A 144,179-nucleotide genomic window follows, 5' to 3' on the forward strand; every position below is an offset into this window, starting at 1 on the left:
CTAAACTCAGCATGAGTGGTTCCGGAACCGGGACCTGTGCAATGACTACCATCACAAAAGATGTTGTGTTGAAGAAACTTGCTGATGGGACTTACATTCTGATAAATAAAGTGGGAGTAAGGAGTGCAGTTCCAGTTCGGAAAAATTTAAGGTAAGCCCTTCAATTATTACTAAATAATTACAGAATAGAGTTTCCGAATTCGAGTATTAGTATTTGATTAATCGAATCGCTTCGTTTGTGTAGCATTTTTTAACGAATTGATACGTTTGTTGTGTCCGTAAACGAAAAGAAAAATTGTCTTCGTGATGCATACATGAAGGTGTTTATTACGACTGTTTCAGGTGGTTGTTGAAAGAGATACACGTCTTCCAGTTGGTCACGTTCAATGCCAAAATGGAAATTGTGGAGCATTGCTTGCTTACAAAGGAAGCACAGCTGGAATGTACAGATATAAATGTAAGGATAATCGACACTTGTCGAGAGTTGCAGCTGCCATTGCTGATAAAATAGCTATTAGGGACAAATGTGTTTTAGTGCGTGCAATAGACCTCCGAGCATATAATATGGTAAGTGGTGAAGTATTCATAAGCTTAGCTCAAGAACGGATAAATACAGGAACAAAATATGGACAAATCGCCGTCCAAGACGTGCTACCTTCCCCAAGGACTGTAGCAGACACGTTAAGGAATTGCCTGATCAAGTCAAGAGAGAAATTATCCCAGTCGTGAAAGACGCAGTTGGTAAAACCCAGTGTTCAATGACGTGCGATATGTGGACAGACAGTTATCGTAAGATCCATTAGCTGACTTCACGTCCAGCTATATTGATGAGTCGATGGACAAATGGAAACTAAAAAACAGTGTACTTTGAACTACGAGGTTTCCTGATATTGCAAAGACTGGTGAACATATCATTATTGAAATATATGAACAAATAGCAGAGATGCAGATAACGTCCTCGGAACTAAGACAGATTACTTTCGTTACAGATCAGGGAGTTAACATCAAGAAAGCACTAGGAGCACACAAACAACTCCCATGTGTGATGCACTGTATTAATACAGTACTGAGGCACACATTCAATGAAGGTTTCTTAATGGATGAGATTCCTGCAGTGTATGACTCCATCCTGACTGTACGTAAACTAGTAGGCTTTATGAACTGATTTGGCTTAGTCACGAGATTAGATAAAATCGTACACCACGAGGTAGAAATCAGTAGGATCAGAGTGTATCAGATGTTAGACTCATTCCATTCACAGAAAGACCAAATAGAGACCGTTTTGCGTGATTCAAACAAACATGAGATGCGACTATTGAAAGCGTTATTCAATTTCTGAAGGTTTTCAAAGAGGCCACGGACGATTTGAAAGGAGACAATGGGCCAACACTATCATTTTTAGTGCTGTAGATTTTGAAACTGATAGGTCTCTGTGAAACTGGAGCCGAAGATGTGACAACGTGTAAGCTAAAGGAAAGGGCAGAACTGTTTATAAACCAGAATGTTCTAAATAAACTATATGACATTCATTACGTACTAGCATCTCTGTTTCAAGGAACTATTAGTTTTTCCCGAAGAAACAAGAGAAAAATTCATCAAGATGTGCGAAAAATGTTAAATAACGTTGTTGATACGAACGTAACCAAAGATGTCATGCCTCCTCCCACAAAAATATTTCAAAATTGCTGAACATCTACCGCAAAATCGAAAGATGAGGTTGAGAAATATATGAACATGGAGAGTCCAAACGAAGAGTTCCCAGACCTTCTTTAATGGTGGAAAACAAATTCGTGTGCCCTGTCGAAACTCAGCAAAGAGGTTTTCTGTATACCTGCTAGTAGTGCCTCCAGTGAAAGAAATTTTAGTAAGGCAGGGTTGGTACTGACTCAGAAAAGAAGTTGTCTAGATTCCAACAGCGTTAATGATATTCTCATCATCCACAACAATAAGAGAACCAAATAAGCTAAACTTGAAGCACAGAAGCAAAGGCAACTGACAACTGGTTTTCTGAGATGTGTACATAATCAAATACAATACTGAAAAGTGATAAGTAATGACTGCACAGTTATGCAGTGGATATTACATACTTCATTCTAAGTAATGTAAATTGTTGTGCAACTATGGTACTAACAGGACCACAGACAACTGCAGTGCAATATCTTCAGAAATGTGACTGCTGAATTAAGGTTTCAGATTAATTTGCGAAACTATATTGTACGTTATGCGTTTTGACTATGTACACTTCCCTTTAATTAAATGAATTTATTATTGCGTACTACGTACTACATAGCTTGAATAGAAGAAAATTGGTTGTGTATAAGACGCGACTTATTCACTAAATAACATATTAATTTTAATGTACTGTTTAGCAGGTGGATCAAAACCTCAGCTGCTGTTTTAAATCGTTTTTCTTTTGGGTGCTATTGTACGACTGTCGGTACAAAAGTCTTTGGTTGCTCAGTTAGTTAGTTAAATGTTCGATAGATCATTTGAATGATTCTTTTATAGAAATTATGTGGAAAGAGCGTCTTTTTTCTCTGGCTATCACCTTTTCAATAGACATTCATCAATGGAGCAGAAGGACTTGTCCAGGAGAGGTGATTTTTAAATTCGATTTAAAAGTCACTTTGCTACCCGCCAGACATTTTAAAGTTCGATTTAAAACTTACTTTGCTATCTGCCAGACATTTTATGTTAATGGGCAAGTGATCAAAAATGTTTGTTGCTGCATATTGAACTCCTTTCTGAGCCACTGACAGCTTTAATAATGGGTAAGATCTTTTTTCCCTGTAGTGTTCTTCCTATGTACATCACTGTTCTTCTCAAACTGTGATGGGCTGTTCATGACGAATGTCATTAGCAAATATATGTATTTTGTCGGTGCAGTTAAAATGCCAACCTCCTTGAAGATTATTGTGTCTACATGATTTCCGTGAGTGAACATCGCATGTTATTTTTACTCCTCTCTTTTGTGCAATCAATACTTTCTTTCTAAGTGATGAGTTACCTCAGAATATCATTCCATAACGCATTTCTCATTGTTGAGCTCAAGCATCGTAATCTTAAGGTCCTTTCAGCATGAGCAACAGGTGGATCCGACTTTTTCTAGTTTTTCTTCTGCCTGCTGCTGTGATTTGTATATTTTCAGTCAGAAAGCACAGCATATAAAAATAAAATTGCAAGGCGGTGATGGTTAACAGAAGGGTATCAAACGATAACAAAAGGTAAGTACGTACAGCGATTAATACATCAAGCACCTATGACCTGAAAAGTGGAACACCTCGAAAGGTGGTCGTTTCCTTTAAGCGTTCCAAGTATGTAGCTACAGAGCCCGTGAAAGACTGTTCGTAAGTCTAAAGCACCTGCCTTCTCGAACATTCTATCTGTACAGCGTTGTTGCAAAAGTGAAATATCTTTTATAGAACTAGGGCATACAACAAAATAAAAATAAAACACAAAAGTTACGCAATTAGCTTTGATAGCAAACTTTACAAAATTAACTCTGAAACAGATACTATTTTAACAACCTTGCCCTCGTTGACGGCAAACTTTAATGCTAACGGAGGCCGTATTAAATACAATGAACCGTATTAAGTCCTCGAAGAGTGAAGAAACAGTGGGATAATAAATCTGTAGGTGAATAAAGTGGTAGAAATAAACACAAGCATAAAGGCTATAAACTTCAAAACTAATTTCGCGAAAGGAAATCATGGGTATACGCAGTTACACACGAAATAGGAAACATTTGTAAAATGAGGCGTCACTTTAAAAACAACCGTAAGTACAAAACGCACACACACAAAATTCAACATTAATATCTATGGTAGACAGGAAAGTGGGTGGCTAGTTTTCCTTGCTGCTACAAGAAATGACTTCGTGTTAATGCTAAGCTTAGACTCCACGATAAACGTATCTTCATGTAGAAAATAATTTACGGTCATCTCTTGCTTTATCATAAGTTTTCACGATTCCCCTTGTCGCCGTTACATGACAGTTTCTTAGTAACCAGAATGCCAAGACTGATAGCACTTTTAGAGGAAACTTTGGCAGCTTTACATTTATAGTTACGTGGATTGGATTTGTTCGAATATCTCAGTTTTGATTCGTTTGACCGAAATGTGCCTTAAATGTCCCAAAATGCATTCATACGTACCAGCACAACTGTGACATGTCACAAGCGCACGTTCCTTACCAGTATACTTGTAACTCGGATAGCCGCACACAGTACGATCCGCGCTCGGAACGGCCCCATGCGACCGGCGGCGCTGCAGATGGCCAGCCGAGAGTGTCGGATCGCCTCATTATCGAGACCGCGTTCTCGGAACACGATAATCTCAAAGGCAGCATTCTCGCTGCTCAGTCCCGCTTACGAGAACGAGCGGGAATACGGCGACAGCTGACGGCCTCTATTCCTGGTAATAGAAGTCTATTGGGATCAAATACAGGCCTTAATTAGACGAAGAAATTTTTGAGAATATACGTTTGGAGCAGAGAACTGTCTGGTAGTGAGATGTGGTGCTACAGACGAATGTGGAAAAATTACGTGAACCGATAAGATAGGGAATGACGAGGTTGTCTCTCTAGGGAAAGAATTCATGCGGGGGGGGATCAAACTAATCAGACGAATGATGATTCAAAACAAAAAAAGGGGGCAGGGATACAGTGTTTAGCCCCTGCTGGTCTACCTATATCTCGAAGAAGCAATGACGAAAACGAAAGAAATGTTCAACAGTGGGATTAAAATTCTAAGTGGAAGCATAGCAATGACAAGATTTGCTGTGATATTGCTGTCTTCAGTGAAGGCGGGGGAAGGTTACAGGACATATTAAATGGAGTACAAAATTAGGGTAAACAGAAGAAAGACAAAAGTAATAAGGAGTAGCAGAAATGAAATTAGCTAGGAACTTAAAATGAATGTTAGGACCGGCAAAGTAAACGATCTTAAAGAACAATTCTCCCTTGGTAACGATATAAAGTCTGATGGGGAAAGCAAAGACGACACAGTGTAGGCAACGGGGACCTTCGTGGAGGATTTAGAACTATAACTGAGTAGTTCCTAGTACACCAAAGACGGTTATTCCGTTATAGGATGTGATTGTGTATGGAAGGTACGACATAAGTACAGATCATATCCTACTTCAAGCAAAACACACACAAACTCCACAGAGCCACCAAGAGGAACTCATAGAATGTCCTTGCTAGAATATGAGTCTGTCAATAATCTATAGTAAAGACGTCTAAACCAAATAATGAGTAGACTTCTAGAGGCAAAATGTATTGAAATTGGATGGCAACAAGTTAGGGACATAACAGGTATTCCAGTCAGTGACGCATAAGTTGAAACAACCGTGGGAAAAAAGAGAAAACGACACTTCTTTTGGACAAAACAAATGGAGGATGTGACGTATAAAAACTTTTCGGTGCCTACAGTGTCACGTCTTTCAGTGTCACACAAATTTTTATTTTTAAAGGGGATCACTTAAGACTATTTCCATGGGTTCGCCTCTCAAATTCCTCTCTCATATCACAAAATTTTCGTCTGATGTAGTAAAAACTGAAAAAATAAATTCCTTTTAAAGCACAGTTTCATATACAATTTATATTCAAAACCTTACACCTGTGTCACAGAACGAATTCTACATCGAGAATACTTTATACAAGTTTAAGGGAAGATATGCTTCGGTTAATTATTACAGTATGTAAAGAACATCAAAATGTGAACAGCCTGAAATGTTCAAACAGTACATGAGACTATGTTAATCAGTTTAAGTGTAAACATCTAAGGAGCATATTATTAACAAAATGAGAAATATGCAAAAGTGAAATGCCAAAATGAGCACTTCTCAATTGAGGGTAAATCAAAACAATCAGAATGGCTGCAAGAGAGCACAATAACATGAGCCATAAACGAATAAGAGCCAAGCAACTAAGCAAATAAGAGAATGGGCAAAAATGAGATGCCAACAAAATGAGAGCTGGCCGAACTCCGTCGGCACTTATGTACGGTTGCGCTCGTGGCGGCACCTCGCGGCCCGTACGCAACACGCGCGCCTGCAACCACAATGCACTGTTAGCGCTCGCGGCGGCGTCTAGCGGCCCGTACGTAAGTTGTGCGACTGCTGTCGCAGGTCGACCCTTAATCTATGATGTTACAAGGAGACAGTGTAAGTAAAGAGAAAGCTTGTAACCTCGCCACAAAAATTTAATTCTGAATAAAAAGAGGAAAAATTCTTACCTCAATGAAGTCGCAGGATATATCTGCTCTTACAATAAATTTTTCCGGCACAGCTCTGTCAATGCTGGCCGATATATCTCTCATTTATGAAAGGAAGCAACTGATTTTTTCTTTCTTTTGCAACAATCGGGATGATCATGGATGGGAGAAATTAGTAAATTCTTTAAATTGAAATGAGTGGTTGTTAAAAGTAACTTTTTTTGAGCAATATTATTATTACAAGATTTTTAAAACATTTACATGGGACTTGAGATAACATTACTACAAATGAGCGAGGCTGCTTTTTACCTTATACAATAATACTCAGGCTCCGGCATCGCTGCACCGCTGCACCGCGACCGGGCCAGCCAACACGATACACCAGACCAGACCAGAGCAGACTCCAGACTAGCAACAACTTACTGCTACAGCTACACAGTTCCCACTGCAGTCAACACTGCTCTCTGGTCAGAGACCTTGCATATCGCAGGCAGCGCATGAGCAATACATCGAAATTACATCTGCTCGGACCTCTTACATAACCCTCCACTGGGGGGGGGGGCAAAAAATTTGGCAGCGATGGTGAGTCAATTGGACTTGCCATGAGCAACAAATTTTTCTAAAATCTACTTAAGTAACTAAGTTTACAGACACAGAGTATATACATATATATAAGTGCAGAACATGAAATGAAATAGAGTGCACATGCACTGAGTACAGAACATGTCAAGAAATGACAAAATGTATATGCAATGAGTACAAAACATATGAACGAATGACATAAAGTGCACACGCACTGTATATATTTTTTACCATTTTACAAGAACTAGGATACGCAACGAGTACAAAATATATTAACAAATGACATAAAGTGCACACGCACTGTATATATTTTTTACCATTTTACGAGAACTAGGAAAGGAAAGGGAAGGATAGCATCATGGTTATAGCACAGTAGGTTGCACGTAGCTGCACTGAAAGTCCATATCTTTCTACAGAAGCACAACACCAAGTGAGACAATCTGAAGTTCTCTTCCCTGAAGTATTAATCAGTGTAGCCAAGACACTGAAATGTCGTATTAATATTCAATGTTATCATTTTGGTAGTACATTAGGTACACCAAACAGTGGGACCATAATAACATCTCCATTGTTCAAGGTGGTGGACAGCATGATGTGTCAACACCACATTCCTGTAAGGTACACCAACGTAGAATTAGTGCAAAAACCAAATATAGTGCTCCATGATCATGAGGATAGACAGGACAAACGGATATTGCAGTAATTTCCAGTAATTAGGTCAGAAGGTGAAGGACATTAAGTCTTATGCTAGACATCATTGAGAATTACACTAGTCTATCAACCGATTTGAGTAATTGTTGGCACTCATTGCCTAGTTACTAAACATTTCTGTACTATGTATGGAGTATTACAGAACATCATTCATAAGTCATCTGATTACACTAAATATTGGCCCTCATTGGCCAGTTACAAACCATTTTTATGCATTACTCAGAAGTGATCATTCAAAGCAAGACTTAATTAATGGCATACCATTTATATAATTCATCTAATTATAGTTATGTATTATTCAGAAGTGATCATTCAAAGCAAGAGTTAATTAATGGCATAGCATTAACATAATTCATCTAATTATAGTAATCATTGGCACTCATTGGCCAGTTACAAACCATTTTTATGCATTATTCAGAAAAGATCATTCAAAACAAGAGTTAATTAATGGCATAGCATTAACATAATTCATCTAATTATAGTAATCATTGGCATTCATTGGCCAGTTACAAACCATTTTTATGCATTGTTCAGAAGTCATCATTCAAAACAGGAGTTAATGAGTGTATCATTAAGCTACTGGTATCCATATATGATATCATGTAAGTGACATAAGACAGATTTAAAATATAAGAAACAGTGGCATTCATTGTCCAGTTACAAAGTATTCATATAGTTTTATCATGTAAGTGACATAAGACAAATTTAAAATATAAGAAACAGTGGCATTCATTGGCCAGTTACAAAGTATTCATATAGTTTTATAAAACATTATTCAGTATTATCCAGAAGTCATCATTCAAAATGAGAGTTAATTATTGGCTTAGCATTTATAGAGTATAACAAAAATATTATTTACAGAAATTATTGGCATGACATTTATGCATTATTACAAAACATCATTCAGTATTACTCACAACTCATCATTCAAGTGACATAGGACATATTTAAAATGTAACACACTGTAACTATTACTCGAGGTCTGTGTTCCAATAATACATAGATATAATGGATTCAATACATCTGACAAATCTGCATTATATTTAGTACTATAAATGTCTCTCAAACTAGTAGCATTATTTGGGACTGGTAATACATTTTTTTTTGTGCTAGCAATGCATTGCGTTGGGATCGATAATTAACTGCTGGGGAGTGAAAATATTTGCTTTTGACTTATTGCTGCAAATAAGGATTAGTAACGTCATTCGTCATGAGTCAACTGTAGCAAGGTTGTGAAACAAGTAGAGTATATGTGATCACATTCATGAATGACACACACAAATGGGGAAAAAAATGCAAGTACTAGAACAGGTTTAATAACTAACTGCTTATAGCACATTAATTTCATGAATAGCTTCTCCTGGAAAAAATACAAAATGGATTATTAAGCTGAAAGAAGAAACGCATATTATGCTGAAAAGTAGTGAACTTGGAATCAACAGGTAATGAAACGTGTACTCAATATGTATGTACTCTAGCTGTCCTTTCCAAAACATTCAGTCATTATACCATGCAACATAAGACATACTGTCAAAACGAACTGCAACAAATACTTAAATAACTACATAGCATTTCTTAACTAACAGTAAATATATAAACTTCATCATTATTCTCATCTGCAAAGAAAAACTTCATTATTCATATTACCATAACTTCATTACTATCATCACCTGCAAAGAAAAACTTCATTATTCATATTAGCATATTCTTCATATAACTATTCATCATCATTCATTATCATCTGCAAAAAAGACACTTCATTATTCATTATTCATATTACCATTTACTTCATACAACTACTCATAGCATAGAGTTTCTTATTTCTAGCAAATTTCATCACTAAAACTAAGATGTGTAGTTCTGTCTGACAGCCTGCATCAATTGCCTCGTATTCTGAAAGAAAAAATTTAGTTAAGACTGCTATCATACGATGTGTATAGTATATTCTTGTTAATGCTTGTTAATTCTGATCCATTTACTCTTCATCACAAGGTATTCCACTTTCTTTCGTTCATTCCGAAGGTGAAATTCCCATTTCATAGTAATCCACTGTGGTTCGTTTAAGTTATTTCTTTTACACTTTATTGCTTTCTGAAAATGATGAATAAGGATTAATATCTTGCACTTAAATCACATACCCATTACATAAAAACTTGTTTCTAGTGATTTAATTAAGCATACAGCATAGCATGACAGAAAACGTATTATGTCAAAAACATAGAGAGTGTTCAGGTGCAAAAATGTACACAGAGTCTCATAATGCAGTAGCCAAAAGTGTAGAATAGTCAAGATATTGAGATATCATAAGGAAAAATGTTAAAGTCAACTGGTGTTTGTTATATCTTAAAGATTTCGTAATGCATACAAACAAAACAGGAAAACAATCATACATACACGACAAATGGAAAATGTGCACGGTCTGATACATAACGACAAGAAAAGCGACCTGCTAACCTTACCTTGCCGGGCACTTGCCAACAAAAAATTTGATAATCATCAGTAATTGTTCATACAAATATCTGCAAATGGCATTACAGTGTGATAAATCATATAGTATGTTCATTCAATAAAGGGTTTAATATTGGAGACGTGGTGATTGCCATTACATTTTCTGGTTCTCAGAGTTTCGACGTGTACTACATTGGGGTGAGGAATGCTGCGAATTCTGTATGGACCTGCGTATAGAAGCTCAAATTTACTGCATCTACCCTTTGCTCTGTTGGATAAATAGTGTGCGCGTACTAATATCTTCTGTCCAATGTGAAAGTCACGGCGTGTACAAACCTGTTTTTGCTGTCTTCTCCGGAGCTCTGCGGCACGTTTGATGTTGTTCAGCGCAATGTCAATTATTTCATGGTGGTGTAGTCGACGAGATGTAGGAAAGGGTACTAATTCTTTAATTTTGTTAGGTGATTCAACATTTTTCAGTATAACAGTCGGAGATAACATAGTAGATTCATTTGGTATGGAGTTAATTATATCCTGGAATGACAGTATGTGTGTATCCCAATCAATATGTTTTTATGGCAGTAAATTCTACACAGTTTACCAATTTCTTTCATTAATCGTTCACAAGGGTTCGAAGAAGCGTGGTACCTGGATATATAGATCGGAGAACTGTTTCTTGCTCGTAACATACGTATCCATATAGCAGATCGAAACTGTGGTCCATTGTCAGAAATTACTTTCAATACATGCGCTACATGAAATAGAAAATGTTTTACAAATGCTTTCGAAACAGATTTAGCAGTAGCTTTGCGTAACGGAGTGAAGGTAACAAATTTTGAAGTGAGTTCAACAGCGACAAAAATGTAGCAAAAACCTCTATTAGATCTGGCAATCGTACCAAAAATGTCTACAGCGGCCATGTGTCTTAATTTATCAGGTACAATGGGATCTAACGGAGGAATATGTGAAGTAGTGTCTGACTTATCTTTCTGGCAGATTTTACATGACGCTAAAACTCGTCGAATACGTTTCTCCATGTTGGCAAAATAACAATTCGGTCTCAGTATAAGAAAACATTTTCTGGCTCCATAATGTGCGTAACTTAAATGAGTATACCAAATTAATTTGTTAACAAGCTCGTCAGGAATGCATAGTAACCAATTGTTGCCGTCATGGTGAGAGCGGCGAAACAGAATATTATTGCGCACAGTGTAATGGTTTCTAATGGTAACATTATTCGTATCTTGCCAAAGGTGTTTAATTTCTTTTCATACGTTGTCTTTACTCTGCTCTTGTGCTATGTCTCGTAATGACGACGAAATGAAATTTTCAAATGCAACTTGTTGAATATACATGATGCTGAAATTTGCTTTGCAGAAGTTGGTTGCGATGTCTTGCTGATTGTTGCTGAGAGAACGGGATAATGCGTCTGCTACAATATTTTGTGTACCGGAAATGTGAACAATTGTAAAATTAAATTCCTGTAAATAAAGTTTCTATCTGCTTAACCTGTCGTGTGTAAATTTTGCGGGAAGTAAAAACTGTATAGCTCTATGATCTGCGTAAACGGTCGTATGTCTTCGATAAAGAAGATGCCTGAATCTCGTAAATGCCCATACAACACATAATGTTTCAAGTTCTGTAACAGAATAATTGCGTTCAGCATGTGACAGAATGCGACTCGCAAAGGCGATGTTTTTAATTACTGGAGTACCGTCTTCTTCAATTTCCTGAAAAATGTGCACGCCTAAATCGGTGTTAGAACTGTCGGTGGCAATGGAAAAATTTCTAGTAAGATCTGGATGTGATAAAAGTGGTGCATTCAACAAAGCTTGTTTGAGATTGACAAATTCAGACTGCGCTTGGCTATCCCAGGACCAAATAGTGTTTTTACCCGTCAATTGGCATAATCTAGGGGTGTCCAAAGCAGAGTAATGAATAAATTTACGAAAAAAGTTAATTAATCCCAGAAAGCTGCGTAGTTGTTTCTTCGTCGTAGGAACAGTAATGTCACGTAAAGCTTGAAGTTTTTCCGTGTCAGGCGCAATGCTTTCTGCTGAAATTACATGTCCAAGAAATTTTATAGAAGTTTTTCCAAAGTGCGATTTACTGAGATTAAATGTGAGTCCTTGTGCACGAAAGGTTTGTAACAGTTGTTCAAGAATCAAATTGTGTTCAGACCAGTTAGCGTCTGCAATAAGAATGTCGTCTACATACGTTGTGATTCTGTCTTTTAATACTGTCGGAAGTATAGTATTTAAACCGCGAATAAATGCTGCTGAAGAAATAGTTAAACGAACAGTAATTTACAAAATTGATAACAGTCACCAAAACAGAGAAAAGCTGTGTACCTTCTGCAATTCAGATGGAGCTGAATTTTTTTTTTTTTTTTTTTTTTTTTGCAAAAGAGTGTCTCGGATGTCGTCAAAAGTAATAAAATTTTCGTGAACAAGATTCTGTCTATCTGAAGTATTGCTTACGTTGCTGGAGGATGCAAACTGTACTGTATCTAGTCAAATTCTATCTGACGTCCTATTATTTGCGGGAGGATGCTGTGGCATTTCCACTATTTGTACTGTTCTGTTATTTCGTCCTGACGCATTACGTTCGGGATGATACCGACTGTCTGGTTCATTCATGATAATCTGTTGTTGCGGATGATTTTGCTGCTGGTAAGACCGACTGTTATTAAACGTACGCTGAAAATTGTGCTCATTACTTTTACGTCTGTCATGATAGTCATTTCTATACGGTGCATTGCGATATGAGTTGAAATGGTGTGTTTTCTGTACGTACTGGTTTCCTTGTTGCTGTGCGTTACTATTCGGCGGAGCCGACGCTATACGTGTAGGCGGCGAAACATTAAAGCTTGGTTGACCTTGCACATTACATTGTTGGTTAGGTATGCTAACCGGTTGGTTTTGTTGCTGTTGTTGGGAAAAACCTCTGTTGTTAGCAAATTGTGGTTCCTGTTGCTGATAATTTGGACGATACTGATAATTAAAATTTTGTTTGTTATTAAAATTGTGCTGGTAGTTCTTTTTATTTCGCGAGTGTCTAATGAAAATTGTCACTTTCGGTAAAACTTGTCATATCAGGTTTTCTTTACTCATTCTTAATTCTAGATAGATCGATAGTTAAAGAGCTGTTTTGATAGATATAAAGAATAGTAGAAGAGAAGGCAGCAGTGCAGAAAACTAAAGAGGAAACAGCACTACTACGGCTCGGGGCCCTGTGCACGCTACGGCACATATTCATCGAAGCGTAATGAATCCCCTGAGGTCAATTACGCGCTGCAAATAAATTTTAGTTTCTGAATTACAGGCAATGCCGGTGAAAATTCAAAAGCAAGTTGTTGTATCCAGTGTAATTCTAGTTTCTGCATTACAGGCCAAGCTGGTGAAAATACGAAAGCAAATCGTCATATCCAGTCCAAAGCGTGAATCTGTGTTCTGTCATTTTTATATACCTTAGATTTTTTTACGGATAAAAATTGCTTATAATCAACGTTATCGTCTCTGAATGTGTGAACTGGTTCAGGATTGCACGATCATCTATTTGTCTGTGTCTGTTCGGATTCTAAGTCACGTAGTCTCTGTAAATTACGTAAGTTACACTGGCTGTGTAAGTGTAACAAATTATCGGAATGTGGCGTATGCTGTGACGTGTTAGTGACTGAAACATTTTTCATTTCTGTCACTTTAAAACGTTCGTCAATTTGGCTGATCTGTTGTTCAAATTTCTTATCGACTTTCACATCCAGAGTGTGCGGAAGTTCTGCTGACATTAATTTAAACTCGTCGCGTAACTGTGTTGCTTTTTCAGAACATTGTTCAGTGACGGCACTACTTTCATCTCTAAGTGATTCTGTTGTGGCTGCATGTGTATTACTTAATTCTTGTGCAACAGATCTAATTTCTTCACTACTGTTACTAGCACAAGCCTTAATTTCCTCACATAATTGTTCTTTAGTATCATGGCGTTGCACGGCAACGGCTGTGATCTGTTCACTAAGTTGTTTGTTCTGTTCATTAAGATTGTCGTGTCTTTTATTCGTCTGTTTGAAACTTTCATTAAGTTGTTTGAAATTGTTGTCGTGTTTTTCATTAACTTGTTTGAAAATGTTGTTTAGTTTTTCATTCCACTGTTTGAGATTTTCATTACATTGTTTGAAATAGTTGCCTAGTATTTCACTCTGCTGTTTGAGATTGTCATTAAGTAGTTGTTTAACATTTTCATTAAATTGTAGCAATAATGCCATAACTTGATCCACGTCAAAATTAGCTGCTGTATTCTCTGTGCTGTGTGATGGTGTATGTGCATTTGTCACGTTTTGTGTAACCATTAGGTCGTTCTGTGATTCTTGAAAAGGTTTGCCAATCGGATGTGCACTATTGGTCACTAAATCGGAATCAAACAAATCTGACGTATTCTGACTACATTGTTCATCTTCGTGAGAACACGAACTTCTTGTGTATATTTACATCTTAAACAGGTATAATACAAATCATAATCATCGTAAATCGTCATGAAGAAAGCCAATATCTCCTTGAATTGAAATAGAAAATCAAAAACAATGTCTTTTAATATTCGTGATGAAAAAGTAGACAGAACTCAAATTAGGCTGAGGATCTACAATAACAGTAAAAGGAAAAGGTATCAATGGCACTTCTTTCGATTACTTTGTATTTATGTATACGTTATGTACGCGTCAACGATCTCTAACACAGACTTGCACTCTACGTATAACTGGTTGGGGCATGCATGGCAATTTTATCTTACGTAATTATTTACGTATTGCAGTGGTGCTGAATAAGGTGTTAGGGGCTTATACTGTAATTTCTTCCTTTGGATACCAGTTTCTTAATCTCTTATTGTAGTAGGGAGTAACGCTTCATTCTTTTACTTCTACTGTAGATTCTGAATAAGATTACTGGATAGCAGAAAACGCGATTCTGTTAAAGAAACTTTGAGATCAAGTCAGTTAAATAAAAAATTATAGCACCATGTAATAGCTCTCCGAATTGTCAAAAATGGTTCAAATGGCTCTAAGCACTATGGGACTTAAAATCTGAGGTCATCAGCCCCCTAGACTTAGAACTACTTAAACCTAACTAAACTAAGGACATCCCACACATCCACGCCGGATGCAGAATTTGAACCTGCGACCACACCAGCAACGCGGGCCCGAGCTGAAACACCTAGAACCGCTCGGCCACTCCGAATTGTCACTTTACGTCAAATTGAGGTCTACTTTCAGCCTGTGTGTTTGTGTAAATGTTTCCAATGTACTCAAGCTGACCGCGAGAAACGATTTGTTAATGAACTGGAGATATGCAGTTGAGTAACGAACGGATATTTCAAAATCAACATCTCCTGATACCATGAGAATATCTTATTACCTTTCACTTTTTATTTCTGTTCTCAGTGTTTTCCACATTCCTGATTGTTTGTTTCACACTCCTGGTAACACGAACTTGTGTTCTAAGATTTTCTAATTGCATTTCGCCCAATTGATACCAGGATATTAAGAGCTACTCCCGAGTCTGTCTGCTTCTTCTACGATTTCCTAATAATTTCGAAAATTCATGTTTTCGAAAGCTTCACCAATGTCCAGAACTACTAAGTATGTATTGGAATTTTGCTTTATTTTTCCTTTCCTTAATACACAGAATAAAATAATTTGTGTTTCGACGCTGATCTAATATATGGAGAATTATCACCTTAGTCAAGTCAGTAAACGGTATTTCTCTCCAGCGCAGCTGCGAGAAAACATTAGTGACTTAATATCGAAGTAGCCATTCATGGTACGAATGTGCCGTTGAATACTGTGCCTAATCAAGATCTGAAGATGGTCTGTAAGGGCAGAAACCAATCACGATAATTTGCGTCTTCAAGTAGCTGTGACGCTCATAACTTGTTAACAGTTGCTTTGTCCGTTGAAGACAATATGTCAGCACCTATCAGACCTACTACTGTACGCTGTCATCAGTCAGTAAAATCGGTACTAATTACGGACGGTATACGAGCTCGGACGGGGGAAGGAATTCAGGTGTTTCCTTTTTAACAGATGGCTCTCTTGCATATAGTGTTCTTACCAGAATGAAAAATATTCCTCCGATAGCATAAAAAGATTAGCATTTCGTGGGCAGAGTTACGGATGTAAAAGAAGGGAACTAGCTTTTCGACTTATGTGCCAGCATGAAAGGCATTTCAATCAAAAGAACTTGGCATATTCGAGCTTGGTTTACTTGTTAGTATTAGTACCCGTGTCAGGTATGGAAAGATTATACATGATACCATGTTGTGCAACATCATACCTGGCATCATGTCATCCAGCATGGCATTTCTCATGCCGTGCAGTATGACACAAGGTGTCATTAAAGTTTAGGAAGCACGCATCCAGAATCAGGGATACTTCATATTGTACATGCGCCTCCACTCTTGGATATTATCATTATAGACGCATCTAACTCTCTTGAAGCACATAAATGTATGTCTTTAGCTCTTACATCCCTCGTCGTACATGTAACAGGGGGTGATTTGGAAGACAAATGGTCCTCTCGGATAAATATCAATTCCCTCCCACCTCCAACAACATAGAAATAAAAATAATGTTTTAGCGCCCCCCCAGGAAAATATCTCTCCAGAAATTTTATCTCTGAAGAGAAACGTTTTTAACTGTCACATGTACTCTCTTCAACCTTATAATATTATACACACATCAAAGAAAGTTTTGCGTCATCCCGGTTCCCAGAAGGAAGGCTCCGTAATGGCTGTACGATACATGAATGTCATCCTCTGACTGATAGTGCAACCATATCGGCAGCGTATTGGCGAGGCATTCGTCTTCATGAACGAGAATTCGCGGCCCCATCGCGCACATCTTGTGAATGACTTCCATGAGGATAACGAGATCGGTCGACTAGAGTGGCAGCATGTCCTCCAGATATGAACCTTGCCGAACATGCCTGGGATAGACTGAAAGGGGCTATTTATGGACGATGTGTCCCACCAAACTCTCTGAGGGATCTACGCCGAATCACCGTTGAGGAGTGGGACAAATGGCTCTGAGCACTATGCGGTTTGACTTCTGAGGTCATCAGTCCCACAGAAATTAGAACTAATTACACCTAACTAACCTAAGGACATCACACACATCCATGCCCGAGGCAGGATTCGAACCTGCGACCGAAGCGGTCGCGCGGTTCCTGACTGAAGCGCCTAGAACTGCTCGGTCACCTCGGCCGGCGAGAAGTGGGACAGTCTGTACCAACAGCGCCTAGATGAACTTGTGGATAGTATGCCACGACGAATACAAGCATGCATCAACGCAAGAAGACGGTCTACTGGGTATTAGAGGTACCCGTGTGTACAGCAATATGGACCACCACCTCTGAAGGTCTCGCTGTGTGGTGGTACAACATGCAAAGTGCGGTTTCCTTGAGCAGTAAAAAGGGCGGAAACTAAGTTATTGTTCATCTCTATTCCAATGTTGTGTACAGGTTCCGGAACTCTCAGAACTGTGGTGACGCAAAACGTTTTTTGGTGTGTGTATGTGGCTTACTTCTGCACGCGAATCTTCTGGATTTCGGGCACTGGATCAGGGACTTACGCCTATAATTTGCAAGTTGCAGGTGTCCCAACACCTCGCATCTTGCAGAGCTCACTCCGCTGAGAAAGCAGGCTTAAATTCGTAAAAAAGCGCAAATATGTGAAGATGTTTAGATTTAAATATATTTGAAGGTGTCAAGTAAGCCGAAAAGCTAGTTTCCTTCTTTTACGTCCCTAACTGAATCCAGGATATATCAGCCTTTTATGTGCTACGATAGGAGTATTTTTCATTTTGGTGCCCAACTTTTACCCTACTGTAATTCTGACAGACAGCTATAGCTTGGTAACCGATGTAGAAAATTATTAACACGGTATAGGTTTTTTAATTATATTTCGAATCATGTTGATTGTTTACCGGCAAGGGATAAAGATTTCATAAAACAACAGGAGGACCATTAATTGTATATGTATGTGTCTATCTTCCTGCAAAATTAGAACTGATTCACACTATTCTGAAACACATAAATGGCGAGCGTAAAAAATCCCACCAAAAGTGTTTTTAGCACGTAAAATCAGAATGGACCTATATTTTTGAAAGACAGTTTTCTATTTTATCACGAGAACGCAAGTTTTACTTATTTGGTTCAGTGTACACCGTATCTGCGGTGTCCTACATTTAGCTCGACTTTAAACAGTCGTAACTCAACAACCGATAAACATTATTCGATAAAAACAATGCGTTTTTAATTTTTCCATATATCTACCTTCGCGCAAAGTTTGAACCGATTCGTAGGATTTTAATGTATAGAAGTGGCGCTCTTCATAAACCTCCCAGAAATACATACGTTTAGTATGTAAAATCCAAATAAGGTAAGATTTTTTTCAAACGGTAAAACCTTATCTTAGCGCAACGTCCGATACGCTGATAGACCAAATTCGAACCATCATTCTAATTCCAATCCGTCGTTATTTAAAGGCGACTGTTTTCGTACGTAAATCATGACGTGGCTGACTGTTTTTGCATGTAAACCCCAAACTGTGAACCTAGAATTGTGTCATTAGGCGAACGTTCATTTCACCCCTACCAAAATCTTTTGCAAAAGAAATCAATTCGCACAATTTACCTGGGAGCCAGCTCCAGTTCGTCGTTCAAGTCTTTCTTAATACAGTGTAAAATAGCTGCAGTGCGACAGACGTTCGAGTGGGTATACAAATGGCCGCCGGTCCGGTTTAAAACAAAAACTTTTCATCCCATATTCCTAGCTCAAGTAGATACCGAGCACAATGAATCATCACCCCCCCCCCCCCCCTCCTACCGTCCCAAATAGCGATTCTGCTCGTGGCCTTGTCATACAGTTTGGTTTCATGCCCTTCGTGCTGTAATGATTATAGCGCATCCGTGTTGTAACGATTACACACGCTGACATCCAGAGATATTAACTAGGCTGTGTGGGAATTTTCATCTCTCTAAGGCATCTGAGTTCCTCTATCACATGGAATTAAGAAAAAGATACATTTGCTTAAGCAAAATGAATTCGAAGTCTTGTGGCATTAAAGCCCTCATTTAGCTCTATTAAAACTAAAAACGCAAATTTATCTGGATTATAACTGTCGATGCTCTCTTGATTTAACTAACGTAAAAAGAAAACACAAAATTTTGCAAGTTTTTCAGCTCCTGTTTGCGGAGATTAGAGGTATTACTTCCCGACCGGAGACGAGTTCACGAACAAACAACTGTCTGAGTAAGTAAGGTTTTAATTAGGACTTCCAGATCAACATACGGCTCTGGAGATGATAAAGAGAAGTGCCTAGGAGGGAGGAGGAAATTAAACTTCACAGACCGAGAGGATATGTGTTATTTCTGCAGTGATTACAAAGTCGAGTCATTTACAAGCAATCTAACAGAGTGACCCCACTTTTCAGTATCAGGTTTCACCATCTCTGGTCTGGATGCATGCACTGACTCGGTTGGGAAAGTTGTTACAAGCCGTTTTATCCTTTCCAGAGGCAAACTGGCCCACAACATTTGTTAACTGATCATTGATATCCTGGATACCGGCTTTGTGATGCAGTTGACATCCGACGTAGTCATACACATGTTTTGTCGGGGACAAATCTGGAGCCACGGGAGTACCACGGTATCACACAGACAGACTGCAGAGACGCGTGTCACGTTTGGACGAGCATTATCTTGTTGAAAGAGGACACCACAATACTGTCGCACAAGTGATATCACACGAGAGCGCCGTTTGACTGTGACGTCCCGTCTTACCGTCAGAGTAGCCTCAATCATTACCCGCCGTAATCTGATATCACACCCAACGGCTCCTAACACAACGACACGAGGAGCGACAGCGCTCTGCCCTCCAAATCAACACGGAAGGACGGCACTCTCCTCATGTATCGGACATACTCGCCGACGATGGCCATCCAGGCTGGGGAAGAACAGTTACTCATCTCTGACCACAACGTAGTACCTTTCATCAGAGATTCATTACTATCAATCTAACGCTGCTAATGCCCTTATATACAGGGTGACACTTATTCAACTATATGAAACAAAATCGTTGTAATTCTGAACAGTTTGCGTTAGGTCTTTCAAACTGTACGGTTGGCGCGGGGCGTTTTTACAATTAGTATGCGCTGTATGATTTGGTTTAGCGACGAAGCCACTTTTTTTTTAGGATGGGTTCGTCAATAAGCAAAACTGGCGCATTTGGGGAACTGAGGGCCAGCCGCGGTGGTCTAGCGGTTCTAGGCGCTCAGTCCGGAGCCGCGCGACTGCTACGGTCGGAGGTTCGAATCCTGCCTCGGGCATGGACGTGTGTAATGTCCTTAGGTTAGTTAGGTTTAAGTAGTTCTAAGTTCTAGGGGACTGATGCCCTCATATATTAAGTCCCATAGTGCGCAGAGCCATAGGACCAAATTTTTTGGGGGACTGAGAACCTCATTTCGCGATACAGAAGTCTCTTCACTCTCAATGGGTCACTGTGCATTGTGCAATACCCAGTCACGGAATAATTGGTGCGACTTTCCTTGATGGCACGGTGACTACGGAAAGGTACGTGAAGGTTTTGGAAGATGATTATCCAAAGTGACCTTGATTTCGCCGAGATGTAGTTAATGCAAAACGGAGCTCGATCCCATCGAAGCAGGAGACTGTTTTGACGTCCTGGAGGAGAACTTTGCGGATAGATTCTGGCTCTGGAGTATCCAGAGGCCACTCGCAAGGGCCTCGATTGGACGCCGTATTCTCCGGATCTGTCGATGACTCCTTTTTGTGGGCCAATGTTAAAGACAAGATGTACAGCAATAACGCCAAAACTACTGCTGAGTTGGAAACAGCCGTTCAGGTCATCGACAGCATCGATGTTCCGACACTTTAACGGGTCAACAAAAATGTCACAATTCGTCTGCACCATATCATTGCCAATGACAGAAGGCATATCGAATATGTCATAACTTAAATCCGCTATCTGTAATGACTACTCTGTAATTCACCCGGAAATGCTTCGCAGAGGGTTCATCGAATCATTTTCACACCATTTTTCAACTGTTCCATTCTGGAACAATAAAAAAGTGGTTCAAATGGCTCTGAGCGCTATGGGACTTAACATCTATGGTCATCAGTCCCCTAGATCTTAGAACTACTTAAACCTAACTAACCTAAGGACATCACACAACACGCAGTCATCACGAGGCAGAGGAAATCCCTGACCCCGCCGGGAATCGAACCCGGGAACCCGGGCGTGGGACCGAGCTAGGTGGCGCAGTGGGTAGACACTGGACTCGCATTCGGGAGGACGACGGTTCAATCCCGCGTCCGGCCATCCTGATTTAGGTTTTCCGTGATTTCCCTAAATCCCTCCAGGCAAATGCCGGGATGGTTCCTCTGAAAGGGCGCGGCCGACTTCCTTCCCCGTCCTTCCCTAATCCGATGAGACCGATGACCACGCTGTCTGGTATCCCTCCCCAAACCAACGAACCCGAGCGTGGGAAGCGAGAACGCTACCGCACGACCACGAGCTGCGCACTCCCATTCTGGAACAGCGCGCGGGAGAAATGAACACTTAAATCTCTCCGTGTGAGCTCTGACTTCTTTTATAATTTTATTATTTATTATTTTTTATTATTCATTATTTATTTTTCGAAGAAATGACAAAAAGAACCAGTGTTTAGATAATCCACACAGTGATGGGGAACTGATACGGATGTGCACAATGAAGCTACCATTGCGTTATCAGCATCATTGGTTGGTAGAGCAGGAGATAATACAGAAGCATTTAAAGGAATGTTAAGAGACCTTGATTCATTTTCAGTGAAGATGAAGCGAAGAATCAACATGCAGTCAGAGAAACCAATGGTAGGGGGAGTAACGGCAACCGATCAGTCTTTAATAATATTTAAAATGGCAATGAAAGCGTAGGAAAACGTAATCGTTTTGGAAAGAATGGTAACCGCCCATGGGATAACAATAATAACTATGATTTTTGGAAACGCGCAGAGGATGAACAATAATCAGGGTTTTGGGTGGACCGTGAAATTGCAATAGTGCATCTGGCCTAGAAACTACTGTGGTAATTATGAACCGAGATATAATCACCGTGCAAACAAGCCGGAAGGTTTAGGGGTTTTCAACAACGAAATCCAGGTTACTCAGGTGGAAATGGAATAAACAAAACGCAGAAAGGTTGGGAAAATCAAGATTCAGCAGGACAAAACACGCGAAATGAACCGGTACAGGAAGTCGAGTTGAGGCCACCAAACCCAAGTAAAAGACAGAATTGACGAGATGAACGGTACGAAGAGCTGTCACAAGTAATTCAATCGAAGAATGAAGTTAATTATATAATTAAACACGTAAATAGACTTAGTTTATCAGCAAGATTCAGATGTAGGTTTAGGGGAAGATGGAATACAAACCCCAGTGAGATGCTCTGCTAAACGCACACGACAGGACAGGTAGTTGCAATTGTGGAAAGGGGCCAAAATGAGCGCTGTCAGTTACACTCGAACACATGTAACTTTATTTATTTGCCCAAACATTACAGTTCAAGTTCTTGAACTTAGTTGTCGGCTGAATACGCCACACTATCTTATGCCTTAAGGGCACAACCACTTTAATTTTTTAAAAAGCGGCTAAAAGCCGCCAACTCAAAATTCAGACGCCAAAGAGAATATTTAGAAGGCAGAAAGCCTCACATCAAGTAAGTTCTACAATCTGGCTGAAGGCCCAAAAATCTAACACTTCAAAAGTAACAACCCTAATTTAAAGATGGATGAAGGCCCATGATTTAAGACTGAAGGTAAAATTAAATAAAAACACACAAGGCAGAAGGCCTTATCTTCAACTAGGCTGAAGGCCCCAAACAATCTGATGCTCGAAAGACAAAGATCCTGAATTTAAAAACGGATGAAGGCCCAGACCATCTAACACCTGACAAGCAAGAAACTTTTAATTTTTAAACGGCTGAAGGCCCATGACTCAAAACACAACTAAAATAATTTTTAGTGGCAGAAGGCCCAAAGCTTTATCTTTAAACAATATTTTAATCAGGCTAAAGGCCGAAACATTCTAACACATGTCAAGCAAGGAACTTTAATTTTAAAGTGCTTGAAGACTCATGACTTAAAACCACCAAAAACAATTCGACTTTAATTCAAAACCATCGGGTATGAGCCATACAAATACAAACAACACAAAATAAGAAACGGCAGTACAGCTAACAGCGCCCAGAAGTTTTGGGGGTCGGCCAGCACTTAAAATACTAACGTTCACTTAGGTGAGACAGGCAGTTGGCACAACCATTCTCCAACCAACAGACAGTCAGTGGACCCACTGACAAGGTAACTTGCGCTGCACTCGACCAGCACACAACTGAGAGCTCAAAGCAAAACGTAAAAAGGCATGGACGCCCACAACCAAGCATACATTAAGCTGTCAAACTACACACCGTGCTGGACAGCGACAACACGGTGAGGAAAGGGCACTGCCTGAATTTACGTCAACAGTCAGGGCAGATAACAGGAACGTTAACGGCTACAAGGCAGAAAATTCCGCTGGTGCACTTCGATGCAAATAACCAAATACAGTTAGACTGCACCGGATCGTGGCTAGACCTTCGCCAACTCGAACACACACGTTGTTGTTCGCAGAAATGTCCCAACAGCCAACAACGACCATGTGAACAGTCTTGACTTGCTGATAAATTAAATCTAAATTCAACTTTCGTGTCCAGGGTCGGTGAGCCACAGACCTCGTAGCAATGGGAACAGCCCCACTCACTCTGACACGGCATTGAAACTGCCAGCAGGCCCAGCCAAACTATGCCTCGTGGAGGTCTCCTCGCTGCTCCACGCCAACCGACCGACTTGCACACATCAGCACAGAGACGGCACTAAAATAACCGACGAATCACAAGTAGGCACACGAAGGCAACCCACAAGGGATCGCTGGCCAACATACACAGCGTCTGACAAGACGACCGACCGCGACGAACCCAGGTGGTCCGCACTCAAGTGATATTTATGGCTTTTTGGGCCTCACGGCAGCCACGCCCAGACTGAACTTCTGCCGCATCCTAAGTCAAACACTGACAGGTCCGAGCTCCACTGCTAGCGCCTCAAAACTCCCTGACAGATGAGAACTAACTATGAACTCACGATTACTGGGAAGTAATAGCCGTCATCAAAGACAGTACACCAGGGCTCATATCGATAAGCGCCGCTGCTGCCGTCCACGGGCAGGAAAGGTGGCAACTCAGTGACACCAGTAACTGAAATTGACATAAAGAGATGGTAGTACAGTAAAAACCGGATGTCAAATGACGTATGACACGAAAAACGAGCCATACACGAATCAACAAGCATGCTGGGATTCAACTGACTTTTATTATGCTCGTAAGGTGGCAGAACAAATGAAGGTCAATTTTGCACCTTACATAAGAGTTTTATACATCATAACGGGTATGTAAATATGACACCTAACTTACTTTGTGGTAATGAGCAGATTTGCCTTTAAGTATGTAATGCAAAAGGGATGACACCAAATCGATGGCATTAACACACTACTCCTATATAATGCATGCCAATGAGCAGAGCGTGAAACAAGCTGCGAGAGGAAATGTTTTGTGTGGAAGCCAGTGTGGGCAGATGCAGAGGCCGCACCCCGGGAGGCACTAGAGAAAGCTCTTAAGGTGGGCGCATCCCACGTCGGGTCAGCGACCGGACAGGTGATGCATACTGCAGGGCGAATAACGGGCCACCAGAAGTAGGACAGAAAGAAGCTTTAGAAAACTGCATTTTGGAATGACAAAGGGATACAAACAAACCCAGTGACGCATTCGATCACGTGAACTGGAAGTGTTACACACGTGGTAGACATATGTAACTTTTCAGGTGCCTGGAGGAGGCACAAAATCTCTGACTGGCGGCAACGCACTGGGAAGGAGTAAAGTGGCGAGATTTCTACGCAGTTCAATGGTAGGACGCTTGCGATTGGTAGAGGGAGTTTCCACAAAATAATAAGAACGCTCCTTTTGGTCAAAAAACCCTGTGTTGTGGAGAACGAAAGAATCCAGGTGGGAAGAAACTTGAGCTATGAGAAAGACGAGAGCGAAATTTTCGTGAACTTTTCTTTGAACTGTCGTCAAGTGCAGAATGGAGTACATAACGCTCTGTATGGTGCAGAGAATAAATCTGTGTGAACACTGTGTTCACAGAAGCTGACTCCCAGCTATAAATTAGCCGTTGAGCTCCAACTGTGGAGAAACGAACCAGCCAGTTTGTTAATTGTTCTTACGAGAACTAAGGGGGCATTACAATATGCACGCTGCTCCCGCCATGTGCGCATATATCGCCCTAGGGATGAGTTCATGTTTTCTTGCATATCGAGAAACATAGAGAGAGAATCTGCTGGAAAATTCAGCAAAGGTTTAATTAATTTTATAGGAATTTCATTGTGGTGAGTGCAGCCAGGCAGACGACAACTCATCGCAGCGAAGGTAAATACTGTGTGCAGAGGGGAAGCTTGTTGGTTCACCACTGTAAACTCGAGCGACCTTGGGTAATCTTTTGCTCGACTTGTCACAAAACTACCCATCCTCCATAAACTTGATTGTCGTCCTGAAAATAGTACTGAACTTTGAACCGGAATCCGATGGTTTATAGTAGTACTGGCCAACATTATAACGTAATCGTAAGAATAATTTTGTAACGACACTTCTAGTTAAAATTTTAATATTGTTGTGTTGAGGATTATTTAATTTTCTGAGAATTACAATTTAATACTGTTGTGTTTAGGACTAATTCACTTTCAAAAGACGAGGTGCGTCAGTTTGACAACTGTCTTAATATTGTAACTTTGTAAACTGTGTAAAAGCGTCTATTTCCGTGACAAAATTGCAATATTAAACAATGTCACTACAGCTTACACAATTGTGTTCAGTCATAGAATAAGAAACCACCTAACCATAACCTTACACGCTGTTATTTCTCCTTATGCAGGTGAGTGTCAATAAATTAATTCCGTATTTAGAGAACGGAACTGAAGACTGAAATTTTATAAAGAGATCTCGGTGTAAGTAAAATGTCTTTGTTTTCATGATTGCCATGATGTCTGTGAGACCCTCTCCCCTATAGTGCAATAATACAATCTGTGCCGACCTTCTTCTAAATTTTTCGATGTCTTCTGTGAGTCCTACGTGATAAGGATCCCACATCACACATCTTTTTAGCATTTTGTCAATAAAACGAAGTCTATAATTCATCATCCACACAACATTATCTATGTTATTGTTAAAATTTAAGTTGTTTGTAGGTATTATCCGTAGGTATTTAGTTGAACTGATGAGCGAAATTTAATGAATTCGCTTCACTACTCAAGTGTATAACCTCACACGTTTCATTATTTATGAACAATCGCCATACAGAAGTCTTGCCTAAATCATATTCCGATTGTTCTTCATCTTCTGATAGCTTTACTAGATATTGAATGACAGCATCATCTGAAAACAATCTAGAAAGGCTGTTTGGATTGTCTCCTGAATCTATATAGTTTGGGAACAGCAGAGGACCCATTATTATCTCGAGGAACGCCAGATATTACTTGTCTTTAACTCAATTAATTTGTGTCAGTTACACTGAACTGCAACGTTCCTGACAGGAAATCACGAATATAGCTGCAGAACTGAGAGTATACTCCCTAGACTCTCAATTTTATTACAAGCCGCATGTGAGGAATACTTATCAGAAAGCCTCTGGAAATCTAGAAATATGGACTAAATTAAAGGATCCCCTGTCGATACCACTGATTACTTCATCAAAATAAAGAGCTGTTATGTTACACAGTAATGATATTTTCTGAACCCATGCTTACTATGGGTCAATATGTAGTTTCCTTCGAGGTAATTCACAATTTTCGAACACAGTATATGTTCCAAAATCCTAGTGTAAATCGATGTCAGTGTATGGGTCTGTAATTAAGGGGTTTACTTCTACTTTATTTCTTGAGTTCTGATATGACTTTTGCAACTTTCCAGTCTTTACGTACGGAACTTTTACTGAGGAAGGTCAAGAAACTCGACAACGACCTTGATAATGATGCGTTGACTACATATCCCTCCATACCTGCATCCGATGATGCCATTAGCAGAGGATTACTTCTACTTTATTTCTTGAGTACTGATATGACTTTTGCAACTTTTCAGTCTTTATGTACGGATGTTTTACCGAGGAAAGTCAAGAAACTCGACAACGACCTTGATAATGATGTGTTGAGCACATGTCCCTCCATACCCGCATCGATGATGCCAAGAGCACAGGACCACACGGTGGTCGATCAGGCCCGATTTGGTCGTCTAGGGCAGAGAGCGTAACTAGGTGTCGCCAAGAGAATAGTTGTATATGACTGCTAAGTACAGAGCTGTATCAGCATACTCTGAAAGGGGTCTAATTCGTATTTAGGCTGGACCGGAAAACTTATCTTTATTAATTCCATTTGATTCTCTACAACGAGGATATATAGACACGTGATATCAAAGCAGTCCTGCACGTAAAACCACGATAGTACGCAACATCAGTCCAGCTGCGTATTGGATTAAAGAATTTCTAGAAAATATCGCACAGCGTGTTATTTTTAACGGGGAGAAATCTTCAAACGTAAAAGTATCCCAAGCGAGTGTTAGGGAATCATTACTTTTCACAATATATAAAAATGACCTAGAGTATAATTTCAGAAGCTCTATGAGCCTTTTCACGGATGAACGATTAGGCAACGACAGAAAATTGTAGCAAAATGGAGAAAGGCGTGCAGATGATGGCCGGTTGGTGTAGGGATTGGCAGTTGATCCTCAACAAAACTAAATGTGAATTGTTGCACATAAACAGGCAGTAAGACCCATTACTGTATGACTGCACGACTGCAGAACGATCTCTGGGAGCCGTCATGTCACGAGAAATATCTAGGGATGTGCATAAGAAGAGATTTAAAGCTAAGGACCACAAAGAACTCAGCTCAGTCAAGGCAGATGGCAGACTGAGGTTCTTTGGTGACTTACAATACCCACGTTCGACAAATACTCCAATACTGCTCGTTAGTTTGGGATCCAAACAGGTAGGACTGATATAAGAAACAGAGATCATCAAATGAAAAGCAGCGCGTTTTTTACAGGTTCATTTAGTAAGCATGAAAGCATAGCGACGATCGGACAACTCCAGTGGCAATTCTCTAAGAGAGGCATTCTGCATAGCGAGGTTTGGTGTTAAAGTTCCGAGATCGTACGTTCTTAGAAAAGTCAGTCAATATCTTGCTTTCTCCCGAAAAATACCCGGAAAAAAAAAATTGAAGATAAAACTTAAGCCCTCACGGAGGTTTACTAATAAGGGGTTTCTTCCCGCAAACCATTGACAACTGAAACAGGAAAGGGAGAAACGACTTTGGTACTCAAAGTAACCTGCACCACATACCGCAAGATAGCTTGCGGAATAGAGACATAGCTGTAGCTCTACTTTTAAGTTACTTATATTGGCAGCAGCTTTTGATTCGAATTCTGAAATATTTACTTCGTCTTCCTTGCTGAAGGAATGTCGTAAAAACATTATGAAATAACTCCACTTTAGTGACACTGTCATCAGTAACATTACCGTGGATATTGTACAGTGAAAGTACTGATTGTGTCATGCCGCCGGTTTAGTTTAGATTCGATCAGAGTCATTCTGGTCTTTCTGCCAGATTTCGAGAGAATTTCGTCGCGGAAACTATTAAAAACATCTCGCACTGATGTCCAATCTAAATTTAAAGCTTCTGTAAAATTTTGCCACTCTTGAAACTTTCTGGTAGATTAAAACTGTGGGCCGGACCGAGACTCAAACTCGGGACCTTTGCCTTTCGCGGGTAAGTGCTCTACCCTCTGAGCTACACGCACGACTCACGTCCTCCCCCCCCCCCCCCCCCCCCCTCCTCGCAGCTTCAGTTCTGCCAGTATCTCGCCTCCTACCTTCCGTACTTCACAGAAGCTCTCCTGCGAAACATGCAGAATTAGCACTCCTGAAAGAAAGGATATTGCGGAGACGTGGCTTAGCCACAGCTTGGGGGATCTATCCAGAATGGAAGCCACCAGGCTGTGGCCTGCCATATGTTTCCTCAGAATTCCGAATATCTTTCACCGTTTGACATTGTTTAACACTTTCCAATGAAAATGTATTAATTTTCCCTTAGTCCGCTTCCATTATCGACCACGACGTCAGAATTGACTCCCTTGTGCCTTTACCTTTCCTAAAGCCAAAGTGATCTTCGTCCAACAGATAATTTTCTTTTCCATTCTTCTGTATAATATTCTTGTAAGCAACTTGCATGCCTGAGCTGTTAAGGTGATTGTGCGGAGACTCTCGCATTTTTCAGCTCTTACTATCTTCGGAATAGTGTGCATGATGTTTTTCCCGAAGTCTGAGATATATCGCCAGTCTCATACATCCTACACACCAACGTGAATAATCGTTTTGTTGGCACTTTTCCAATGCCTTTAGAAATTCTGATGTAATCCATTTTGCCTTACATGATCTTGAGTTCTTCAAAGCTCTTTTAAATTCCGATTTTAAGACTGGATCCCCATCTCTTCTATATCAATACCTGTTTCTTTTTATATCACCTCAGACAACTCTTCTACCTCATAGAGGTCTTCAATGTAGTATTTCCAAACACCTGCTCTCTCCTCTGCTTCTGACAGTGGAATTCACATTTCACCCTTAATGTTACCACCCTTGCTTTTAATTTCATCTAAGGTTGTTTTAACTTTTCTGTATGCTGAGTCGATCCTTCAAACAATCATTTCCTTTTGGGTCTCTTCACATTTCTCAGGCTGTCATTACGCCTTAGCCTCCCTGCAGTTCCTATTTATTTCACTCCCCAGCGACTTGTTATTATGTAATCCAGAACTTAACGTCAACATTTTTGTACATTTGTCATTCATCGATCAACTGAAATATTTCTTCTGTTATCCATGTGATCCGTGGCGGTTTTAATTTTGGCTGGCATGGCACTACGCCCGGCGTCACTAACTACTTGGGTTCCCAATATCGATTTAATCATATGTCGGAAGCTAGGGTATTTGGTCGAGGCAAGTGTTTGTTGATTTTTGGAGAGCCTGGTACTTACGGTTAACCTGAGGCTACTTGTCAGGCAAGATATTAGTTTTGGGGAACTGCTGCTGTCCGGTACAGGCCTCGAGGAAGCGTGTGTGGTTAAATCGATCGGAGGCAAGCCTTGCCGGCTGGAATAAAGACTGACAGCGGTGAGTTGCGGGAAGAGTGCTGGACACCAAGTGCAACTTCGTCAGCAGGTTCTCGGCCAACTTTGCACGCTTAGATTTTACGTCACATCGAAGACGGCCTGTATGGACTGTAGGCAATAACACCCCTGCCTGGAATCTTGGAAGGCACGGCTCCTTCACACCTGACTGGAATTAACAGTTTCTTTATTGGATACTTATTATCGTAAGACCACATCTGCAATGTGTAATTGTAAGTGTTATTTTAACGCGCCTCCGAGTAATTGTGTGTACGGTCATTGGTCAGTGTAACTGATGATAATTTGTTGTTCCAAGCCATATTCCGTACAAGTGTTCCCTGTTGTAAACTGGGCTGATGAAACTGAAATTGTAACATAATCTGTGTCGAGAGCAATGCACCCTTATCCGATGAATATGCCCTAATCATTGGATTAGCAGGCGCTGATATCTCACCTTATAATTTCCAAGTAATTCTCAGGAGTGTTAAGCTTGTTACTTGTATGTGGAGTCGCTTCCACAATAAGCTAATATTGCCTACATCCCATGTATTCTGGACTGTAGCCTTATTGGGGCAAACAACTCTTCCTTTCTGATTTATATTGGCAAGATGGCTTTGACAGCGGACGATGTGTTCTTGTTTCCTGGGACCGGAGCGGAGACTTGTTTTCTTTCTGCTGTGGCGACACTTCCATCGTCGCAGTCTGGCGCCTCCACCAACTGCATCGTGTTGCCTCAAGTTGAGTAAATTTGATCGTGTCATATGTGCCACATCGGAGTGTCGCAGTTAATCGGGAACTCTTGATCTATCTAATGTAATATCATGAATTCAGTAAGCGCATAAACTTCGAAGCATATTCTGTAAGCCCGAAGTTCCTCGTAACTATACATGCTCTTTAACTACTTGTTTAAGCCTTCCACCCTTGTTACTACTTCTGCAGCGTCTTAACTGTTAAAATCTTTTAGTCGTGAGTTTGAAATGTTCAGTTTTCCGGTATTATCCACAGTCTTAACTATCTCCACTCATTGTTGCCTGCCGACCGTTGTGGCCGAGCGGATCTAGGCGCTTCGGTCCGGCAACGAGCTGCTGCTAAGGTCGCAGGTTCGAATCCTGCCCCGGGCATGGATGTGTGTGATGTCCTTAGGTTAGTTACGTTTAAGTAGTTCTAAGTCTAGGGAACTGATGACCTCATATGTTGAGTCCCATAGTGCACAGAGCCATTTGAGCCATTCGAACCTTGTTGCCTGTTGGCTGCAATAGCTCCCTGGTGTATTTGCCAGCTTATCTTATATTCTGGGGGGACTGAAGTCACATTTAAATTGTGTGCCTTCCCAGCTTTTCTTGTATTTTGGGGGATTATATATTTATTTAAGGGTCATCGTCAATGTTTCTGCTGGTGTGTACCAGCTGGGAATCACATTTTAAATTTTATGACTTTCCAGCTTTTCTTGAATTTTGGGGGATTGTTTATTTTATTGCTTCTTCCCGGTGGCAGTGCCGGGGACACAATGGCGAGGCCTCGCATGCTGTTGCCTGCAAGTCTTATCGTACCCCCGCACCTTCTTCTCTTTTTTGTCTACTGTCTCAACCGTCTTAGTTTAATTCAGTATTATTGTTATTATGATTTTCCGACACCTTGTTAATAAAGACTTCTGCTGCCTCATTCTAGTGTGATGTCTCATGTTGATACCGCTGGAAGGATGGCATTTCTGTTGTATTTATGATTCTACAAATAAAGATCTTTTGTTTACTTACCCTGTTTCCGGTAAAAATGAAATTAAAAAAATTTAAAAAAAATAATAAATGCTAAGGTGACCGCTCGTGATAATCTGCTAATCCATTTTCGGGTCCGAGTCCACCAATAAATTTCATCGTCGTCATTCCATTATAAAGCTGATGATTGTCTATAATCGAAACTGCATTATCGTTTTCAGCTGAAGGTTTGTATGAGCAAAGAGTGCACAACGGATATTTTCTTATTTTGCTTCTGGACAAAAGTTATTTTCGATGATCCTGGCAAATACTCGTATAAGAGTCTGTCCATAAATTATCTATCAGATAACGTTGCAAGCTTCATGACAGTATTCGCGGGCAGAGCTCTTGTATATAAAGAAGTTGCAACGGTAGAAAATAGTTGCGAAATACGGGAATACGGGCAAGGGTGGGAAATTGACCACCATTATAAATGTAACCTATAGCCCATACACCGGCGGAATGATCTGTTACTGTATGATTGCACGATTGGCGAAAAATCACTGCAAGCAGTCACATCCATTTCATTTCTGTGGGTATGCGTAAGGGGCTTTCTAATATGCATTTGTCACACAGAACTAATCGCAAGTATCCTCAGAAATCTTTAAATATATGTTCTCAGTCTGCGACACAGCCGGCCGGTGTGGCCGAGCGGTTCTAAGTGCTTCAGTCTGGAACCGCGCGACCGCTACGGTCGCAGGTTCGAATCCTGCCTTGGGCATGGATGTGTGTGACGTCCCTAGGTTAGTTAGGTTTAAGTAGTTCTAAGTTCAATGGGACTGATGACCTCAGATCTTAAGTCCCATAGTGCTCAGAGCCATTTGACTCTGCAACCCATACCGAGTATAAATGAGAGATAAAATAAACGATATCTGTAGAACGGCATCGTGTTTCGTCGCAGATTAGTTTAGAAAGTAAACAAATCGCTCTCCGCCACACGCCATGACTTTGCGTTTGGATTATAGATGCATATGTAGACGCAGATACTTAACTTTCTTCGGCTTGATACAAATTTTCAAACGCTGAGTAAAAAATGTAAGTGAATGCTTCCGCCATCGTTGCTACTGCCAATAAAATTCACCAAGATATGTGTTGGCATTGTATGAAAGGCCATTTGCAACAGTGGCCGAAACATTGGAGGATTTTACATACTGACAATACGGTAACATGTCCTGAATAATTGTGTTAAAAGAAAAGTAGAAAAATTCAAAACAATGTGTAGCATAGAGATCACTGAAACAAAGGTAATATTATGAGAGCCAATCAAATGAAAACGAGACAGATGGAAAAAAGTAAGTAAACTGTATATTATCACAAAATTAACTGTTAGTACATGTATCCCAATGTGTGGCGAGACGGTAATGCCTTCATGGGAAAAATGTTTCTGGTTGCCTAGGGAAACATAATACTACGTAGACGAGCACTTCTCTTTCCGAAGCAAATCAACGGCTCCGGGGCTCCAGGGCTCCAAAACTATGGAAATCACCTGGGGAAAGATCACGAATCCGTGGAAGATGTGTAAGGGCTTCACAACGTAATTTCTGCATTGTGATCAAAGCAACAGATACGGCTGCTCCGGGAAAGTCATGGCAAACTTTTTCTTCTACTGCAAGGGGTCGCTACTTATTGACTTTCTGGAGCACGGCACCACAATTAGCACACGGCACTACACGGACATTTTTCAGATACTAAAGAGCTCCGTCGATTCTAAACGCCGAGGAACATTGACAGACTGCATCATTATCTAGCAGGATAAAGCCCACCCACATGTTGCTAGGACTGTTTAACTACGCTGTAGGTGTTTCGCTGGCAAACCCTTGCACACTCTCCATATAGTTCCGATTTCTCATCATGTTATTTCCATATTTCAGAATGAAATTTTCGCTCTGCAGTGGAGTGTGGGGTGATATGAAACTTCCTGGCAGATTAAAACTGAGTGCCGGAGTGAGACTCGAAATCGAGACCTTTGCGTTTTGCGGCCAAGTACGCTACCGACTTAGCTGCCGAAGCACGACTCACGACTCCTCCTAACAGCTCTACTTCCCGAGTTTCGGTGAAGTTTAGAAGTTAGGAGACGAGGTAATGCTGGAAGTAGAACTGTGAGGCCAGCTCGTCAGTCGTGCTTGGGTACCTCAGTCGGTCCGCTGTGGTCTGGTCAAAACCTTACGCCATCCCTTCACTTGTGGCGGTCATCTCATTAACTGGAAATGGGTGCAGCAGAGGCTGGGCCTGATTACCCGCAGCAGCCCAGCCAGCCACTGCACCGACATCCTGCTTTGGCCGGACACGAAACACTTTCCCGCTACCAAGAACAACACCGTGATGTGGCTGTAAGGGCAGTGTGTGACATATACCATCATCCACAATAGCGAAGATAATCTCATTAGTTTCGAGGCTTATATGAGGACGGCAGGTTGGAGAATGAAATGTTACTCAAATGTCAAGACGATGTTCGGTAACATGTTAGACATAGCGGCATTAGCCGAGCGGTCTGAGGCGCTGCAGTCATGGACTGTGCGGCTGGTCCCAGGGGAGGTTCGAGTCCTCCCTCGGGCATGTGATAATTTAGGTTAAGTAGTGTGTAAGCTTATGGACTGCTGACCTTAGCAGTTAAGTCCCATAAGATTTCACACACATTTGAGCATTTCTTTTTTTGTTAGACATAATTTTTGGAAAACAAGGCCTAGGGTAATTCTCGACGCCGGTAAGGGCACAAATCACATGCACGACGACATAGCGGACAAAATACACAACAAATAAGCGGATACACCTGTTTCCAGTACTGCCCCCAACTTCTCAACGGTATTTATTAACTTCGTTATGACGTTTTCCTTAATTTATGTTGCCTGTGCATGTCTTTGTTATTAGTTTGTATGCTCCAAATGACTTTCTCTGAAGAGTTTGGACGGTTGAGAATCAATTGACAGAACTGCAGTTCTAGTTAAGACAGTCAATTTTAATTCTCTGCAAAATGTTTGCGTTTTAGTTCCATGTCTCTGCCTGGACTGAAGATGCTATTGTCAGTTTCAAAATTTGTTATGTTTTATAAGATTCGGAACGGTACTAAGTATATTGAAATGTATTCTTCAATCTATTGTAGGACATAATCTGTGTTGAAACAGAAAAAAAGTCGGTAAAGCACTTGCCCACGTGCCCACGGATGGCAAAGGTTCCGAGTTCGAATCTCGGTCGGGCACAAGGTTTTAATCTAACAGGAAGTTTCAATTTCTGTATTAATAGGGTCTTGAAGAAAGATAATCGATGCCATCGATTTGCTTCGGACGAAAGGATAGACACCTGGATGCCATCATGGTCCTGTGGGCGACCGCAAATATTTCTTGCATCAAGGCATTGACTGTCTTGTCTCACTGTGGGATGAATGTATATACCGATTACTTTTGAAACAATTAAGACTTTACTTACTTTTCAGGGTTCTGCACCTCAATCTATAAAAACGGAAACCTTCTAAGATAGCTTTGTTTTCCGTCGGTGTGTCTGTCTGTCCGACTGTCCATTCTTCTCAGGAATGGGTACGCGTGTCAAGTTCACCTCAATGTCGCATATTAGAGTCTATTAGAGGCTATTGTCCCTTGGCGGTGCAAAAATGTTAGGCTTCTAAGTCAATTCAGTCAGAAGATAAGGCTATTTAAATGACGGATTTTGATACTCGAAAACTTACTCATCAAAAGCTATAGGATACTTCTTCTTGACCTAGAATTATGAAATTTGGCTGTAGACAAGGTTTTACAGCTCAATTAAGGGGAAGAGTTACAAAGTCATCGGTGAACCTCAACGTTTTTATTTCTTCTCCATGGACTTTAATACCTGCTCCGAATTTCTCTTTTGTTTCCTTTGCTGCTTACTCAATATACAGATGAAAAACATCGGGGACAGGCTACAAGCCTGTCTCACTCCCTTCCCAACCGCTGCTTCCCTTTCATGCCCCTCGACTCTTATAACTGCCATCTGGTTTCCATACAAATTGTAAATAGCCTTTCTCTCCCTGTATTTTACCCCTCCCACCTTTAGAATTTGAAAAAGAGTATTCCAGTCAAAATTGTCAAAAGCTTTCTCTAAGTCTACAAATGCTAGAAATGTAGGTTTGCCCTTCCTTAATCTATTTTCTAAGATAAGTCGTAGGGTCAGTATTGCCTCACGTGTTCCAACATGTCTGCGGAATCCAAACTGATCTTCACCGAGGTCGGCTTCTACCAGTTTTTCCATTCGTCTGTAAAGAATTCGCGTTAGTATTTTGCAGCCGTGACTTATTAAACTGATAGTTCGGTAATTTTCACATCTGTCAACACCTGATTCTGTTTGGGATTGGAATTATTATATTCTTCTTGAAGTCTGAGGGTATTTTTCCTGTCTCATACATCTTGTTCACCAGATGGTAGAGTTTAGTCAGGACTGGCTCTCCCAAGGCCGTCAGTAGTTCCAATGGAATGTTGTCTACTCCGGGGCCTTGTTTCGACTCAGGTCTTACAGTGTTCTGTCAAACTCTTCACGCAGTATCGTATCTCCCATTTCAACTTCATCTACATCCTCTTCCATTTCCATAATATTGTCTTCAGGTACATCGCCCTTGTATAGACCCTCTATATACTCCTTCCACCTTTCTGCTTACCCTTCTTTGCTTAGAACTGGTTTTCCATCTGAGCTCTTGATATACATACAAGTGGCTCTCTTTTCTCCAAAGGTCTCTTTTATTTTCCTGTAGGCAAAATCTATCTTACCCCTAGTGAAATAAGCCTCTACATCCTTACATTTGTCCTCTAGCCATTCCTGCTTAGCCATTTTGCACTTCCTGTCGATCTCACTTTGAGACGATTGTATTCCCTTTTGCCTGCTTCATTTACTGCGTTTTTATATTTTCTCCTCTCATCAATTAAATTCAATATTTCTTCTGTTACCCAAGGATTTCTACTAGCCCTCGTCTTTTCACCTACTTGATCCTCTGCTGCCTTCACTACTTCATTGCTCAGAGCTACCCATTCTCCTTCTACTGTATTTCTTTCCCCCATTCCTGTCAATCGTTCCCTTATGCTCTCCCTGAAACTCTGTACAACCTCTGGTTTAGTCAGTTTATCCAGGTCCCATCGCCTTAAATTCCCACCTTTTTGCAATTTCTTCACTTTTAATCTACAGTTCATAACCAATAGATTGTGGTCAGAGTCCACGTCTGCCCCTGAAAAGTCTTACAATTTAAAACCTGGTTCCTAAATCTCTGTCTTACCATTATATAATCTATCTGATACCTTCTAGTATCTCCAGGAATCCTACATGTATACAACCTTCTCTTATGATTCTTGAACCAAGTGTTGGCTATGATTAAGTTATGCTCTGTGCAAAATTCTACCAGACGGCTTCCTCTTTCATTTCTCTCCCCCAATCCATATTCACGCACTATGTTTCCTTCTCTCCCTTTTCCTACTCTCGAATTCCAGTCACCCATGACTATTAAAAATTCGTCTCCCTTCACTACCTGAATGATTTGTTTTATCTCATCACACATTTCATCAATTTCTTCATTATCTGCAGAGCTAGTTGGCATATAAACTTGTACTACTGTAGTAGGCATGGCCTTCGTGTCTATCTTGAAAACAATAATGCGTTCACTATGCTGTTGGTAGTAGCTTACCCGCACTCCTATTTTTTTATTCATTATTAATCCTACTCCTGCATGACGCCTATTTGATTTTATATTTATAACCCTGTATTCACCTGAGCAAAAGTCTTGTTCCTCCTGCCACCGAACTTCACTAATTCCCACTATATCTAACTTCAACTTATCCATTTCCCTTTTTGAATTTTCTAACCTACCTGCCCGATTAAGTGATCTGACATTCCATGCTCCGATCCGTAGAATACCAGTTTTCTTTCTCTTGATAACGACGTCCTCTTGACATTGTAATTCTCTCAGAGACAGCAAAGGGTTTGGAAGAGCAGTTGAACGGAATGGACAGTGTCTTGAAAGGAGGATGTAAGATGAACATCAGCAAAAGCAAAACGAGGATAATGGAATGTAGTCAAAAATAGGGCTATGAGCACTATGGGACTCAACATCTTAGGTCATAAGTCCCCTAGAACGTAGAACTACTTAAACCTAACTAACCTAAGGACATCACACACACCCATGCCCGAGGCAGGAGTCGAACCTGCGACCGTAGCAGTCCCGCGGTTCCGGAGTGCAGCGCCAGAACCGCACGGCCACCGCGGCCGGCGGAATGTAGTCAAATTAAGTCTGGTGATGCTGAGGGAATTAGATTAGGAAATGAGACAATTACAGTAGTAAAGGAGTTTTGCTATTTGGGGAGCAAAATAACTGATGATGGTCGAAGTAGAGAGGATGTAAAATGTAGACTGGCAATGGCAAGGAAAGCGTTTCTGAAGAAGAGACATTTGTTAACATCGAGTATAGATTTAAGTGTCAGGATGTCGTTTTGAAAGTATTTGTATGGAGTGTAGCCATGTATGGAAGTGAAACATGGACGATAAAGAGTTTGGACAAGAAGAGAATAGAAGCTTTCGAAATGTGGTACTACAGAAGAATGCTGAAGATTACATGGGTAGATCACATAACTAATGAGGAGGTATTGAATAGAATTGGGGAGAAGAGGAGTTTGTGGCACAACTTGACAAGAAGAAGGGACCGGTTGGTAGGACATGTTCTGAGACATCAAGGGATCACAAATTTAGCATTGGAGGGCAGCGTGATGAGTAAAAATCGAAGAGGGAGACCAAGAGATGAATACACTAAGCAGATTCAGAAGGATGTAGGTTGCAGTAAGTACTGGGAGCTGAAGAAGCTTGCACACGATAGAGTAACATGGAGAGCTGGATCAAACCAGTCTCAGGACTGAAGACAACAGCAACAACAAGGGGAAGAAATCCGAAAATTGTTAATTTGTAATTATATAACACGAGAAGAATTTTCGTTGTGTTTTATCTAACTGTATGTTTGTTTGCCTGTTTGTTAAGACAGGTTTTCTCTTGGCGTATCAAGTTCACATATATGTCATATACTAAGATCTACAGTCACTTGGCAGTGTAAGAATTTTAACCTTCTAAGTCAATGCAAACAACATAGATGGCTATTTATGTTATATATTTTGATACTCGATAGCTTACTCACCGAAATCTATAGGGTGCTTCCTGTTGACCTAGAATCATGAAACTTGGCAAGATCCGAAAATTTATAATTTTCAGTTATATCACACAAAAACATTGTATTGTCATTTTTTATCCACTTGTCTCTCTGTTCGTTTGCTAATACCCTTTTCTCTGTGGAAATGGATGGCGTATCAAGTTGACATCTATGTCACGTACTAAAGTCTATAGTCACATGGCGGCGTAAAGAATTTAAGCTTCTACGTCAACGCGATGAGAGGATTCTGCCATTTATGTCACATATTTTGGAACTGGCGAACTCACTCATCGAAACCTATAGGGTACTTCCCGTTGACATAGAACCATGAAATTCGACAGGAATTAAGTTTAACAGTACAAGTAAAGCAAAAAGTCTGAAACGTGGCAAATCGTAAATATATCACAATTAAATATCTTTTTGCCAATGCAACATACAATGCATTCACCATTCGTCAAAGACCAATAGACGAACATAAAATGTAAGCTGTAGTCATGTTCTGCTGTGTAAATGTCCGCCCCCGGAAGCTGAGTGGCGCCGGCACGGTAGCTCTGCGTGTTCAGTCAGAGAGGCGGTAGTCCTCTGTAATAAAAGAAACTGAGCAAAGGAAACTATGATCAACTTGTGCGGATGTCCTGTGAAGTCAGCCCAGACCAAACGCAACGAACGATACTGAGAAGAAAAAAAAAAGTGGTGAGGACGGCAGAATGTCAATCCTAAGGGCCCGGGTTCGATTCCCGACTGGGTCGGTGATTTTCTCCGCTCACGAACTGTGTGTTGTGTTGTCCTAATCATCATCATATCATCCCCAACGACGCGCAGGTCGCCAAAGTGGCGTCAACTTGAGAGACCTGCACCCGGCTAGCAGTCTATACGTCGGGAATCCCTAGCCACACGACATTTTTATTTTTTACTGTTTAAATAAAATGTTTTATTAATTCTTCTCTCTCTACATATATAATCTGAAGTCCCCTAGTCGCTTCTTTTTGTGTGTATGGGGTAACCTGAGAAATTACTGCAACGATTTTGAGACTGGCATGGAATTCCCGGACCCAATATCTTGTCAGTATCGATACCGGTAACAGGCAAAGTCGTTGAGATTATCGATTCCCTGAGTAGCTGAAATATATATAAGTTATACATTTTTAAGTTTGTACGGAACCCTCTGTGCGCGAGTCCCACTCGCACTTGGCCGTTTTTTCCCCCATCTGTCTCGTTTTCATATTGCTGCCCCATGTGAAAAGTCAGTTTGCATTCACGTCGTTACTGCTAGGTAGGTGCCGGGTGCGCTCATACCCCGTCTAAAGGGCCGCCAACTGGTTGCCCTGTGGCCTCGCCGCCGGTCAGACCAGGCGCAGTCCTGCGGCTGAGGCGGGCCGCTGGTGGTTAACCGCGCCGCCGCTCCAGACCGCCTCGGCCACGGCCGGCCCCGCCGCCCCCGCCGCCCACGCCGCAGGGTCGCGCTCTGGCCTACAGCTGGGGCGGCTCCCTGCTGCCGTGTAAGGCGACGCCTGCCGCGGCTGTAGCGCCGGCGCGCTGCTCGTTAGCTCCGGGTAATTGCGCAGCCTGAACTCGCGCAGCCAGCCAGCAGGCCTTCTCGAGATACACTCCGCGCCTGCGTTCCGTGCCACTCGGGATGAGCGCGCGCCGGCTCATGCATGAAACGAAGCCTCTGTCCGAACGGCCGGCTCTCTTCCGAGACACTCAACCCTTAAGCTTTTGCTCGCACTCAGCTTGATACGAGTTTTCTCTCCTTCTCTTATACAGTGTGATTCAGGTAAGCAGTTTGCCTCAAAAATATCCTGAACCGCTTGAGATACGAATTGTGTGAATTTCTCACTAAATGACTTACAGCTTGAACGGTAGAAACATATTATTCACCATAGGCTTTATTCCTTTAATGTACCATGCATATAAAACGCGTACCGGACAGTTTAGTCCTTAGGCCATTTTGAGATATCTGCAGTATAATATCAAAAGTACTATAATAGGTAAGACATATTAATTGTATGCAGTCTAAGAAAATTTATAAGTGAAAATAATGAATATTCTTTATTTTTTTAAAAAAAAAAAACTTTCTTTTCCCGTAACGTTTCCTTTAGATGTTGTACTTAACTGCTGAGCAGTAATAACTGTTGGTTAGTCCTGTGTTGCGACTGTGAGCAGTGTCGTGAAACAAAGCGCAGCGGAATACTGAATTGGAAATAATGAAAACTTATCTTATTAAATGCCAAAAGTAACTAATTGCGTAGTCAGTAAAAACTATTAAACTCAATATTGAAATATATTACGAATATCTGTGTGGCATGAAGTGCAATTCCTGACTTTAAATGTCCATAAAAATAAAATACTCCTCTAGTCAGAAGAAAAATAGCTGCTTGAGATTACCTACACTGTTCACTGTAAATTAATCAGCTTGCCTAGCACTACGCCGCCTGATGAAGCTGACTAAGAGCTGTTTCCTCATGCGAATACAAAATCAAGTCTGCCCTTAAACAAAAGTAACTTACCTTATGCTCAGCTAAGTGCTTCGAAATAAACTACTCACAATTTTCTCTCTCCCTCTCTTTTTTTCCTCAGAAATAATCTCTGGCTTCGTGTGTCGTAAGGTGCAAAGCGTTCATGATAAAAATGTTCAAAACTTTCCTAAGACTGATGGAGGGAGATTTTACTTTAAAGAAAGTCGTTCTTGAAAAATTAAACTCTTATTATTGTCGAAAAAGACTGTACGACATAAGAAGTCCCTAACAATTACGAAATTCACTCAATACAAAAATTACGGACATTCCGACCAATAGTGTGACAGAATGAAAACAAAGAGATCGCATTAACACTAATCATATTATTAGCTCTATGAGGGACAAAGATTTCCTCCGATTGATAGTTCTGACAGATGAACATTTCATTCTTGCGCATACACTTGTTACCTCTAAAAATTCCTCAAAAAAATCTTCTCCATCAATAGACTCCATAACACATGTTTACAAACCAGTTTTCATCTCAGTAATAAAGCATTCCAGATAACTTCTCTGAGATTCACAGATATCAAATCTTCTAGTCTAAAAACTCCACTGCCCTCAACTGCGCTTCAAATGAGAATGTCCAGCGCTGCACGGCTGACAGGCGAGCAAACGAAGCACAGATAAACTTAAAAAACAGAGACAAGGATCTTTTTCACTACTGGTGCCGGGCGCTCATCTTTTCTCCACTGCAGTAAAGGTGAATTATTGACAATGGCCGAAAATACATGAAAACCTTACATGGTGAACAATGTCATGCTTCGCTATTAAATGAATAACTTTAACACTCACATAAATCGTCAGTTTCATAATACTATTTTAGCGAAAAGAATATTTCAGAGGATGTTGATGTTGGTTTTGTGGGACGCTGAACATCGTGGTCATCAGTGCCCATAAAAGTTCCAATCTTTGCATTTGCAGTCTCGCCACTACCCGAATGGTGATGAGATGATGACGACAACACAAACACCCAGTTCCTGGGCGGAGAAAATCCCCGACCCGGCTGGGAATCGAATCCGGTTCAAATGGTTCATATGGCTCTAAGCACTTTGAGACTTAACATCTGCGGTCATCAGGCCCCTAGACGTAGAACTACTTAAACCTTACTAACCGAGGTAGGATTCGAACCTGCGACCGTAGCAGCCGCTTGGTTTCAGAGTGAAGGGCCGAGAATCGATCGGCCACACTGGCCGAATCGAATCCGTGCTAGCAACACTAGTCACTAGACCACGAGCTACGGACAGTTTCAGAGGAAAAAAAATTACTGGACTGCTTATCCTTATACTGTAATACCGAATATAACAATTTTAGCGGTACTGTAAATAATTCTAACATTTCACAGTTCGGTGTGCCTTAGGATTTTAATCAAATATAGGAACTATTTCACTACAGTGGTCAGAGAGGATAATGTTGTGGCACTTTATGGTTTCTGTGTAATGACAACGAGCATAGAAGTCATTTCCAACAACGGCATATAAAACAGAAAACAATTTTTAAAAGGATTTAATGAGACCTCGTATCATCCTTGCAGCAATATTAAATGTGTGACTAAGGCTGTAATGGTTGTATGTAACGGAAAAGTAAGTTAGCTAAGAATTTTAATATGAATTGGTGACATGTACGCAAGACTGTGTTGACTTGACTACAGCTTCCTCTGGTGATAACTTTGTCTCTGCAAAATAACAGGCCTAAGCATATTCTTTGGATGATCCACATTTCCTGCGATTTGTAACGGTTATGTTTGTATACGAGTGCGTAAAAGTACATAGTATGCTATTAAACGAGTATACAAAGATTACTAAGACAGCTGTCAGTAGGCTTTTGCCTGCTGGCGCAAGCTGTGCTTGTAAGCTGACTGGTTTGTGCAAGACCGTATCTGTAACGTTTGACGTTCCCAGGGATAACTCAAGGGTGTAGTCAATGCACAAATTGCAACGGCCCAAGAGGATTTAAGACGTCCATTTTTGTAGTGTATGCAATGATACGGAGAGAATGTGGTCAGTCTGTCCAGAAGTTCTAGCATGAACAAGTGTCTGTCGCCACACAAAATGAAACAAGTTTTTTAAATGCGACAAACACTCATCACCACTATCATGTAGCTAATTAAAATCAACAATCGTAATCCGCACGGAATATGTTGCTCAGCAATGTGTCTTACCTATTACTGTACTTTTCATATAATGTTGGAAATATCTGGAAAAGGCGTAAGACCGAAGCTGGCCAGTTATGTAATTTTTATGCGTGGGACATCAAAGGAATAAACCCGAAAGACTACGGTGATTAAAATGGTTCCATCGTACAGACGATACTCGTACCTTGAGGTTGCGGACTCTGACATGAAGAAATTAACGACTTCTCGCCCGTTTTCGTTGCTATATTAATTATACAGATGGTATTAACTTCTCTTTTTCAAACGGAACCAGAGAAAATTCTCCTGCTCATATCGTTGTTCAAAAAGGGACGAAGTCAATGGTGTTGCACCCTTCCAAATTCGATCAGTAGTTTTGAAGATATCACACACGAAAAATTAGCATCTATGAGAGCGTTTGCTGTCTTAAGCAGACGTATGTGTTGTTATAGCTAACTGTCACGTCAAGATGACAGAATAACACAGCCTGACGTAGCTAAGATATACTGCTAACAAAGTAGAATAATCGAGAATAGTTTCGTTTAAAGCTGACACCAATCAGACCTTCCTACATGTGATTGGACCGATATACTACAAGAAAACCAAAGAGCGTGACGTCTGAGGATGATTCACCAGCTAACTACGATAACAGTTCCGCCCTTTTCTTTCAATAGCCTTGAAGGAAAAGTGAATGTCAAAAATTGATTGGATTTGTGAAACACTAATTTGAGATACGACGTTTTTTAATAATTTGGTGTCGTTCGTTTAATCTCAAGATACACACTTTCATTGCAAAACACCATAAACACAAGTAATAAAACAGAAACCACAAAAGAATGTCGATTAACAAACTCCCTTAAACTTCAGTTTAAGTCATTACGTGTTCGAAATTGCAATACACATCTGCAGTCGATTGTATGACGATTTACGGTCCAACTGAACAGATTCCTTCTGTAACATTGAATATGCTACGGAAACGCAATGTTTTAAATCCCCTTGGGTCGCTGGAAATTTTTCAAAGATTTCGCTTTTTATTTTATCCCTGAGAAAAATGTCCAGTGGTGTTAAATCAGACGAGCGTGAAACCCAAATGGTGACAACTTCACATCCTCTCCAGTGACTTCTGAAGGGTCTTCTAGCCCGAAGCTATTAGTGAGCTGGGTACCCTTCGTGCTGGTACCAGACACATCTACCTATTAGAAGTGGCACTTTCTCTAGGAGACTCAGCCGAATGTCAGTGAGAAATAGTAAGTATCCTCCACCTGTTAAGATTTCTTCCGCAAATGAGGAACAAATCACCCAGTCTCGATTAATATTGCACCACACGTTCACTCTGTACTACTGAGGATGTTCAGCAGTCTTTAGACAGTGCGAAATCTCTGCGGCCCAGTGATACATATTTCTTATATTCTGCACTCTGTAATTTGTACAGGTAGATTCATCGACAGAAATAACTTTTTGAAAAAACAACCACTGGCGACTGGAGTTTGTACCTATTACTTGAATGTCAAGAAGTGTTACAGTGATCAACACAATCGATGCGTCTGCAGCGACCGGGATGAAATTTGGTGAAGGACTTCACACTCTTTCCGTAACAGCCAGAGAATTTTTCTATCACCTGCTGATATGCTGCCCGCTGACCGCGTAGGTTGTCGGATTTTTCACCTGCTTGCAGGGGGTGTAATTGTGTAGTTGCTGAAAGAATTTTAGGTCAGAGTAGGCAGGGGAAACCTACAAAAGGTGAGAGACCTTTTTAGAAGTTAAATTGCAAATATATAGTGTCCACAAACCAGAAAAAGAGGCAACAGACAGTATTAGCATGGATGTCAATGTAAATAGGGAGCATCCATCCTTCTGTGTACAAGGAGACATAAACGACAAAGACACGAAATTCTAAGAAACAATACAATTGACTGTTGGATACCAGAGAGAGAGTGAGAATGATATCGGTGGCTTTAACTCGAGCATATTCACTGTCTACCACGAGAGCTGAGGCCAAGAAGTAGCAGTGATGGAAAGATGTAGCCGGCTACGTTACTGCCGTCGCACCCGCGAATCTGAATGCGAACGTGGAAATTCACGTAATGTGGCGTAAGCGACTCCAGCAGTCGCTACCAATTGCCAAATGCCATTCATCGTACACGGTGAGTACTGAACGATACGTGAGACTGCGTCGACATGTTGAAGGGACAATCGGGGCTAAAATGGGGGCCACTTTCACGATACTGTTGATTACGAAGCGCCACGTCTTGCGTCTCCGAAGAACTGAGTACGCGGGGGGTGAGAGCTGGTCTCCTCGTAGTTTTGTTAACACGAGCGCCTCCACAAATTGCTTTTCTGCGATACACAAGAAGGTGCCCCATACCAACTTAACAGGAGGGGGAAAAGTTAACGGTCCAGTGGCGTGTTTAGGCCGTCTGGAGGTTAGGTTACCGGGCCCATATGGCTGCCAACTTGGCCAGTAAACACCGTATTGTTGTTCCTGCTGGACGTATTTGAACCTAACGGCTATAAAACTCAAAGAAACCCATCAAATTTACTAATTATAATAATAATTAATCGGTGAATGGGAAAATTATTTTACCTCCTCCACTCGATAGTCCGACTTTAAGCCATAACTTCGGCGTGATTTAAAGTTATCAGAAAATTTGTCTTCATGTTCTACACCCATTAACGAATTTTTCAATTAATAGACTGACAGGCCCATATTGGGCACCAATCGACTCGTTATCTCACCAGCAATGTGAGTCACTAATGGGATTGTCCAAACTAATTTTCTATCAGACTCTCTCTTTCTGATTCTGGTCCTGCAGAAGGCAGTCTTTGTGGCTACGTCGCGTGCTATATCCGCACACAAAAAATCTACCTCCTGGTGAAGAAGCACATGATACGGATGGAAGTTGTGTGAGCCGGCCGAAGTGGCCGTGCGGTTAAAGGCGCTGTAGTCTAGAACCGCAAGACCGCTACGGTCGCAGGTTCGAATCCTGCCTCGGGCATGGATGTTTGTGATGCCCTTAGGTTAGTTAGGTTTAACTAGTTCTAAATTCTAGGGGACTAATGACCTCAGCAGTTGAGTCCCATAGTGCTCAAAGCCATTTGAACCATTTGAAGTTGTGTGGGAGCAAAATGCTGGACAGAGGTTTGAAAGGTGCTAGACGTTTTTCTGGTACTAACATGTAGGTCAGGGGCAACAGCTGCTACATCTATTTGGTTCGCTCTGCTCGTTGCAGACTTGCTCCTTACCCCATGCGTAGTATTCCAGTGCCCTTCCGATATCAATTTTCGAGACTCGCTGAGTTGCCATTGTTGTTGGACGCCTTCTGTCGAGATAACTTTGAGCGTGTAATTCGACTGTGTTCTCTTGTCGCACTAGGAAGCGACGTGACAAATCTTCCTTTGGAGGAAGTGTTGAAGCTGCCTCCTTTTCCGGAGTATGGCATTGTGAAGTACTTTTCACATCCTGAAGGATCTTCACTTTCACACCGTCTCCTGTAATCAGTAAGCCTAGGGTTTCTAACCCCATAATCATGAATGTATATTTTTCAGGCACTTCCGCTAGCAATAATGCGCCAAACCATTCATCGGCAGTCTTCAATTCAGTGTTCGTTAGTTGGCTTGATGGAGGTGTTATCATGATGACGTACTCTCCACGGTCTAAACTTACCTAGTCGAGAGGTTCGAAGTTCACTGAGTAATCTCACTCTTCTTGTGAGATCTCCATCTGCACGTCTTCTGTGTCACAACTTTCGTTATATTTACACAATTCACTGGGTCATTCAGTAATACCAACTTTGATCTTGCCTTGTGGTCCTTAATTGCGTACATTTGCTCATCGATTTCCAGTGTACCATTCACTATGTTCCATCAACTGTAAAAGTGTCAATGTACTTCTGTGGAAACGTCTGCACAACCGGCTCGTCCCGATAGCTCTGCGAACCGTTCACAATTTCGTATTCAGGAATATTCCGATGTTCCTTTTCTTCTTCACAAAGGAATACGTATTTCGAAAGTATTCACTGGTTTCTGGCTCCGTATCTTTTTAGAACTATCGCAGCCAAATACGTAATTCTGAACATTAAACTGTAGCAATGAGGCATTTGAGCATTCACGATTGCATAGAATCGGTTGTCAAGGAAACATCACAGGCTATAGAAAACACTGTATGCAGTTAAATCGACCCCAAGTTCTGGAATCTTGGTGTATGGAACATACAGGAAATGACAATGGGACTGATTTGATAATTGTTGAAGAGAGGCCGAGACCTCGTCAGTACATGGCAAGAATGGAAAACCAGGTTGTCATACCTACATGACTAGAGCACTAAATGGCTAATTCCAGCAGGATAGAGGAGGACTCCTTACTGTTATTCATATCATAATCGCCTTGAAGAATATATGGATCCTTGAAGGATCAGCCTGGTCCCTTGATCTGTCATCCACTGAACATGTGTAGGATACAAATGTAAGAGGTATACTTTCATACCGGTCTCTAGCATCTGTCTTTATAGCTCGGCAAGAAATCCTCAGTATGACAATCGAAGGTTGTGTGCTTCCATGCCACAATAAATACAAGATTGATTTTGTGCCCTTGAGGTCACACCTCATATTTAAGATGATGATCGACATCATTGCAAATTAGAATAACGGTTTAATTATTTAATACTCGTTATATGAACAAGCTCTCCAAAGCAGTTTGGTAAATATTGTATTGGAGGTTCATGGAATGACACTTCCCATTTCCGTCAGTGTTTCCTGTTACTAGTGCCATTCTGTTGGAGGACTTTGGGTTTAATTATTTAATACTCGCCGTATGAACAAGCTCTCCTAAAGAGTATCGTAAATGTCGCGCTGGAGGTTCATGGTATGACACTTTCCATTTGTGTCAGTATTTGCTATTACTACTTCCATTCTATTGCAGGACTTCTGTTACCTCACTTCTCCGATGCTATATTGTCAAATACTTCTGCTTTCTTCCCCATGTGTTACAACATCATTACAGTCATCCAAAACTATCTCTTGGCTATAGCGCATTTCCGTGGTTACTCAATTCTCCTTTTTATTACCCCATTTTGCCCTCTTAATCATGTAGCACGGCACACCTTGATGGGCGACTGTAATAGAGAAATCTACCTCATTGCTTTAATGCGTCCGCTAGAAGAGAAACAGATACCTTTAGGACCTGTCCTGAGCCACGACCACTCAACTCTTGCCCACAACTCATGGAAATGCCTTGGAGCTGGGTCCCATTCATTGCTGAATGGGCCTCATTGGTGTTCAGCAGGACAAAAGAGTGCTGATTTGGCACCAAACAAACACATTCGCGGAAACTTATTCAAACCATTCTGACACAACTATGGAACAATGACAAAAGAACGTCTTACTAAATACCGCAATCACTCGCAGGATGATGTACATAAACCGATACAGCTATCACGACAGTAGATTCAATGCTGCGGTATGATGGCAGGTATGTAAAGGATTCTACTTTCTCCACTTTAACTATGTACACATACCCGGTAAGCTAATATACCCTCGACCGCCCTACCCCCCCCCCCCATTCCATGGCCATTGTAGAAAGCGGAAGCCTGGTAGAAAGTGGGGTGCATCACTACAGATGGTTTATAAGCACTTATCGCCTCATCGCCACGTGTACTTGTATCGTGATAAACATTCGAGGTGACCATTACCCACTCTTCGAGTGTTCAATGACGGCTTTCATGCACCCATGCTAACTTTCTTATCCCATGACTGACGGTGAGCAACGGTACAGTTCCTGACGGTCGTTTCCGTCACGTATGCTGTTGAAAGGGCGAGCGATTTGCTGCGCTGTGGCCATCTACACGTATTTAAATTGTAAAAAATTTCGTCGAAAGGTTTTTGCTAGCTGTAGATGACTCTGCTAGCAGGAGAGTAATCAAAACGCTATGCGGAAAACTCTCTACCTTCACATCCACCGACATGGAGCACGCTGTGCATCTTTTATTTGATTTAACGTGTTATTCTCAAGTATTAACTTAAGGTTACTCACTTACTTATGCAGATATTTTAACCTCTCATCTACATTTAAATTGCTGCCTTTTTTAAAAATACTGTTTCGGGAATTACGTCATACTCACCTTCGACTCAGAATGTTATGTATTTGCACTGTTGGAATTTCGGCCGTACGCCGGTTAACAACTGATGTACATGTGCTGTATCACATGTTAAAATCTAAATCTCTTCTGACATGTAAACACCTCACTGTCATGTCTCTATCTTGGTGGACCTTTTAACTATAAAATGCGTTAATGTGCCCACACTAAACGAGAGTGATGCTTTTTTTTCTTTTTAAGTCATCAGTCTTTTGACTGGCTTGACGCTGTTCTGGCTTCCTTGACGCTGCCTGACACGAGTTTTCCTCTCCTGTGCCAACATTTTAGTCTAGCAGCATTTGCAATCTGCATCCTCAATTATTTCCCGATGTCTTAATCGATGTCCTGACATTCTGTTGCTTTTACTTGTAAATGTTTTCCATATATTCCTTTCCTCGGCGATTCTGCGCAGAACCTCCTCATTCCTTACCTTATCAGTCCAAGTAATTTTCAACTTTCTTCTGTGGCACCACATCTCAAACGCTTCAATACTCATGTGTTTCGGTTTTCCCACTGTCCATGGTTCACTACCAGACAATGCTGTGCTCCTAACGTACTTTCCCGGAAATTTCTTTTTCAAATTAAGACATATGTTGACACCAGTAGACTTCTCTTGTCAAGAACTGCCCTCTTCAACTGTACAAATCTGCTTTTTATGTACTCCTTGCTTCGTCCATCATGGTTTATTTTGCTTCCAAGGTAGCAGAAATTGTTAACTTCGTCTGCTTCGAGATAAACAATTTTTTATATTAAGCTTCTCGTTATTCTCATTTCTGCTGCTACTCGTTACTTTTGCCTTTTCCCGGTTTATTCTCGGTCCATATTCTATACATTAGAATATTCATTCCATTTAAACGATCCTGTATTTGTGCTCCACTTTCACAGAGGGTAGCAACACCATCAGCAACAGCTTATCACTGATAACCTTTCGCTGTGTATATTAAACCGGCTCTTGAACCTTTATTTTACAGCGTGTAAATAATATTACATATATTGTTGCCATTGTTAACATCTTTAACATGAACACCACCAAATTATTACTCCCATGATCTCCGGTGTCGTAGTGAGACGACTGCCGACAGTAAATGTTGCCTCCAGCTGATTACGTTGAACCATGACTTTCAGATACACAAAGAGTTCTCCACCTGTCATTAATATAGTGAATTCTTAACATAGGATATTTTCTTACCTAAAATGTATGATGTTCCAGGAACGCACGCTTCTGAGACTCAGGAAGGAAAGAAGTGGAAATTTTATATATCTCTAGACATAACAATTCCTTTGCGGTGAATATACGGGCGAGTAAATTAAGCCACAGATGTCTTAAATGTCTTTCCGATTTATACTCTCCATTTGGCAAAGTTGCAATCGGAAGCTCAGTATATCATCCGAGAGGTGATACCGGAGTAATAGCCGGATAATAAGTTGGGCTCTTTTCTTAATGGGGTATCGTCCAGTGGGCCATTAATAAAGCGCACCGCTCCTGCAGCCGACAGCCGCACAGGAAACACCGACGCAGTCCAGCAATTTTTCCCTGTGGAAGGGAACGCAGTAAACGAGTTTGTGACTCTCGTCAGCAATTAATGTTACACCTACTGACCAGAACACATATTTCGTCTCAGATGTGTAAACTAAGAATTGCTAATGCACCTAAGGAAAAACTGTCTGGAGAAAGTGGTCTGTAGCCTACTATTTACATACATAGAAAATAAAAAAGAAAGTAACAGAAGTATAGAAATTTGTGGACCTTGGAGTATTGGCGCCAGTGGATGTATATCTCTAATGTGTGTATCATATTTAGTTGAACGTTGTAGAATATTTTCGATTTATTGCCACATTATATTGCCCAGTGGAAAAGAGCATTGATGGGAAATTTGTTGGTTTGGGTCCTGTTCCTGTATTTTTTTCATTTTATTTCATCCCTTGCTGTGTTAAACATTTGATTATAAGATTTAGATAAATAAGTATTTCAACAATCCAGTTTAGATACGTACAATTAATATATTCTGTTTAATAACGATTACCACGCTTGCATGTCAAAAGGCTACAAGCCACCACATTACAGCACACTGATAAAATTTTGCATGAGCCACCGCTTTCATTCCTGGTACAAATTGCAATCCTTGCGCCAAAGTACCGTAGCACGCCGCCAGAGGAAGCAAAACAAAGTGGCGTAGCCAGTCGATAAAGTGAATGTAGAAGGTAACTTGTTTTCTGTGTTCTAACAGCGATACAACAATGTATGAAGCGCGTACGACGGCAGTGGGCATCGTATGACACAGTGAGTAGTTGGCGCAGGTATTTTCAGCGCTGTCAGACTAGTCGGTATTCCACGAGTGCTCACACCAATTCAAAAACTCCACCGAACTCAGAAAGAGGCGAATCCAATCACAGAGCTCTTCCTCAGTCACGTAGTCACCGTGGGCGGCTGCATCAATCATGGCTGCAGATTTAGTTTTTAGAGGTAATAACTGAAGTTTTCAAATGATAGAGCACAGAATCAGTTGTCCAAAATAAAAGTTTTATTGCCCAGTTTCATTGATGATACATGTCATCATGACTAATTTCAGGAAAGTTGTACTGCCATCTTCAGATCTGTGTTACAATTATGTTACATAGTTTTATAATTACCATACGTAATCCTGAAAAAAAAGTTAACTCAGTTTTACGTACCATCGGAAATGTGGATTATAAAGCCCGTTAGCACGTAACCCATTGGCTATTGAAAACATGGAGGCAAACTGCGAAATTAAGTATATTACGTAAAAGAAAGCGTCTAAAAAGTTAACGATGACTCCACCGTCATAGACTAAAATAATGTTTACCTCACAGAAAAGATACTTCCTTGCAACATTAAGTACACTAAAATAAAAGCCATAACTGCACAAGCAAGGCACAGAGGTGTCAAATACATCAGATAGAACACATACACTACTGTCGGATGTGTATATGTTGATAGCCGGCTCCGACTCCATACTGCAGCAAAGTTGCCAAAAGAACGACATAATACTACAAACCATCACCCGGTAGCAGCAGTCTCGTATATAATAACACTTAACGTACAAAACACGTTAAACAATAGACAAAGTGAACCAACCATTGTACGTAAATAACAAGCTTAGAAAATTATTGCCACATTATGGAGCATGCTGTGTTTTGCCAGCATCAAGGGATAACAGATTTTAAAGTTAAAATACAGTAAAAGCAATGTATCTATGTACACGGGGATAAACACCTAAAACTTGCACCACAGATGTTGCGAAAATGAAAAGTGCTGTTAACATGCGGTTTTCACAGACTGAACTGGAACTCAGGGGCTCATATTGTTAGCGAGTCAACAGATCGTAATAATACTTCTAACGTGCATTTTTTATGTATTCATATTAAGATACATGACGTCATACAATTACGAATTTTTTTCAGGTAACTAAAGAGGGGTCCGGAAAAAAAGTAGACACTCTTTGACAGTTAATACATCTGGAACAAAATGACAAATCCTTAACATTTTGCGCAGTTGCAAATCCATGGATTCCAGGCTGGTTTTAGCTTAGTGTGATGGCTGGGTGTTGTGTGCTGTCCTTAGGTTAGTTAGGTTTAAGTAGTTCTAAGTTCTAGGGGACTGATGACCATAGATGTTAAGTCCCATAGTGCTCAGAGCCATTTATTAGCTTAGTGACCAACTGAGCTTAAAGAAAACTTTTTATTCGTTCATGGGCTGAGGTCGAGTAACCCGTATATTACTCACAGTTTTGGACCTTTATTTTTGTCTTGGAGTGGGAGCTGAACTGTGTGATTCCACTTTAAAGATATTGTATACAACGAAAATGAGATGGAATGTCTAATTCACAAAAGACGTCTGTCGCTATAGGTACGTAAGATAACTTTCAAAGAATGAGCACGATGATGCTGAAGGGGGGAACTTTCATGAAATTGACCGAAAATGTCAATTCTAAATTTATTTTTTATTTATCAATAGGACTCATGAACAAGTTTCCAAAGTTTCAATGATGAAATCGCACCAGAAGTACCTAAGAAATAATTAAACATGTGACGCGACCATCCTGCCACGACCACTTTTTGAAGCAACACTTCATTACTATCTCGATGAACAACGACTCCGTGGATTACTTTCTAGGAAATACGAGTAGCATACATCTATAAGACTGTAATATGTATTCTTAGGTTTCACAGATAATCTGTAACGCTGTTCCGTCTTAGAAACAACAACAAACCAGTTGTTTTGTTTATCAAGAAGCAAATCTTGTTTGGCCTTGTGCTACTGACGGATTTTATCCAGAACTACAACTTACGGTGCATTTGTTGTATTTAATGATAGGAACGTTGGGAGGATGAAGGTACTGGAGAGAATCAGCTGTAAGACAGGAAATTTTACTAAAGACATCTGGAGAAAAATAGATTTACAACGCCCTTCTACGAACCTGAGTACTAATCTATGGCCTTCTGAAGAGGTGACATAATAAAGAAACATAAGGTTTAAACTGCATGTTAATTACAGTTTATGAAACTTTTTCTCAGAGTCAATGAAAACTAGAACTATGAAATTTTTTACACTTATTTCTATAAGTCCAATAAATGTTTTCTCAAGAGAAAATTTAGAAATTCCTGGTTAAGCTGAGATGTGGGGCGAAGTGCTTGGCATTTTGCGTGAACTTTGTATTATACTTTCAGAATTATAGTTAAAAAATTATTCCAATTATACCACTCGGTATATTAAAAGACCTCATGAGAGAAGCTTGCTGTATGCAAAGAGATTAAACAGGGAAAAGTTTGTAGAAATCTCCTGAGTAGTTTGTCAGAAAAAGATACATATATTATTTGGAAATTTTTGTAGAAATCTCCTGAGTATTTTGTCAGAGAAAGGTACATATATTATTTCTGGAAAGTAAAACTTATCAACTTCACAACGAAATTTAAATATATATCATCCAAGGAACTTGACAGTAAATGTGTTAGTTTCATGAAAAGCACGCTAGTAAATTTTATTGTCGTTTCTTCAAACTCGTGGATTTGGTGCATCTATTAAGGAGTGCGTATTTTTCATGACGGTTAGCACTCAAGAGAAAAATGGTACTTATATTTTACATCTACATAAAATATGTAATTATGATGAATTCTTCTCGGGCAATCAGCCGAGTGGTGGCTGATAACCCCAGAAGAATTCATCAGGGGAATACGCCGAGAAGGACTGCAATCGCAAATATGTAATTGTGTTTCTCGTGATAAATTCAGCTAAAACTATTTTCAGATAAAGAATGTTGTGTTGTTAGTAAGACGAAAGATACATTTATTTAACATATGTAGAGGAAGGAAAGTTTTCTACCTCGCCGGGAAAATAAAACAATATATTTAAACACAACTGTTATCCAACACAATTTTTGCATTATTCGTACAGCACTGTTTAGCTCGCCAGCATCAGGAAGGTTTCTGGATGATAGCATCGAATCACTGCAAACACACCGTTAAAGGGGGCAACTTTGTGACTAAGGTATTGCTTTGTGACAACAGCTCACTCTAGCATTTTATTCTTAAATATTATAAACAGGGTTAGCACCAATAGATAGCTCTGTGGCAGTGTGTTCTTGCGTAGTGCTGCCATTAAGAGTGGTGGTTACAAGTACGTGCATCACACCTGAGCTAGTCCCACAGAGATAGTCCACAGAGCTACTTTGTTTGTAAGTGGAAAACCTTGTTTGTATATTTCTTGACAACTTTATTCTACTGCCTGTAACTGTGAAGAGCTGAATAACGGAAAGTATGTAAAAATAAGTAAGTGAAATGTGCTAATCACTCTGTACCAGAATAAAAATTTCACTAAAATTTTCGTCAGTCACCAAAAAGTGAAGAAAACTACTTTCGTAGATTAAAGGGACAACCTCGAGACAGCACACATACCTACGCAAACATGTGAAATAATTGAAAATATAGAAAAAAAATCTTATTAGTGAAGTTAGGTAAATGTATTCGCGTTTGAAAAATGAAGATGACAACCTTTACAAATTTACAGTAAATTCCAAGCAATTGTGGATTCACCTATAGTTCACCGGAGAAAAATTACGGTGAGAGGAAAGTGCGCTTCACTTAAAAAAATGGCTGGTACAAAAGTTCTGAGACGCAGTATATTTGTTTGGAAATCCGTGTAAGACGTAGCCGATCACATATCAAAAATAAGGTTTTAATCATCTGCGTTATTCGTTTCAAAGTCATGGCTCTAATTACTTACATTGTATTAAAAACTTCACGGTAAGCTCCACGCCAAAGTTTTTCCGTTTGATTTACTATTATTGCACAATATTTAATGTTTTACATACTTTAGAGAGAGTAAACGTTGCTCATTTAGTTACGGCATGGTAACTGTGGGTTATTAAAATTCTTGACGTTAACGAGTAGTCAGTATATGAGAGAGATTGACTGGTAGGCACCTGCTGACTTTCGTGTTGTAGTTGTAACTGGATTTATTTAACTAAGCACGCGCACACCGTGCAGTAGTCGGCCTGATGAACAAATAGTGAAAAGAAAAAGTTGTGACGTCAGTTAGCGGATAACCATGACAGTAATATCTGTGATTTTTGTTTACAAATTATTTAAAAAACTTGATCAGCAAATAAATAATGACATCATATTTGTGAAAGACGGCAGTGGAAGAACAATATTTGAGCTATTTCTTTGCTCTTAGATCGCACCATCAGTCGATGATGACTATCATCAGAACCAATGACAAATAATATAAGTTATTAACGTACTCTTAGTGAAGAATTAATGTTAATAATACTTTCATTCAATGTAGACAATCCAAAATCTCTCTGTCAACAACTTTTTTTTTTTTTTTTTTTTTTTTTTTTTTTTTTTTTTTTTTTTTTTTTTTTTACAAGAGTGTTCTTCCACATTTCATTTCTGATTCCCCACGTTCTCTCTTCTGAAGTCTTTAAAAGTAATAGAACAGGAACCTGTTGTTATCCGTGTTATAGAAAACTTTTTGGGCAATAAATAATATCTGAGCATCATAGAGATGAAGAGAGATATTTGTAAATAATTGAATAAATATTTATAATTTTTTTATGTGTGAAAGTGCCAGATGTAAGTAATCTTTAGAGTTATCAGTTAACCGCCGTACATCTTCATTACAAACCTATCTTCTGTGCTGTATCCTAATTTGGTACTCAACCAAACATGAAACTGCAACAAAAAAAAGTAAAATATTGATTTAGGTGGACAAGCTCACAAGCAGTAACCTTACATCGATACCCGAAACAAGCCTGTTCAACTGCTCCAAATCACTCGAACCGTAAAATCTTTGTTTATTGCAACCAGAATTATACGAAATTAGAATCAGAATAAAGAAATATTTTTTTAGAAAATATTCATGAGAAGAAAATATAGGTTGGGGAGAAACACGATAATTTCAAAAATTAGGAGGCAGTGGGTGAGAGAGCTGAAAAGTCCACTGTGACTGGAAAGTGTGACACAGAGAATTTCACTATGAATGGGAGGAGAGTGGCACAGGATGCAAATTAAGGAAATATAAAACCACGCGGCAGACTGAGGGCTCCACTCACTTGCAGTATCTGAACATATAAGTTGGTCCTTTATGTTAAGAAGTACTTTACCAGAATTGAATTTTTTCTTTTTTTCTTGACTGGTAGCCTTAGGGTCAGAAAATAAATGCGATTTTGATGTTTCACGTTGGCAGTCGTATGGAGGTTTAAGGGCTATTCAACCGGCGGAGCAATAGAGAAGAAACAAAAGCTAGGCCTTCAGCCTCTGGGGAAATCGAAGGGAACGGCAGACTCGCTCGATCGCTCGATTGTGCTGATGGAATCGCACTCGAATCCGGACTGTTCGTAATTACTTCGCATTTTCCAGCATGAGGCTCAAGAGTGGAATAGTGAAAGACATGGCTCAGCAGTTTCCCTGTGGTGTACTCATGTGCATTAATAAAACATACAGCTCTTGGTAGGAGCAATAAAGGTGAAACTGTAAGAACAGGGAAAGATTAGAATACATAAAACACCACACGCTCACACACACACACACACACACACACACACACACACAGAGAGAGAGAGAGAGAAGGAGGGCGGGGAGTGGTGGTGGGAAAGCAAACAGAGGAAGAAGTGGGGGAGAGGGGGGGGGGAGGATGGAAACAGTTTTTCGTTTAATGAAGTATGGTGGCAGGTAAGATCTCTGTTTAATTGAAGGTTATCTATACTCGTGTTCAGCTCATACTCAAACAGTTCTATCAATTATAAATATAAGATGCTTCTGAAATACTCACTAGTTACTTTGAAATGGGCTATGACTTCGATGGCAGATTACGGATAACAATACAATATACTTTAACTTAATATCTTCAATTGTTTTACCTACGTTCGCCATCTTTGTTCGTTAGTTCACATAAGCGTAATGAAAGATGCTGAATTCTATTTAGTAATACCTCTTGGTCATTGCACACTGACGGAAAAAGACTCACAACATCAAGGAGGAGTTGTACGACATAACAAAAGTTGGTAGTGAAAGGAGACTGCACTATTTACCATGACGATTTTCAGATACTTTTTGCCATAGTTATGAATGAAGTTGTGAATTTGATAAATGTACTCAACCTCTTTAGTATCGATATAAACATATTCTTTGTAAGTCTGTTACTGGGACCAGAGACGTTGGTCAGGCACGTTACTTCTTTTGAAAAGAGTAGCAGTCTGTGTTTGTTAGACAGTCTGGCAATGTAATTGGTCTGAAAAAGATGGAATGTGGCCTGCTGTGCAGTGGAGGCAGCAGTATTTAGAAAGGATTTTTCAGTAATACGTTTTTGATTAAAAATACTGAGTAAGTGTGATTATATAAATGAAGGAATTGTGTAAGCCAAAGTGTACGGTTATCCAGGTTTTTTATATTTGTAATTGTATTGTTTCTTACGGTTAGAACATTGCGTATGATTGAAGTTTGACATAGAAATTTTATAAGCAATATATTGTTTCGTCTCATAATTGAAACATGTGTCGAGGAAAGTAATTGAACACATGGAAATTATTAAGAAAGCTTTTTGCTAACTTGTAACTTGCGAGAAGTTTATGAAAGGGTGCATAGCATCTAATGAAGCATAGTTCCACATCGTTTCTTTATCTCATTTATCAGTCGTTAAGTTTAGTTCCTCTTTTTTCAGTGTTTACGTTTATGAATCTCTTTGGTACACTCGCATTGCACTTCACGAGTTGTGTGCTGAAGAAGCATTTTTATGAAAAGTAATAAGATACCGTCTTGCACTGCACATCCCAAGTACGATGAATGAACTTTGATTGTTGACGGATTCATTATTATCTCAATAGAAGCAGGGTCCAGGACAGACGAACGATGTCAAAGAAATCAGTGAAGAACTTTTGGAGGTATAACGTTTTGACAAACGAACATTTTCATTTTTATTTATGTAGATTTTATGGTGACACACTAAATACATAACAGGTTAAATATCGAGTTGCTCGCACTACATAATTTCAGATTACACATACTCACAAATGTGTCAAAATTTCAACGGACAGCTACCAACCTAGTGAGAGACAAAAAGAGAGACATTAGGTAGCTAGATAGACAAATAGACAGAAGGGGGGAGGATTATAGATAGAGAAACTTGTTACAGATCTGGGAAATCCACTTAAAACTTTTCTTTTCACTTTATTCGTGACGTATTTCCAATATCGCAGTGCTCAATTAAAGCTGGAGCTAGATAGTTCGTTAGCTTCAGTGAGTTAACTACTGTAGACCGCCGTGTTCCAGCGCGGATTAGAAGCGTTGACGATGTTAACCGCAACGCAGGTGTTACAAAGATTAACAGCTTGCACTCCCAATAAATACAATGTTATTACCCTGTGCTTTCTGTGATCTGTGTCCTGTCAGCAGGGGTTTTGAAATGTGTTAGTCTGTAACGGAATTACGACTGAAACTCGCATTACCCTTTCTCGTTTGCTGTTTGGGAAAGCTTGTGTGGCCTACTTTCGGCTGCAGAGAGAATCAGTTTATTACAGGATTTGAGGCAAATGTCACATAGCATCTGCTACCCCACACTGTACTCCCGTCTTTGAATGACTTGTCCGGCGTTGTCTACAGCGGGTGGTAAAAATTGGAAGTAGCGTAAAGTGGAAGGGACAGTGCGATTTGCCTTTCTTCGTAAATTAGTTCTATGTAATTCGTTACTATCGAGAGAGGATTTTTTACAATTAATGACTGCTGTAATTGTTATATGTGGCAGCATGGCCTCACGAAAACTGCGCGGTACTTATAACGACATGTGGACATAGATGTGACAGCTAGATAATAAAGAATCACACGGTAAAAATAACGGGTGTTCAAAAAGTCTCTCCGAAGTGACGTATTATTGTTAGACGCGCGTCCTGTATGCCGCAGTGAATATACCGAAATGAAACTCAGAGAAATACAAGTTATTAATTTATTGAATATTCATTTTTACTTACAAATTTTCACATTTAATATTATAAATGTCCCCCCTGTTGTTGAATACACAATTTGATTCGTCTAATCATGTTTCCAAACAGAATCAGTAACATCTCTTCTGTAACAGAAGCAGTGAAAGTGGATATTGGTTTTCAGTTCATCGATGGATTTTGGACGTTTTTTATAGACAGTTGCTTTCGCTGCACCCCAAAGAAAAAGTCAGGTGGTGTTAGGTAGGCGATCGTGGAGGCCAAAGTTCCTGTGAAACACAGCAAGCAGTGACATTGAAACGCAAGCTGTATGCGCGGTTGCACCATCTTGTTGAAAATAACCGTTCAGTGTTTCACTTAACACAAGTTATACGAATGGGTACAGAATATCACTGCAGTATCGTTGTGCGTTTATTGTTTCGTTGAAAAATATGGGACTCACAATCCGACGTCTAGAAATTGCAATCCAAACTCCAATTTTCACAGAATGAGGTGGTTCCTCATGTATACACAATGAAATTACAGTGCTCCACATACGAGACTTTTGCGAGTTCATGTACCCGGATAAATGAAACCACACCTCATAAGTGAAAACGTTTCATTAGGAATATCCCTTCCATTTTGTTGAACGAAATTTTTGAACCATTAACAATAATGCAGCCTCTTGCCATGATCAGTATTTTTCAGTTCTTGCACGACTGTCACTTCGTATGAGAAAATTTCTAATTTTTCCTTACAGCTGTGTGGGCCGTTCCGACACTAACAACGCTTTCCTGGGCGCGTTTTCTTACTGATTTGTTCGGACTCATGGACATTTTATCGGAAATATCGAGTAGTTTATCCTCTGACAGAGCGCTAGGACGACCACTTCTCGGTGCATCTGTCACTGAACCCGTACTTCGAAATTTGTTAATCAAATCTCGCACAGTATCGCAGTGTGGGAGTGTTGACTACGGGAAAACAGAATTAAATGTTTGACGAACTGAAACTGTGTATTTACCGCCACCTTTGAACACGTGTCCGACTAGAAACACACGTTCTTCAATGGTCAGTATTTTAGCAGTGACAAAAATGAAACAAACGAACAAAGGAACTAAACTTAAACGTTCACGTCAACGCGTAACGACACACACCGACGATACTACTGACGCTGGCTGAGATAAACGAAACAGTGGAATGTTGAGAGAGTCCACCTGAAGGGAATTAACCCAGGCCGGCGAACAATCATACGGCACGGGCGGCTAACAATCATACGGCAGTGCGAACAGACTTTTTGAACACCCCGCGTTTGCCGCCCAGCTTAAGGAGCATGCTGATCGCTCTGAAGCGCTGGCTACGGTGTGACAGTGAAGAGCGCTGTACATAGAGGTTTGTGCACCTAGGAACGAATATTTGTCAGTCGGTATTTAAATCTATTAAAAGATTTTAGAATCACACGAAGGAATGCGGTAGGCATGACGTGAGGTTGTGTTTGGAGCAGTGTTTCCTAATATTTAAAGTTCCACAACTTAAATGCTCTATAACACATGGTCCACTGACATTAATTTGACCACGAGTCACGGGTCTCAATAACCACTTTTGCAGCGCAGACATGCAGTACGAGAGTCAGTGAGGTTCTGGAACGCAGCGAGAGGGATGTGGAGCCATGCTGATTCCACTGCCGTGGCCAGCTGCGCTAGGTTTCTCGGTTGGGAATCCATGGCGCGAACAGCCCAACGGAGGTCGTCCCCACTGATTCTCGGTTGGGTTTAAATCCGGGAAGTTTGGTGACCGCGTAATATGGTAGACTCAGCCTGGTGCTCCTCAAAACATGCGCGTACTCTATGAGCTGTGTGAAACGCTGCAGTTTCCTGATGGTAGGTCAGATTGTGAGAACAAAATGTATCTGGAAATGGAAAAGGTCTCCAAGGATAGATGCATACTTTTCTTGGTCCACTGTGCCTTCCAGAATGACGGAATGATGTGATCAACCTTAGAATGCCACGAAAATATTTTCCAGACCATAACGCTCCCTCCTCCGGGCTGAACTCTTATGATCATTCCAGAGGTTGAAAATACTGCTACAGTTGTTCCTTTTATTTGATACACGACCAGTTTCGGGTTCTTATACGCCCATCTACAGGTGTCGTAACTTGCTGCTGTGACACCGAGCGCCGCGGTGAACATGTACAAGGCGCCGTGAGCAACCAACGAGCTCAGAGCATGGACTCCGACAGGACTGCTTTTGACTGTTGTTAAAGAGCCATAAACGCCAACTGTCACCTGTCCGACGTAGCATTTATTGTGGTTCTTCTGAAGAGGCAACGTGTTGCCATTCAGCTGACGTCCAGTTGCGCTACTGGAACTATAATATCATTCAGTCTTGGTCGTCGATTAACAGCAGTCAGCATGGATACATGAATCAGGCACTTGCTGCGAAGGTCTGTTCTCAGTAAAGTGCTCTGTAAGGTCATTGTGGAGACATTGTTGAAGCCCCTTGGGTCATCTGAGCAGTCAACGGCATAAAAGTACCTACACGCACACGGTCTCAGCGTTTACTGCCAGCCCACCCACGCGGACCGGTATCTGCACGCTAGCAGCTACCACGACCCAGCGCTGGAACTGTCTGTTCTGAGGACCTTGGTGCAATGAGCTGAACCGTCTCAGGCGCCATAAACCTGCCGACGGAACTGAGCCACTTAGGAAAAGTTTTCAAGGAAAACGATTACAGCAACAGACAAATTTCGCAAGCAGTTTGAGCCAAGTCGCGAAAGCAGAGGACCTCCGAAGAAGACACGAAGAACGTGGTTTTACCGTTTTGTGGATCAATAACAGGGAAGATTAGCCGGCTTCCGAAGAAATATAAAATAGGTACAATCTTCAGGCCCTCAGCAAAGATCCGGCAACTAATGAAGCCTGTGAAAGACCATGTAGGCCTCAGGACACCGGGGATATGCAAAATACTGTGTGGGTGTGGGTAGTTTTATGTCGGTCAGACTCCGTACTATTTAACAGCGTCGCACGAAACACGGAAGTTGTTTCTGCCTACACTATTCCGAATAATTAGCTGTAGTGGAGCATGCACTGAAGAATGGACACCGAATTGCATTCGACGATACTTCTGTTATTAAACGGACCAATGGATTCCGGGTTAGGGTAATACAGGAAGCAAGAGAGATAAAAATATCGGACAACACCCTCAATAAAAACAGTGGACTGCACCTGAGTACGGCCTGGAATACCGTGATCGTGGAGTTGAACAGGGCGCGGCGGTCGCGCAACCGAAACGTTGTCACATGTGGCGCGGGACTAGGCCGGTGATGTCACTGACGACGGTTCGGCTATATACACTACTGGCTATTAAAATTGCTACAGCAAGAAGATGACGTGCTACACCCGCGAAATTTAACCGACAGGAAGAAGATGCTGTGATATGCAAATGATTAGCTTTTCAGAGCATTCACACGAGGTTGGCGCCGTGGCGACACCTACAACGAGCTGACATGAGGAAAGTTTCCAACCGATTTCACATACACAAACAGCAGTAGACCGGCGTTGCCTGGTGAAACGTTGTTGTGATGCCTCGTGCAAGGAGGAGAAATGCGTACCATCACGTTTCCGACTTTGATAAAGGTCGGATAGTAGCCTATCGCGATTGTGGTTTATCGTATCGCGACATTGCTGATCGCGTTGGTCGAGATCCAATGACTGTTAGCAGAATATGGAATCGGTGGGTTCAGGAGGGTAATACGGAACGCCATGCTGGATCCCAACGACCTCGTATCACCAGCAGACGAGATGACAGGCATCTTATCCGCATGGCTGTAACGGATCGTGCAGCCACGTCTCGATCCCTGAGTCAACAGATGGGAACGTTTGCAAGATAACAACCATCTGCACGAACAGTTCGACGACTTTTGCAGCAGCATGGACTATCAGCTCGGAGACCATGGCTGCGGTTACCCTCGACGCTGCATCACAGAAAGGAGCGCCTGCGTTGGTGTTCTCGACGACGAACCTGGGTGCACGAATGGCAAAACGTCATTTTTTTCGGATGAATCCAGGTTCGGTTTACAGCATCATGGTGGTCGCATCCTTGTTTGGCGACATCGCGATTAACGCACGTTGGAAGCGTGTATTCGTCATCGCCATACTGGTGTCTCACCCAGCGTGATGGTATGGTGTGTCCATAGGTTACACGTCTCGGTCACCTCTTGTTCGCATTGACGGCACTTTGAACAGTGGACGTTACATTTCAGATGTGTTACGACCCGTGGCTCTACCCTTCTTTCGATCCCTGTGAAACCGTACATTTCAGTAGGATAATGCACAACCGCATGTTGCAGGTCCTGTACGAGCCTTTCCGGATACAGAAAATGTTCGACAGCTGCCCTGGCCAGCACATTCTCCAGATCTCTCACCAACTGAAAACGTCTGGTCAATGGTGACCGAGCAACTGACTCGTCACAATACGCCAGTCACTACTCGTGACTACTCGTGACTACTGTACACGCTATCCAAGCTCTTTTTGACTCAATGCCCATGCGTAACAAGGCCGTTATTACGGCCACAGGTTGTTGTTCTGGGTACTGATTTCTCAGGATCTATGCACCCAAATTGCGTGAAAATGTAATCACATGTCAATTCTAGTATAATATATTTGTCCAATGAATACCCGTTTATCATCTGCGTTTCTTCTTGGTGTGGCAATTTTAATGGCCAGTAGTGTCATTAAGGCAACGGCATTCAGACGGCGATCGACCACTTGACAGTGGCAGAGGAGATCTCTGCCGAAAGCTCATCTGTAGTTAACCATTTGACATGGCTTGAAACCCTAAAATATTTTATTAAAATTCTGTGTATTTTTAAAACTAGTTATGTAACTTGTGAACGGTTAAGTCATACATTGACGATTGTGCTCCATCTTGCCTTGAAACAGAAGAAGGTTTTCTACCGTTGGACATGTGATACTGTATTTGAAAATTATATGAGTTTCTTTAACATCCTAACAATTTTACCTCTGTGGAACGTATCTTGAAAATGGAAATTTCTGTCACCTGCCAATAACTTCTGTTTCAAAAAGTTTTTAACTTGTAACTGGTTTTTGAAAGTATTCTTTATCATCTTATTTCATTTACTGGTAGTCGGTCTGCAGTATGGAGTGGGCGTACTCCATGGTAGAGAATGCCAATTTATTTCATTTGCTTTAGCACAAGCACTTGCTTACGTATTAAGTATCCAATATATTGGGATGTTTCCCAATATGCTGTAAACACATTGATAGAAGGCCCCATGTTCTTCTTGACATATTTTTGTTCAAATGTGTGTGAAATCTTATGGGACTTAACTACTATGGTGATCAGTCCCTCAGTTTACACACTACTTAACCTAAATTATCCTAAGGACGAACACATACAACTATGCTCGCGGGGGGACTCGAAACTCCACCGGGACCAGCCGCACAGTCCATGACTGCAGCGCCGTAGACGGCTCGGCTAATCCCGCGCGGCGACATATTTTTGAACATGGCCATGATATAGTGTGAAATGCATCCTCAATAGCACTGCGCAGTTCATCGTTTGTAGCATAATGATGTGCAGATACATGCGCCTTAACGAGTTTTCAGGCGTGGTGAGGTCAGGAAGTATTGGTGACAATTTCAAGGGAGCTGGCATTGCTGTCCACCGACCTGGATAGCATTAATTGAGGAACTCGAGCGCTGGAAGACTGTAGTGAGCACGCGCTCTCTCTTGCAGCAACCATATACGTTCCGTAGGGCTCCATTTCCGCAAGCTGAGGTATTAACAATGATTATACTGTGTGTAAATATTATGTGCCATTTACAGTATCTTAAAAAGAAGTATGGTCCAAGCAGATGTTTTGATGTCAATGCTGCCCATATAACTACGTGAGGCATATTCCTTTCTGACTCGATTGTGTAATGAAGATTCTCTGTGGCCCAAACGACAAAATTTCTAGCACACGAGCTGCTAAAAAAAGCATATTTATCTGAAAACATAACCTAGACACTGTTCAGCGCATCTGTAAACTGAGTTAACAAAGAACGACATGCTAAAATGCGCATTTGCCGACACGTCAACTTCATAGGATGATACGTCGATCGAAGCAGAGACTGCACCACATGTTGCTTCTCGTGTCTTCTTCCTGCCACTCCGCGGCCTGTCTTTAACACTGTCAACAGCAAAAGCAGGTCTTTTTTAATCCAGAAGTGTTGCCTTTCGCGGTAGAACGTTATTAAATCGTTCCGTAAATGTTCCCACAGGCTGTCTCAATGTCTGCCCTGTGTGTTGTCGTTTGTGCACCCACACACTTGTCAGTAGGCGCTCCTCATTAGTGAAATTATGACCGCTCACATTTGCCATGGCTACAAATTAACAAATTAAAACTCGACTGCGGCTGAGACTGCGAAAAATGTAAACATGAATTCCAACAATTGATTACAACAACTGATAAGAAGTTAACACAGCTACCAACCGTCACAATAGCGTTTGATACGAAACAGCGGTTTCAAGGTTACGTGGACTACTCGCTCAGCATGTAAAATAATAATCTAATAAATACAGTAATGACGAGATTTTCTCTATATCAACAGATTATTTGTTCCTAGGTACATGACCTTGTTGACCCCATGGAATAGTTTTTCACATCTGGAAAAACCTTGCTTAACTAGAGTTATTTTTGTAACTTCAGAAAACAATTGCAGAATACATTTGCGAATGCTATCACTTCAAAACACAATAAGAAATTATAGTAAGTCCTTATCACAGTGATAGCTAGACGCGGAAGTCTGAATAGAGTTCCAGGATACAACAGTCTTCGCTATTGGTTAAAATGGTTCAAATGGCTCTGAGCACTATGAGACTTAACATCAGAGGTCATCAGTGCCCTAGAACTTAGAACTACTTAAACCTAACTAACCTAAGGACATCACACACATCAATGCCCGAGGCAGGATTCGAACCTGCGACCGAAGCGACCGCACTGGTCCAGACTGAAGCGCCTAGAACCGCTCGGCCACTGCACCGGCTCGCTATTGGTACTAGTGGGTCACATGAACGTCTGGTCGTCCACCGCTAACGGGAGTCATGGCAGTGACGCGATGTATATGTGTTAGCTGGTTGTGCAGAACCATCGCAGGAAAGTGGGTCGAACTGCACACGCGACAGAATGACAAAATGGTTCAAATGGCTCTGAGCACTATGGGACTCAACTTCTGAGGTCATCAGTCCCCTAGAACTTAGAACTACTTAAACGTAACTAACCTAAGGACATCACACACATTCATGCCCGAGGCAGGATTCGAACCTGCGACCATAGCGGTTGCGCGGTTACAGACTGTAGCGCCTAGAACCGCTCGGCCATCCTGGCCGCCGACAGAATGACAGAAAGGAGCTACCATGTTTGGTTATGACCATGACCAAGTGGTAAAAGAAGGTGCCCGATTTCTTACAATATCAGTGCGGATTGTCCATGCGTCCACAATGAATGATGTACCATTGACAGCTATGTAACACGGCGTAAGTATAATGGTTGAAAACGGGTCCTGAGAGCGATTGGAGATCAGTGTTACGCCTTACCAATGAGAACAGATTTCAACATCAACAGGAATAACCTGTCAATAAAAGCTTATCTGAATCGGTTCACCTGAGAATGGTGCGACGGGAACAGCTTGCAGTTGCATACCTCGCAAAAGGGCCAGTCCTCAAGTCGGCCGCGCAGGGTAGCCGCGCGGTCTGTGGCTCTTTGCCAAGGTTCAAGCGGCTTCCCCCGTCGGAGGTTCGAGTCCTCTCTCGGACATGGCTGTGTCTGTTATCCTTTGTTTAAATTAGATTAAGTAGCGTGTAAGCCTAGGGACTAATGACCTCAGCAGTCTGATCCCACTGAAACTTAGCACAAATTTCCAAAATTTCCTCACGTCGCCACATCATAGTTACGCGTCTTCAGTGGGTTAAACAACAAGAAATTTGAACAATAGCTCGCTGCAGGCGCTTAATGCATTCAGACAAGCAGTGATTTTGCCTTTTTAAAATGATACAAGGAGTGTCGAGTGCACTGGTGGGCCCCTGAGGCTTCTAAACTGTGGTGTGTGCAGGATGTTGGCCATACTCTATTGTTCTACATATGTTTCCTTTGTGCACTACCTGGTCCCATTCATTCGATATTGGGACAAACCGCTGGCACACAAAGACGTGCTCCGGCTGTTAAAGGCCACCCAGTATCCGAGAAATATTAATTTACTGTTCCGGACGAGGACTTGCAATATTTTCTTTCGGTGTTGGATGGTATCGATTTGAGGATGCGAGAAGTAGCAGCCAGCTACCAAGAAACACGGAATGATAGGCGTAACGCATTGCATGCCAGCACATCAACAGACTGTGATGGTAACGGAAATGGTCCACAAAAAGAATCATATGCGCCAAGATCGTGCAACGATAAAAACAAATACCACCCTGGGTACGATAACAACCACAACGGTTGTAGAAACAATAACAAGCACAGGAACCGTAATTACCACAGGCAAGGGAATACATCTAACGGTGTACTGAAAAACATGCCCAGTGGGAAACGCGCCCAGTGAGATTCGCGCCCAGGAAGGGTCGAGGGCGGGTCCACTAATCCCCTTGCCCGACAGACAAAAGAGTTTAGGGACGCTACCTTCAGGTTTCCGAGCTGGAGTTTTCAGCCGTCAGACAGAGAGAGAGAGAGAGAGAGAGAGAGAGAGAGAGAGGGAGAATTAAGTTTCTACAACATACGACTTCAAACTGCTGTAAATACAAGAGATTACATTCTTTTGCTTCACTTGCAGTACCATTCAGCAGTCATTATCAATATCATTTTCATTATAACGACTACACTTCCTGAATACTCAGGAATCTCAAAATGACTCTATACTTGGCGATTAGTAATGTCACTTAATTTTGACTCTTAATTTATTAAAACTATCGAGGAATTGGGGTGGTGACTCTTGAATGAGAAGTAAAATTGTAAAGGGTTGACTCTGAAAAGGGTTCGCTTTTGTTTTAGTGTATTGTAAAACACATATACTGTATTTTAAAAATAATCTGATTTCCACCACACTTTATCTAGGCTTTGGACTGGCTAAAGAGCAAAAGTCATTTAGGGGTGTTTAAAATCAGCTTATAAGCATCGTCATTTTTTTACAATTTTTATTGTTTTTTATTTAAGTTGCTACTTAGATTTGAACACTATTGCATCTATATACATCTTCTGATAAATTCAGTCAAATTTCTATAGGTAGGATATGGCTTTCAAGCAATCCTTGATCTCACCGTCCTCTTCGTATTTTTTTACTATTTTTCCCAACCTTTCATCACGTTTCATGCAGACTGTTTTTTTTTCCGTTTACCTTCCATACTCAGTTCTGCCCTCATTAAGGCGCACGCTGAATTTTCAGTTTCTCTTTTCAAACACCTAATAACATCATTAATTTTCAGGTTTGGTTTAGCAAGCATGTTATTAATTTTGTGGTGCCAACCTTCTTCAGCGTTGGTTGTTCGGTGGTGCCGTTTGTAGCAACTCCAAAGGTTGGTAGAGGTTTCTTCATTTTCCAACCATCTATCTACGAAGTAGTCAAAAACTTCAGAAAGTTTGGGGATATCCGGTGCATGTGAATGTATCTCCAGCCAACCATCACATACATCTTCAGGCCGTAGAAACGCCAGTGCAGCACACATGTGAACATGTTGTCTCACTTCTTCGTTTTCTTTGTATTCACGAGTAAGTCCTAGCTCTCGAAATTTTCTCCAGAGACGCTTTTTAATATGGAAATAACATCCATGCACTTCAGCTGTCGGAAATACAACTTTAATTGCTGAAATCGCAGCTGATTCGAAGTCTACGGTCACGTTTGCCGGTTTCCATTCTGGAATTTTTTCCATCAAATTTCGCAAAAGACGGATGTACGTCTCTTTTCTTTTGTTTGGAAGTAGTGCAAAGGCAACTGGGTAGATCTTTGTCTCATTATTTGTACTCCCAAAGTCGGCGTGAATGGTGTATATTTGCGAAAACTGCAGCACTTGAACATACCATCCATAAAAAAGTCTTGTTTACTCCTTAGAGCCTCTCTTCCTGCCCTTCCGCTAAAAACTATTATCCTCTCTCCTAGTCTGTCGTCAGTTAACAGAAAACTGCTGTCATCGTTCATAGCTAGTAAGTCTGCCTTTAGGTCAATTTCTTCTCTTGTCGGTGGATCTCTCTCATTTCCCTGTGATTTTGCCCGCTGGTAGTACAAAGCTCTCTTCGTTGTTTGCTGCTCTGGCGTTTCAGTGACAAAATCATAGCCTCGATTATGCAGGCAGCCCAGCTCCTCTGAATATATTTTTGAAATAGGCGTCTCTTCGTCTCATGCCCTCTTCGTTGCGTGGTTCAAAGTTTTCCTTACTTCCAACCGAGTGACATCCGAAGGTCCACATTGACGCGCGAATGAAAAAAGCACTGTCGAATCCTTCGTTTTCGGCATTCCTCGGCAGTGGTTTGCTCTCTGTCCCGAACAGCGCCACGTTACTGTTCCACCTTCTTTAGTTCTCTTCACTATGTAAGAATACCCTTAGTAGTGGCAACTTGGCTTAGTGTGATTAGTGGTTGAAAATTCCATATCTGAACTACTGTGTCAAAAATACACGAATCGCGCGATGTGAACTCTTCGACAGCCAGTCGGCGGCTGTGCCTAGTAGCGGGAGGGCAGGTCCCTGTGTCCGAGGAGGAAGTAGTTTAGGGTGATTAGGACGGCCCGGCCGCGGGAAAACCCGACACAAAGGGAGCAGGTATTGGGCGCGAATCTCACACATTTCTGGTTGGGCGCGAATCTCACTGGGTGCGGTTTTCATAGATTCACATGTAACGCGCACGCCCAGAATCGAAATAATGACCGACTAAAAGGCGGGAAGTGCGCATAGTTCAGGTGGCATAGGTGCCAACGTCAACTACGACGCCATCGACAAACTAAGTGTGGCTGAGTCGTGCTTGCTTGTGGCAGCCGCGGGGCGGAATAGGACAGAATTGTGCTAGGTACAGGTACAATGACGACCAGGAAATGAGGCTGGATTTGTTTACAGATAATGGAACAATTTCCGAATAGAATTGTGAATTTGTAAAGGCTGCTGTGCAAGCCTTAGTAGGAGGTATTCCTGCAACGCTCATTTTCTACACTGGCGCGAGTGCGAATGATGCTGGAGCAAATTTTTTCCACATGATCACTCAGCATCGAACTTAAAACTGTGTGAAATAAAGTGCTATTGGTTCCGGAGGCCAATGAGTTACGTTACAGGCACAAGTAGATGTTAAATACGAGAGCGGAGCCCCTTCCCCATGGTCAATATCGTTTGACGATTGGAGGACAATTAAAAATTCTGAAACTTATTACAACAAAAGATCGGTATACCAGGCCGTGTGATTTTATTCAAGGGAAAACCATAAACAGAAGGATGCTATGGGTGCAAGTCCATCCTAGGTACAGTAGCACCAGATGAACAGGATAGGCAGCAGTATGATGTAAACTCTGCCGCCATTCAGATTAAGCTCGAGGAAGCAACGTCTTTGTCGGACACACAAAAACAAGATTTATGTTTTCTTTTGGGGAGATACTTTCAGGTCTTTTCCAAAATGTCTGGCGTCATAAAAGGATACAAATACTGGATGGACGTATACCCTCCGTAAGACCTTTGCCCATGCAACCTGCTCCAGCCCGTGGTCTAAGCGCGAGGCCGTCAAACAGGAGCTTAACAAGCTGATTCAGTGACGCATCATCGAACCATCTTTCTCCCCCTACAGCAGCCCTCTCTTAGTGGTGGGCAAAGTAGGTAGAAGGGTGCGCATTGTTCTGAACTCGAGGTCAATCAACACGATTATTGTTCCAGTTGAAAGGTCTCTGTTGGAGTCCTTTCATGTTAATTTCTTAAATTTGTTGTCATTTACGGCATACATTCCACTTCTGAATTTACTGTGGTGTTTCTAACTCCATCTGGGAGGAGACTGAGCAGTGGAACGTGTTGCCTTTACACATAAACAAGAACGATCTGCACACTGCTACACTTTAAAACAGTTTATATGTAATTCATGTCACACAATCTCATATGGAACCTACATGCGCTTTTTTTATATAGTGTATATGATGAGATACTGTCATCCCCCTGCTCTTCTATGTGAAAGGATGAATGAGTAAATGTATTTCTAGTTGCATGCTTGATGGTAGCAGACAAGCTTGTCTGATAGGGAATAGTAGGACCAACGTCGGAACAGGTAGTTACGCTTTCTGAAAGCAAAGAGATTTCTGCTCTTAGTATGGTCCTGTCTGTCCCTTGTCATGTTGGTATAGGAAGCTGCCTCTCTGGTCACTTCCGTTTATATCTGTGGAAGCACCCTCCGTAGGGGCCCACAGCAGTCGGTCCGCGACGAGCGTCTGAAGTGGTAAGATCTCCGGCTAAGCGCGTCTCTGCTAAGTCCGTAGGACAATGGACTTCTTAAGTTCAGTCTAACTGAAAATTTAATCACCTTTATTTCAGGTTTAGATCTAAAATATCTAATGTTATCTTAAATTGCAACGCAGTGTAATTCGAGTGTGAAGTTCAGAATATCTTCCAGTAGTTGCTTTGTCACTACTTTGTGAGTAAAGTGGAACCACGTGCGGATGATCTGTAACTCTAACTAAGATCATCAATCTTAAATGCGAATGTGCGTGAGATTACAACGTCTCGTTTTGACAATATTTTTCAATATAGCAACTTTTCTTTACTTTCAACCCACGTGGGGTGTACTTTGTGAGACCAGTACCACGTGCTTATACAATTGTTTGACCCATCAGGTTAATAGTAAGACGATAGTAACCAGTTCGAGGTTTTTCTTTTGTGATTTGTGTTTCGATGTGATTTATTTTCATTATCAAAATTATTTTGGAGTTACACTCTTTGTGTGAACCAAGTTGACCACGTGAAGCATGTAGCGTAACCATCAAAGTAGCCCTCAGCTATTCTTTTCGGGAAGATTTCACAGAGAGTTAGTATGAATTTAGTATACCAGTGTGTGGTAATTTCATGACGGCCAGGATTGCGCTGCGAACGTAACTTCTTTGGGTGAAAATTGAATCGGTTGGTAGTGCTTAATTTCCTCTTGCATATGTTTCGACGTTCTTCGTGTGTTATTTTATGAATGCAGTGTTGTATGCAGTCTCCCAATCTTGGCTCCTTATTTGATGTGTTCCGTAAAATTACAAACTCACATTTTCACAATCCTAAATAAAGCACCAGTTTAGTTATGAATCAAGTTTAATATGCTGATATTTTAACGGAACAATGATCAATGTTAAAATAAATGTCCAAATATAAACTGATTTATTTCTTTTTATTTAAGTTGTCATATATATAGGGATTCGAACCTGCAGCAGCAACGCGGTTCCGGACTGAAGCGCTTAGTACCGCTCGGTCACTGTGGCCGGCCCCCCACCCCCAGGCGAGGTGAGGTGTCAAATAATATTGTCGCCTTGTACGACCTTTTGTTGTTCGTTTGACACAAAGTCAGCAATAGTAGCGACCATCATTAAATGAATCCGGGAAAATGGAGAAACTTGTGAAAGGAAAATGGTATCCGCCAGAAATTAATAAGCACTTTCCATTCTGTATCAAATCCCACGGAAAGGATTTTCTGGGAATTCAAAAGGTTCATTCGAGCATATGTGCCGAATCCAATGGGTGGAATTTGTTTCACCATTCGAGCAGTTGGTAAACAATCTTCCCTACACAACGACGCAACTTATGCCAGTATCTATTATATTCGACACTGAAATGAGAAATGAATGGGCCAGCCTTTGCCGACATATTCTGATGATGAATTATCCAGAGAGGAATGAATGAGACGATCGCTTATTGCTATTAATGCTGCTTCACAGACCAGGAAGCTTGCTTATGATAAGAGGCTTGGGTAAGTGCGAGAGTATAAAGTCGGAGATCGTATCCTTCTGAGATCGCATCCAAAATCTTCTTTACTAGTAAGGCAGAACAAGACTTTGTACACCATCCCATACGGAATGTATGCATTCCTCATGAAGGCAGTTATTCGCTTGCCTATCCAAAATCTCGAAAGATTAAACGCTTATACCATCAAAATGATCTCAAGAAATATGTACGATGATGAACAGAATTCATTTTTATCTACGTAAACAAGGGAATGCAGCATTTTGTATTATTTTCCTTATTTTTATTATCTATGTTATCTTATGGATTTTGTATTCATATATTTGGTAACATAGAGTATGGAACAAACAGAGACTGTAAAGTCTTACATAAAAATAGCCGGATTTGACTAATTAATAAAATAAATACAGCAGTGCATACGATGTACATACTTGTTTAACGGAGAGAGTTGAATTATTATTTTGAGAAAGAAAGTTTTCTCTATTTTCTGTTGCGCTCTTTAGTGATAATAGAAAAATAAATTTTGATAAGAGGAAATTAACTGGATTTCCGTTAATTAAAAAAAGCAGCCAAGAAAAAAATAATAAGTTTAAATTATCATACTGCACGGATAAATTTACCACTATGAGGGAGAAAATTAATGATTCAAGATTTGCTTTCATACTGTGGAGTGGACTGACCGCGCGCATCGTTTGTTGGCCGTTTGCCGATCATTAATTTTACACGTTATGCACAGAAGTGCTACCCGGAAACTGCGTTTACAGATCGGCTTAACAGATCTCAGGGACGCCCGAGTGGCTGCTACAAATTTGAACATCAGTGATGTTCGGCGGCGGGCAGCAACTGTATGTCGGCAGTCTTACAGTTCTCCTAGTTGAAAATATAGAAAAGTTGGCAGGCAAGGTTAATGTTGTTGGAAAGAATCAATGGTAAACAATAACAATTATTCATATATTGATGATGCTTTTACACAGATAAATATTTTATACACCTTTCAGGTACAACTGCCTGTTACAAAATCATTCAAGAGAGCGATAATTAAGGGAAAGCGATAGACAAGAGCGGAGACATCATGGAGAGTGGGCCTCAGGAGAGAGGGAGATATCGAGAGCGAGCGACCCAGAAGCCGCTGGTGTTTATATAGAAGTAGACAACTAAAGGCAACTTTACTGTCATTTTTCCCCAGTCTCTTCCTGTTCTGAAAGCCTCCTGCGTGGAAAAATGATCTAGAGACTTCGCTGGGCTACTTTCCGGCATGGCTGATCGCATAAAATTTGATTGTTGACGACGCTAGCGCTGCATCCGGTGCATTATTTGCCAACTGAAAAATACGATTGCGCTCTTTCGCTAATTTAACGTATGTATGTTCTCTCACACATCGGAATTAATTACAGTTAAGGCAATTTAAAGACAATGCACGGAATTAATACAAAAATTTCTTAGGTAGGTTTGCTTAAATTACTTTAGTTTGGGAGCTTAAATTTATTTACACATAGAAATAAACGTTTCAATTACATATCTTGTTTGTCGCCGTGAGCAACGGAAAACATCCATTTGCATATATTGCACCGTAATTCATAAGGTGTTGAACACTTCTGTGAAAAAGAGAACGCTTTTTGCTAAGTCTTGCGTGAATTTACAACTTCGCCTTTTCACAGTCGTTGGCATTGTTAAATAAAACAAGCGGATTGCTTCATGAAACTGGGCAACATAGACAGACACAAGTTAACAACGTCGTGTCATCGCGAGGACTAATTTAAACCTCAAATAATCGCTTCACGTCGAAGGCCTTGTTTTTCAGATCGCTACCAGCCTCAGTGATTTAACAGTGCTCGCTATTTTTCTTACACCAACTGCATTGTATTACAACACCCTGAATTCAATTTCATTTTCTTTTCTACAAACAAGTAATGCATTTCAAACTGGAGCCCTTTATAATTCGCTCTCAAGAATTCACGTTACACGGTACGTGTGTGTGAAACATTCGACAGTCGCTGCCTGGAACGAGGCACACGCAACCGTAGGTTCCTGGCGACGGGAGCTGTACTGGCGATTTTTCACCTTGCCTAAAACATTCTTACGCTATATTTCTTTCTCCTTGATTCGCACTTAACAATGGACATACTGACACAAAGATTGTGTGTTGACAAGCAGTTTGATACTTACTTTAACATGTGGAAGTAAGATGTGATTGGTGGAATGTGAAAATTACCGGAATGCGGGACTTATTAGGGGTTTCCCGGGACTTCTGTGTTAATTCTTCGAGTGGAGGATTACAAGTAGGCCTACCATTGCGGAACAGTCCCGCAGAATTCGAGACGGTTGGCTACCTTGATCTCTATAGGGAATAAGGTAATAGACTTGAAAATTCACTCTGGGATTATTTATGCATTCAAAGCTGTCAGGCGCGTACACAGAGCATTTCAGTTTCGGGAAATGACACATTTATTTTTAAGATAGAAAACCTTGGCAGCCGATAGGTTTCCTTTCAGGAATGTGTAGGGTTTCTTAGTTCTTCAGACACTGTAACGGTTCCTACATCTTCCTAATTACGAGTATGTGCTAAAAAGTAACGGCTCCAAATTTTCCACGAGAAAACTCTTAAATCTTGTTAAATAAAACAAACTTTATTAACGTTATACATCTTCATATTTCACGTCCGCATATACTGGGTGGTTATAATTAAACTTCCCCTATTTAACACGTGATAACACGGAAACTAATTACCGTTCGACGACGAAACTTGGTAGCATTAATGTCAAATACATGGGGAAGAGATATAATGCAGAATCAATTCAGTCGAAACGCTTCTAATGTGCTGCTACAGTGTATCATAGCATTACATACCGGTTCCATTACTGGCACAAAAGTGACTCAATATTGCGCCCATCAGTGTCCAGAAGAGTTTGAAAGCGCAGGATTGCATTCTGCACAGCAGAATAAGCATGTGCGTAGGTATGCTGGCTATCTCTCTTGATATGCTGCGATTCAGATCAGTACCTGTGTTAATATTCCCCTCGTAAACCCTGTCCATCAGGTAGCTCTGCAACCAGAAATCAAAGGGAGTGAGATCAGGTGATCGTGTCGGCCAAGCATTTTGAAACGATCGGCAGATAATTCGATTGTTTCCAAATGTGTTTCGGAGAAGCAAGTGAACTTCTCGAGCGATGTGTGGTGTGGTTCCACCCTGCAAGAAAACTGTCAAATTCAATATGCCTCTCTCCTATAGGATGAGTATGACATGCTGCCGAAGAATATCGCAGTAACGCTGGCCAGTCACACTCCACGTCTTTGGACCTTGAGCACCACCCTCTTCAAAAAAGAACGGTCAAGTGGTCAACGTAGCCGTGAAACCACACCATACGGTCACATGTTCACCATACAGAGGGATTCCACGCACAGTGGCTCGAGGTGAAGATCCCCACACTTATCTATTCTGTGTGTTCATCTCACCCGTCAGGGAAGAGTGAGCTTCGTCTGTCAGTAAGATGGTCCAGGGCCAGCCCTCGTCAACTTCAATCCTTGCGAGAAAGTGGAGAGCGAAGTCAACACGTCGTTGTGCGTCCTGTGACGCAAGCTACTGTGGGATTGTACGATATGGATCTTGTACGGATATCATTTGAAAATGGTTCGAAGAACCTTCCGTACAGTGGACCACGGGATGTGACACAGCACGCGTACTGCCTGACGATCGGGAATTGCGCGCAGCGTTGTCTGCCACAGCAACAGCGATTTCATCAGCCACGTGTGGTGCAACCGATCGTTGGCCTCTTCTGCGTCTACATACATCTACATATATACTCCGCTAGTTAACCCCCCCCCCCCCCCCCACTGTTCCATTCGCGGATGGCGCGAGGGAAGAACGACTGTCTGAACGCCTCAGTACGAGCTCTTATTTCCCTTTTTGTGTGATGATCATTGCGCGATTTGAAAGTTGGTGGTAATAATATATGCTCTACATCCTCGGTGAAGATTGGATTTCGGAATTTAGTGAGCAGCCCCTTCTGTTTGGCGCATCGTCTATCTGCAAGTGTGTTCCATTTCAAACTTTCTATGAGATTTGTAACGCTCTCGATGAATCAGACCCAACTGGTATGGGTCCTATACAGACGAACAATACTCTAAGACTGGACGAACTAACGTATTGTAAGCTATATCCTTTGTTGAAGGACTGCATCGCTTCAGGATTCTACCAATAAACCGCAATCTAGAGTTCGACTTACCCATTACTTGTGTAATCTGATCATTCAATTTGAGATCATTTCGAATAGTCACACCCAGATACATGACTGATGTCATCTCATCCAAAGACCGATCATTTATTTTGTACTCATACATTAATGGGGATTTTCACCTTGTTATATGCAGTACGTTACACTTACTAATATTGAGAGATAACTGCCAGTCATTACACCACGCGTTTATTTTCTGCAAATCCTCATTGATTTGTTCACAACTTTCGTGAGATACTACTTTCGAGTAAACTACAGCACCATCGGCAAACAGTCTAAGGCCGCTGTCAACACCATCAACCAGATCGTTTATGTAAATCGTAAAAAACAGAGGACCTATTACGCTGCCCTGGGGCACACCTGAAGTCACTCTTGTTTCTGTTGAAGTTACCCCGTTCAGGACGACATACTGCTCCCTGTCTGTTAGAAAACTTTCTATCCACCGCATATGTCATTGGATAGACCGTAAGCGCGCACTTTTTGTAGCAAACGACAGTGCGGAATGCCTTTCGAAAGTCGAGAAATATGACATCAACCTGGGAGTCGGTATCTAGAGCCTGTTGTATATGATGCACAAAGAGGACCAGCTGTGTCTCGCATGACCGCTGTTTCCTAAAACCGTGCTGGTTTCTACAGATGAGCTTCTCAGATTCTAGAAAGGTCATTATATCTGGACACAAAATATATTCCATGATTCTACAACAAATCGATGTGAGTGAAATTGGCCGGCAATTAAGTGCATCCGATTTTCTACCCTTTTTATAGATTGCTATGACCTGGGCCTTCTTCCAGTCCCGTGGATCTTTCCGCCTTTCCAATGATCTCTGATAGATGACGGATAAGAATGGTGATATATTTGTAGCATAGTCAACATAAAATCTTACGGGGATACCGTCTGGGCCAGATGCCTTTCCGGCGTCTAATGATCTTAACTGTTTTACAATCCCAGATACACTAAACACTATGTCAGCCATCCTTTCGTTTGTTCGATAGTTGAAAGGGGGAATGGTGCTGCAGTCCTCTATCGTAAACGAGTTTTTGAAAGCTAGGTTTCGAATTTCGGTCTTCTGTTTATTATCATTACCTCTACTGTCAGCAAGAGAAGGTATCGAATTATTTGTAGCGTTCATAGATTTTATTGACGACCAAAATTTTTTGGGGTTATTTTTAGAATCTACAGATAAAACATTGCTTTCAAATTCGTTAAAAGAGTCTCTCATTGTCCTTCTGACAGCTCCTTTCATTTCGCATAGTTTCTATTTGTCAGCGGGGCAGTGACTACGTTTAAAACGACTGTGCAAAACTCTCTACTTTCTCAGCAACTTCCTAATATGTTTGTTGTACTAAGGTGGATCCTTTCCCTCCCCTATACTTTTGTTAGGCACCTTTAAATTCCGACCGAAGATGCTCAATATCTTTGTGTCCCATGGTGAATGCTTGGAGCGGACTATGAAGATATTCATTAATGATACTGTTATTTGCTTTCCCAAACAGGAAAACTCTACGCTGTTTCTTTATTTTTTTTCTTGCAACTTCCACTGACATAGAAGCCACAACGACTTTATGGTCACTAATACCTTCCTCTAGATTAACTTCCTCAAAAAGGTCAGATCTGTTTGTCGCCAAGATATCTAATATGTTCCCATCTCGAGTTGGTTTTCTAACCAATTGCTCAAGGTTGGATGTTGAGAGCGCTCCTAGAATAACTTTACACGAATCTTTGCTTCTGCCCCCTGTGATAAACGTGTAATTTTCCCAGTCAGTGGATGCCAAATTAAAGTCTCCACCTATAACTAATGGATAATTTGGATATTTACTTCCTATGTACTGAAGACATTCCCTGATACGTTCTGCGACGTTTGTTACAGATGCTGGTGGTCTATAAAAACATCCTAATACAATGGTAAATCCTTGTCTGATTGACAGCGTTATCCAGACTATTTCACAGTAAGACGCAGTATCGATCTCAACTGCATTTAAACAGCTTTTAACTGCAATGAACACACCACCTACCATAGCATCAGTCCTATCCTTTCTAAACATTGTCCATTCAGAGTTCAAAATTTCACTGCTTTTTATGTCTGGTTTCAACCAGCTTTCGATACCTAATACAATATTGGCATTGCTACTGTTTATTTTGGAGATTAACTCGGGGATCTTGCTACAGACACTTCCACAATTTACTAAAATGTAATTAAGCATATTTAAAACTTTTGGAATGACCTGTTTAGGTGAACTAACAATTTTTACAGTAGGCACACCGACATCAGTGTCATGAACTGGTAATTTTTCGGGCCAGCGGATTGTTTCCCATGGGGAGGAACCTAGTCTAAAAAAACCATGTGCACGCCACAAGTACTGTGCTACCCATGTAGCTGCTTCCTGTGTGTAGGTCACCCCTAATCTATCGAGGGACGTCCTACAACCTTCCACCCCATACCGTGGGTCGAGGAACCTACAACAATTTTCGTCACAGAGTCGACGTAGCCTCTGGTTTAGATTCTCCACTCGACCCCAAACCAGAGGACCCCGATCCACCCTGGGTACGATGCTGTAGATCGTCAGCTTGGCTTCCACTCCTAGAGATATGGAGGCTGCCTTCACCTATTTAGCCAGCCCCGAAAGGACCAAGGATTTCCTCGGAACACCGACGACAGGCATCGTTGGTGCCGACATGCGCAACAATCTGCAGCTGGCTGCGCCCTGCACGCTCGATAGCCGCTGGAAGAGCCTCTTCCACATCCTGGACAAGGCCCCCTGGCAAGTACACCGAGTGAACGTTGGACTTCTTCCTCGCCCTAGCTGCCACGTTAGTGAGGGGCTCCAAGATCCGCCTAACATTGGAGCTCCCAATAACCAACAAACCCCTGCCCCCACGTGCCTGTCCGGACCTTGCTGAAGGAGCAGCTACTATCCTGGGAGAAGGTGCAGTCTGATCCGGCTCAGCCTGCCCCCTTCCCCCCCCCCCCCCCCCCAGCATCAGATAGCACACTGAATCTATTGGCATAGTGCATGGGAACTGGCAGGAGCCTGCTTCTCCAGAGTGCTTCCCCCATGCAGCCTTCGCCTTGAGGCTCGAGACCGCGACACAGTCTGCCACCCATACTAAGGTAAGAGTGGGCCAGCTGGCTCAGTCGCCCCTGAGGTCGGCTCAGTGACAGAGAGCTGTGACGTCCCCTCCTGGACATCTAGTACAGCAGAGGCTGCTTCAGGCAACCCATCCCCACCGCACCTCAAGGTGTCACTCTAGAGCTTGTAGAGTGTAGCCAACAAAGCTTCCAGCTGCGTTTGGGCTTTGGCCAACTCCTCCTGCATCCGCACACAACAGACACAGTCTCTATCCATCTAGCTAATAACTAATTTACTATAAAAAAAACCTCAAGGAAACCTACTGTCACACAAGGCTAACAGCTACACTCTAGTTGGCAGAAAGGACACTCAGTAATGAGATTAAAAATTTATGGTGCCCATAGGTGAAACTGGACGGTGGCGCTGTGAAAGATGTAAATCATGCACCCCCTACTCTGCACAATGAAGCTACCTAGTTTGGTGCTCATACGGTAATAACTTTCCGTGTTATAACGTGCTAAATAGGAAAAGTTTAATTGTAACCACCCGGTATTTTTGTCAACGCAGTCACCCTAGCGACGAATACCTTTCTTTCAACGAGAGATCAGTTTGCTGATACCGTATCTGTAGAATGTCTGACATTGTTTACGGAGCCATAGCCTCACCTCTATGTGCACCGCATCATCATTGTCCAAGTGAAGTCCTTGAAGGTGTTCTTCAAGTTTTGGAAAAAGATGAAAATCTGACGTAGCCAACTCGTGACTGTATGGACGATGATCGATGACAGTGAGCCCAAAGCGTCGGATTGTAGTAGATGTCGCAGCTCTCATGACTGGTCTGGCGTTATGCTGTATGATGGCCCATGTGTAGACGAAGTTGGAAACTCGATTACAGTAAACTGTATCTCTCGCACGGACATAGTTACGATACGCTCCGTCGTGTTACACGCTACAATTCCTAGTTCTCTAGCGATAGTGGTTTGCAACTTGCGCAGCGAAGTGGGAATGACGACTCAGTAATATGGCTGACATGTAATACTTCAAACACTATGGAGAACAGAACAAAAAATTCCGAGACATTACTTTTCAGCACACTAATTAGGGAGGGATATGGAAGTTTCTACTCTGACACATAACTGCGTCCGATATGCAAGCAGCGCAAGTTATTCATTTTGAAATGTTACATTTGGTGGACTGCGCTGATTGTTTGGAGAGAAAACATATCTGCATTTTCCCGAAATCGTTCCGTGGTGTGACATGTTTCCTTCATGTCTTGTATAGCTGGCTCATTGTCTCCACTGGATTTCTTCTCTGTCTGCCGCATATCTTAATACGCACGCATAAAACAGTGAGTCTTTCGAGTAATGTGTGGGGATATATCGAAGCTACAATTATGGAAGTCAAAAATACTGCGATGCCTCCTTATTTCTTTATTACTTCATTACAGCAGCTGTAGCGTTCTCCAGGGAAAGGCAGCCCCCTAACCACGAGCGCTGTCCGCAGCTCGTGGTCTAGTGGCTAGCGTTGCTGCCTCTACATCACGGAGTCCCAGGTTCGATTCCCAGCCAGGTTGAGGATTTTCTCTGTCCAGGAATTGGTTGTTTGTGTTGTCATCATAATTTCATCGTCATCATCATCATTCATGACAGTGCCTAGATTGCACTGTGTAAAAACTGGGACTTTCTACAGGCGCTGATGACCGCGCAGTTGAGCGCTGCTCAAACCAAACATTACCAAGAGCGCTGCTCGCTGCTCAGCTTACAGACAGATGGTACCTTCCTAGCGTTTCTTGTCCAGTTCTTATGGAAGTAGACAAAATAAATAAACTGAGCTTGTGTATATGTAGTGGAGTTATTTTCTCTTTATTAAGTGAGTACGTATTAGCAATTGTTAAGCGAGCTTATACGCTACTGGCCATTAAAATTGCCACACCAAGAAGAAATGCAGATGATAAACGGGTATTCATTGCACAAATATATTGTACTAGAACTGACATGTGATTACATCTTGGCGCAATTTGGGTCCATAGATCCTGAGAAATCAGTACCCAGAACAACCACTTCCGGCCATAATAACGGCTTTTAAACGCCTGGGCATTGAGTCAGACAGAGCTTGGATGGCGTGTACAGATACAGCTGCCCATGCAGCTTCAACACGATACCGCAGTTCATCAAGAGTAGTGACTGGCGTATTGTGACGAGCCAGTTGCTCGGCCACCATTCACCAGACGTTTTCAATTGGTGAGAGATCTGGAGAATGTGCAGACCAAGGCAGCAGTCGAACATTTTCTGTATCCAGAAAGGCCCGTACAGGACCTGCAACATGCGGTCGTGCAGTATCCTGCTGAAATGTAGGGTTTCGCAGGGATCAAATGAAGGGTAGAGCCATGGGTCGTATCACATCTGAAATGTAACGTCCACTGTTCAAAGTGTCGTCAATGCGAACAAGAGGTGACCGAGACGTGTAACCTATGGACACACCATACCATCACGCCGGGTGATACACCAGTATGGCGATGACGAACACACGCTTCCAATGTGCATTCACCGCGATTTCGCCAAACACAGATGCGACCATCATGATGCTGTAAACAGAATCTGGATTCATCCGAAAAAATAACGTTTTGCCATGCGTGCACTCAGGTTCGTCGTTGAGTAAACCATCACAGGCGCTCCTGTCTGTGATGCAGCCTCAAGGATAACCGCAGCCATGGTCTCCAAGCTGATAGTCCATGCTGCTGCAAACGTCGTCGAAGTGTTTGTGCAGATGGTTGTTGTCTTGAAAACGTCCCCATCTGTTGACTCAGGGATCGAGACGTGGCTGCACGATCCGTTACAGCCATGCGGATAACATGCCTGTCATCTCGACTGCTAGTGATACACGAGTCCGTTGGGATCCAGCACGGCGTTCCGTATTACCCTCCTGAGCCCACCGATGCCATATTCTGCTAACAGTCATTGGCTCTCGACCAACGCGAGCAGCAATGTCACGATACGATAAACCGCAATCGCGATAGGTTGCAATCCGACCTTTATCAAAGTCGGAAACGTGATGGTATGCATTCCTCCTCCTTACACGAGGCATCACAACAACGTTTCACCAGGCAACGCCGGTCAACTGCTGTTTGTGTATGAGAAATCGGTTGGAAACTTTCCTCAGCACGTTGTAGGTGTCGCCACCGGCGCCCACCTTGTGTGAATGCTCTGAAAAGCTAATCTTTTTCGTATTACAGCATCTTCTTCCTGTCGGAAAAATTTCGCGTCTGTAGCGCGTCATCTTCGTGATGTAGCAATTGTAATGGCCAGTAGTGTATATAACACGCTTTCTACACATGATGAACAATTGTTGGGAAGTGCTTCATTTATAATTGTGAAGTTGTCAATGACCTGTACAGTGTTGGTGGGACAGGGAATTTGTTTATAACTGTGGCGTCTTGCTGCTGTAGTCACTTGGCGGTGAATTTACGATTGACCAGAAAGTTCTGCACTTCTATCGTAATTAATTACGTTACTGGTAGTCTACATAAATTCAGAAATTGCTGGCACTTGTAGAGTGAGTTGCAGTGAGTGGTGGCACATACCACACATCCACAGTCAATCTTGCAAGGAGGGTGTTAATATGTCCGATAAAATTGGGCTGATCGTGTTCAGATCTAGAAAAATGATCTGCTCTAATGGGGTGCTTGACTTACGTTGAAATATCTGAAATTGCGTGACACTTAGGTGACCTACACCTGTTACACAGGGAGCCAGTTTAAGCTTCTGGGCCTCTTCAGATACTGGAAGAGCTGAGGATGGGGTAATGCATTTGAAACCCTCCATGCTGCGAAAAACTATTCTAACCATTGGTAATGGAGGCAGAACTGGATGAGAGAACTGGATAGGAAATGCTGGGGAAGGACAGTCTATTTGTAAACTGAAATGCGAGCCGCTCATGGTGGAGGGACTTCCCATTCCCGGAAGAATGCTTCAGCTGTCGTACAGGAACACTAAGAGACTTGAGCAAACCCAGTTTTTCATATTTTGTTACCAATACAATTTTCTCTATCCTCAGTGAAACACTGTGTGTTAGAAAGCTTCTCTCAAACACTTAATCTCGAGATCTAAAAAACATGATATACTGATATACTGTTTGGTATCTGTTGTACAGATAGCAGACAGACTTGTGATCTCCAGTATGTAATAATAAGAGAGTAAATAAAAACCATTTAAGATAGACAAACTTCTCAGAAACAGGTATGGATAGTAAAAAAACAAAAATATGTTTTCTCAGGGTAGAACCTCTTTTCCTTGATACAGGGTGAAACAAATAAAGGTGGCACAGAGAACACAGCAAAGGAAAGGAAATACAGTGCTAACTTGGCTACAGCAGATGCTGAAAGTGATCAGTTTTGCCTCCTGGTCAGCAAATTACTGAAGGTGGATTGAAGTTGGACTATTCGAATTGCGGCTAGCTCATCCGAAATGTTCTTCTGCAGTTCTTGAAGACTATGAGGGTTGTTGCGATACACCTTAGACCTGATGGCTCCCCACACAGAACAATCGCACACTGACAGATCTGGTGACTGGGGTGGCCAGCTGGGGCCGCGACCAGACTGACGTCTGCTAACAACTCCGTCAGTGGTGAAGATTGTGTAAGTGTGCTCCAAGGTTTAGTCGGCTGCAAGGCAATTACTCCATCCTGTACGAAGTAACGCTGCCGCAAATGGTTTCAAAATGTTGGCAATGTAGCGCACCGGAATGAGCTGTCTGATGAAAGAACATGGGACCAAAAATGTGGCGTGCAGACACTGCACACCAAACCCCAACCTTCTCTGATCATGCAGTGGAGTTTCATGGAAGTTTTTCAGATTCTCCACTGCCCAGAATCTATGATTCTGTCAGCTGACATAACCACTCAGGTGAAACCAGGCTTCTTCAGATTCATGTCCGAGCCATTCATTGTTATCTCAGTGAACAGCCACTCACAAAACTGGAGGCGCATCTGCTGGTTTTAGTGCACGAACTTTGGTAGGGACGCACATGCAGGTTCAGGTGGAGTACTCGTCCGTATGATCGACGTGATATGCCGGTCTCTTGCGACAGGCGTAGTGTTGTTTTGGTAGCACTCTGAAGCATGTTCTGGTGAACTGCAGCCACATTTTCTGGTGTGATGGCATATTTCGGATTTTTACTTTTTTGTTTGACTTGTTCAAAACAGGTCCTGCCTGACGCCATTTTCGGTTTCGGACCCAGCGTTGTATGCGGCTCTTTGCTGGCACTTTGACATCATTAAAGTTCTCAGCAAACAACTGACCACGCCGATTCCATGACTTTGTTGTCACATAACTTTCCGCGAAGAGCACCTATTGCTCCACTGTGTGTACAATCGTCTCCTTTGCACTGCTGCACTCACACTGTCAAAAACCGCACTACGCCGTGAACCGGTGTGGACCACGTGGCGGGCGTACACAAAGTGTAAGCATCACGGCATATAGTTATATTCTTACATTCCCACTTTTATTTACCATTAGTCCCACCTCTACATATTACGAAGCAAACATGGATGAGGAAAGAGATTTGAACACAAAATTACAGAGTCTAATTCCACTCTAGTAGTACCGACAGTGTGTAGAGGTTTATGTAGATCTGTACTTACGTCTTTCTTGCGTTAGTATTGTTACTAATTCATGCCTATATTCCGTATAGCATTAACGCAGTTTTTCATAAGGTGAGATACGGAACGGTCGGTGTGACTTTGTGAACACCTTGTGGTTGGTTTTTTTATGAATTAGTGGGGTACAAGGAATGGCCAGTCACCTGCTCACTGTTTAGTTTGCAGGCTTATCTAGGAGGGGTGTGTACCACCACAATCTGGCAACAAGCCTTCCACCCTCCACTCCATTACAACACAACTAGGGCGGCCAGTGTGGCCGAGCGGTTCTAGGCGCATCAGTCTGGAACCGCGCGACCGCTACGGTCGCAGGTTCCAATTCTGCCTCGGGCATGGATGTGCGTGATGTCGTTAGGTTAGTTAGGTTTAGGTAGTTCTAAGTTCTAGGGAACTGATGACCTCAGATGTTAAGTCCCACAGTGCTCAGAGTTATTTGAACCATATTTTGTAGATGTGGTACACACACTTAATAGCGGTTCTTAACCCACTTTATTAAACAATAAACTTCAATTTTATACCATTATAACATGAACTTTAATACTCTCCAATTTTCCTTTCCTCAGCAATACGGAAACTTTGTATGAAATCTTGTTTTGTATGAAATTTAAGCGATTTTTTCTCTTGGAAATATTTTTACCAGAAGCAACAGTTCTCCCGATGCTCAAGAAAATCCAAAAAAGTTACCTATAAAATCCCCATCCCATTCGCCACCACGTTCACTACCCACCGGTCATGTTAAAAGATTAATGTTTATCTGTTTTCCAGTTCATTCCTGGTCTGTCGACTACACAATAATATGTTCCCAACAATTTATGGTCCCTCGAGGAGAAACTACTATTTTGTATATTTTAGACAATGTTACATTTGGTATTGCGTACAAGAAAGATTACATTTTTTGTTGAAAGGACGCTACTGGGGCAAGCTTGTATGCAGCACCGAACATGACAGTAATATTAATGTAAATTAAATTGAAAGTAGTATATTATAAATTATGTTTGTCTCTGACAGGCTTTATAATGCAGATCGCTGACTGTACGATCCCCGAGCCAAAGATACTGATTCTGGTCTGAGACTGTAGTGTTGGAGTACGAGAGCGCTTGGCGCACAGTAGTGAGAGAGGATGGTGTAGGCGGTTTTTGTGGTGTGCTCTGTGAAGCCACCAAGAGTTAGATTAATACAGGAAGCAGAAGTCTTCTCACAAGCAAGATAAAGATGTTAAATAATTATGTTTTTCATTTTGCCAGCAAGTTAGTATAGATGAGTAACTCCAGGATGTACATAAACTGATTTGATAAAAATGCTAGTTGGATATTTCACTTTCATAATGTTTCTAAGATTTCTTAACAGAGCTATATGTGATTTTATGATTTACATTTATGCTGGTTTAGTGAGGTTAGATTACTTACTGTACAAATCTCTTTGTTTGTGGATCAATTAGTAAATATGATATATTATTCCAACTAATGTAACTTCAGTTGTAGATGTTCTTGAAAAGACAAATTTAACTTGCAATACAATTTCACAAAAAAAACTCAGTGTTAGTAATTCACCACAATCAGTACCGCCTCTCTGTCCAGGTCATATGTTTTTCAAAGAAGTTGGATTTTTCTTAAATGTTTTAATTATCAGCCAAAAGAATTTCGTATGCAATTCAAATTATTATGGCCAGCATTGCACACTGCTGCGCCTGTAGATAGTATATTTTACATTTTTTCATGAGAGACCAGAATATGTCGCGTTCCTCTGTTGCTGCTTTAGAGGTAAGACAATATAAGTACCTGTATGCACTTGCCATCATTCAAAGTATTCCACACAGCAGAACAGTTGTACTATGTATCCAAAAGATTTAATTTAATTTAAAGAACGTTACAATGTCTCTTGTAAGTAAAATAATAAATATATAAATAGCCATATACGGTAATATTCTGAAACACGTGTTTACCTCTATCTTAAAGGACAAAGTAAAAAAAATTATAAGTGTGTTTCATTTCTTTCACGACTAGTTTTAAGTGCTAATGTGAAACCACCTTCCACTAAACGGTTGCCGTTAGAACAACTTTCAAACGACATGACTGAAATGAAATGGACAGAAAACATGAAAGTATTATACCTGAAATATCGTTGGTTTACGCAACATCTCTCATCATTCCCTCTCCCCCTCCGTTCTATGACGTTCCTCTCAGTGTCCTTTGAAACACCCCCGTTTAATTCCTTTACTGGATTTTGTGTAATTTATCGAAGCTGCCAAACAATTAATTATCATGATTATATGACCGTGTGCTTAATGGAAGAAAGGCTATCAGATTTTTCTGCTGGTTTCGCGGGTATTTCAACCGAGTGTGGCTGTTCTGAGATTGAATAGTGGAAATGATAGAAAGTTTGTCTATTATTAAGGATCACAAAGGTTGCGATGTACAAACTGATATATATATTTCCTACTATCACACAAATGCTGAGGCAGTTGCTACCTTCGCCTTACACGTCTAATCACAGTTATATCTTTTTATTGGTTGTTGATTTTCAGTACTTCTCACACGCAATGCTGATGGTTAACATTCACAACAATCCTCACTGCAATCCATGGTTGTTGCTGGCCGATGCGGTTGACGCGAAACACGTAATTTGGCACTTGTCACTTTCTGTTTCATATCACTTGCGAATCGGTATTAGTGAGGGTCAACCCCACAACGATCAGGGGGACGTGCTCACTTGTCATACTCCGGTGAGTTTTACCGTTTACAACTCATCGACCACCATTCTTGCCCATCTTTCCCGCACTACAGCTCACTCGACACTCTCCAGTGTCGCACTCAACACTCGTCTCACTGCCTCCTGCAGCGCTCGACAATCGACCCCTGTCTGCTATCGACCTGGGGGTCGGATACTAGGATCTATGTTCGTGGGATCACGGATCCCTTACATCCCCGCCCTAAAAACCTTCTATGTAGCCACTGGCGAAAAAGAATAATAGGAAAAAATTATCACATAGTATACAAATGAAAATGAGGAACATAAGTTCTGGTTCAAATACTGAAAATTACATCATATCACAATTAATACCCTATTGACACTGGTAGAAAACTGCCCCTACAGAAACATCCTACAACATCAATCTATCTTAATTAATATGGCATGGTAAATATTTTTACAAACTTATCTTACATTCAACTAGCAAAAATAATCACTTTGAAATGTTTGTATGGGCCATTAACTACATATCTGTTACTGGTTAATCTTTTATAACTTGCTACACCAAAGACAAGAAAACAAGCTAGTTGAATGCCAGCTACCCCTTTGGTATGCCATCCTTTCAGCGGGGATCCTGCCGTCCATACTAATATCACACTAAGTTATAACTCACTTGGTCAACACACATGAAACTTACGGAAGAAATTCACAACTTACTGGTCAACACACATGAAACTTAAGGTAAAAATTCACAATTTATTCATTTGAGTCTTTAACACATGCAAAATTGAATATTATAATAAAATATAACATTTTCAAAATAAAATGTAGCATTTACACCTTGACTTATGCAATTATTTTACAATCCCTCATACCTCTACAAACTCAATAATATTAAATGCTCCATTATACCACTAAATGTGTCTTACATAACTGTTTGCATCACCATAACTAATGTGGTCACCCAATGAAAAATTTTAAACTACTGATCATTTCATTTTGCCAAACATTACTGCCATGTGTGAATTGTTATCACTAAAGCTTAGATGAGAGGTACAATATTTCCTATTATATTGACATTAATTCAAATCTGCTATATGGATATTTATTATTCATTACACAGTGCCAGAATTCTGATTCTAAAGCTTGATGTAAGTACAAGCATACTTGACTTTGATAGCTAATTGGATACATGAATTACTCATTACTCATGAGTTAAACTTCCTGTTTTATTCAGCATACTTCAGATAAACATGTATACCTACAAATAACTTGAAAACAGATGTTGCTCATGTGCTAAATGACATACTTCAATACTTCAAACATCTCATACTCCATACATTTCATTACACATAACTCCCACAACTTAACAGCAACTTCAACTGCAAATAAATATACATCTTCCAACTACATCAACCCTCCATATTCACTGCAATATCTACATAAAAATACTACTCCATGCTCCTTGGCCTCTCTGTTCATCATATTTCACATCATTTATTCGAACAACTATCTCCTCATGTATTTGTTTCTTTACCTGCCATCCTAATTACAAGCTGATACATTACTTCAATTTTCTTACAACAGTTTGATCTTACAACTCTTTAAGACAACACATACTCTTATTTGACCAATTAGCTTCCCACCACAATTTATAAACATTAAATTTCGGATCTGGTTCTCCTGTTATTACTTCTGGCATTATTAATTTTGTAATGTACTGACACTAAACTGATTTTTAACGTATTGATTCTCTGATATCTCACACACTACATCAACAGTAACTACTTAGGCCTATCCTTATTTTAAGACAACTATAAATCTGCTACATGGGTCCTGACTGAATTACTTGGATGACCACTACCAATCCTAACTACTACACACTAACGTTCTTAAACTAAGGATAGAGAAAGATGGTAGAGGAGTGAAACTTGAAATGAGAAATAAAGTCTCACCCAGCTGGGAGTGTACCAGTCGCCACTTGGTATACCAGCAGAAGAGTTGCTGCCTCCCTACACCTTGTTTAGTTTACCAGGTCTCTTATTTCTTCAACTCGTACCTCATTATCACTTCGTCTGTCTTCTCCCCTCTCATAATTCCTGTCATCATCTCTCCTATGATTGTGGTAAAACTGTCGACCATTGCCACGATTCCTATGTCCATTACCCTCACCTCTACTTCTGTAATTCGGTGGGCCATTAAACTGACTTTGATGGTAATTATTTCCATCTTGGTTCTGATCACACATCTGATTGTTTTCCTGTGCACGAATAGTTTCTAGTTACTCCAATACTTGCATTAAAGTATCTTTATCTTTAATCAGGCTTCCAAATAAGTTCTCTAACATCCTACGACTTAACCTCCTTTTAATTGCTGATATCATTATGTCATCATTCAACGGCTGCTCCAATGTTTCATTCAACTCCCATAGATGCTCAGCAAATTCTCTCAAGGTACCTCTCCAGGTGTTAAGGGACTTGCGATGCAGTAAATCTTCAAGTGTTGCACATTGGTGACTTTTGGACCAGTATTTCTTTAAAAACTCTTCCTCAAATTGACTGTAGCTAGTAACTTCTTCTTTCTTCCTAACTCCCCAGGTGAAAGCTTCACCTTCCATTCTGTCTATTGTGAACTGAATTTTATCTGCATCTCGTAAGTGTGCTGGGAAAACTCCTCGTAACCATTTAGTAAATATCATTGGATGCAATGCCCCTTTGGGTTTATATTTTTGCCCCATGTTGGTCTGGGTATACCTATTATCAGCATTTACTGACGTAACGAACTTGCCATTCCCTACTGTTAAGGTGGAACTATTTATCTTCCTATCAATCTCTTCGGTTTTAGTTTCTAGCTGTTGGACTCCCTCCTGCAGCTGTTTGATCTCGTTTGTGACTACATGCTCCACAGCCTCCTCCAATTTCACTTGCCTATTTACCAATTTACCTATATTCACTTGGCACTGCTGTTGAATTTGTACCACATCTTTAATCTGTTGGTGTTGGTGTATTTAAAATTTTTGTATTCTCTCTTCCAGTTCAGTTTTGACGTCCTTGACATCTCCCTCAGCTTTTCCAATTATCTCTAATGTCATATCGTTCATCTCTTCTCGGAGTCTATCTACCTTCACCTGAAGGTTGTCATCTCTCTCCTGAAGAGTTATTCTCATCTGTTCCTGGAATTCCTGCAGTCCTTTCCTTAAGCTTTCTTGGTTTTACTGGAAGATCTCTGCTATACTTTTCTTGATTTCTTTGTTCTCTTTCTTAATTTCTTCATTTCCTTTGAACATTTCTTCTATACGTTTGTTGGTTTCTTCACTTCCTTTGGACATCTCTTCTATTCGCTTGTTGATTCCTTGGAGCACCGTAAGTATTACTGACTGCGATTCTCCATCCCCAAGACTCAGTTCCTTTCTAATTGGTATTACTGGTGTCTCAGGGTAACCGCTTGAATGACCCAATGGGCTGTTCATTGACATTCCACTACTACCAATTCCTGACTCATCCTTGTCCTCCTGCCCTATCTCCATTTTTGTAACTACCTCCTCCACAACCTTCTCTTTCAATCAGGATCCATTCTCAACTATTCACTATGCACAGATAATAAAAAATAAAATAAATTAAAAATAACCTCCTAGTAACCCAAACACTCACTAATTAGCTAATAACGAAATAATCCTTCACTGTATTCGGTTAAGCCAGACTGGCAAAACAGACCTCTCCATTGAACACCATAAATTACAGAAGCCTATCCACATCAAACATCAATGACGGCATTTATACACAAAATCTCGAAGTAACATACACACAACTTAGAAGATATAAACATGTAGTTTACAATAAATAATGCAAATGAGACACTATTCTGTGCTGTACAGCATGAAAACACATGCATATTAGCATACCATGCTTCAGAGAAAATTCGCAAAAAAAAAGGTTAAAAAATACTATTCTTATATTTTCTGCAATTGACAAATTTAATATGAAGTTCCTTCCGCGCTCTGAAAATAGTGCAATATTAATTAGTCTCGCGCCAGCAACTCGTCCTCACTCACCCGTCGACGCTCGTCGAAGTCGCGATGTTTTGACGTTTGAAGTCGCGCTACTAGTCGTGTTGGCGTTGGCTCCTCCGGAGCGGCGGCTGTCAGGCGAAGCGTCGTTGTAGCTGGTGTGGTGCCGTGTGCAAAGCGAAGCTCGCCGCGAATCGCGCTGACGCAGTCTCGTAGTTCGGGGTTGGCGACGGGATGGAGCTGCTGTCACGTATTTCGTTGATCGGCGGGTAGGTGGCGCAGGCATCGTATACTTCAGGGGTTCGCCACTAGATGTCGAACTCCGCGTCGTCGTTGTTTCTACTTCAACCACTTGGCTCCGCTGTAGTCGCCGGTCAGTGTGGTACATCTCCGCTATCCAAATCCTTGATGTCGCGGCGTGTGGAACTACTTCACTGCTTCAGATGCTTTGGCTAGCCGCTCACAGAGTCTGAGTGACGTCATCCATCAATTACGCCACAATCAACACTCGCAAATGCAGTAACAGTTTATGGGTCCACATCAAATTGAGCGATTTACACCGTTCAAAAGATAATTTCGGATACAAAGTCACTTGAAAACATTCTCCTGATACTCTTGTAACGGAATTTTAGCTGGTTCACTCGCGATTATGCACAAACGTATCTTTTCTTAGAGTATGAATTTTATAGTAATTCACGCAGGTTTCGTGTTCATACTTCAATACATTATTTATTAACACTTCTCTCGTCATTTCAACTCGTAAAAACAAACTGTTTACTGTTTCTCAGTCACTTTTGCACTGTATTGTCTAAATAATGTGCTTCGTTCCCGCGATTTCTAATTTCACCATAAATACGTTACATTACACTGTTTCTAGTTGAAATACTATAATTTTTGTCACGGTAACGACAGTACCGAATTATTCTTGCACTAAAATTGTCCAATAATGGCAAATGTCATTCCACTGAAACCAAAAATGGTGCTTAATAAATCACTGTTCGGATCCGAAGATTGCAACTGTCCTTTTCACGGAAGCCAAGATGAAACACCCCCATTTAATTCCTTTACTGGATTTTGTGTAATTTATCGAAGCCGCCAAACAGTTAATTATTATGATTATATGACCGTGTGCTTAATGGAAGAAAGGCTATCGGTTTTTCTGCTGGTTTCGGGGGTATATCAACCGAGTGCGGCTGTTCTGAGATTGAATAGTGGAAATGATAGAAAGTTTGTCTATTATTAAGGATCACAAAGGTTGCGATGTACAAACTGATATATATATTTCCTACTATCACACAAATGCTGAGGCAGTTGCTACCTTCGCCTTACACGTCCAATCACAGTTATATCTTTTTATTGGTTGTTGATTTTCAGTACTTCGTCACACGCAATGCTGATGGTTAACATTCACAACAATCCTCACTGCAATCCATGGTTGTTGCTGGCCGACGCCGGTTGACGCGAAACACGTAATTCGGCACTTGTCACTTTCTGTTTCATATCACTGGCGAATCGGTATTAGTGAGGGTCAACCCCACGACGATCAGGGGGACGTGCTCACTCGTCATACTCCGGTGAATTTTACCGTTTACAACTCATCGACCACCATTCTTGCCCATCTTTCCCGCACTACAGCTCACTCGACACTCTCCAGTACTATCTCGCACTCAACACTCGTCTCACTGCCTCCTGCAGCGCTCGACAATCGACCCCTGTCTGCTATCGACCTGGGCGTCGGATACTAGTATGTATGTTCGTGGGATCACGGATCCCTTACACCTTCATAGACGCCATCTCTCATGTACATTTCTGCCACGGCCCACAGTTTAAATCTACCTGCCTGTAACCTCTCTTTGATGTCCCGCTTTCCATGAACGAATATTCTGCGTTCTTTTCTGATCGAATTGCTACTGTGTCCTCTATTTATGTACTAGTTGACTCCAAATGTTGGATTAACATTTGAGGTAGGATCCCTTTATAATATGCTTCTGGTAATGAGTAATGTAAAATATATACAGTACCTATTTAGTTGTAAGAGAGGGCTCTAACATTGATGACTAAGCGAATAAATAAATAACAGCGACAACGATGAGACAAAGTGATTCGCACTAGAGTTCTGCCGTTGCTCTCAACCCATGATGTCACACCCCATCAGTTCAAAAAAGATTAGAGACTGTATTAATTTCAGTAAACCGAAAACAAGTTGAATAATAGTCCTCCCCACCCCTTGGGTACAATGCACATCACGTCCACACAACCATATGGAACTGGGATGCTGCACAGCTCGCGTGTGGTATTCGTCTTGTCGGACCCTCAGAGACCCATTCTGCATTTTGTTATTGTGTCGTAGATTAGAATTAGAGTAGATTAACAAATTAGATTAACCATGTTCATAGTTATGCTAGTACTTGAAAGTTTTTTGTAACAATCCTGCTTTGTTTTTCATGTTGTATCATATATAGACCTATTAATTAGATAAGCTGGTGGGTTTTGTTCTGTCATTACATTGTATACTGCATTGTATCAATAAAGATATTTTTAACACCAAGTCCCATCAAACGCGACGATTCTTTCCAGAAAAGAATCGTTCGGATTTTGCATTTCAATCAAGTCGCGATAGATGAACGCTTGGTTTACAGACGTTCAGTTCGTTGCGCCACAACGATTTTTGACACAACAACGTTGACACACTACGCCCGCACGTTCACACCTGAACACTGCCTGCCCACAACCGACTGGTCGAATACACATCTATTGTTTACAGCTGTTTGTCAAGATGACACAGTAGTTACTGCATATACGGCATAAATAAAGTCAGGTCAACTGAAGAATAGGATACAACTCGTCGGCTTTGACCAATGACGTGCCGGCCACTGTGGCCGAGTGGTTCTAGGAGCTTCAGTTCGGATCCGCGCTGCTGCTGCGGTCGCAGGCTCGAATCCTGCCTCGGGCATGGATATGTGTAGTATCCTTAGGTTAGCTGGGTTTAAGTAGTTCTAAGGCTACACGACTGATGATCTCAGATGTTAAGTGACATAGTGCTTAGAGCCATTCGAACCATCTGTGTGCATGTTTTGAATTATAATTTTGTGTCGCTCCAATTGCTGTTGAGTAGGAATTAAAGTCCATGGAGAAGAAATAAAAACTTTGAGGTTCGCCGATGACACTGTAATTCTGTCAGAGACAGCAAAGGAATTGGAAGAGCAGTTGAACGGAATGGACTATGCCTTGAAAGGAGGATGTAAGATGAACATCAACAAAAGCAAAACGGGGATAATGGAATGTAGTCGAATTAAGGCGGGTGATGCTGAGGGAAACTAGTAAAAGAGTTTTGCTATTTGGGGAGCAAAATAACTGATGATGGTCGAAGTACAGAGGATATAAAATGTAGACAGGAAATGGCAAGGAAAGCGGTTCTGAAGAAGAGAAATTTGTTACCATCGAGTACAGATTTGAGTGTCACGAATACTTTTCTGAAAGTATTTGTATAGAGTGTAACCATGTATGGAAGTGAAACGTGGACGATAAATAGTTTGGACAAAAAGAGAATAGAAGTTTTCGAAATGTGGTGCTACAGAAGAATGCTGAAGAGTAGATGGGTAGATCACATAACTAATGGGGAGGTATTGAACAGAATTGGGGAGAATAGAAATTTGTGGCACAACTTGACGAGAAGATGGGATCGGTTTGTAGGACATATTCTGAGCCATCAAGGGGTCACTAATTTAGTATTGGAAGGCAGCGTGGAGGGTAAAATCGTAGAGGAAGTCCAAGAGATGAATACACCAAACAGATTCAGAGATTCAGGAGGATGTAGGTTGCAGTAGGCACTGGGAGATGAAGAAGCTTGCACAGGATAGAGTAGCATGGAGAACTGCATCAAACCAGTCTCTGGACTGAAGACCACAACAACATCTGTCGCTAGTACTAGTATCCTATTCTTGCATTGATACTAGTTCTACCAAAGGCGAAAAAAACCGACAAAAGTGAAATCTTTACAGATGTCAACTGAGGTACACCATGCTACTTTGGTTTCGCTCAAATGGCTCTAAGCACTATGGGACTTTACATCTGAGGTCATCAGTCCCCTAGACTTAGAACTACTTAAACCTAACTAACCTAAGGACATCACACACATCCATGCCCGAGGCAGGATTCGAACCTGCGAGCGTAGCAGCAGCGCGGTTCCGGACTGAAACGCCTAGAACCGCTCGGCCACAACGGTCGGCTTTGATTTCGCTAACACTAGAATCCTATGCTTCAGTTGGCCTATGTAGGTGAAGAATAGGACACTAGACTTTCCTACAGTGAAAAACGTTTTATACGTAATATTACGTTCGAAATGACGTTGACCAATGACGTCATATTTTAGTCACCAGGTGTTTTCGAGCCATAGATAACAAATCGGTCATCTTGGGCGACTAAGCGTCATAACAGTAAATAGAAATAAATGGCAGATATTGTGTACACTTTTGTCGATTGTGACATGATGTATGTCCACGATCTGGTTTCTCTCTACTACAATCGTTGGTTCGGTTCTCAGCATCCGTCTATGCTTTGAAATCTTTGCTGTGCGTCATCTGTGGGAACTTGGGACGTCACTGGTCAAAGCCGAAGTGTTGTATCCAATTCTTCAGTATTCTCATAAAGTCAATATTTGAACACTGTGGACGGATGGCGTACTCTTAACACAAGCTGAGGTCGTCCATGCAGATTTTCGCTTTATGGGCAGTAAATCAAGGTCCAAAGCATATTTCTCCGCCCACTGTTTCGTCTTTCGCTGCTAGAGACATCATAAGAGCCCATAACGACTCACAAAGCACTTACATACTCCGCAAACCGAACTGTTTATACGTATCCACGCAACGGTCGGTTCGTGACATCCTCAGACTATGCCAGAGATAGCGTATTCGCGCCAACTACAGAGCACGGATATGCAGGGAGAGTCACCTAACATTACCGCTGGATATGTTTCGTAAACCACATCAAATACTGACGAATCGATTCCACAGACCGAACGTGAGGAGAGGGGCTAGTGTAATTGGTTAATACAAACCATAAAAAATGCACGGAAGTATGTTTTTTTAACACAAACCTACGTTTTTTTTTAAATGGAACCCCATTAGTTTTGTTAGCTCATCTGACCATATAAACAAATACGTAATCAGTGCCGTTTGTTGCATTGTAAAATGTTAATTACATCCGGAGATATTGTAACCTAAAGTTGACGCTTGAGTACCACTCCTCCGCTGTTCGATCGTGTGTATCGGAGAGCACCGAATTATGTAGGGATCCAAAGGGAACGGTGATGGACCTTAGGTACAGAATAGACTGGAACAGCACATTACGTCCACATGCTAACACCTTTTTATTGGTCTTTTTCACTGACGCACATGTACATTACCATGAGGGGTGAGGTACACGTACACACGTGGTTTCCGTTTTCAGTTACGGAGTGGAATAGAGTGTGTCCCGACATGTCAGGCCAATAGATGATCAATGTGGTGGCCATCATTTGCTGCACACAATTACAATCTCTGGCGCAATTAATGTCGTACACGCCGTAGTACATCTGGTGTAATGTCACCGCAGGCTGACACAATACGTTGTTTCATATCCTCTGGGGTTGTAGGCACATCACGGTACACATTCTCCTTTAACGTACCCCACAGAAAGAAGTCCAGAAGTGTAAGATCAGGAGAACGGGCTGGCCAATTTATGCGTCCTCCACGTCCTATGAAACGCCCGTCGACGCGTTTCCAATGGGACATTTTCGAGCAACGTTGGCAGATCATTCTGTAGAAATGCGATGTATGTTGCAGCTGTTTGGGCCCCTGCAATGAAGTGAAGACCAATGAGGTGGTCGCCAATGATTCCGCACCTTACATTTACAGTCCAGGTCGCTGTCGCTCTACCTGTCTGAGCCAGCGAGGATTGTCCACGGACCAGTAATGCATGTTCCGTAGATTCACTGCCCCGTGGTTTGTGAAACCCGCTTCATGGGTAAACAGGTAGAACTACAACGCATTCTCTGTTAATGCCCATTGACAGAATTGCACTCGATGCTTACAGTCATCACCATGTAATTGCTGATGTAGCGACACATGAAACGGGTGAAAGCGGTGACGATGCAGTATGCGCATGACACTACTTTGACTCAGTCAACCGGCTCTCGCAATGTCCCGTGTACTCATGTGTGGGTTCATGGCAACAGCAGCTCACACACCAACTGGACCCGCTTCTCCTGTGACGGGCCTGTTACGGACCCGTTTGCGTGCTATGACCATACCTGTTGCATACAGTTGGCGGTAAATGTTTTGCAATATGCGGCACGTTGGATGCTCTCTGTCCGGGTACCGTTCTGCATACACCCTGCAGGCTTCAGCTGCATTTCGACGACACTCGCCATAGATGAGTATCATCTCCACCTTTTCAGAGTTCGAATACACCATGGTCACAGTTCCTACAACACTACACTATCACAGACGTCTGGTAACACGGTGTACTACAGTTGGTCTGCGTGCGGAGACGAATGCAGAATAACAATAGCAGCAAGCGCTACATGCGGACACTGCGACAGCTAGACCAAACCACAACAGTGCACTACAGCCACACTCGTAAACACGGTCGTCATCGTAAACATGTCCCTGCAGATGCTGCTCGCCGACTGTGGCCCGTGTTTGTTACAACACGCAACTGAACGTCGGAGGTTTCAAGCGTCAACTTTAGGTTACAATATCTCCGTATGTAATTAAAATTTTACAATGCAACAAACGGCACTGATTACGTATTTGTTTATATGTTCAGATGTGCTAACAATACTAACGTGGTTCCATTTAAGAAACGTAGGTTTGTGTTAAAAACATACTTCCGTGCATTTTTGTATGGTTTGTATTAAACAATTACACTAGCCCCTCTCCTCACGTTCGGTCTGTGGAATCGGTTCGTCAGTATTTGATGTGGTTTACGAAATATATCAAGCGGTAATGTTAGGTGACTCACCCTGTATACTAAGGGCAGATGGTGCTACAAACTTAACGCTGTATGTAGCTGTGAAGCCGACGTCAATCTCTAAAACATTAGCAGAATACTGTTTACGATCGCTTCTTGTTCTTAATTTATGTCGTGTGCATGCAACATAGACTTAAAATTGAAAATGTTACAGTCTTTTCATGGACACACAGGAAGGTTTAAGATTGATTATTTAACGGTAAGAAGGAGATTTCAGACCAGATTTCAAAATGCAAACCTTTTCGGGATCAGATGTGAACTATGATTACAATTTACTTGTTGCGAACTGTGTACTAAAACCGAAGAAGTTGCAAAAAATATGAGAAATTAAGGAGATGGGACCCGGATAAATCGAAAGGGCCAGAGGTTATTGAGTACTACAGATGGACAATTAGGGCCATGCTTGTCTGAAACAGGAGAAAGAAATACAGTAGAAACGAATGGGTAGCTTTGAGAGATGAAACCGTGAAGGCACCAGACTATCAAATAGATAAAAAGACAAAGGCTAGTAGCTATCCTTTAATATCTTAGGAGATACTGAATTCAATTTATGAAAGAAGAAAACATAAAAAATGCAAAAAATGAAGGGGGCGAAAGTGAATACAGACGACTATAAATGAGATTGGCGGGAAGTGTCAAATGGTTAGGCTGGAATGGTTAGAGGACGGAAGTAAGTACACAGAAACATTAAGAACTAGGGGAAACTTAGATACCACCTATACCAAAATGAACGAGGCATTTTGAAAAAAAGAGTCGCAGCTGTATGAATATCAAGGACCCAGACGGAAAACCAGAACCTGGCAAAGAAGGGAAAGTGAAAGTTGGAACAAGTCAATAGAAAGGCTGTACAAAGAAGATGAAGAAAATATTACAGAAAATGAAGGGGACTTTGATGAAGGTGAAATGGGAGATATGATACTTTGAGAAGAATTGAACAGAGCATTGAAAGATCGAAGTAGGAAAAAGGTCCTGGAGTGGACGACTACATTCCGTCAGAACTGCAGATATCCTTGAGAGAGCCAGCCACGACCAAAGTATTTCAGCTGCTGCACAAGATATTTGAGAGAGGCGAAACGACCTCAGACTTTAAACTCCAAAGAATGTAGTCGTTGACAGGGGGAGGGGGTTATTAGCTAACTACCTGTTTAGCAAATCTTGGCTGCAAAATATTGTGTCGAAGTAATTGCACATGGAACTTTTAGAAGACGACCTCAGGGAAGATCGGTTGAGTCCGGGAAAATATTCGAATACGCGAGGCAATGCTGATCCTGCGACTAATCTTAGATGACTGAGCGAGGTGGCGCAGTGGTTAACACACTGAACTCGCATTCGGGAGGACGACGGTTCAATCCGGCGTCCGGCTATTAGGTTTTCCGTGATTTCCCCAAATCGCTTGAGGCAATGCTGCCATGGTTCCTTTGAAGGGCACGGCCAAATTCCTTCCTCATCTTTCCCTAATCCGATGGGACCGATGACCCCGATGTTTGGTCCCTTTCTTCCGAATCAACCAACTAATCTTAGATGGTAGCTACGGAAAGGCAAATCTACGTTACGGAAATTGTGGATTTAGGGAAAGCTTTACCAATGTTGACTGGAATACTCTCTTTGAAATTCTAAAGGTAACAAGTGTAAAAAAAACATGTATCTGTTACAAACTACGGCGTTTACACCCTTCATTCAAAATGTAAACGTCACCATGGATACTCTAATTTAGGTTATGACATGTTCGATATGTCTGCCGTTATTGATGATGATGTGGCGCAGACGAATAGCGAAATTCTGCGTGACTCCCTGAAGTCAGAACATCGATACTGTCGATGACCTCCTGAAGGGCTGTTTTCAGCTCAGCAATCGTTTTGGGGTTATTGCTGTACAGCGTATATTTAATATAGCCCTACAAAAAGGAGTCACATGTGTTCAGATCTGACGAATATGGCGGTCAATCGACACACCCGCCATCGGCCTGTGGGTACCCCAGACCAGAAGGCAGTCCCAAAGTGTTCCACCAGGACATTAAACACTCTCTTGCCTCGATGGGTTCGAGCTCCGTCTTGCGTGAACCACATCTTGTCGAAATCAGCGTTTCTTTGGATAATGGAGATGAAATCACCTTCCAAAACCTTCACCAAATCGTTCGGTATTCACAGTGTCCTCAAGGAATATCGCACTGATTATTCCGTGGCTGTACGTTGTACAGCACATAGTCACCCAATGAAGATGAAGAGACTTCTCGATCGCGAATTGCTGATTCTCAGTCCCCCAAATGCGCCAATTTTGCTTATTGACGAACCCATCCAAATGAAAGTCAGCTTCGTCGCTAACCAAACTACACGTGCACATACTAATTCCCATCATGCCACCCGGACAAACGTGCAGTTTGAACGTCCTAACGCAAACAGTTCAGAAGTTATGACGATTTCATTTCATATAGTTCAATAATTGTCACCTTGTACTTGATTGATTTGAGTGAAAAATAAATTTGTGGTGCAACTTCTTTAAAAGAGGGGATCAGTTGATAGGACAGTTTCTGAGACAACAAGGAATTACCAGTTTAGGAGAGTAACTAAGAGATGAATACAGTAAGCAGATTTAAAGTGATGTAGGTTGTAGTATTTATTCAGAGATGGAAATGTTTGCGGAGGGAAGAGAAGCATGGAAAACTATATCCAACCAGTTTTCCGACTGAAGACCCCAACGACGGAAAGGCACTTTCAGAAGTTTCTTCTGGTCTTAAATATTTGATCCACTAATAAGACACATTTTGCGTTGTTGGTATAACTTTCATTTTGATAACGTTTCGAATAAGCAAGGGAAGAAGTGTTTGATAAGGAAAGGTTGCTTTCGCAATCAAGCATTTTCCTTGATACAAGCTGATAAAACTGGTCTTATGTCTGTGTTTCCTCCTCGCAAATGCAAATCACATACATAACCCCACCTCTGCTATGTTATTTAGTATACTTTTACCTAAATAAGAGAAAACCCTGTCTATATGTTGTCACGTATACTCTATATGTTGTCACGTATACTGTACCTCAACACAACAAATAGTCCTATTATGGGAAAACCCACGTATAACCCTCTTACTAACATTTAGTTTAGTTTCCAACTAAAGTACACTATAGGAGGATACTCCTGTTAATACGAAAAGCTAACCAATAGGGTTACCCTTTTTACAGGAATTGACCATGTGTTGTCTAATGGATAAGTAAATCAGACTATTCAATTCTTTTTCTAAGATTTTACCCAGTGGATAAAGAGAAACGCAGTATGAATAATATTATATTCAAGCCAGGACAACTCAGTTTCAAGTTCATTTAGTGGTTTAAAACATGTACTATGGACACTAGCCTATCGAGACAATTAAACAGTGAAGTGTTGGTAAAGGAGAAGTATGAGTTGTTGGCTATTGTATTCCTACTGATTAATTTGGTTCTTCAAATTAAATATTACTCCATGTAAACAATACTTATGCAGGCAGTGGAATTTCTTTTTGACCGCTACACCCTTAAACATTACGTTTTTAAAAGAAAAAAGCCCAATAGATAAGGAAGCTAAAAAAAATGTGGCCAAGGGGGCAATCTATAGTAAAGCATTTTCTATGATTAACAACTTAAATACTAAAATACTTAGATACCAAAGCATAAATATAAAAGAAAATAGCACTTCAACTAATCGACTTAGTAACTAAATGTGATTTCTTTACTCTTTAGTCTTCTATCAGAATGATTAGTACCCCCGTAAATGATCCAAGCTAGCAGTTTTTGTCAAAACACATCCACCAGAAGTTAACGGTTGGAGCAACTAACATAGTGGATGTAGTATTCAAGTTTTTGACGTCATGACAACTTCCTTTATTACACGCCTACGCTAGAGAGCCTATATAACTACATTATGGCCTCTATATATACATTATGGCCTCTATATACGTTCTCTGTCGCCGAAGTTTGTTATGGAGCTTGTAGTGGGGGAGTGTTAATGAGATTTACTTTATCGAGCAGTAAGGCCCACATATTGTCTAATTTCAGTCCTTCTTCTTTTCTGTTTAAGTTATTTTTAGCACATATTTATTAGGTCGCGTTCTTGTTTGTTTCTCTGATCAGTACAAGCACTACAATTAGTTTTCAAGTAACTTCGCCATGAGTAGAGACCTGAAACTTTGAACATAGCTCAGATATAGGTGACAAAGCAATATTAACTCACTTTTGTGTCTTGTTTGTGCCCCTATTTCTCCGTTTTTCTGTTCCGGTTACGCATGGCTTGCGGTATGAACGATTCCCTGTAGGCCGCCGTGAGAGCCAGAATCCATTTTTTTACCTTCGTGGTCTTTTCAAGAGGTACACGCATGAGGATACAATATATTGGTTGACTAAAGTAAAGAGAAACTGAATTAAACCTAAAATTTACCACAGGTAAATGTTTGAAATCGATTAAAAAGTTACACAAAGAAGGTTATAAAGCAGAAATAACTATTTAACTAAGACCCTTTTTAATATAAGACATTTTTTAATAAAGCGACCAAAAAGTGATTCATAACTCCACTCAGACAGTCCTGAAAATTTATTGCTATGACAATACTTGTGAAATCTGAAACGAGGAACTTGGGCTGCGTGCAGTAAATTATAGTACAGAATGTAGGGAGTATCTGTCGTTGAGAAATATCACATAGCATTTCGTATCATTTTTAATGTTATAAATTTTTTCTGACGTATGTTCACTGTACATACATAAATTATTTATTGCATGCGCCCCACGATTTTTGCTATAAGTTTTGCAAGTATTGTCGTAGGTATCAAAAATTCACAAACACACACTTTCAGGGCTATCTGTCTGAGGCTAGGAGAAATTACATACTTTTTGGTCTGTTCTAAAACCTGTTATGGTAAAAAGATGTTTTTCAAAATAATTGTTCTTACTCTATTACTAGTGTGGACTTTCTTCCAAAATGTGTCAATACCTTTCGACTTAAATCCTATAAATTGCTGCTGTTTTAATTTGAACTCTGCTGGTGTAGTTTTTATTACATACCTACTTTCTGTTCTGATTGATCTCGACTGTTAGAATAGAATTCTTCAGCATGTCCGTTGCCGGGTCACGTGGTTTATAAAGTAGCAACCATTTCAGTCAACATGTACATGAGCGTACTTTCTTTTAAGAATTTCCTATGTGCAGGTATGCTTTTCATACCACAGATTCAATATTTCCCGCTATTCTTATACGTGCCGTTTTAATCAAAAATCAAGAAATGTGAGTTATCAAAAGATAGCGAGAGCACCAGCAGCAGCGAGTACTGTTTGTATAAAGCGTTTATTTTGCATTTTGTTTACGACCTTCCACTAAGGAAGGGATTCTATTTGTGTTTATCTGCTCTGCATAGTAACTAACAGTTCTTGATAAAACTTTACGTAGTTTTCGTGTTAGATTTCTTAGTGTTTTCTTGATCGTTTAGAACAGAAAGCGCCCTAAAACCGTCTTTTGTTTGTTTCGCGGCCGTTAGCCAATAGTCACTTGAATCAGCAGTTGTCTTGTGATAGACAGAGCGAGAGCACCAGCAGCAGCGAGTACTGTTTGTATAAAGCGTTTTTGTACTTATTTGCTGCGCTTAGCTTTTAAATAGTTTTTCTGGGAAAACCTAGCGTAGTTTTCGCGTCTCGTATTTCAGTGAGTGTTTCTTGATTATCAGAGTAGCTCATCAGAAGATTATCTTGGGAATCTTGGGAATTTGTCACCGTATAGAGTAGGGTAAACATAGTCATGTGTAGGGACTGTGGTTGTTGTGAGCGGACGCAAGGAGAATTGGCCACTCTTCGGGGGCAGGTGGAGGCTTTGTCTGTTAGGCTCATCGAGCTCGAGGCGCAGGCGTCGGCTCGTAGTGGCGTTGGGGCAACTGTGGTGAGACCTATGCCTACTTCGGTGGCCTTGGAATCACATGGAACCCCTGATGTCGCTGCGTCTTCCGGCAGTGAGCATCTTACCGGTCAGCCATCACTCCAGGGTGAATGGCGGACAGTGGTGGGCTCGCGCGTGCCTGGCCGAAAGGCGAAGGTGGGATCTGGCCGCGTGGCAGCTGCCTTACCCCTTTCCAACAGGTACGGGGTGCTTCCTAGTGGTGATGACATCGTTTCCGAGCCACCACAGGATGCCTCGCCTGTTGGGCCAGTGGCCGATTCTCCGGCAAGGTCCCGACAGTCACAGAGGGCGGGCCTATTAGTTATAGGGAGCTCCAACGTTAGGCGGGTTATGGAGCCCCTTAGGAAAATAGCGGGTAGGTCGGGGAAGAATGCCAGTGTGCACTCGGTGTGCTTGCCGGGGGGTCTCGTCCGTAATGTGGAGGAGGCCCTTCCGGCAGCTATTGAACGTACTGGGTGTGACCGGCTGCAGATAGTAGCACATGTCGGAACGAATGACGCCTGCCGCTTCGGTTCTGAGGCCATCCTTGGTTCCTTCCGGCGGCTGGCTGATTTGGTGAAGACAACCAGCATCGCACGCGGAGTGCAAGCTGAGCTTAATATCTGCAGCATAGTGCCCAGAGTCGATCGCGGTCCTCTGGTTTGGAGCCGTGTGGAGGGTCTAAACCAGAGGCTCAGACGACTCTGCGACTATAATGGTTGCAAATTCATCGACCTCCGTTATTGGGTGGAGAACTGTAGGGCCCCCCTAGACAGGTCAGGCGTGCACTACACACCGGAAGCAGCTACTAGGGTAGCAGAGTACGTGTGGCGTGCACACGGGGGTTTTTTAGGTTAGAGGGACCTCCCCTTGGGCGAAACGATAAAATACCTGACGGCTTACCAGAGAGGACATTATCATCGTTGATAAAGAACGTCCGTCCTCAGAGACCAAAAACAGGAAAAGTTAACGTAATATTGGTAAACTGCAGGAGTATCCAGGGCAAGGTTCCTGAATTAGTATCTCTTATTGAAGGAAATAGTGCGCATATAGTATTAGGAACGGAAAGTTGGTTAAAACCGGAAGTGAACAGTAACGAAATCCTAGACACAGAATGGAATATATACCGCAAGGATAGGATAAACGCCAATGGTGGAGGAGTATTTATAGCAGTAAAGAATTCAATAATATCCAGTGAAGTTATTAGCGAATGCGAATGTGAAATAATCTGGGTTAAGTTAAGTATCAAAGGTGGGTCAGATATGATAGTCGGATGCTTCTATAGACCACCTGCATCAGCAACCGTAGTAGTTGAGCGCCTCAGAGAGAACCTGCAGAACGTCGTGAAGAAGTTTCGTGATCATACTATTGTAATAGGGGGAGACTTCAATCTACCAGGTATAGAATGGGATAGTCACACAATCAGAACTGGAGCCAGGGACAGAGACTCTTGTGACATTATCCTGACTGCCTTGTCCGAGAATTACTTCGAGCAGATAGTTAGAGAACCAACTCGTGAAGCTAACGTTTTAGACCTCATTGCAACAAATAGACCGGAACTTTTCGACTCCGTGAATGTAGAAGAGGGTATCAGTGATCATAAGTCAGTGGTTGCATCAATGACTACAAGTGTAATAAGAAATGCCAAGAAAGGAAGGAAAATATATTTGCTTAACAAGAGTGATAGGGCACAAATCGCAGAATATCTGAGTGACCACCATCAAACGTTCATTTCTGAGGAAGAGGATGTGGAACAAAAATGGAAAAAATTCAGAAACATCGTCCAGTACGCCTTAGATAAGTTCGTACCGACTAAGGTCCAAAGCGAGGGGAAAGATCCACCGTGGTATAACAATCATGTACGAAAGGTACTACGGAAACAAAGAAAGCTTCATCATAGGTTTAAGAGTAGTCGAATCATAGCTGATAAGGAAAAGCTGAACGAAGCGAAAAAGAGCGTAAAGAGAGCAATGAGAGAACCATTCAACGAATTCGAACATAAAACATTGGCAAACAATCTAAACAAGAACCCTAAAAAGTTTTGGTCATATGTAAAATCGGTAAGCGGATCTAAATCCCCTATTCAGTCACTCGTTGACCACGATGGCACCGAAACAGAGGACGACCGAAGAAAGGCAGAAATACTGAATTCAGTGTTCCGAAACTGTTTCACTGCGGAAAATCGTAACACGGTCCCTGACTTCAGCCGTCGCACGGACGCCAAAATGGAAAATATTGAAATAAACGATATCGGAATTGAAAAACAACTGCTATCACTTAGTAGCGGAAAAGCATCCGGACCAGACGAGATACCCTTAAGATTCTACAGTGATTATGCTAAAGAACTTGCCCCCTTTCTATCAGCAATTTATCGTAGATCGCTGGAAGAACGTAAAGTACCTAGCGACTGGAAGAGAACGCAGGTCGTTCCCATTTTCAAGAAGGGTCATAAATCAGATGCGAATAATTATAGGCCTATTTCGCTTACGTCAATCTGTTGTAGAATAATGGAACATGTTTTGTGTTCTCGTATTATGACGTTCTTAGATAATATAAATCTCCTTCATCATAACCAACATGGATTCCGCAAACAGAGATCATGTGAAACTCAGCTCGCCCTATTTGCCCAAGAAATTCACAGTGCCGTAGACACTGGCGAGCAGATTGATGCCGTGTTCCTGGACTTCAGGAAGGCATTTGATACGGTTCCGCACTTACGTTTAGTGAAAAAAATACGAGCTTACGGAATATCGGACCAGGTTTGTGATTGGATTCAGGATTTCCTAGAAGAAAGAACACAACATGTCATTCTTAACGGTTCAAAATCTGCAGATGTAGAGGTAATTTCGGGAGTACCGCAGGGAAGCGTGATAGGACCTTTATTGTTTACAATATACATAAATGACTTAGTTGACAACATCGGTAGCTCCGTGAGGCTATTTGCAGATGACACGGTTGTCTACAAGAAAGTAGCAACATCAGAAGACTCGTACGTACTCCAGGAGGACCTGCAGAGGATTAATGCATGGTGCGACAGCTGGCAGCTTTCCCTAAACGTAGATAAATGTAATATAATGCGCATACATAGGGGCAGAAATCCATTCCAGTACGATTATGCCATAGGTGGTAAATCATTGGAAGCGGTAACGACCGTAAAATACTTAGGAGTTACTATCCGGAGCGATCTGAAGTGGAATGATCACATAAAACAAATAGTGGGAAAAGCAGGCGCCAGGTTGAGATTCATAGGAAGAATTCTAAGAAAATGTGACTCATCGACGAAAGAAGTAGCTTACAAAACGCTTGTTCGTCCGATTCTTGAGTATTGCTCATCAGTGTGGGACCCTTACCAGGTTGGATTAATAGAAGAGATAGACATGATCCAGCGAAAAGCAGCGCGATTCGTCATGGGGACATTTAGTCAGCGCGAGAGCGTTACGGAGATGCTGAACAAGCTCCAGTGGCGGACACTTCAAGAAAGGCGTTACGCAATACGGAGAGGTTTATTATCGAAATTACGAGAGAGCACATTCCGGGAAGAGATGGGCAACATATTACTACCGCCCACATATATCTCGCGTAATGATCACAACGAAAAGATCCGAGAAATTAGAGCAAATACGGAGACTTACAAGCAGTCGTTCTTCCCACGCACAATTCGTGAATGGAACAGGGAAGGGGGGATCAGATAGTGGTACAACAAGTACCCTCCGCCACACACCGTAAGGTGGCTCGCGGAGTATAGATGTAGATGTAGATGTAGATAGTTTCTTTTTCCAGTGTGAGTTTATGATAGCAATGGCGCAGGTCCTGTTTGTCAAACCGCAAGATTTTGTCTTGACAAAATGTACCTGCTACTTCAACCTACCAATTAAATAATAAGTTATAATGTATTCTCAGTGAAGAGATGCCACCCTTGTCCGCTTCTTGCCTTATAAGAAATTAATACAATCAACCACTCACATAGCAATAAATAGTCAAATGTTTGCTTCAGTCGAAGTTGTTTCATTCATTTTATCGCTTTACTAGACTTCCAATTGCAAATTACGTACCATTTAGCTTGTCCTAATATACTAAACACTATAAAAATTACAATAGGTTTATGTAGGGAAGCAACAGTATCTCTGGATCAACGAAAAAAATTACGTTGTAATTTTACTTGTTTCCAATAGTAGTAGAAAGAACTCGTTCACTTACGCATCCGCAGTTTCATAAGCTCCTGGTAGAGCTAGCTAAAGTATACATGGAAGTAATTTATCATTATTAGCGAGTCGACTTCGCCAATCAAGGCTCCAGAAAACATCTTCAGCTTAAACATAGATACTGAGAGCTTATTATTAAAATGTAGACTCTTAGTAAAAACCATTAGTTTAGAACTGGTATCTGACACAGCTCTTTTAACAGATTTCGGAGTTTAATAAACACTGTCACATAGAAAATATCGCACCAGGGAGGAATTATCGGAATGGGAGGGAAATCAGTACATGTGAAGTACACGTACACATGAACAAATGGTTACAGTTTCAGAAAAAATGGATCGCTTATTTAAGAGAAAGAGCTTCACAAATCTAGCGAGTCAGTAACACTTTGAACCATGTCTGGCCCTTATGCAAGCTGTTATTCGGCTTGGTATTGATTTATCGAATTGTTGGATGTCCTTCTGAGGGATGTCTTGCCAAATTCTGTCCAACTGGCCCGTCACATCGTCAAAATCCCTAGATGGCTGCAGGGCCCTGCCCACACTGTTTCAAACGTTCTCAATTTGGGAGAGATCTAGCGACCTTGCTGGCCAAAGCAAAGTGTAGCAGGCACGAATTCAAGCAGCAGAAACAATAGCCATGTGCTTGAGAAAATTATTGTGTTGATATGTAAGTCCACGATAGCCTGCCATGAAGTATTGTTGTGGTATAAGGGTGCCGAGGATGACTAGCAAAGGGGTCTCGCTATCAAATGAAATGACACTCCAGACCGTCACTTGTGGATGTCGGATAGTATGGCGGGCGACAGACAGGTTGGTATCCCACCACTATCCAGGGCGTCTACAGACGGGTCTTTGCTGGTCTTTGTGGCTCAGTTCGAAATGGGGCTCATCACCGAATACAGTTCTATTACCGTCAGTGAGATTCCTGGCCAAAGACGTCTCCTACCTTCCAAACTTAACAGAAGCTCTTCTGCGAACCCTGCAGAGCTAGCACTCCTCAATGAAAGGATATTGTGGAGACATGGCTTAGCCACAGCCTAGGGGTATGTTTCCAGAATGAGATTTTCACTTTTCAGCGGGGTGTGCGCTGATATGAAACTTCCTGGCTGAGTGAAAATATCATTCTGGAAACATCCCCCTAGGCTGTGGCTAAACCATGTCTCCACAATATCCTTTCATTGAGGAGTGCTAGCTCTGCAGGGTTCGCAGGAGAGCTTCTGTTAAATTTGGAAGGTAGGAGACGAGGTACTGGCAGAAGTAAAGCTGTGAGGAAGGGCCATGAGTCGTGCTTCGGTAGCTCAGTTGGTAGAGCACTTGCTACCAAGGCAAAGGTCCCGAGTTCGAGTTTTGGTCCGACACACAGTTTTAATCTGCCAGTTAGTTTCATATCAGCGAACACTCCGATGCAGAGTGAAAATCTCATTCGCAAATGTATTTGAAATAAATTTAAAATCATCTCAATCGAAACCTCCACTAATATTCCAGTTTGTTAGTTTCCTACTATCTAATTTATGTAGGAAATACCTCTTGACAAACATATTCCAACATTCACCTATGAAATACTGCTATTAAACAGAGTTTATGACCGTTTCAGAAATCTTTGTAATTACATTTTCTGAATGTTTCAGGTATAAAATAAAGAGTTATTCATAATATTGTTGGATGATAATACCAAAAGCAAGTACAAATTTTCCAATGAGAGATCGTTTAAAGAACAATTAAAGTTCTTTTTGCAAAAAGACACAGTTCAGAACCGCCGTGAGCTGCATTTAAAACGTATTTCTGTTAAGTCCTCTTTCGTTCATCTGATAATCATTCCTTTGTGGCGACGTCCTTACCGTGCTGTGAAATAAAGCAAAAGCCATCCTGCACCACTGCTGTCAATAGTAAAATGCAACATACAGAAATAGTGAAATGCGCTGGTTGATTTCCGAACAGTGTAATAATTGGATTTCGTCTCCCTGTGTTGAGTGTACTCATGGCATTCGTCTTATTTGACGCTACAGGCTGCTATATAGAATTTTATGATACCTGATAGTGATTAGATAATCGAAACCAGTAGCAAATGAAGATACAGTTTATCGGCAGTTCTTGGCGGCTCTGGAATATGGTCGTGCACGAAAATGGGAAGGTATTACTTTAAAGAGTAAAAATGTTGCTTGGGGAGGCCGTGTACTTCCGCAGTCCACAGGAAATACCAAGCTGTGGAGGGTCTTGGTCGTGGCACTGGACTCACATTCCTTGTGACTGAGACTCAAACCCCGTCCAGCATTCACTTTTATATATTTTTCTAGTATTTACTACATCGATTAAGGTGATTACTGAAATGGTTTCTAGGGAAAAGACTGATTTGCTGCACCATTCTCGTTCTCTCCCAGGCTGAGCTTCTTGTCTAGTTAACTCGCCTTAGACGAGACGTTAAAACTTCCTAGTTTCCCTCTATTCCAAGACGAACTCACTGTTGTTAGCTAACATAATTTCTTAGGAGTTTCAGACCATAAAATCACTCGTGAACAATCATTAATATTTATTCTTTTAGTAATGATATGTTTCGAGGACCCAACTTTAACACCATGTAAGAACTCTGGTTTCTGCTTCGTCGACAAACCCTTATCAACACAGCACCGTCAAATGTTTTACAATTTTGTCTGACTCATAGTTCTCGTTACATTTCCGAAAATCTTCTCATGAACGATTTCAAAGGGCTATATAACACAAAACGAAGCTAAAACTGCGAACGATAACTCTGATACTAGTGAAAATCGGTAAAATTTGAACCTGCGAGTTCCGTATTCCGTTGTGGGATGTTGCATTAGATCTATTCCAGTTTCATGTGATGCTAAAGCAACGTGGTGATGAGGACTAGGACAGTTACTGACATGACTTAGCGTCACTTTCCCCTCAGATAGAAAGTCGACACGCTCGTTGCCCAGGGATCATACCGTTCACCAGGAAAGGCTATCACTTCAAACAGAAAAAAAGATTTCTCACTTCCGCCTCTGACAGCAACAATTTTCCCTAACCCGGATGGGCATCGAGCTGAACTGAGCTCGGCATGCATTCCAATTAGCTTCATCCTTACTCCAGAGTTCATCAACCAGGGAGCCTGGTCAGTGGCGGCGTGCTAGTCCATCTTCAACCCAACACCAAATGTTTTCAGTGGAGGAGACATCTGGAGAACGTGCTGGCCAAAGCAAGAAGCGAGCAACCTGTGTATCGAGGCAACACAGTGCAACAGGTACTACATATAACCTTCAATGTCAGACAGACTTCGAAGACAGAACACACACAACGGTTTTAACAAATCAGAAACGTTACAATTGCTGTACAAGTTACCAGCTATTTGAAACAGAGGTGATCGTGTTGTCTGGCAGATGGAATACGCTCCCGTCTCACTTAGCGGTGCGTCCATATGACGATGACGAATGCGACCTTGGAAAGATTGTTCTCCTTGGAGTGCGAGTGCGGTCTCTGGTATTTCCAACGTGTTGCTGTTTGCAGAGCTGCTATTCGACTGAAAAGAGGACGTGGGCTCAGTATTATCGTTGAGCGAATACTATTAAGCAATGCGTCATTTGAATTTAGACTTCTTAAAACGTTATTTTAACGCATCTCTGAGTATTTTAAAAGTGTGGCTCTGAGCACTACGGGACTCAACTTCTAAGGTCATCAGTCCCGTAGAACTTAGAACTACTTAAACCTAACTAACCTAAGGACATCACACACATCCATGCCCGAGGCAGGATTCGAACCTGCGACCGTAGCGTTCTCGCGGTTCCAGACTGTAGCGCCTAGAGCCGCTCGACCACCCCGGCCGGCTTAAAAGTATGAAAACCGCATATATTTTACATGTCTTCAACCACAGTAAATGTTCCATCGTATCACATCTCAAAATCTGCAGTACTGATTTCTTTTTCGTCAGAGGTACCAGTATTGCGTACCATTGAGTACCGTCAAAAATCAATCACTGCTGAGTAAGCATCAACAGATACTGGATCAGTGGTTGTTGTGCACACAGCCTATGGTGCTAAAGGTTTCCACACACAATCTGTATGGATACTGTTCTTACTGAAGCAAGCCCATTTCTTAATCGTAGTGCTTGATGTGTATCTACCAACTCGCACGGCCAAACGAAAATTAGAACAGTCGTCTTGGGCGCTAGTCGCGGAGGGTCGCGCTGTACGGCGTTGAGTGTCTCGCTCCTGACGAAAAAAACGGTCCCACATTCGCTTGACACTCATCAGCTTCCGTCCAACACGAGCAGAAAAACCAAGGAACGATAAACGGCTTTCTCAGTAGTCCATATTCACACTACCGTCGGATCCCGGTATGTGCTGGTAGGGGTTACCCCGTCTTAAACATGACATAACGCAATTTTTCTCGCGAACGAACAACACTGAAATGGCAAACTCACTGTATGTTATTTCTTTATGTATAGAAAGTAGATAGCATCACTGATACTTTGTGCGAATGCTCTGAATTTCTGTTCATTTTGTTATTCAAGTATGTAGAATAGTATACGCAAATTTGACGTTTGTTGGATGCCACCTCTTTCGTGTTGCAGTTTCAATGGCCAACAGTGTATTAACTCGGAAATGCAGTATTAATTACGTTCACTTTCCCTCATCTCTGCAGACATCCTCATTACCAGATTTATGCAGACAATTTTGGTTAAACCCTACCCACATAAAGTTAAGGTTATGGCTGAAGAAACTACAGTTGCACATATTTTCCTGATATTTATTTATCTAGCAAACGTTTTCAAGTAGCGACTGGCACGTCGTCATTGGGGCACATTTGCGAAAATTAAAGTGTGTGAGGTCTGTGCTGTAATTCCGGTAAATTTTATGTGATGACAACATTTTGAGGTGTATTAAAGGTCTAAAGTTACAAATCATTTAAGGAAGAAGAATTTGCAGTGGTTTTTTTATACAGAACTGTCTTCCGGAGGCAACCCATTGCATTAACGAACCATGTGGAAAATTTGGTCCATCTGATGTTTTGTCTGCACATAACGCGGTTCCGCCAGCGAACAGAATTCTTACTTTATGCATTTCTCGTATACGTAAGGGTCTTTGGACTCTAGGAAAACGTGGATTGCTTTGTATTACCTCCCCAAGAAGAATACTCAAACCAGTCATTTATTTAAATACGTGCATCAAAAAAATTTTTGCATCACCTCGGTTCCGAGATTTCCTGAACCTGTATAGAAAATTGGAATAGAAGTCAACATAAACATCATTTCCGCCCTTTTTATTACTCATGAAAACCACATATTGCATATTGTACCACCATACAGCGAGAACTTCAGAGGTCGTGGTCCAGATTGTTGTACACACGAGTACCTCCAACACCCAGTAGCACGTCCTCTTCCATTGGATTCACGATTGTATTTGTCGTGACATACTATCCACAACTTCATCAAGGTAATGTTCGTCCACATTGTCCCACTCCTCAACGGCGATTCGGTGTAGATCCCTCAGAGTGGTTAGTGGTCACGTCATCCATAAACAACCCTTTTCAAACTATCCCAGGCATGTTCGATAGGGTCCATGTCTGGAAAACATGCTGGCCACTCTAGTTGAACGATGTCGTTATCCTGAAGTAAGTCATTCACAAGATGTGGACGGTGGGGACGTGAAATGTCGTCCGTGAAGACGAATGCCTCGCCAATATGCTGTCGATATGGTTTCACTATTGGTCGGAGGAGGGCATTCACGTATCGTACAACCGTTACGACGCCTCTCATGACCACCAGCGGCGTACGTCGGGCCCACATAATGCCACCCCAAAACAGTAGGGAACCTCCACTTCGCTGCACACGCTGGAAAGTGTGTCTAAGGCGTACAGCCTGACTGGGTTGCCTCCAAACACCTCCCTGACGATTGTCTGGCTGCAGGCATATGCGACACTCATCGGTGATGAGAACGTTATGCCAATCCTTTGTTGTCCATTCGGCATGTTGTTGGGCCCATCTGTACCAAGCTGCATGGTCCCGCGCTTCCAAAGTTGGACCTCGCCATGGACGTCGGGAATGAAGATGCGCATCATCCAGCCTATTGTGCACAGTTTGAGTCGTAGCACGACGTCCTGTGGCTGTACGAAAGGCATTATTGAACACGATAGCGTTGCTGTCAGGGTTCCCCCGATCAATCATCCGTAGCTAGCGGTCATCGATTGCAGTAGTAGCACTTGGGCGGCCTGTACGAGGCATGTCATCGATAGTTCCTGTCCCTCTGTATCTCCTCCATGTTCGAACAACATCGCTTTGGTTCACTCTGAGACGCCTGGACACTTCCCTTGTTGAGACCCTTCCTGGCACAAAGTAAGAATACCTACGCGATAGAACCGCGGTATTGACCGTCTAGGCATGGTTGAACTACAAACAACACGATCCGTGTACCTCCTTCGTGGTGGAATGACTGGAACTGATCGGCTGTCGGACCCCCTCCGTCTAATAGGCGCTGCTCATGCATGGTTCTTTACATCTTTCGGCTGGATGAGTGCCATCTCTGAACAGGCGACGAGACTTTGCCTGTGATACAATATCCACAGTCAACGTCTATCTTCAGGATTTCTGGGAACTGGGGTGATGCAAAACTCTTTTTGATGTGTGTAGTTTCCTCCGAGCCCTCGTCTGCGGTTTTATGACATCGTTGACAGTTATTTGGAAACATGATCATTGAATCACCCACTGTAACAGTGATATGGTAGTGCAAAGCATTGCTTGCGCCACTGATCTCTTGAAAGCCCAGCTCTAGAAGAAATTTTCAGAGTAAACAGTGGTTCTGGGGAGTCTCTGTGTAGGACGAGCCATACTATTGCGCTATATAGTTGACAACTTTGGCTGGATTACGATTTATAAATTTGGAGACACCAGAAGGTTTCAGATAGATTATGTCATGGTAAGACAGTATATGCGATATTTTGAACAGTAAGTCTTTTGTAGAGGCAGTTCAGAATCTGACCATAAGTTATTGGTTATGAACTGAAGATTCAAGTTGAAGAAACTGCACAATGGTAGAAATCATAGGAAATCAAAGAGATGTGACAAACAGAAGGAATAAAACGAGGTTTAGAGTGCCAAAGAGAACGTTAACCAGCTGATTAAAACAAGGGAAAGGAACAGAATAGATGACGAATGGGTAGCTTTGGGAGATGAAATAGCAGCGAATCAAATAAGCAAAAAGACAACGTGGAAAGATGTTCTTGGATAAAAAAATTTAATACTGAATTTCGTCAAAAGAAGGGAAAGCAACAAATGAAAAAGACAAAATGTAATACAAATATTTAATAAGTTCCCAAGATTATCGGCTGGAGGGTGCTCAATTAATTCAATGTAAAAAGAGCTTCTGATAGGAAGTTTTTTATTGCCTTGATCACATGTACGTACACTGGATTACTAGTTTCGATAGGACTTCAGGTCCATAGAGTACACATTACGTAATCATGCTGTGCGACAATCCGCATGTTGGTTTTGTTCCATCGTTACGGACTTATAACAAAAAGATAATAAAACATGAAAAAATCCAACTGTGACTTAATAGCAAGACAGAGTCCCACAAGTGTGACACATCAAGACGTGCCGCACGTGTCGGTGTTGGCCACCGGCCACAACTGCAAGTTGTACCATTTAAGCCTCTAAGGTGGATCATCAATGAATAGAACATATCGAGACAACATATGCGTGCTAGGCGCATATTATTGTATATTGCGATTTTTATGATGTAACCATCATCAGTGAGAGCTACACATACGGACATAGCTATGTGCTCAAGTTGTATGTTTATTGTAAACGTCTTATTTCTGAGAAATGTCTGTATAATGTGCTATACTTTATACACTAACATGAAAACCTGGCGTGAGGTTCCAACTCACAATGAGCCTGTCTTCTAACAAACTTTTTAAGATCTGAAAGTGACAGCAAAGTCTGTCGGAGGACGTCGTCAAAAATAAAGAAATATTATGTGACCTTGATTTTTGAAAGTTGTTTACCAAGTACAATACATCGTTCTTCTTATTTCTCAGCACAAGAAAATTCTGTAAGTGTGGAATTCTTATTGAGGCGTGCCGGCTCGCATCGATCAATAGAGGGCTAGATCGCAGTAGCGGGGCACTATCTACATCTACATCTACATGGATACTCTGCAAATCACATTTAAGTGCCTGGCAGAGGGTTCATCGAACCCTCTTCACAATTCTGTGTTATTCCCATCTCGTATAGCTCGCAGAATGAACGAACACATATATCTCTCCGTACGAGCCCTGATTTCCCTTATTTTATCGTGGTGATCGTTTCTCCCTATGTAGGTCGGTGTCAGTAAAATATTTTCGCATTCAGAGGAGAAAGTCCGTGCCTGGAATTTCGTGAGAAGATTCCGTCGCAACGAAAAACGCCTTTCTTTTAATGATGTCCAGCCCAACTCCTGTATCATTTCTGTGACACTCTCTCCTATATTTCGCGATAATACAAAACGGTCTGCCTTTCTTTGAACTTTTTCGATGTACTCCGTCAGTCCTATCTGGTAAGGATCCCATACCGGGCAGCAGTATTCTAAAAGAGGACGGACAAGAGTAATGTAGGAAGTCTCCTTAGAAGGTCTGTTACATTTTCTAAGTGTCTTACCAATAAATTGCAGTCTTTGATTAGCCTTCCCCACAACATTTTCTATGCGTTCCTTCCGATTTAAGTTGTTCGTAATTGTAATACCTAGGCATTTAGTAGAATTTACGGCTTTTAGATTAGACTGATTCAACCGAACTTTAACGAATTCCTTTTAGCACTCATGTGGATGACCTCACACGTTTCGTTATTTAGGGTCAACTGCCACTTTTCGCACCATTCAGATATTTTTTATAAATCATTTTGCAGTTTGTTTTGATCTTCTGATGACTTTATTAGTCGATAAACGACAGCGTCATCTGCAAACAACCGAAGACGGCTGCTCAGATTGTCTCCCAAATCGTTTAAGAGAAGGAACGGCAAAGGACCTATGGTAATGCCAGAAATCTCTTGTTTTACTCGATGACTTTCCGTCAGTTGCTACGAACTGTGACCTCTCTGACAGGAAATCACAAATCCAGTCACATAACTGAGACGATATTCCACAAGCACGCAATTTCGCAAGCCGCTTGTGGAGTACAGTGTCAAAAGCCTTCCGGAAATCCAGAAATACGGAATCTATCTGAAATCCCTTGTCAATAGCACTCAACACTTCATGTGAATAAACAGCTAGTTGTGTTTCATAGGAACGATGTTTTCTAAACCCATGTTCACTGTGTGTCATAAGTTTCCCTCGAGGTAATTCATAATGTTTGAACATAATATATGTTCCAAAATCCTGCTGCATATCGACGCTAACGATATGGGCCTGTAATTTAGTGGATTACTCCTGCTACCTTTCTTGAATATTGGTGTGATCTGTGCAACTTTCCAGTCTTTGGGTACCGATCTTTCGTCGAACGAACGGTTGTATATGACTGTTAAGTATGGAGCTACTGCATCGGCAAACCCCGAAAAGAACGTAATTGGTATACAGTCTCTGTTTTAAATTGCTTCACTACCCGGAGGATATTTACTTCTACGTTACTCATGTTGACAGCTGTTCTCTATTCGAATTCTGGAATATTTACTTCGTCTTCTTTCGTGAAGGCATTTCGGATGGCTGTGTTTAGTAACTCTGCTTTGGCAGCACTGTCTTCGATAGTATCTCCATTGATATCGCGTAGAGAAGGCATTGATTGTTTCTTGCCGCTAACGTACTTCACATACGACCAGCATCTCTTTGGATTTTCTGCCAGGTTTCGAGACAAAGTTTCGTTGTGGAAACTGTTATAAGCATCTCGCATTTAAGTCCACGCTAAGTTTCGAGCTTCTGTAAAACATTGCCAATCTTGGGGATTTTGCTTCTGTTTAAATTTGGCATGTTTGTTTCGTTGTTCTCCATGCGAGGAGCTTTGACCGCCATGGAGGTTGACGGAATTGGCGGGCCAAATTCGAAGTAGCACTTGCGGGGCGCGTGGGTGGTTACCCCCCCCCCCCCCCCCCCATGTCTGGAGCTGATAATAAACGGCTTTTGCAGAACACAGGCTTCATCCAGCGAAAACGGTGTTTGTGGTTGGCTGTGGTGGCAATGGGACTCTGAGAGTTGGCCTGTGCCGAGCGTGTGGAGATTCTGTGTGCCACTTCCCTGCCGATTCATCAAATACGTTGGTGAGACACTTCCTGTGGCTTCTGCGCCTTGTTTTGTTAAAGTCGTGGTGCTGTGATAGGTTCTCCTTCCGGGAAAGTTACCGTGTTTGCTTTTTATGGGGGTTCAATCCGAAAGAACTGAAGTTAACCTTAATGGAAGCAACTCTGTTTAGTTACAGACGTTAGTCACAACTGTTTGTGAAACATGTGGAAGTGGCGTGGTCTGTTTTACAGAGATAATGGAGGTACATTAATCAGAACTGCCTGTTTAAGTTGGTCGTATTGCGAGTGGCTCACCGTGGACCATGTTGAGGGCTGAATTGTGCGTTGTTCTTCCTTTTAAGTACAGTGAAGTCTAACTTAATAAGAGTGCCTTTCACTGTAATCATTTTAGTTAAACGTTTCCAAGACATTTTAGTGGAATTAATCTAATTTAAACAAAGTTCCTTTTCCCTGTAATCATTTTAGTGAAGTACTTTTAAAACATTTTGGTGGAGCTGTTAGTTGATCCTCCCTGAGATGTTCTGCGGTAAGTACTGCTAAAACAAGAAAGTACTTTCCCACTGTAGTTGTTACGGGCAGCCTGGTAAACAAAGTGACATCTGAGATTTGTTTGCTTAGTTAGTTGAAATAGTGCAGTCTACATTAGTAAGAGCTGACCGTTTCGTTACTTATGGCTAGTGTTTTATTGCAAAACATGTTAGAAGTCAGATATTCCGAATTGTCTCCAATTCGAAACAGTGTGTAATGACTGTTTCTGCTGCGGAATTAGTACAAGCAACTGGAATGAAATTTTCACTCTAATATGAAACTTCTTGGCAGATTAAAACTGCGTGCAAGACCGAGACTCAGGCTCGGGACCTTTGCCTTTCGCGGGCAAGTGCTCTAACATTTGAGCTACCTGAGCCATGTCTCCGCAATATCCTTTCTTCGAGGAGTGCTTGGTCTCCATGTTTCGCAGGAGAGTTTCTGTGAAGTTTCGAAGGTAGGAGACGAGGTACTTACGGAAGTAAAGCTTTGAGGAAAGATCATGAGTCGTGCTTGGGTAGCTCAGATGCACTTGCCCGCGAAAGGCAATCGGTCCAGTACACAGTTTTAATCTGCCAGGAAGTTTCAATTCAAAGCACTGTTTGCCAATAAATTTTTAGGCCACAGAAGCCTAATTTGCTTTTCACTTTCCTGTAATGAGAGTGCTACCAAACTGTTTAGTACCGTTTCCTATCAACATATTCGTTGACTGGCCAGATACTTGTATTTATTGATTTATTTTCGGCTCTTAAGTTAATAAAATGAAATATATGCTACCCTTCGTAAAGCAGTGCACTGTTACTAGTTGTCTAGTGTTAGTTCTTAGAGTGTTGAGGTTCACGTTGGACGGGACCTTCTCAGTCCACCAACACACCCGTGGGTGGCGAGTTCACACCACCCACGCCGTCCGTCGGGTTATCCCACCCGCCGCGTGGCTGAATTTTTCCTGTAAAACTTCTCCTATTTCTGAACTTATGCCACCAACGGACGTGATGCATTGGTTATGCTACTACTGTAGTTACTAAATCTACTGCAATCATTTAAGATGTTATATTTAAAAATCAACTAAACATTTTGTAAATGTGAAGGTTTTGATCATTAATATACACCTTGGCTGACTTCAGATAGCTGTTAATGTTTGACAAATTGCTTCGTTTCTTAAGCGTTTAAAAGCTCTTTTCCTGACGTCAACTGCTAACTCCATTTGATCGTTAATATTCGACAAGTTGTTTAATTTGTTACTTGTTTTTAAGAGCTACTTTATTGATTTATAAGTTGTTGATTTTTATTTCAGTAAAAGATCATGCATGTTTTCAACTGTGAACGCTGCTTTTTTGCGTCCTGGGGCAGCCTTACCGCTCAACAGCTTATTAAGCTGCTTTAGAGAACCTACCCCGAGTCCGCTTGTTGGAGAATAGTCTGTTTTTGACTCTTCTGACTGGGTGTTGTGGTAATAGCTACAACGCAGGAACGTTGTGAAGAGCCAATACGAGGCCAGGTGTACAGTGGCGCCTTAGGCTCTGCGAGACGGGCATCAATAAAAGAGCGAATGAAACACGCGGCCACTACGACGACTCATAAAACGCGATACGTATCTTAAGGAGTGGAAGAAAGGGGCTCTCGCAATGGGAGCTTTATGTGTCCGGCGGCAGTAAATGAACCGCGCCACGTGCCCGCTGATTCCTATCTGGGCGAGAACAGCCCTCCCTATAGCGCGCTAATGATCAAGCCTTTGTTGTAAGAACTGAACTCCACTGCTGGAGACACTATATACGTGTGAAACAAGGCGGCGTAAATGCAGGCAGACTGGCAGGCACATTGGCTTAGGGTGTCCGGAGATCGCATCGGCGAGCAACCCTCAAAAAGCAAACTAGTGAATAATAACACGTCTCTGGGCATTCTCGTCCGTGGTCGTGTTATCTAGAAATCTTCTTAGTTGTTAGGCGGCGTTCTGAGCGTCTTTAAAGCGACGCTTCGATCGATATTCTTGAGAAGCGCCTATCTCGCTCCAGTATTCACTCAGACACGAGACACTCCTACGAAAGAAACACACAGTGCAAGAGTATCGCAGACGAAGCGATTCTGCTAAGAAAGGGACCGTACGAATTTCCCATCACGGATTTGATTCATATTAATAGGATGTATAGCGCAAGACTACGGCTTAATCATATGAAAACAGAGAGACGCAACTCTCAACCGTTTCCAAGGAAATTGCTTCTGTACTTTTTATGTTAGTCGCTAGTAATCAAGGCGTCCGCAGCTGAGCGAGTAAGCGCCTAGCTCCATAATCTCCAGGTCTCTGAACCGAATCTCGCTTCGGGTGTACCTTCTTTTTTTCTGTTTTCCTTCCCCGTGTTCTAACAACAGATTTGTGTGGTACGCGACGAAATTGTGCGATGACGCACAACCGTTTATGAACGTAAACCAAGTTCGTTTTGCAATAGATGTATTGAAAAACCATATACACACAAAAATTGGGGTTTAATTATATGTACTGTATGTACTGTTGTTTTCCATGCTCCTGTGAAAAGTATTATCCAGAATGGTGCAGTGCCCAGCGGGTTACACGTTATGCTTTTCACAAATGTAGATGCAATAATATTAATATAATTGCTATGCTAATTTGAGTGAAAGATCTTGCATATAGGATTTGCCTTAGAGATATGCATGACCCTGTTGTTGGTTGTCGAGATGGCTTCAGAGCAGAGTACCCAAGAGTAACAGGGAGGACAACGAGATAGGTGGTCCCAGCACATAGCTGGTACAGCAGTACTTGTGTTGCTCAGGAGTGGCGGTGCAGGCGCCCTGTTCCCAAGTTGAAGCGCTCGCAATTGAACAGATCGATTCTTCATTGATGAAATACTCACCTGGCGCTCATCTTTGGGCAGACGCAGGTGTGTCCAACAGGAATGCAGTTTCCAGAATTGAAATTTCCTCCACAGCTGGAAGGTTGGAGTCTTGCAGCTGTGGATCCCAAGCTGGTGGTGGCTGCTGACACTTCGTCATAATTACCAGGTAATTTGGCATCGGTACCAGTAATTCAGATGGAGTGGCGAGACTCTTGAGAGTAAGCGAAAGGAAGGCAGAGGTTTTATAGCAATCTCCAATGTACTGGTGACCGAATGCGCCCCTGTTTTCTGAGTCTGTCAGCACTGCCAACAAGCCTAACATTTAATTTCAGGGCTTCAGAACGTTCCTGTATGCGAAGTTTGCCACCTCAAAGACGCTTTTGACTCATCTGTGGATATAGTTACTACTTGTAGCCCCTGTATAGAAGAGCTTTTTCTCAGCTCTGCACTGTAGTCTAATTGCTGAATCAGGTGATCCTGACGTTCTCTCTTGTACTCGATTGTTATTCCACTGCCCAACGTTCCTCCAGCTTTTATGATTTCGCTCTGTATTAACTCGTACACATATTCTATAATTATCCACTCATAGAATATCTCAGTTTTTCAACTCAAGCTTATTTCAAAAATCTTAATCACCTTAAACTATTAAATTAATTCCTACAAAATAGTTTACTCTTATTTCGCAGTGCTTGGTTCTGCGATTCTGCTTGATTACTCCGTAGCACTGCCTGTGTATTACTAAACCAGGTAACAGGTGCCGGATGAACAGGTAATTCTATGTGTTTTACGTTTCCTTGCTTGCAATAAAAGCAAATCACACAAATGGCGACTATAATCGCTACAGTACTGGTATCTGAAACGATTATATTCGTAACCTGGTTACGCTGCTTCTCACATTACTCTTGGATGTGTTGCTACTTCTTTTCTGCGGAAATCCAGCCCATCAGTGCCACTATTAGTTGGTCCAATGGGTGAAGGATATCTGGGTTTAAGGTATCATTTAATAATGTTTGTATCTTTAATTGTTTTCATGGCCAAAAAAACCAAAGGGTGTTTTAACTCGATCATTGTCGTGATTGTGGAATTGTTGTTCGCAGGCTAAATGTTGTACCAGCTGTCACAACCGTACCATTTATTAGGATTCCACAGTCCTTTAGCTATCTTCTTCCTAACAATTCAGAATGATAATCCCTAGAGCGTATACCGAATAATGAAACAAAACACTTGGTCCTAATGAATACAGTGTATTAAGTGAACTCTGATCATGTTCAACTACTAGCTTCTATGCTTTCTAAGAGCTTTTACTCCATGTCAAATGGTTCAAATGGCTCTGACCACGAGGGGACTTAACATCTGAGGTCATCAGTCCCCTAGACTTAGAACATCACACACAGCCATGCCCGAGGCAGGATTTTGGGATATCTGGCAAAGCACTGCACTGAGGGGTTTGACTCTGCTTACATCAATAATTTTTGTGTATATTTTTGGTTTGTTACCAAACTTCCTTCGATCCATTTGATATTGCGACAGTTTCCCTGTAAGCTGCCTCATCTTTTGTTGACATTCAAGTGGTATTGTATTCATTGGTATGACCTTTTGCTCAACTTCTCTTAATTGTTTCATGAACTTACATAGTGACTCCTCACTAGCACCTAAATTCGGTTTCAGAGCCTTGACACAAAATTGCATCTTTCTATTGTATACTACCATAGCACCTGTACTAGTGTGTGTTTTGGAATTAGACACTGAGACAATGCACTGAAGATATGTGTCCCTGTTGTTATACTGACTATTAACATAATGACTTAATATTTTCGAAATTGTGCAATGAATGCATTCCGTATATCCATTTGCTTGTGGGTGAAACGGAATAGAGTGAAGCTTTTGGATATAAGAATATGATACAACATAAAATTTGTACCCTTATCTGCAATTATAGTATCAAAATCGCCAGATGTTAGTATCTAGTTATGCACCATCACATTTGTGACCGCAGTCACTCAGAAGTCTGTAATCACTTCATTGCTATGAACTGGGAGAAGTGGTCTGTAATTATCAGAATATACTTACTTCTAGCTCATGTCCTACTAAATGGTCTAACAACATCCAAACCAAGCATTTCTAAGGTTTTGTCACTTACGAAAACTCTATAATGGTGTGCATTGATGACTACGATCTGCTCATTGCACACGTGGCACACAGTCTTAGTTGTTCAACATCTTGCTTGTGGTTTCTCCACCCTATCTTTCTCTGTCTCCCTTGACATGCCAATCAGGTGACCATGTGGTTGCTCCAATACTTCATTTTTGAACATTGTAAGAGTGGCCATGTGCAGTCGACACTTCATATTTCTGCAACCAAGCCATTCTGTCACAAACTGTGGCTGCAGCAGTAAAGCCTGACAGTCTAGATCAGCTGCTTGTGCCTTTTGCCACTCTGACGAGCTTTTGCCTAGTGACTAAAGAGCTTCAAGTTTCCTGTTTAGCATGTCTGCATCGGTGTGCACTTTTCCACGTCTATGGACCACTTGATAACTAAACTCACTTAGCTTCAATGCCAAGCATTTAATCTACTGGAGGGGTTTTCAATTCCAATAGGAAATTAAGAGAAGCATAATCAATAATTACTACCTTAAAGATTTGTCCATGTAAACAGTAGTTATAAACAGCAGTGAAGGTATGTACAACCATAAGTAATGGCTACAATTTCTTTATCTGTCATTAAACAGTTGTGTTCTGTCTTGTTCAAATGCCTCATTCATTAAGCCACTGGATGTACACTGCCATCCACAATTTGTTCTACCTCTACCTTTTTAATATTAACTTTTATTACATCATCGTCTGACACAGGTTCTTCCTTTCATTAGACTTTCTCCTCTTCATTAGACTTTACTTCTGCTAACACGTCATTTGAATACATTCTGTATCTCAACATAGTCGTAGCTTAATCGTTGATAGCTGATTAGAGGTACCTAACAAACTATATAAGTACCCTTTGACGAACGATGTTGGAGCAGTGTACCAGAAAATATGATGCACCACGGTGCTATGTAATGTATGCGGCAGCAGCAGCTGTGGCAGCGCCGAAAGCGATGGGTATTGTCCGTCGTAATAGCGCCATATGGGAGGGGGGGGGGGTGGGAGGAGGGGGGAGCTGGTGTCGATGAGCCCACGTAATCACCTGTTGACCCACTCAGTACTGTGATGCTGTGTCGGTTTCTTAGGACAAAATTTACATTTATTTAAAATTCTCTAAATGCTTTATATCCTGTTTTTATACCTACATACGCATTTTTCCCAATTTAAGATTTATTCGGATAGTGTACATTCAGTTTTTCTCAAACTTAGTATTCTCAGATTTACTTCGTTATACACTATTCTAGGCACAAATTATTAAATCCTAACAATATTTAATTTCTGTGTCGTAGGTATAGTTGTGCAATGTTTCGTCTGCCAGTACACGGCCAAGCTGCAACCAATATATCTGTGACGCGGGTAGATAGAGTAGGGAAATATCTCTCTCTGTCTTTCTCTCTTTCTCTCTCACTCTCTCTCTCTCTTCTCCTACCTCTAAATCAGAGCCAGCCAAAGTGTGCCAAGACTTCACGATGCATCATGTGCGGACCACATGCGCCAAGGGCTGGCCTGTCACTCAGATTTGCTCGGTCCTTTTTCGAAATACGCAGAACAGCGGGGCATTTCATTTAGCATTGGGGTACGACATTTTACGGTTTCCACAACTCCTTGAGTTCGGCAGAATTGTGGTGTCAGGGCAGTTTACCTTAGCTGTTTGCTCGAGGTATGAAAGACGTTGACATTTGCACAAAAAGAGCCAGCCTAGCGATCCATCAAAACAATCCTTTAAAATCAATGGGAATAAAAGAGGAGAGGGATGAGAATTCTCAATTCACATAAGCGTCGACTATTGCATATCTGTCATGACATAACATTACAATATCATGCAGAAAGAATTTAAAGATTTAGATGACAATGAAAGGCCGACCGGAGTGGCCGAGCGGTTCTAGGCGCTACCGTCTGGAACCGCGCGACTGCTACTTTCGCAGGTTCGAATCCTGCCTCGGGCATGGATGTGTGTGATGTCCTTTAGGTTTAAATAGTTCTAAGTTCTAGGGGACTGATGACCTCAGAAGTTAAGTCCTGTAGTGCTCAGAGCCATTTGAACCAATTTGACAATGAAAGAGCAAAAAATTAAAGTGACCGGCAGACGGGATTCATTGTTCCTCACATCAAGAAAGACTTTGTGCTACATTTGCAGGTGTACAACACTTGAACTAATCGTTGTCATGAATAGCTAAATTTCTGAAATCACACGGACTATTCCATTGTCAGTTGCGAAGTTTTCAGTGGAAGTGAACAAAGGGTATAGTGACTTTATATATTAACGAGAAATACCTTGGTTAAGTAAAGGTGACAATCTGTGACGATTTTTCGACTTGAAACTCGCTATTGTTGAATTTATATAGAAAAAAAATGAAGGAACGAAAATTAGGATATCGGGAAAGGATTGCAGACTTTTCATTTCAAGTGGACTTGACTGCACACTGCTCACAGTACGATATCGCAAGGTAACTTCTTTCTGATTTAATGGGGATTCATTTAAAAAGAAAATCGCTTTGTAGAAGGGACAAATTCTGACAAATGCAGTCCAGTTCCTTAACCTCACTGGCGTTAAATGTAATACAAGGCTCAAAGAATTCCTTGTGGCCTTGGAATATTTACAAGGATAGTTTTATAAAGGATTTGAAGAACTGTCAGTCTTCCATTTGTTTTCGAGCTTTTTAGAAACCGTTCGCTGTTTGAGTTGAAAGCACTCCTACGCAGGTTCCGATGTAACAGATAGACATGGAAGGTAATTTCCCTTTTAATAACAAATCTTTATACTTTAAAAATTGTCCAGACGTCTACACTGCTTTCCTATGGTAGAGTTCCCGAGTCTCCATATTGAGGATGCAAAAGTGCTATCATATTTTGATCGATATATTCCCGTGAAAGAACTTTTTTCGATTATGTAACTAAATGTGTCATGATTACACTGGAACTTGAGTGCGAGGCTCTGTGAATTGTCAGCGTCTGTCCATATACCGACAGTTTATAGTAAATAAAAATATAGTCGTATTACACCTTTAGCACATCAAAAATAATTAAATAAATACCAAAAATGTGCTGTGTTTGTAATCTACACTCATGCTCATAAATTAAGGATAATGCTGATACATGGTGAAACAACGCTCTGGTGGACGGTTTGCGGGTTTAAATCACCTCAGGCTATGACCACGCAGTGCATTTGACCTGCGGTCGTCGCACATTGGCGCTGGCAGCAGTCCACAAACGCAGAGGTGTGTTGGTGTATGTCAGAGTACGTAGCAGCGAGTAAGTGTGCAGACTTTTTAGACGTGCTAATGGTGACTGTGTGTTGAAAATGGCTCAAAGAACACATATTGATGACGTTATGAGGGGTAGAATACTAGGGCGACTGGAGGCTGGTCAAACACAGCAGGTCGTAGCACGGGCCCTCCGTGGGCCATAAAGTGTGATCTCAAGAGTATGACAACGATTTCAGCAGACAGGAAACGTGCCCAGGCGCTACAGTACGGGGCGTCCACAGTATACAACACCACAAGAATACCGATATCTCACCATCAGTGCCCTCAGACGGCCACGGAATACTGCAAGTAGCCTTGCTCGGGACCTTACCGCAGCCACTGGAATAGCTGTCTCCAGACACACAGTCCACAGACGACTGAACAGACATGGTTTATTTGCCTGGAGACCTGCAAGGTGCATTCCACTGATCCCTGGTCACAGGAAAGCCCGTAAAGCCTGGTGTCAAGAACACAGCACATGGTCATCGGAACAGTGATCCCAGGCTATGGTCACAGACGAGTCGAGGTATAGTCTGAACAGTTATTCTCGCCGGGTTTTCATCTGGCGTGAACCAGGAACTAGGTACCAACCTCTTAATGTCCTTAAAAGGGGCCTGTATGGAGGTCGTGGTTTGATGGTGTGGGGTGGGATTATGATTGGTGCACGTAAACCCCCGAATGTCTTTAACAGAGGAACTGTAACATGTCAGGTGTATCGGGACATCATTTTGCACCAGTATGTCCGCCTTCTAGGGGTGCAGTGGGTCCCACCTTCCTCCAGATTGATGATAACGCGCGGCCCCACCGAGCTGCCATCGTGGAGGAGTACCTTGAATCAGAAGATATCAGGCGAATGGAGTTTCCTGCATGTTCTCCAGACCTAGACACACCGAGCGCGTCTGAGATGCCCTCGGTCGACGTATCGCTGCATGTCTTCAAACCCCTACGATACTTCAGGAGCTCCGACAGGCACAGGTGCAAGAATGGGAGGCTATAACCCAGCAGCTGCTCGGCCATCTGATCCAGAGTATGCCAATAAGTTGTGCAGCCTGTGTACGTGTCCATGGTGCTCATATACCATATCGATGTCATGGTACATGGGCAGGGAACAGTGACGTTTTGTAGCACCTGTGTTTCGGGACGGTTTTGTCAACTTATCACCAATATCGTGGACTTACATATCTGTGTCGTGTGTGTTCCCTATGTGCCTATGCTATTAGCGCCAATTTTGTGTAGTGCTACGTTGTGTGGCACCACATTATGCTGCAGTCACATGTGTAGCTTTATGTCCAGGCTAACATCTTCCAATAGGCCGGGTAGAGTTTCTTGAAAAAGTTAAGGTAATTTGTTCCAGTAAGTGAGCAGGTAAACGAACCAGCCCAACCAGATGGTCACCCACAATGCCTACCCAAATGTTGAAATGCGAAAATCGTCTGGTGTCCGTGGACGTACGTGACGTGAGGATTTCCCCTTGCCGAGTAATGAACTTTTCGAGTGTTGTAAAGGCCATCCCGATGGATGGTGCACTCGTCGGTAAACAACAAAATGGCGGGGAAGTTGGGATCTCGTCCAACACGTCGGAGAAACCATCAGCAAAACCCTAGCCTGTGTTCATAGTCCACCACAAGATTTAGGTCTTGGACAGGGCGGAAATTAAATAAATACTGACCGTCATCCCTTAAAACCTCCCAGACTAATCGCTGAGTTGCCCCCATGTCGTGTCCAACCATTCAAGTACTAATCGTAGGTGTTTCCTCGAAGTGCACGAGAACAATCTCTTCAAATGCAGCATCCCGTCGTGTTCGAGGTCTTCCAGCATCACCATGATATCCCGCTAACGAGCCTGTTCCGCCAAGTCGCCGGTGCATTGCTGTAAACGTTTGCGCGTGTGGTTGGCGTCTTGCTGGGTACCGTTCCTCACACAACCGTCGAACTTCATGTGAATTACCGTCGGCTAGTCCATAAAAAAAACCTTGTCTCGTTCTTCAAACGAATACTGTGCCGCTATGCTTACTGTATGGCTAAATCACAGGTGACGTGTGTATGCTCCGAATCGCAGCTTACATGTGGAGACAAACAGTAACGATGTGAGGAACGTTTGTATGTGTGAACGACAACCATATTCTGCCTGTCAACCGACGAAAAGCGACAGGACAATCCCACGGACAAACGGAACGTGTAGCGCCAAGTTTCTGTAGTTTAAAAATGGTGCGTCGTCGGCCTACACAGCCGGCCAGAGTGGCCAAGCGGTTCTAGGCGCTACACTCTGGAACTGCGCGACAGCTACGGTCCCAGGTTCGAATCCTGCCTCGGGCATGGATGTGTGTGATGTCCTTAGGTTAGTTAGGTTTAAGTAGTTCTAAGTTCTAGGGGACTGATGACCTCAGCAGTTAAGTCCCATAGTGCGCAAAGCCATTTTTTCGGCCTACATAACATTAGTAATTTTGGTTCGTACTCGCATCAGCTACCTAGGCTTAAAATTTCGTGACACCATTTTTCTCCATCCTGTGTAACAACAGAGAGGCAAATGACGTTAGTTGAACCACCTCTAGGCGCTTCAGTCTGGAACCGCGTGACCGCTATTGTCGCAGGTTCGAATCCTGCCCCAGGCATGGATGTGTGTGATGTCCTTAAGTTAGTTAGGTTTAAGTAGTTCTAAGTTCTAGGGGACTGATTACCTCAGCTGCTAAGTCCCATGGTGCTCAGAGATATTTGAACCATTTTGAACTATCTGTCACATAACTGAGACCGACATAGCCATACGATTGTGATGATGCGTTATTCAGTGTAGAAGAGTTGAATCGTTACAACAAGATGTCATTAAAAAATCAGCTTTCCCTGGTGTTATTATTCATTCTCTATGACATTTGCCAGTAACTCTGCATTGAGAATACTGTTTTCAAAGGTGAAATGAATTGGCTCAACCTCGTGTATAGAGGAAATCTGTCGAGCAACTGGAAGCTGCTACATGCCCCGTAAAATGTCGTAGACATATCCTAAGCACCTCATCTCCCTAACTAATGTCCATTTCTACATGCTTCCTTCGTTTCCAGAAAATGCTGGCTTTCTATCCGTCATCAGACTTACAATGGATGGCATTTCAATAGGAAAACTAAATACCTCATGCTGAGGAAATACGAAGTGTTGTCTGAAACAACAGGGAATATAAACTGTTGTGAGGCATTAATCTCTGCTGAAAGCCTTCAGAACTGTGCCATGTTGAAGCAGTTGCTAGAGGTAGAATATATAGCTAATATTAGTTTTATTTCGGAATCAGCGGCGGTGGATAGGAAGGAGAGCCAAATGCACTTAAGGAGAGGGTCAATGAGGGAGCTAACTGAAATCGCTCTCAACATCCTTGTAATGCCAAATGAGTATACTCAAGTGTTCAGTATACTATTGTCCACGCCACCAAGGCTGGAGCAGTCTGGAGATGGCCTTACAGATTTACAAGACCTCCTATCATTGAAATATCTCTTACCACCACTGGAGCCCCTTCAACCATTAGAGTCTGAGTCAATTCCAATTAGAGGACTACTGATCACTCAAACATACAATGTGATGGCTAGTGGTTCTAAACATGTGAATGTAGGCATAGAACCTGACATTGTGTTTGGAGTAGTTACAGATGTAGAAAGCTTGCAAAGTGTTGCTATTACAGTTCAGTTTTCATAGTATGAGTGGGACTGTCCATGTAACACAAGAGAGTCTACAGACAAAAAAATTATGGTAGATTATGATTCATCTTAGATTCTTATTGATGTTCATATCTTTGGTCATAAGGTATCAATCTTTGATATGTACAGTGAAGGTATGCATCAGTTAACCTCAGGAAACATGCACATTTACCTAAGGCATGCAAGTGTTCTGAATTTGTATGAGTTATACAGTGCACCACTAACTGTGGTGGACTGGCTAACATGGCAAATATTATGGAGCTTTTGAGTGAGAACTGAGTAAATATAATGAAATTTCAACAGTATACAGTTGCATGCATTCAATTGGTTTCAAAGAGTGTAAGTCATGAGCCACCACCTATAAAACTGTGGAGGCAGAATTTGCTGAAGGAACACCAATGTATGTAGCTGCACCTACAGGCTTCAATACGATTCAGGCTGAATTCAAAGCTTACAGAAAACAATTATATTAACAACGCTGTGAAAAATGTGAATGAGTGTGTGATATATATATATATATATATATATATATATATATATATATATATATATATATGTTGTTGTAGTCTTCAGTCCTGAGACTGGTTTGATGCAGCTCTCCATGCTACTCTACCCTGTGCAAGCTTCTTCATCTCCCAGTACCTACTGGAATCTACATCCTCCTGAATCTGTTTAGCATATTCATCTCTTGGTCTCCCTCTACGATTTTTACCCTCCACGCTGCCCTCCAATACTAAATTGGTGATCCCTTGTTGCCTCAGAACATGTCCTACCAACCGGTCCCTTCTTCTGCTCAAGTTGTGCCACAAACTTCTCTTCTCCCCAATCCTATTCAATACCTCCTCAATACCTCTACCCATCTAATCTTCAGCATTCTTCTGTAGCACCACATTTCGAAAGCTTCTATTCTCTTCTTGTCCAAACTATTTATCGTCCATGTTTCACTTCCATACATGGCTACGCTCCATACAAATACTTTCAGAAACGACTTCCTGACACTTAAATCAATACTCGATATTAACAAATTTCTCTTCTTCAGAAACGCTTCCCTTGCCATTGCCAGTCTACATTTTATATCCTCTCTACTTTGACCATCATCAGTTATTTTGCTCCCCAAATAGCAAAACTCCTTTACTAGTTTAAGTGTCTCATTTCCTAATCTAATTCCCTCAGCATCACCAGACTTAATTCGACTACATTCCATTATCCTCGTTTTGCTTTTGTTGATGTACATCTTATACCCGACAGAATTACACTGTCATCGGCGAACCTCAAAGTTTTTATTACTTCTCCATGGATTTTAATACCTACTCCGAATTTTTCTTTTGTTTCCTTCACTGCTTGCTCAATATACAGATTGAATAACATCGGGGATAGGCTACAACCCTGTCTTACTCCCTTCCCAACCACTGCTTCCCTTTCATGCCCCTCAACTCTTATAACTGCCATCTGGTTTCTGTACGTATTGTGAATAGCCTTTCGCTCCCTGTATTTTACCCCTGCCACCTTCAGAATTTGAAAGAGAGTATTCCAGCCAACATTGTCAAAAGCTTTCTCTAAGTCTACAAATGCTAGAAACGTAGGTTTTCCTTTCCTTAATCTAGCTTCTAAGAAGAGTCGTACGGTCAGTATTGCCTCACGTGTTCCAATATTTCTACGGAATCCAAACTGATCTTCCCCGAGGTCAGTTTCTACCATTTTTTCCATTCGTCTGTAGAGAATACGCGTTAGTATTTTACATCCGTGACCTATTAAGCTGATTGTTCGGTAATTTTCATATCTGTCAGCACCTGCTTTCTTTGGGATCGGAATTATTATATTCTTCTTGAAGTCTGAGGGTATTTCGCCTGTCTCATACATCTTGCTCACCAGATGGTAGAGATTTGTCAGGACTGGCTCTCCCAAGGCCGTCAATAGTTCTAATGTAATGTTCTCTACTCCCAGGGCCTTGTTTCGACTCAGGTCTTTCAGTGCTGTCAAACTCTTCATGCAGTATCGTATCTCCCATTTCATCCTCACCTACATTCTCTTTCATTTCCATAATATTGTCCTCAAGTACATTGCCTTTGTATAGGCCCTCTATATACTCCCTCCACCTTTCCGCTTTCCCTTATTTGCTTAGAACTGGGTTTCCACCTGAGCTCTTGATATTCATACAAGTGGTTCTCTTATCTCCAAAGGTCTCTTTAATTTTCCTGTAGGCAGTATCTATCTTACCCCTAGTGAGATAAGCCTCTACATCCTTACATTTGTCCTCTAACCATCCCTGCTTAGCCATTTTGCACTTCCTGTCGATCTCGTTTTTGAGACGTTTGTATTGATTTCGGCCTGCTTCATTTACTGCATTTTTATATTTTCTCCTTTCATCAATTAAATACAGTATTTCTTCTGTTACCCAAGGATTTCTACTAGCCCTCGTCTATTTACCTACTAGGTCCTCTGCTGCCTTCACTACTTCATCTCTCAAAGCTACCCATTCTTCTTCTACTGTATTTCTTTCCCCCATTCCTGCCAATTGTTCACTTACGCTCTCCCTGAAAGTCTGTACAACCTGTGGTTCTTTCAGTTTATCCAGGTCCCATCTCCTTAAATTCCCACCTTTTTGCAGTTTCTTCAGTTTTAATCTTCAGTTCATAACCAATAGATTGTGATCAGAGTCCACATCTGCCCCTGGAAATGTCTTACAATTTAAAACCTGGTTCCTAAATCTCTGTCTCACCATTATGTAATCTATCTGAAACCTGTCAGTATCTCCAGGCTTCTTCCATGTATACAACCTTCCTTTATGATTCTTGAACCTAGTGTTAGCTATGATTAAGTTGTGCTCTGTGCAAAATTCTATCAGGCGGCTTCCTTTTTCATTTCTTAGCCCCAATCCATATGCACCTACTACGTTTCCTTCTCTCCCTTTTCCTACTACTGAATTCCAGCCACCCATGACTATTAAATTTTCTTCTCCCTTCACTATCTGAATAATTTCTTTTATTTCATTATACATTTCTTCGTCATCTGCAGAGCTAGTTGGCATATAAACTTGTGCTACTGTAGTAGGCATGGGCTTCGTGTCTATCTTGGCCACAATAATGCGTTCGCTATGCTGTTTGTAGTAGCTTACCCGCACTCCTACTTTTTTATTCATTATTAAACCGACTCCTGTATTACCCCTATTTGATTTTGTATTTATAACCCTGTATTCACCTGACCAAAAGTCTTGTTCCTCCTGCCACCGAACTTCACTAAGTCACAATATATCTAACCTTAACCTATCCATTTCCCTTTTTAAATTTTCTAACCTACCTTCCCGATTAAGGGATCCGACTTCCCACGCTCCGGTCCGTAGAACGCCAGTTTTCTTTCTCCTGATAACGACGTCCTCCTGAGTAGTCCCCGCCCGGAAATCCGAATGGAGGACTATTTTATATCCGGAATATTTTACCCAAGAGGACGCCATCATCATTTAATCATACAGTAAAGCTGCATGCTCACGGGAAAAATTACGGCCGTAGTTTCCCCTAGCTTTCAGCCGTTCGCAGTACCAGCACAGCAAGGCTGCTTTGGTTAGTGTTACAAGGCCAGATCAGTTAATCGTCCAGATTGTTGCCCCTGCAACCACTGAATAGGCTGCTGCCCCTCTTCAGGAACCACACGTTTGTCTGGCCTGTCCATTGTGGTTGCAGCTATGGTACGGCTATCTGTATCGCTGAGGCACGCAAGCCTCCCCACCAACGGCAATTTCCATGGTTCTTGGGAGGATATATATATATATATATATATATATATATATATATATATATATATATATATATATACGGTTATTTATATATACCAAATTGTAGAGATGGATCTTTTTGACAGATATTGTTTTCAACATATACCATACTCAGTGTGTGTGGGGGACTAATAGCATACACACACACACACACACACACACACACACAGTGTGCATAGAGTAATATGTGTACAAGTTTTACAAAGAAATGGCTGTGAGCACTATAGGACAACTTCTGAGGTCATCAGTCCCTTAGAACTTAGAACTACTTAACCTAACGAACCTAAGGATATCACACACATCCATGCCCAAGGCAGTATTGGAACCTGCGACAGTAGCGGTTGCGCAGTTCCAGACTGTAGCGCCTCGAACCGCGAGCCATCCCGGCCGGCCAAATTTTACAAACACACAGTCACTCATATATACAACTACGACAAACACTTCACTTATCTATTACATACACACACAAAAAATCATTCTCAAGTGAACAGTGTGGCAATAGGAGGAGCTCGATCCCGCCCACCACACTTAAGTAACGTTTTTGATCATGGTGCGACCAACTGCCTTTTAGCTGCAGAGCATTATGTCCCTCAAAACCTTGTGATCGAAAGACTGCTTTCCACCCAAGTTCAGAGAATCCTCAGCTCCACAGTACAAGCACTCCTTATAGTTCTTAATCATGAGAGCCTGCGAGGTCACACGGTGCACATCTTGGGTAAGCCCTGCATATATACAGCGTGCATACATTTTAGATGTGAGCCCCACAAACTCTGCAGTCTCCAAACCATTTGTCTCGTCTTTTACCAAGCCGATAACTTTCTTGTTCTGAGGTATAATGTTGTAAGGATTATCGGCTACACATCTAGACCTGTCAAACTGCACGGGATTGTACCTAATTACTCCATATGGACTGCAACCTTTCATCCAACAGATGAAACTCTCTGTATCCACATGAAGTAACTTAGGCTTAGCGAAGTTTCACTGTGCAAACTCTTAGTTGAAACGGTACTTGCAGAGTCTGAAGAGACCCAGAACACAGACACAGATATAGGCAGGGTTTATGAACTCTACTGAAACCTTGGCCATCTCTACAGCGACGAGTCCTTGATGGATGATTGTGTCCTGCTTAAACTTTGGCCTGGTGATGTAATCTCTTGCAACACAACACCCACCCCATCCTCAAAGTAAATGAACTTCATGAATGAACTTCAGAGTGATTTCTAACATTCTCTACTTTCTACTCAAAACAGAATTATTCATTAATTTATAAAAATCTTTTTCGAAATCACATGCTGCAAGAGCCATCTGTTCTGTATTAACATCAGTGTACCCCTTCAACCAGGAACATTGCTTTGAAGAAGATGTCATGGGTGATTCTAGCAAGTCCCATCCCGAAGCTGAGAAATTTCTGGAGGTTTCTGTAATGTAGAATGCACCTCCGCTTATTTCCCAGTGTTGTCATCACCGTCGAGACAGATCCATTTTGTGTAACTAGGCACTTTAGCCTCAGCAGCAAGTCACTGCAAGCATCATGCAGACTGGTGGTATATTCCTGATCTACCTGCAGCACTTATAATACATCAGCATTGGCAGCATCGTTTTAGAATTAATCTCCCAGTCTGACGAGTTCAACTGTGCCCAGTTATCAGAATACTCCAAATTGTAAAAGCTGTAGCGAGACATGTACATAGTGAAGTATGTACAACTCAAATCATGTGATATGTTATCCTTCTCCTCACTCATTCATAGGTTATTTACCTAGACGTACCTGTGCACACACTGGCAAGATTCCCGGCAATCCTGTGTTTGAAAAAAAGCCATGTATCAATATTGGTCAACAGTTTGTGGTTGATACATGCCTTTTCTAATATTTATTTAGTCCCACAAATGCGCTGGTGCGGTGTAATAAAAGACGGGATCCAGAGTGGAATTTCCCAGCTATACACTCCAGAATTCCTAAAAAATGTCTGCAAGCAGGTACACATCTGTTTTCATGTACAACTGAGCACATTCCATTAAATTAGAGTTGTTGAATTAATGCCAAACGTTCACCACATGCCTATACTTTGCTCCTATTACAGCTGTACCTGTGAGTTTGCTAATGAATGTGGCTACGTGGGACAATGTACACTTTCCATCGAATCCAGGTATTCGTAGCGAAAGACCCCTTGTTTCTAACAGGCTGAAACTTAGCATCATTAGGATATGTGGCTTTTGTGAGATGCTTTTCGTCCAAATGCATTTCCTCAAGTTTCTGAAGAGATGCATCAATAAATCTCAATGAATCGAGGAAGGTGAACAGTATTATGGACATGGTTCATAAGAAGCATGAAAGGCAGTTTTCTACATTCTAAGGTACGACATTGACCTTATCGTTCTGCTACCAAAAATCACCAAAGTACTGAACAAGAAAGTTAGCATCATACTGTTGAAATTATGGAGGAAGACAGGTATGTGTCACGGCAGTTCGTATGTCAAGCTGCATGCATTGGGAGCTGCGCCATTGGACTTCCCCCCTAGAGTACAGTGATATCTTGATGGAGACTCCAATTTTCGATCCAACGGCCTGCTTGTGTAAAGCATCATTCTGCTGAAGTTTGGTCATTGGGAAGCTGCTGCTGTAAAGATCATCAACATTGTGTGTCGGTTGTTCGAGCTCAGAGAGCAACCATCTCATTGAATTATCCCCAATGTGCGATTCGAATTTCTTGCGACTGGAACCATGTGAGCATATAACTTGATAAGCTGCCACTTACGGTACATGCCATTCAGTAAAAGTGGCGAGAGGGGCTCTAGGATCACTGTCACAGGAACTAGTAAACACTCAGAGTCAGAGTATATAATGATGGAACAACATTCCTGGAGGTGGAAGTTCTGAAACCTCAAGAACTTTTTTTTATCGTGAAGAGACATTATCACACATACTGATTCCTAGCTCAAGTAGTCAGTCCCTCTCTGAATACTCACTTTTAATAAAAGAGTTGAGGCATCTGTCTCAAAAATATATTGCCCCTTGATGTTTCATTATGTTGACAGAAAGTAGGTGAGACATTCCTTTGTTCTAAGCTTACAGTCCTCAGAAAATAGCAATAAATCTACGTGTTTGGGACGCTGGCTGGTTACTTTATGAAAATAGAGAGGTCTGACTACTTTATGCTTTGCATCTCCAGGCCTGCTTCTCTTATCTGCATCCAGACCATGATTGTGAACTGAATAATTAGGATTTTCCCTCTCGAATTTTGGTAGGTGTGGGGTGGTTATGAGTAACGAGACGCCTTGAATATCACGATTTCTGCAGGCGTTATTTGTTTCATAAGTATCTCTACAACACGTGTGTTTCAGGTAATTTATATTGAAAGCCAGAAACGGCCATGCAGAGAATTAATTCTTATCTTTCTGGAGAATATGAATACACTACTGGCCATTAAAATTGCTACACCACGAAGATGACGTGCTACAGGCGTGAAATTTAACCGACAGGAAGAATATGCTGTGATATGCAAGGAAGAATATGCTGTGATATGCAAATGATTAGCTTTTCAGAGCATTCACACAAGGTTGGCGCCGGTGGCGACACCTACAACGTGCTGACATGAGCAAAGTTTCCAGCCGATTTCTCATACACAAACAGTAGTTGACCGGCGTTGCCTGGTGGAACGTTGTTGTGATGCCTCGTTTAAGGAGGAAAAATGTGTACCACCACGTTTCCGACTTTGATAAAGGTCGGATTGTAGCCTGTCGTGATTGTGGTTTATCGTATAGCGACATTGCTGCTCGGGTTGGTCGAGATCCAATGACTGTTAGCAGAACATGGAATCGGTGGGTTCAGGAAGGTAATACGGAACGCCGTGCTGGATCCCAACGGCTTCGCATCACTAGCAGTCGAGATGACAGGCATGTTACCCGCACGGCTGTAACGGATCGTGTAGCCACGTTTCGACCCCTGAGTCAACAGATGGGGACGTTTGCAAGACAACAACCATCTGCACGAAGAGTTTGACGACGTTTGCAGCAGCACGGACTGTCAGCTCCGAGACCGTGGCTGCTGTTACCCTTGACGCTACATCACAGACAGGAGCACCTGCGATGGTGTACTCAACGACGAACCTGGGTGCACGAATGGGAAAACGTCATTTTCTCGGATGAATCCAGGTTCTGTTTACAGCATCATGGCGGTCGCATCCGTGTTTGGCGACATCGCGGTGAACGTACATTGGAAGCGTGTCGTCATCGCCATACTGACGTATCACCCGGCGTGATGGTATGGGGTGCCATTGGTTACGCGTCTCGGTCACCTCTTGTTCGCATTGACGGCACTTTGAACAGTGGACGTTACATTTCAGATGCATTACGACCCGTGGCTCTACCCTTCATTCGATCCCTGCGAAACCCTACATTTCAGCAGGATAATGCACCACTGCATGTTGCAGGTCCTGTGCGGGCCTTTCTGGATACAGAAAATGTTCGACTGCTGCCATGGCCAGCACATTCTTCAGATCTCTCACCAACTGTAAACGTCTGGTCAATGGTGGCCTACGAACTGGCTCGTCACTATACGCCAGTCACTACTCTTGATGAACTGTGGTATCGTGTTGAAGCTGTATGGGCAGCTGTACCTGAGCGCGCCATCCAAGCTCTGTTTGACTCAATGCGTAGGTGTATCAAGGCCCTTATTACGGCCGGAGGTGGTTGTTCTGGGTACTGATTTCTCAGGATCTACGTATACAAATAGCGTGATAATGTAATCACATATCAGTTCTAGTATAATATATTTGTCCAATGAATACGTGTTTATCATCTGCATTTCCTCTTGGTATAGCAATTTTAATGGCCAGTGTGTATTAATATAATCCGTTGTAGCGGAAGAAGTTAGAGGAAGAGGAATGTAACTGGACCCTCAACTAACTGCTCGGAGACAGCTGCTGCTGCTGCTGCGGTGGCACGGTCGATACTATAATGAACACTTGAGTATCCTCATCTGGCACTTCTGCTGGGGCTTGATGAGCAGCTGACATAAAAAAGAAAAAACGAAATGTAAGCATAAACGAATATATTTACAAATGATGAGTAATAATATTACTGCTAATTGATAGATAATACTTAACATTCAATCTTCTTGTGCATTTTGATTGATCTCTGCTGATAGTGATTCATGACGATGCTTTCACCACCACATACAGATATCAAATGATATGATCCCTAATGAATGAGAGCGGGAACGCGGGGGGAGGGGGGAGGGAGAGTAATTCAATACACAGTCAATAACCCTCCCTAATCCACGTCTTGTGGCCTGCATCTCTCCTCCCCTCCCCTCCGGGTGACCTTGCCATGTGGCGAAGGGCCTTCAATATGGCAATGGTCAAAAAGTGATGCTGAATCAGCTATTCCGGCCAGCTTTCCAGCTGATCCTCTTCTCACTTATTTTGAGGCTACTCATTCAACATATTGAAGAGAACATACCAGCAGCAATTTGTGCACAGCTTGCAACTATTGCAACTAGTTGTTGAGTATATCCCACATTTAAGGGAACTCCTGTTGTCTTAATCCCATGGCCATTACGGTTCCTTGAAATGACTAGCAGAGCAGCTTAAAATATCATCATTTTTCACAGTGTTTTAAAGATGCTCTCGTTTTAAAGTGGCTAGTAGAACTATCAATGGTTGACAACCTAGGTAAAGAAATAAACTTCTCCTATTTAACTGAAAATTGAGCATTCCTTCTATAAGTCAGCTCAGGATTCTGTTACATACAAGAGGTAGCAACTGCTGAAAATGATTATTTATGGCCTGGATGTAGATCCAGATGGTATAAACTATGCAGAGAACTGCAAAATACTCCCAGTAAGTGATAACATGATTATATTAGTGACTGACTGTAGACAAGTTAGAAGATAAGTAGCAAAGTTTGAATAACAATCGAAAAATCTTTGAATTAATGGAATACAAGAAATTTTAATAATGTAAATTACGAAGGAAACCTGCCTACATCAAAGATGTGCGCCACTCCATGATTCTGATGTGTTCAAGGCAATGAAATATTAAATCAACTGAAGGAGAAACTGCGTCATCAGGTGAAATAGTTTGTTGAAGAAGAGCTGGCCACCACACCTCTCTGCGGAAAGAAAATGATAAATTCAGATGAAACTTCAGTTCAATAGAACATATGCTCCGTTGTCTTACCGTAATAATTGGAGAAGTTTCAGATAACCCTATAATGAATTATGAAAACAACAAGTTCATTGTTGGCGAACTAGGCAAAACTTCTTATAAAACATTAGTAAAAAGTTTCTCTTTAAATTACCTGCAAGAGTAAGTTTGGATCCATTAACACGCTGAATATAAACTGGACATGTTGGTAACAAATAAAGATGACTTCTTTTAGAGTAGTCACATTTATGCTGAGACGAATGGATCTGATGTAGATGCGGCAACGGTGGTCACCAAGCTAAAACGAGTTAAGCTAGAAAATTACGCAAAAAAATCTGCCTATTCAAGTTAGTGTATATGGAAGAGGCTACCTCATTTCATTCAGTCAAGGAACATCAGTAGGATGTTTGGCTCAAACTCAAGGAAATGATAGATCCAGTTCTTGAAACATAATCAAAGAAGATAAATGTACTTCGTTGGTATACGAGACGTTTCCCAAGAAACAGTGCTTTCTGCACAACGAATGCAAAACAGATTATAAATC

The sequence above is a fragment of the Schistocerca americana genome, chromosome 1 (genome assembly GCF_021461395.2).
Source record: "Schistocerca americana isolate TAMUIC-IGC-003095 chromosome 1, iqSchAmer2.1, whole genome shotgun sequence".
Lineage (NCBI taxonomy): Eukaryota > Metazoa > Arthropoda > Insecta > Orthoptera > Acrididae > Schistocerca > Schistocerca americana.